Here is a 144,179-nt window from a genome sequence, read left to right as displayed (position 1 = left end):
TGTTACGTGTCTTGAATATATTTGGTTTAATGTTCCTTGCAGATGTACTCATAGAAGGCCACTTTTTAATTTTTTACTGTTTTAAACTAGGTCAGGTCTGTAAAACACAGATTGAACTCCGAATCAGGACAAAATTTTAGCAGCCTAAGCTTGTGTGAGAGAAACAATATTTCAAGGAAATTCAAGTTCAAGGAAACTAAATCTCCAACAGCAGGCATTTTTCCTCAGCAGTCACCTCTGAAGAAATCATCAGGGGTATGATGTTTACCTATGCACTCCACAGGGACAATACCTTTAATCAGATAATGTATACTTCCAATCTCAGCTCTACAGCTTTCAGACTGCTAGCAGAGCAATGTGACTCTGTTCAGAAGACATTCTTATTCTCCAAGTATATTTTACAGAAAATGGTCTCTGAGGCTGTGGAGAAATGCAAATTTCTTTCAAAAATACTCTGAAATACTTTTTTTTTTTCCTCCCTGGAGATGATGTGTGATATCCAGCACATAAGAATTCAAAAACTGCAGTGGTAAAGATCAAAATGATAGCCTCTTGGCAAAACAACAGAAGCAGAATTCCATTTTACAGTTTACTAAATTCTTAGACGTCTCCATGAAAACATGCAGACACAAAAAGTATCATTTGCATTTTATTGCAGAAAAATAAAGTATAAAGCATCACATTTATGAGGAAGGCACTGTGATGCAATATTTTGCTGTTCATAAAAACTTACATATTAAATTTCAGTGTCAGAAAATAGTAATTTTAATACACCAACCTTTCTGATAAGCAACATGCAAATTACCTTTCAAAGACTGGGGGCAAAACAATGGAAGTGCTACTTATACAAACAAATGGACTGACCCAAGACCCTCTTAAATCACTGAGTGCCTTTTGATTAATTTGATCAAGTTTTTTTATCAGGCCAGTAATCTTTGAGGCATAAATAACTTTTGCTTCCATGTTAGTTCACAAAGAAGTGTTGTTAATGTACAGAAACTATATATTATGACAAACTCAATTTGCCTAAGGCTGATGATTTTTATTCTACTTTTTTTATAATTGTTCTAGCAGATGCTTATATGTCTCTGTATATAAAATGGCTATTTATTTTTCCTTTTTTTTAATATAGATTAAACCAAATAAAAACTTTAAAGAACTTCCTAGTGGAAAATATTAATAACTTGCATCATTGTGAGTCTTGGATTTGAGATACATTCATGCTCTTTTTAATTGACATTAAAAAGGTTATTGGGCCCATAATAGGTCAAGCTAAATGAAAAAACGGTGGTTTAGTGATCAAGGTTTTTGTTGGAGATTTATGTTCCTATTAGCTCTCTAACCTTCAATGCTATAGAGAAGGTACTAGGGCAATATTCAGGACATGATGTCCAACTAAAAGTTTGGATACATGCTGTCATAGCACACGTTTTAGTGTACTTCCTACATCTCTGAATTTGGCACAGACCAAAACTCATGTATACAACGTATATGTGGGGTTTTGACAGAAAATTTCATAAACAAAATCCCAAATCCAAGTGCCTTCTGCTTTTCTTTCTTACAGTAAGAGCTAAGTTTCAGATCACAATAGAGGCTGAATGACATTGTACAGTTCATAGTTCCAGAGTTTAGCTTAGGCCTCTCTTTTGTTCACAGCCTGACACATTTTCTATACTACAAATCAGATACTATGATAGGAACATATACAGGCAATCTGGCAAAAATTATAGCAAGAAATTTGTCTTTTATTTTCAATCTGAACAAATAAATATATTTGCATTTTTACCTATATCTATCATATATGTAATGTAGGGAAATATATGTGTAAGGCAGAAGATGCAATGCGAGTTGTTGCTTAAAAGAGTTTCCAATCCAAATAAGGACCAGACAACTGAGAAATTTCAGCCAAAAAGCTGATTGTCTAAAGAAATTTTTTACTGCTAGAGAATGTCATGGACTGCTCAGATAAAGGTCACATAGTTCCCAAACTATAAAGTGTTTCTCTAAACCCTTTACACTCATCTTGTTTTTATTTCAAACTGAAAAAGACTTCATGATTTCATGACTGAAGAAAGTCTGCAGAACAGCCTGGCAGAGAGTAATACTTTCTAAAAACAGTACTGCTGTCAATAAAATCTGAATCAACAAGGTTAAGTCATTCATAGGTAGCCTAATTCAAAGACAACAGCAAGTAAGGAAGAAAGGTGAATAAGAATCTGGTTTATTTTAAAGAGTAAATGTATCAATATTTATATAGTCAAATAGTACTATAGTAATAATACACAAGAAATATTCTATAGTTTCCCAGAAAAAAAATTGAAAAGAGCTGGGTGAGGTGGGGAAAAATCAAGAAAATTTTTCACAGATTGTAAAATATTCTGAAAGCTTGTGAAATGCTGTTGGCATTCTAGGTTGTGGTCATAACAAAAACTGAGATCCCACTCTGGAGCATTGAACATCCCATCAATAAACTACTTTAACTATTTGCCTAGAGAATGCATTGTGTGGAGAGATAATAATAGAAAATTTCCTTGTGCTTTTCAAAATGTCCACTGAATTCCACTTGGGATATATTATGGTTTAACCCCAGCTTGGTCACTAAGCATCGCACATCCCATCTGGCAGGAGGTGGAAGAGAATTCTAAAAATAAAATTAGACAACTCATGGGTTAGGACACAGACAAGCAAACAAGTAACTAGCAGAGAGAAATTAAATGTGTCTGTGTTCACCATATTTTGCCTATTTTAAAATAAAATAAAATCCCTTTTTTGAATAATATTTTTGAAAAAAAGTACTTTAGCTCTGTTTAATTTTGTATATTTTTCTTTCTTCTCACATGCTCATTGCAGTCTCTCTCACATGCTGCCAGAAGACTTCTCTGTATAATGCATTTTGCTGTTAAATAAGCATGTGTATGCTTATTTGCATTTTTTCTTAAGGATAATTCATAATCTTTGTCAGAGGTATCAATGTATAGGAATAGGCATTGATTCCTTCCATGTACCTGAGATCCACCTAAAACACCTTCGTCTGAGCTCAGAATCTGATGTGTGAAATATCACATCCTTTTATTTATGATTCATATTCTTTTGTAATTTTATTTGTTATTATTTGTGTGGAAATATTTGTTTATTATACAGTAATATGGAGAAATATATGCATATGATAAAATAGGAGTGTAAAATAGGAGTATGGATAGATTTTTGCACTGTTAAACCTCTCAATCTAGAAGGTACTCTTGAACATCATTATAATAGGAATAGAAACAATTTTAGGAGCCAGATAACCTATTCCATTATATATTGTTCTAAAAGAAATGCTGAAATTCTTCAGGTGAAATACTATTCTAACAGAATTTGAAAACTGTCAAACATTTCAGGTTATGACCTCTAATACATAAGCCTCAGTAAACAGTCAGAAACAAGACATTATCCTTCACCCTTTAGACAAAGGCTTTCCAACACCATGGTTTTGATTAAGTCTCTAAAAACCATTAACTGAAATAAATAAAAAATACTTGTCATCTACCAGTATGCATAGAATTCAAAATACCAAACACAGGATAAACTGAATTTGACATTAAAAATATTGAGTGTGACAGCTGCAGCAGTTACATCTTGTGGAAGGATGTGTGTGCTTGCAAAGACTTTACATCAGGTCCTGGTTGGGAGCTGGCATTTTCAAAGGTCATGAAGCTCCTTAGCACCATTCAATTACTGCACAAAGGGTACCACTGACAGTTTTAGCACTGTGGTTAAATTAGCTGAGTATTATCTGAGACAATCAAACTTTTGACAGGATTGGTAGGATAATATCTGTATATCAAAAAATACCTCAAATATAATACCCATCTTACCCCCCCCCCCCCCCCCATGTTTGAATGACAAGGAAAATTGTTTAGCTCTCCTGTAGCTTGTGAAGATATCAACACTCTCAGCCTGACAATTGTACAAATAAAGATAAGACAGAACCCTTTGATTTTAGCCACTTTTGATTTTGTTCTTTATTTTAGGTTCTAAATGAATAGTCAGAATCATTAACATTCTATTCTAACTATATTGACATGGCTATACTGCTTAAAACTGAAAAGTACCAACATTGTTCTGTTGTTTACATGAGCTCCTGCTTTGCTGTCTTGTGCCCTGCAAACAGTTTAGATGAAACTGGAATCACAGAATCATACAGGTTATAAAAGTTCTTTGGGATCTAGTCCAGCTGTTAGCCCGCTGGTAAATCATGACTTTAAGTGCCACATCTACAATCTTTTTAAATACCTCCAGGGATGGTCACTCAGTGACTTCTCTGGGGACCCAGTCTTAAGGCTTGACATCCATTTTGGTGAAGAATTTTTTTTCTAATATCCAATCTAAACCTTCCCCACTGCAACTTAAGGCCTTTTTCCCTTGTTCTATTGCTTTTTACTCAGGAAAAAGAGACTGACTCTCACCTCACTACAGGCACTTCTCAGGTAGTTATACACAGCAATAGGCTCCCCCCAAGTCTCCTTTTCTCCAGTATTAACAGCATCAGGTCCCTAAGTTGCCTCCCATAGGATGTGTGCCAGTGACATTTTCGCAGCCTTAACGATTCTGTACATTCTGTCTACCTGTGAGGCTTTTCCCAGGGAAGGTAGGGTGTGATTTCAGTAGCCTATCACTCTTTCAGACTCCCTGATACTCCTGAACCTACTCACCTCCTCCTGGAGCTCTGTCACTGACCAGAGGAGCTCCTGTACCTGGGCACAGCTCCCACAGGAGTGCTCATGGCTGCTGGCTGGTCCTGGGGTAAGAGCAGGGCTCACCCCGAGGTTGGCACCGGGGTGTGTCCTGCATGCTCTCATGAGAGCTGTCTCCAAATCTGCATCTGTTCTGGAGTTGTGGACCTCAGAGTGGCCGTGGCTTCTGCCAGATAGTTACCATTGCTCTTGGTTGAGCTGACAAGGCTTCAGCACCCTTTGTGTATACTCTTCCAGGGGAACTCCTAAGGAAACTGCTGCTCTACAGTGCTGGCTGACATGTCATGCCCTGTCTGTCTGCCCTGGTCCTTCCCAAGGAGCTTCTTCTATATGTGGCGACTGTGGAATTTGTTGCCCACCACTGCTCTTAGACTCACCCACATCTTGTGAGCCACTATTGCATGAACCACTGGCTCCTGATGAATCTTTACTCAGCTGAGATTCCTCTGGTTCAGGAAATCCTTGTGCACCACATTACACCACCCCACTGCAGATCATGCCAGCATGGGTGCTGCTCAACTCATTATTTTGGTCTTTATGATAGTTTACTTGTGCATATGTTCTTTCACTGTGCATCGAAGTGACATAGGGAGGCCTAGATAAACCTTTTAAAGTAGATGGAAAACATAACACCATAATGCAGTTACAACTTCTGGGTATTCACACAGCCACACTTACATCCTTTAATTAAGTACGTACACATTTCTAAGATATATGCATGCACACTTACAAGTCCCTATGCAATACAACTCATCAACACCTCGAAAGTGAAGAGCAATTTGTCATGTCTTCTGCACAGCACACAGGTATAGTATTAATCCCATATATTTTCAAATTTTCTCTTCATTTGTTATGTTTTCTATTATCAGTAAAGATTTATTAATATATACTTAAATATTTTTTTAGTATAGTTTTAGAACTCCCTCATTCTTTTCAGTATAACAGTGCAGAACACAACCCCAACTGAATGCACATAATAAAGGTAGGATAGAGCACATACACAGGGTTCATAGTAATGAACTTAGCCATTACAAATACTTAGCTAGATGTTTTGCAATATTTTATGCTCTTGAAAGCAAATAAACATACTATTGATCTCCTGAAGTTAAAATAAACGAAAATTATATTATAATAAATAATCTATGTCCATTATAAATTCCTTTCCTTTCAAATATTCTCTCCCATTTTGTCAATAAGTGTTGATGACCCAGATATCCTCTTTGGTAGCAGTAGTTTCTATTTATTTGAGTCCAGTGTCCTGTGGGTTTTTTTTTTGTTGTTGTTGTTGTTTGTTTTGTTTTTGTTTTTGTTTTTGTTTTTTTCCCTTTTCACCTCCTTTCTAAAATTTGCTCTTCCTATCCATATTTTAGATACCTGGGAAGCATGAAAAGATGAATATGTGTCTCACTGTTCACAGTTTAGTTTTTGCTGCACATCGGAATGTGTTTGCATCATTCATGAACAATGATCTCGGGCTGCTGAAGAATGCAAGATTTTCATCAAGACTTTGATGAAAGTAAAATGTAGTGGCTTAGCATCTGTATGAATTGTACTTTTTGTGTTTTAATAGATTAAGGTTCAAGTTTATTAGGTGTCACAGACATCACCTTTGGCTTTTTGGAAGCTCTTCCTTGAATCTGAGTCCTTTTATCATAATTGATAAAGTAAACCTTGTTGATATGAGGCTATATTATCTATAGAAATTCTGAAGTTTCAGGATATCCTTGCTGAGGATAAAATTTGCATGTTTTGATGAGGAATCAAAAGACAAGTATGAAAAAAATTGTAACTATTAAAACAATTAGCCTATAAGAAATTATATTAATGTATGAGAACTAAAAAATTGCTCTAAAAATAAAGACTAGTGACATGATTTTTTTGCTAAACTTGCAAACTCCTAGTTGCATGCTGTCTTAGTCAATGAAAATATGAAACATTTAAGTTTTTACATTTACTTAAAACGTAAGTCATTAGTAGCACTACAGCACTTTTTGATTTACAGACTCCTCCACTGCTGCTAGTATGCAACTTGATAGTGAAATAAATACATATATTCCTTTATTCAAATTTGTGGCAATTTAGTGTCATGCTGTGCCAAAGTAGCCAAATCTTAATAGCTCCTGACCAGTACAGAAGTGTATTAATGTTCCAGGTGGCAGAATAAACAATTTCTTATTCAATAATATTTCTAAGAATAATAAAAATCTACATTTATCTGTAGTTGAGAAAATATTTTGAAGCTCCAGACAGTGATCATTCAGATAAAGTACTTAGTTTCTTGCTAGGTGTCTTGTAATTATCCCCTGAAGCTCATCACATCCAGAAACGGAGTGTTCCAAGTTTAACATTAAGTATGTTCAAGGGGTCAGCTTGTATAATGCATTGGACATAGACAGAAAAACACTAAAAAAAATTCACTTTGAAGCAAAAAGTAAGTCTGAGAAAAACTACGTGTCTTACTGGTCCTAGAGTAGGTGAGGTAGATACTATTGTAGTAGAGATGTAAATACAATGGTTTTGGTCCAAAATGGCCTAGCTCTTGAAATTTGGGGTGTTGTGGTACACCCTTCTGTTCTGCATGCATTCTGTTCTGGAAGACAAAATATGTTACTGTGACAGGATGCACCATGGCAGCAGTGCATGAGCAAGAAATGCAGGACCTGAAAGGAAATGAACTGTCCAGCAACAACAGTGCTAATGCAGTGAGCCAGGGTAAGATGCTTGTTATGCTCAAATAGACAAATTTTATAGTCTTCTCCACCCACTTTTCTAATAAATGTCAAGAATTTTAATAAATGGCAAGATCAGATGAACTGGGGTTTTGAAGAGTAATATTACTGATAAGGTCAGTTGGCAGTCAATCACAATACATTGAGGTTCTAATGCACAAGTAGTAAAAAGATAACACAAATTCAGGTTCCATGTTTTAAGACTGATCTCAGACTCCAATGTATGCACATAACTCTAGACAATTTGCTCATATCAGAGCTAAATACTCTGATAAATACCTCACTTTTAATGAGAATCCTAGAGGTTCTGAGTTTACAGAGAAACGTCCATTCTCATCTGAATTTGCCATGATATATTTTTACTATCAGAATGAATCATAAGCCTTAATTGTTGAAAAACAAGCAAATTTAGCTTAAGAATTTTGATTGTTCTGGACACAGCATTGGGACTTCTTATTACATGATTGATAAACTATATGTTATGTGAAAATTAAGAAAGTACAGCCAGTTTAATTACATGTTCTGCACATGCTCAGAAATGTTAGGAAAATATGCTCAGTGGTTGTTTTCCAGAAAATTTGAGAATCCATTCTGTTAGATATTTGGAAAAATGCCCAGTTACAGGAAAAAGACAATCCCATAAGACTGTCTTAAGGGATGTGGAGTTTAGTGATATACAAAAAATTTCATTATATGGGGAAAGTAGTAATGCTAAGTGGCCAAGGACTCTTGAAGGACTTTTCAAGTGGTAGAAGATTGGGTGTGGTTGCTTAAAAGTGAAATTACTGGGACTATCTACAAAATTAAGGATTTTGTACTGACAATCAAACATTTTCATAGTTACCAAAGCATGATTTTCTAATAAAATCTAGCTTACAGGAGAAAAAGCATGTGTAGGTACAAAAAAAAAAAAAAAAAAAAAAAAAAAAAAAAAACACAAACAAAAATCCCATTTTATCATATTTCAAAGATGTTTTACTGAATGTTGTCATAAACAATTTTATTGGCTTTGTGTTGCAGATATTTGGCGCTAGTGTTGGGGTTACAGGGGTTACTTCTGTGACAAGCTTTTAGAAATTTCCATCATGTTTGATAGAGCCAATGTCAACCAGCTCTGACAGACCTGCTGGCCAAAGCTGAGCCCATCAGCAATAGAGTCTCCATTAGTTCCTCTGGGATAACATTAATAAGAGGCAGAGCAATTTCATCCAGAGAAAAGAATGTGTAGAATATGTCCCTGAGGAGGAAGGAGCACCAGACAAAACACGGGATAAAATGACCACAATTCCCAGTCCTTGGCTCCTGAACCACTGAGAAGAAGAGGTAGAGAATTTGGGACTAAAGTTATTTTGAGAAGAAGGGAGGGGTGGGGGAAGTTGTTTTAAGATTTGGTATTAGCTCTCATTGTCCGAACTTGGTTTGACTTGTAATAAATTAAACAGGTTTCTCTAAGTCAAGTCTGTTTTGGCTGTGACAATACTCAGGAATGATCTCTCCCTGTCCTTATCCTTTTGTTGCATTTTCTCTCCCCTGTCTAGCTGAAGAGGGGAGTGATGTTGTGGCTTTGGTGGGCACCTGGCATCCAGCCAGGGCTATCCCACCTGTTCTAGTTTCCATTAGCATAGAATTTTCTGTCTTGTAGCTGGTTACAATGCTGTCTTGCATTTAGTATGAGATAAATACTGATAACACATTGACATTTTGGTTGTTGCTGTGTAGTGCTTAGACTAAGTAAAGGACTTTTTAGTTCCCCATGGTCTGCCACTGCACAAGAAGGTAGGAGAAGCATAAGTGGTACAGCTGACCTGAACTGGTCAAAGGGATATTCCATATCCATTCTATAGAATGTCATGCCCAGTATATGAATGGGTAATTTGGCTGGAAGAGCCAGCTGCTGCCTGGGGATTGGCTGAGTATTGGTCAGCAGGTGGTGAGAAATTTTAAGTGTACATATTTTGGATTTTTTTTCATTTATTTTTAAAATCACTAGTGGTAGTTGTTGCAGGTTTTTTTTTTCTTTTTTCTGTTGGTTTTCTGTTTTATTGGTTTTTTTTGTTTTTGTGTTTTTTTTTTTTTTTTACCTCGTTTCAATTATTATTCTCTTCTTATCTCCACCCACAAATCTGAGGTGTTTTTTGTAATTCTCTTCACCATCTCACCAGCGGGTGGCTGCATGAGGTTAGATGAGGACACCACCACACTAAATCATAAAAAAGCATTAGCTTTCAGTACATCTCAGGTCACCACATATCCTCAGAGAATCAGCTCACCACAAAGGTATTGGTAATAATTAACAAAACAGTTATAACCTTGAAATCTCTGAAGAGACTGGTTAGTCCAAACAATATGTAAATTTAAAATGTACACAGTACTTTCCTTCCCATCAGTTATGAACAAGAATGAACCAGGTTTCAGTTGAAAAAGACTGAGAGATACTTTCATTTTTGGTGATTCTTTTCTCTATAATTTCAAATTGCTATTTTGAAAACGTATTCAGTGTCAAAATAGTGAGTATGATGCTTTTCTTATCATAAGCAGACAACCACATAGAGTTTTCTTCCTAAAATAAACAGGCGCTGCTAACAGTGGAGCTACCAGTAAAGAGACATTTAATAAACATTTTTAAGGACTAAGCATGTAATCAGCAGTTCTGAGAAATTTTCATGTTGCATTTTGAAGTCCTAGAAATTGTACCATTCCAACCTTTTTCCCATGATGCAGAGTATTATTGCAGAGAATTCCACATATGGTGATTGGGGAACAAAAGCATTAGGGTGCATCACAGTAGGGTACCTCCTCCCTTGGGATGATGTTTTGGGGTTACATTTTTTGTTTAAATCTTCTGAAGAAAAAGTCATTAAATAGAACTTAATTTATTATCGCTGTTAACAATATATTTTCTCCCTCCCTTCAAATGGGTAATCTGAAGAAAACAGCCCAAAAAGTTGCTACAATATGCAACAAAATAAAATGCCTATAATCTTATTTTTTGTTTCATTTTTTTTTCTCAGTGCTTTCATAATATATGCGGCCAGTAAAAGGAAAAAAAATCCAGAAATGACTGACACCAAACATAACTCAATGTTCAATCAGTGACACACCATGCATATTGCGTTAACATACATTGTAATTACTTTCTCACCAAATGGCACGCCAGATCTTTTCACTGAATAAATGTATGCAAGTGATGTGCCATCATTCTATCACTGCCAGTTTAATAAGTGTCTCTTTGAAGAGAAGAAAAGTGAAGGTATTCAATGCATTTCTTTGAACTTGCACATTCAGTACTGAACAGCTATGTTTACTAGGGAACACAGAGGCTTTTATTAAAATGTTGTATAGAATTAACATCTAAAATGATGATGAACATGGAGGAAAAACAAGAGCTCTGAACCCTAAGGAGCTCTGACAGTACTGGGACATGAAATTCCATTCACTAGGGACTCAGAAGAAAGAACAACACAGATGGGATGAGCTTATTAGATCTGTACTCATCCTTTCTTTCAAAAATAAAAGCATAATTAGCATTTTGTCTCAAATCAGTGTTGCAGACACTTTTGGTCTGGAATCTCTCCTTAGAGGGGTATACTATTTTCCTTGTATGTTTTCTCTTGTGAAACAACCATCTGAAACCTGCGAAGATAAAATAATACTCCTTTGTGTGATCCTAGAACTGATATAGCACTGATGTGTACCGCTGCATAGAGAACACATTGTGTTCTAGATTGAACTGTATGAGAGATCTGACACTGCAGCATGACAGGGCAGTAAGGGGGCGAGAAGGAACAGCAGAAACAAAGTGCTGAGTTACAATAGGTTAAGCCACGTTTGACATGCTATAGGCTAGCACAGAACAAAATCAAGTGAGCTTGGAGACAAAGCAGCAGCAAGCTGTAAAACAATTTCACTTTGACAGTTTCTGAACAGCTGCAAACCCCCTCTCGGTTCTGGTGCCTCTCACTTGGATTATGGAATGTATGTCAGTTTTCTGTAAATTTGTGAGCTGAGGGGAAGAATCTGGAAAGGAAGGGAGTGTCCCAGCTGAAATGGATACATAAATAAATTAGCTTCACACTTGCAACAGGTTTCATTCTACATGGAACCAGGCCTAGGCATTTTGTTTCAGGAACGTTCAGTCGAAGGAAAGCCGATGGAAATAAGGAGTCTAGACTTCATTTGCGCTAGACCAATTTTTGGCTTTTATATGTTAGTCAAATATTTTGGTAACTCAGTTTGTAGAAGACATTTTTTAAATCCATTCTCTGTCTGAATCCTATAAAGCCTTAAAAAAGAATGTTTTAGCATATTTTGGAACAGAAAAGGCTCTCATTTTAATTTTTCAAAACTGATGGAATGTTTAGCACTTGAAGTCCTGATATACAATTCTGATGTCCAGTTAGGTCTATTCTGGAATACAGATTTTTTTCCTAAAATTAATTTTAGTTCCTCACATCTAGGTTTTAATCCCTATCCCCAACTAGTTCTGAAAGAGGGGACTCATTATCAAGTCTTGAACTACAAGAGATATGTGAAATGATTGACTTTCAAAAAATACACCTCTGCATGAGATGTTAAGAAATTTAAATGTTTTGTTTGAGCCTCTCTTTTTGAATATTCAAGGAAAACATTTAACTTAAAATCTCATTTACAGTGAGCCATCAAAAGACCAGCAGATAAACAGACATTTGTTGCTTTGGAAAAAAACAACTGATGAATGAAAACACAAACATAAATTAAAGAAAAAAAATCAAATGCAATTATAAATCAATATTTAGTAGGTCTATATTTCAGGGAGTAAAAATATGCCTTATTCCCAAATAAACCCCAACCCACACTCCCAACCTCACTAATATACATCTATAAGAAAAATAATGAAACCAAATTTGGAATAAAAAGAAAGATCAAAAGCAGCCAAAAGCTTTTAGATATTAATAACATTGACTTTGAGCAGAGGATTTTTTTTTTTTAATTTGTCCAATCAAAATAGATCTCTATTGTTTGGGATAACTTACACAGTGCTAGTCATTTTCTGTGTTATTTTTAGCAGAAATAATTTTAAGATGATTAATTTTATTTCTCATTGGTCTGTAATTGATTTTTTAAAATTATTTTCTTTTTAAAATTAACTGTATTGATCTGTTTATATTCTTTAAGGAAAAATCTCTCACTGATACTGAAGTGGCGCAATTAAATATACAAGAGCTATACATGAGTAAAGAAAAATTAAATAACCGTTTACTCCACAATTTTGTCTGTAATTTATATAAGTGAAATTCAAGAATCAAATTAGTTACTAGATCAATCTAGGTCTTTTGAGCATATGTAGATTTATCTAAGAAGCACTTAGTACCCACTCAATAAAACTAAAAAAGTCAACATGAAACTTTCACATAGAAAAATGAAAACTGCAATGTACATTAAGACTAACAATCAAAAAAAATATAGAATAAACTTGTAGCTCTGCTTGGAAATTTTTCTACAACTCTTAAAACATACATCTTGAATGATTCTGTGTAAGCATTTCTAAGTTAAATTGAGACTGAATTTTTCATTTCACTTACTGATTTTTCTTGATGAACAGACATATTCTCTATTGACTTCTTTATGTTTGGTTTTTCTTTTTTTTTTTAATTAGATTGGTTGGGTTGAGGTTTTTTGCATATGGAAGCTTTTAAGTTTTTTAACCTTGTGGTAAGTGATAAAATTATATTTGTATGTCAATGAATGTTATGTGTAAAATCCTAAGAATTGAGAGGTGTCAGTAATTCTCCTCTTGTATAAATAAAATAAGTTCTTTAATATGGGCAAGTATCTTGGGGATTTTGTCTTCTATGGTATTAATTACATATATAAATATTCCCGAATTTCGTATTCCTTTATACATGTTTTAAGATTTGTCAAGTTTGTCATCTCTACTGGACTTTAACATTACATTTAAGTCTATTTAGAGTTCTTAATAGCACATCATTAGAGTAACAAATGACCTGAGGCTGTCATCCCTTGAAATTTTTTTTTAAATTTGAAGCACTTCCAATATTAGTTTGTTATAAAAAGGCAATTTCAATTCAAAAGCAAAACTATAGACATATTGATTTTCTCTGAGACATTGTCAAGACCGATGACAAAAATCTGTGCTACTTTAAGTAGCCCTAAGGAAAAAAAATAGTCTAGATTCAAGTCTACTTCAGGCAGGAACAAAACCAGTATTCCTGCTATGTTTAGATTTTTTTTTTCTTTCTTTCTTTTTTTTTTTTTTTTTCCTTTTAGCATGGATTTAATGTTGGTGAAAAATTCTTCACTGGAAATTCTAAACAAAACTGTCTTTCAATGCAATAATTATAATAATTGCAGTAATGCCATAAGTAGTCTTGTAATCTTTGTTGTCTATCAACCAGTTTATATGGTAATTGCTCTGCTCATAAGAGGTGGAGATTATCCTTCCCTTCTGCTGATGAAGAGTTGTTGATCAGACAGAATGAAATTGCTTCCTTGGTTTCACAGGAGAAATCAGTAAAAACCCCAGGGATTGAACATGTACCTGGATTTGGAATCCACCTGGGATCCAGATGACAAAATCTTACTGGTATCCTAAGACTTAATTTAGGCAGCTGAATGCATATTGTGCTACACTAACAGTGTTGGGTTAATTTGTGGAGAGGTAGCTGGCTGCATTGACACAAAGTGCAATTCCTGTAATCAAAGAGAATGGTTATCATCTTCATAGAATCAGTGCTTAAAAAAAAAAAAAAGGTGTTGATCAAAGTTCAACAATGATTATTTAAACAAATATTCGCTAATGACATAAAATCCACAAAAATCTGAAGACTGTGTAATCAGGACTTGATGATCTGTAAGAAGACAACTCACACCAATGCATACTGCTGAGACTCATGACTGGATGCCAGTGATTGATTTTGCTTTTGAGATACAGGTGGAGTTCCCAAAGAGAAAGTAAAGAAACTAAGCACATATTTCCCCTATTTACTTTTGGAACAGATTAAATTCAGTAGATCTTTTTAAAATCCAAGCCACTGATTTCTTTTTTCAGCATCATCCATTTGAATCTGTCCTTTCATAACAAACTTTTATTTCTGTTGTATAATCTTAAACCCAGTAAATATTTAATACAAATATATCTCACACTGTCATGATTGTCTGTTTTATCATGCTGTATTGGTTACCACACTTCAACAAATTGAAAATGCAGCAACCTTAAACTCATGCAGAAGATTATTATGACAAAATTAATTAAATTGTTTGACAAACATTATCTAGGCAGGCATTATGATAAGCAACACGTATTGCTTGAGTCCTAATTATTTCAAAGATATAAAGAGCTGAGTTTCCCATAGCAACATGGCAACAATTACACAGGTGTCATATAATGAAACATCTGTGTTGGAGTTTAAGATTTCTTTTAGACTGAGGAGCAAACAAGATGCTTCCCAATTATGGGTAAAAGAAGATTCATCTTTCTACTAATTTGGCACAAACAGAAAGGTTAGGCTTTTAATTGCTTCAAAGAAGAAATTGGACTAATACAGTAAGAACAAAAGAGCAGGTCCTCAGAGTGCTGTCGTAAAGAGCAATGCAGTCTCTAATTTTGTATTAAGCAAAAGTAATCAAAAGACATTTATACAGAAATAAACATAGCTGTGAGCAATCTGTTTCCACTCAGTGTGCTTAGACCTTAAACCTCAATCCACTGAAACTGGCTTTATGTGATAAGTATTTTAGAGCAAACACACAGCAGGTGCTCGCCATTGAAGTTTGAAGTTGACTTTTACACTCCCTCCCAAAGGAGCAGCAGATGGTGATTCTGCTCTCTGTAGGTTCTTGGGAGGTAAGAAAGAAAGCAAACACAAGAAATTTGCTTAATTTTCAGCTGTCCTGTACAAGGAGTAACCTTCCATGTGCTAACCTTTTCAAGTACTGCTCATACAAGTTCCATTTGAGGTGTTGTTACAAAGGAGGAGGCAGAAGCTGTGGCCTTTGCTGCTTGTGTACAAATCCAGCTGGCTGAGGGCTCTTCTCCAAGAGCCCAGGTGCCAGCATAGCTACTTGCTAATTTAATTTTTTTTTTCAGCTCACTTTCAAATTTTTAATTTTATCTATTCTTCATTTTATCCCTTTCTAGAAAATGTGCCTCAATATCAGAGAGGATATATCCTTCTGTGTCTTGTTATGATGCTTGTAATAAAAAATCAGTATAGCTGGACACAAAGATGTATCAAATTATCAGCCATTTTTTAGGGTAGATGTCACTGATATGATTTTCAAAATCTAGAAGCATTCCTAAACTTTAAGGCTGAGAACTATAACATACTAAAACATAAAGTAGTTTTGATAACAAAAAAAAAAAAAAAAAAATCAGTCAGGGTTTTTTATTTTCAGAAGAAATTTGGATTTTCTACTGATTTGTTTTTAGTGGAAAATGTTTATTTTCTTGGAAAGCTCTTGAAGTGTTTGCAAAAAATTTTTTGGGTGAGAAAGAATTTAATTTTTGTATTCTTCAGATGTATTCATTGTGTCACACTGACTGACAGAAGAGCTAAACAAAGCAAACTTTTGAATGTGTGTCTTAACATGAAAGGATTACTCATGGAAGTTTTAGCAATTGGAAGGGTGTAAATTATGGGTAAAAGTCTAAATTCTATTTGACATTCAATGAAGAGACAGGGTATCATTCAGAATGTCATGGTCAGGATACAGAAATCATCCTAGATTACATAGGAAGATAAATGAGGTGTCATGTTGGAATGTCTCCCAGCTTTTCTAGTCCTGTTCTTACTGAAAAATTTTACAACAGCTACATCGTGTGTGTCTCCTGGCCTCATTCTATGAGGACAGGACAGGACAGGACAGGACAGGAAAGGAAAGGAAAGGAAAGGAAAGGAAAGGAAAGGAAAGGAAAGGAAAGGAAAGGAAAGGAAAGGAAAGGAAAGGAAAGGAAAGGAAAGGAAAGGAAAGGAAAGGAAAGGAAAGGAAAGGAAAGGAAAGGAAAGGACTCCAATGAACAGCAGGCACCCTCTTTGAACTGATGCCATTTTCTAATTATTTTTCTTTCCTGTAGACTACAAGAAAAAAAATACTATCTTTTTCAGTGTCATTTAGCAGGCTTTTAGGGCCCTATGTACACAGAGCATTTCATGTGTCATTTGCGGAGGTTGGTGATTGATACCCAGATACGGAATTGGCTGCCTTTGGTCTTGACATATTTAAAAACTGCAGGGTTCCCTGTCTTCCCCATATGTTCCATTTATGTATTGGAAACTAAGAAAAAGAAGGCAGATGTACAAGAGAAACAAGATGTTGGGTAAAGTGGAAGTTTGTTCCTTGGTTTATGTGTTATGTTTACAGATTCTTTGGCAAGAGTTCCAGAGCCATGTGGATAAAACACTTCTTTGGAAAGCTAATCATTGTACATGTGGAGTTTAATTTCTCATTTTGTATTGTGGTCTTTGCTCTAAGATTCAACCTTTTTGGTTGCCTATTGGTAAGGTGGATGATCAGTTTTCTAGACATCCAGGAGGGTGCTTACCAGTGGCTACAAGGACTTCAATACTCTCTTCACTTGACCCAGTGGTATGGCAAAGTTATGTAGAGTTTCTATGTCCTAGTTCCCCAGCCATAAGCAGAAATAATATCACAGCTTTACTTTTGAGTGGCGATGTGAAAACAATTGTGTTAAAATCCGTGATTTAGTTAGTAGAGTAATGATGATTCAGAAATGCATTTAAAAAATAGGAAAATGGATTTTTACCCTCTCAATGGAATTTAATTTTTCTTTTGTGACTTTTAGTTTTATAAATTTGAAAATAATTGAGATTAACGTGAATTATTTTTCTCTTCTGAAAAAGTTAGCAATATTGAGATATACATGTGTGAGCTTGTGTACAGGTTGATAAAAAAGGAGGATCACCAAAGTCTGACATCAGGTTATATGAATTTAAAATAAAACAATATCATACGACCTGTGGGACATGTACTGAGATATTCTAAAGTCATGATGTTGCTTTCCAGTAAAGTCATTAACCTCATAAGAATACTCCAAATCTTTTGTATTAGGAGAAGTTTTAAGTGATTCCTTAAGGAGCTGACTAAATTAAACTAAACTGAACTAAACTTCATTAGAGTTCACCCTATTCAGCATAATTTATTTTATATCAGAATTACTATTGGTTGGAAAGATAGATAACACACTTCAATTAATGTCTTTGTAATATAGCAAGATGGGAATTGTATAACATGCTTTTCAAGATATTTATCTTCAGGAGATACCTAGTCTGTCTTACGTGATTAAGAATTAATGATATGACATAAGACAGAAAATTGACTTACCTTAGATAAAGTATATGCTTATATGTTGTCATGAGGTTATGGGAAATTATGTCTTGATTACTGTTAAATTAAAAAAGTAATACACCTTAAATTTGGAAGAGTGAGGAGAAAGAAATGCAAGAGGAGCTCAAGGGCTTGAGGATGGGTGGAATGAAAGAAAGGACTGGTAACAATCAGAGAATGATTGATGAAATAGGTTTCACGCATTCCTACATGAAGCTTCTTTCTTCAATGTGTTTTGATACATCTGTATTGAAGTGTTCCTCAGTTCTTTAATCCACCTTTGAAGACCATAGTGGCCCTAAAAACAGCAGAAGTGATACATTTAACTGACTAGCATGAACAGCTGCATCTAGTGAGCCAGATACCTTGGATTGTAACTCTAAACAAGGTGAGGGTTAAAGGCAGATGTCATAAGAGAAGTACTGCTGAGGAGTTTTCATAAGCAGTTGGCTATACTTGGGATTGAGTGAAAGCTATCTCCTTTGTCTTGCTGCTGACAGATTTTCACTTGTATAAAGGTATTGAATCCCTTTTGAAAATCTTTTTTGGATTTCTTTTTAGATTGTTTTTACTCCAGTAGAATACAGGCCAGAAGGCCAAGGAAAAACATGTCTGTCATGGAAACGTTTAGTTCCTCTCCTTTGTTCTGAAATTCATCTCTAAGATGGCCATTGTCTCCTCTCTTGTTGTTGTCAAAGGCTGTAGTGCTTGAACTCTTCTGTCAAACAACTGCACTGAGAAACAGAGAGAATTATCAATTCCACTCTTTTCTTACTTCTATCAGGTTTATACTGCTTGTATGCCTCTGTATTTTGAAAATATCGTTTTTTTCAGCACTGTTGTGCAAAGGCAAGGTTTTTTTCTTTGTTATGTAGAAAATCTTAATGTGTCACACTTACAAATAGATATTCTGAAAACAGTAACCAATCTGAAGTTTTGCATGAATCAATATACTTCTCTAGCTGACCATACCTTGTGACTTAGTGATTTTTTTTTCATTTATTTTGATATCATGAGAGAACAATATTGAAAAATTTTGGTCTAAACATTTGGTGTCATAGTGGTGATGTCAAGAAGTGTGTTAAAGACTGTGCCTATTATGGTAATCTTAAATAGATGTTGAAATAACAGCAAAAAATGTGTTTATATAATATGAACAGCCTATTTTGTAAATAAACCAGTACACTATTCTACATACTAGTTTTTCTAGGGATGTTAAAGCATTACTCTATTTTTTTGTCAGCTTGCAACTGTGGAAGGTCTTTTTCTTGGTGGAAGCATTCAATTGTATATGGCTGATGAAAAATTTAAAAAACTATAACAAATGTGTTATGATTTTTTTTCATTTTACAAGTAAATAGATTTTTAGGGGACTATAATTTTTGCCTTACATTCAAACAACCGCATTGTAAATGTTTAATTTTAATTCAGCTATGAACACTTGAATGCCAGCTCAATGACTATGTAAATTTCTTAGAGTCAGAAGATGGAAGCACTAATTACTGGCCTTTGTGCTTACAACTGACTTCAGAATTATTCAATTCATTATGCTGCTTTCACAATAAATCCCAGTAGCAAAGAAGGTTGTCATTCAAAACTGCATCGTGCATTATATCCTGATTAAGACAAAGAGTCAAGAAAGCTGACCCAGCAATGAAACTCTGTCACTCTCTATGTTTAGAGTCCCTGGCAGTCCTTTACTTGTAAAATAATCTGTAGTTTAAGAGTGTGATTATGTAAGATTTCTAGTATTTTGGTTTCTATGAAATTCCAGTTTCATGGTACTAGCTACCCATAAAAATGAGATGATTGATCAAATTACTACAGTATTCACTTTGTTACACGATGCAACTTGCCTGCTTTTAAAAAGTCAGTGCCTTTTGCCAGCTGAAGTAACTGGTATATTTTCCTCCATTTTTCACATCAATAGAGTTTCATTATTAGAGACAGGCCATGGTATTGGTGATTTTCCACTATCATAAACAATATCTGAATCTGTGAAACACTAGCAATGCTTGTTATTTAATTGATTTCATTACCCCACCTTCCCCCTCCACTTCTAAGTAGCAGATAAATGAGGGTATATCACATCTTTGAGGCATTTTCCTTCTACTGGCCCCTCACTTCAATGAAATTGCCACAAATGCCTTTGCTATCACTTACTTCTGCATATTTAGGAGAGAAGGAATTTGACAAATTGAAAAATCCCTACCAAAAAAAAAAAAAAAGAAAAAAAAATCCAACAAAATGGGTATGACAAAATATTTGGATTAATAATTTTTAATGACTATTTCTCTTGAACTAAATTTTAAGAATAATCTAGTTATCAAGTGACTTGAAAGTAATCAGAGAAAGTAATCACAAAATATCAAGACAGATTTAAAGAAAATATTTTTAGTATTGGGTTTTGATAGTTATTTTTTACTTATTTTGAAGTCTTATAATAGACTCTAAATATGTTTTGAAGCTTTTCTCTGAAAACACGAGGACTGGGCACTTGGTGTGGCTTTAAATGAACCTCTCATGTAAGCAGCTTGTTTCAGTGAGCCGTTTTTAAGAATTTCATGAGCTGTTTTTAAGAAGAAGACCAAATATTTTAAGACCTACAGTATAATTATTAGAATTGTTGATATTGTAATTGGGTCCAAATGTGGCACTCAGCTGGTGTCAAGTATGCAGCAAGTATACATTATACATTAAATCAGTTACGACAGTACACAATACACTTCAGTGTTAAAGAATGAGAGATGCTTTCTGCAACTGAGTGTAACATTATTTGAAAATAATTGTTACTGCATAGAAGAGTTTTCTCCCTACTCTCCCCCTTCCTAGTTCCTTTCTACTCTTCCCCACTTGATGCTAGTGATAGATATCAAGAAACAGCATATTTTACAGTTTAAATAGCACTATAAAATTTAGAAGGGGAAAAGGGAAAAAAAAGTAGTGATGGTGTTTTGAGACAGAATAAGAATAATAACTGTGTTGTGGAAATCAAAGTCATTGTCTTATGATATTAAGAGACATCAGTCTTTCCTCTTTCAATGAACTTTATCATGTGCCAAAGGCCTTGAAACTTCTATTTGAGCTAAATTTTTGACTCTGTGCCAAACATTTGCCTTTTGATTCTAACATTATAAGCTTACAAGCTAATTATGATCATAAACAGAAAAATCACCATCTGTGGTAATGTCGTTCATATAAACATGTTGTCAGAAAGTATTGGTAAAGATTCACTTGCTCTCATGATAGTCCAATATCATGGGAACAAAGTCATATACCACAATATATCAGTTGTTTTTGGTTTTGTTATTGTTTTGAGTGGAAATAAAATTTCCTCTGTCTCTTTATTTTTTAAATTTTTATTTTTCACCCTCACCCACAAAAAAAAAAAAAAAAACCAAAAGCAAACAAACAAAAAACAAACCAAGAAACAATCAAAATGCCACAACTCCCTCCACCCAAAACCCAAATGCCCAAATCCATAACTCCAAAATATCTTTAAAACAGTGCTGGTGTGGGGTTGGTGTTTGGTTTTGTTTGTTTGTTTGTTTGTTTGTGTTTTTTTCTTTTATTTCTTTTATTTTTTTTCTCCCCATGTCTGTTTTACAGGGGAAGAGAAAAAGAAGATACCAAGTTGTCAATATAGTTTTCAGAATCAAATTTCTAGGGTTTTTATTCAGTCATAATAATTTAATAATTTTCTTTCATATAACTTGGAGGAATCTGTGGTTCTTGCAAGACATTTTTCACTTAGCACAGAGAATCGAAACATTTCATTTATTCATGATCCTGTTCTCCCACTTCAGTCAGACATGCATGCAGCCATTCTGTAACTGAAGCCACAGTTCATGCACCATTGACAATTGTTGTGAGTTTGTGTCCACTGGTTTGTGTAATTCGAGGTCACGCTTCATGGTTCTCCAGTTTCCCCTCTGAAGTTGCTCCTGTGGTTGGGTGGCCTGTGGCTCTCAGTGGGTGGGGTGTGTATCTGCTACTCCACCTTCTACTCACTCCGTTGGTGTTCAGAGCTTGTGAAACAAGCTGAAGGTTCATCCTCACGGAGCAGCTGCAAAAGTGCTCAGTTCAAAGGATACTGTTAAGAAACAACTGTCATTCCTTTCCAGTCTTGTTAGAGCTGCTCTCTTTTGTACTCCAGCTCAAGCTAAGTCATATGAAGAATTACCAGCTGTGTATCATTGATTTGAAATGTAATAATGTCCTTGAAGATTCACTTCTAAAACTAAGATGAAAGCTGAGTAATTTTGCCAGTGTCAATGGCAGCAGTTATTGAGGTTGTCCATAGGCTGAGGGTGAAAGGTTCAGTTCTCTTTTTTCTTCCAAATCCCTACCAAAACTTATATGTCAATTGTGCACAATCATGTTTTTTTCCTTTTTTTCCTTTTCCTTTTCCTTTTCCTTTTCCTTTTCCTTTTCCTTTTCCTTTTCCTTTTCCTTTTCCCTTCCTTCAGAAAGACTGTGCAATTTCTGCATATGCTCATGTTTGTGTTCAGACTATGACTTACCTTAGGAAAGTAGCTATGTTATAAACTAAGATTAAATGCAGCATTAATATTACAGTAAAATCTTTAGTTGCAGGTGAGTTACACCATGAGTTCTATTTATACAGTGAAACATTGTTTGAAAAGCTCATTCAGTGCAGCATACATTTATTTTATTTTTTGCTTTGCCCCAATCATCGTTTCAAGTATGACTGTTCCAGAAAGAATGGCTGAGTACATTTCAGTTGATAGTGTTACAAAATATACAGTTATTGAACTTAAGTGACTGTTTGCTTACAAATAGACTGTTTCTAGGTCTCTGGGTTGGAATGTCCCATTGTACTCCCAAGACACAGCTCCAGCTATGAGTATTGTTATTACAAGAAGATTGAAATTCCACTCTTCGCAGCAAATGATGTTGGGCCTTTACATAAAGCATGCCAGACTGTATTTTTAGCTTGATATTGATCACATGAAGGTGTTATAAATGTCACACAGGAGTACATGATCATGCATTCTGGATCCTTACCTATGTGGCAGGTAACAGCATGCTCTTTTAAAAAAGCACAGGGTGTGCTGTGAGGTTTCCCTTTGTGCATACAATCTAATTCACATTAGCTCTTACCCTTGTGCTTCTGAAGGTAAATATTGCAGAACAACATAAATTTTGTTCTCAATGTCTCTTACACACTGCCATGTAGATTCACTCAGAAGGTATTACAGCTCAGGTTTTACAATAGACAGGATTTTGATCAGTTGCATATGTGCTGGCTTTTCTGGAAATGCCTCTATCAATACAGGAAGTGATAATGCTTTATTTTAAGTAATTATTTCTATTTAGGCTCTGTTATGAACCCACTCTGACAATACTGACTCAATATATTTTAATGGCTCTGAATTAAATGCTTTGGAATTTCTATTCCAGGAGAAACTCTTCAGCAGCAATGCTTAGTTATGATTCAAGAAAGGTAAAAGCAAAAAAAGAGCCAAGTCTTTCTGAGAGATGAAAAATTAATATTTGGAGCAGCTCTAATAAGCAGTGGCATTAGTTTGGTTTATGCAAAAAGTACATTCCCTCTTCAAGAGCAGTATTTTCCCATACTTAAAAATTTGCTTGCTTAGTTCAGTTACTATAGCCTCTCTTACACAAAAGAACTTGATATCTCTGTTCTCCCACCATGTTTGGCCTCAGTGGGACACCTTTTCTGTTATGGTGAAGAAACTGATCAGGAACAGCTCTCTACTCTGCCAAGGCAAGACCCACTTGGATATCTGCACCTGAAAGGACACCAAAGAGAAGCTCAAGATTTCCCAGAATACTCTTTTGTACATGGCATGTGTTAGTATGTCACAGATTGTCTGCTGGCTGCAAAAGGAGATGCACTAATTGTACAAGGGAGCAGGATGTTGAGTAGATTATGAAAGGCAGTTTTATGGTGTCTTTTTTATTTCTTTTTTGTTTTGCCTGTGTGGGACTGTTGTCTTTTGGGATCAAGAGGGAGGGGGACTTGATTTTTCAAGTGTTTTTATTATTGTGGCAAGACAGGCTAATTGTTCCAGTTACTATTGAAGGGAAGCTGAGGAGGCTTAGAGCTGAAGGTAAAACAACTCCCTTACATTGGAAGGGGATAAGGCCCTGTTGGAAACTGTTCCTGATATAGAAAAGTTAATGTATCTGTTCTTTTTTTGTTAATTCTATCTGACACTTTTTTTGTGGGTCTTTTGTTCTGTTGTATTGATGTAGCATCTTGTTACATTTTTATTTATTTACTTATTCTTAAAAATATTTAGTAGATATATGGCAAATCTTTTGATCAACCTCTAACAGCACAAAAATGGAACTGAATTATCTAGTTCTCTTTGTGGTTTGTAAGACTCAAGAATCTTATATAGGTTCAAATCATACTGTCTTGATTTGCCTGTCTGTCAAAAGGAATAGAGACGTGTTGGAAAGATGTGTCATAAAGACCTTCTAATTACTTGAAGATGAGCATCCAGTGCAAGCATAGGACAGAAATTTTGAGGAAGGCATAAGAATAAAAAAAGGAAACTGTAAAGATGACATACAGCATTACATAATCCCCATCTTTCCAAAGTAATTTCGCTGATATTCCACTACCTTCCCATAGATTATTTTTTCCTTATTTTTCCTTTCTTCCTTTTCCAGGTATGTCTATCTAAAAGCATCTATTTCTAGGCTTCAACAAGAATAGATGGCACTGATTATAAGCTCTGAAGCATGTTACATGTTAGTACCATATGAGTGCCAAAGTGATCACTTCAGCTGCACAGTACAATTTAAGGTCTCTGCATGGTATTTGTTTTTGTTTTGTTCTCCAAACAGTTTTAAATTTGATTTGCTATGGCACTAAGGTTATCTGCTCATATTTCATCAATCAGCAATTTTGAACTGTTCTTAAATAGCAACCAGATTTTAGATGTGGTTGAAAGACAGACCTTCCCTTTCCATCATCAATCAGTCCTACCTGTGAGGAAAATGCAAGAAGCTATTAATTTTGTCAACTACGCATTTCCAAATGCTCAATTTCTTCAGCATGTTCAGAGACAAGTCCATGCTTCCAACAAGCTATGGCATAATTATCTCTGGCAGCAATATTCTTCCTTGTCTCTGGGAATGAAGACTTAATGCTACACCAATTGAAAAGAAGACTAAGGAAGTAGATGCCTATGGGTAAACAAGTTTGATCAGTTGAATGGCTCTCTTTCTGTCATTTCTGTCAAATATTTCCACTCTCTAGATCCCTTTTTTTGTTATAGATTTGAGATCCTTTCTTTCTTTTAGAGTTCTATTTTTTATAGTCATTACTTCCAAAAGACTTCCATTCTGTGCCTTAGTCTTAGCCACTTTTCCATGACTTTCCACAGCTCCACTTACACCCAATACCTTGTAATTTTTTTCTGTCATTTAGTGAAAATAAAAATTGCTTTTATTGTGCAGTCTGTCCAATGATCTTGTACAAACTCATCATGTCACTAACTATTCCTAAAATGCATCACTAGGTTACTTTAGGGAAAAAACAAACAAACAAACAAAAAAACCTCAGGCTTTTTTGGAAATGTTTGGGGGTTTTTTTGTTTGTTTTTTTCCCCCTAGAAATCTTGAATCCAATAAGATTTGAACAAACCTGTTTTTTTTTGTTTTTTTTCTATCAACAGCTGATTCAGCTGAAGCCTGGTTAACAATTTCTCCCAGACTTGGAGAGTATTTGCATGGACTTTGAGAACAGATCAGAAGAGTGTTCTGCATGATTCTCAAAGTATTGCAATAGTGTCTTTAAGGAATATAAACATGAAAAAACTAATTTGTTTGCCATAAGAGAGTATTTCCTGTGTTTCACTATTTTCTATAAATCATTGCCTGAAATTCTTAATATTTTATCCAGCAGTAGTTCAGAATCAATTTTCATTTGTTTCTCTTCTTTCTTTTCTCTCTTATGTCTTTTTCTTTTCCTTGTACAGAGAGCTCCTCTCTGCCTTGTTATATTCCATCTCAAGTGAGGCAGAGATATATAAACAATCTCAAATATATTAAATTTCTTTGGAAATGAGAACAGGTAAATAAAAGTTAATGTGAGAATTGGGCCAGAAAAATAATAAACCAAGTTAAAATGCATAAAACCCCTTTGAAACTAATAGACATTAACTTACATTTCTGTCTTTTTTTTAATAGAGATATTATTTAAGTGAAAATGAGTAATTATTATGGTAAAGAGCTAGTTTATGTATTTTTTTAGTATATTTATCCACACAAAAACTAATTTGCATATTCAGCTTTTTTTTGTTAAGGTCAAACAAAATTATTTATTAAGAATTTTTGAAATAAATCAGCACAAAAGATACCAGTTCCTCTGTGGGCCAGTTAAGAAGTGGTACTGGCATTAGTAAGAAGTCCTGGGTCTCTGCTTAAGCCTCATTGACTTTTAGTGGGAGTTGCTGGACCTATAGAAAAGAAAATAGATGCCTTTGAATGTTCAGCAGCAAAGAAGAAACTCCTATCTCTGTGTTACTCTAGTGACAAATGTTGGCTGTCTTCTCAGCACGAAAGAAGGGAGTTCTTTTAATACACAGAGCTTATACTTACAATTCTGATGCTGCCAAGCTTGAAAAGGAAAATCCTGCCACCTCTACTTTCCTTATTGCTGGAGTCAGTGTTTCTTGTAGGTAATGAAGCAATGGACACATTGAAAATCTCTGTTTACGGAGGTGAAAAAATCAGGATTCAGCTTACAAAGACAGACATAGCAAATGTGAGGACAGTTTACAAAATTAATACTGGCACAGTCCTGCAAAATGGGCTTTCTTGTTTGAGGTGTGGCTATTTATTCCTTTTAATAGCTAAAATATACTGTTATGTAGATCTAGTGTCATATGTGGTATAATGGAAAAAGTGAATGTTGGCATCAAGTTAATCTAGTACTATTCTTAATATGTAATGGGATGCCATTGAATTTAATAATCTGTAGATGACTTAAATGTTGTTTTGACGAAGAAGCTTTCCCTGATAATGATGTCTTCAAATGACAGTATGTTATCTCACCCCAGTCACTCTTCTACCAATTATTTATGTTCACCCTTGAAAGCTGCTCCATTTGCAACTAGAAAAGAATATTCAAGCATTTTGTCCCGTTCTGGTTTAGAATACTAAATTACATTCATATAAGTAGATTTATTTATTTTTTTTTTTTAAATGCATGGGTTTTTTAAACAAGTTTATGTATATAGTGCTCTCTGTACTTTACTATTTGAGTCCCTTTACCTATACGAAATTTCATTTTTATTCATATAGGAGATGCTTTTCAGGAACAAATTTTCTTCATGTTGAGCTTTTGTAAATATTTGATGTACTTCTACAAAACAAAAAAATAACCCCAATAGTATATTCTAAGGAGAAATAGGAAATCAACACATCATACTGCTGTAACAACTTTTATTTTCTTCATTGCATAGGTTCTAACTTCCTAATTAATTTTATGTTAAGTATCATAGTAAAAAGAGTGAAATAGAAAAAAAAATTGTACATGATTCATGAAAGCCCTCATTGGTGCAGTCCTCTACTTCTTTGCAAGACCAGTGAATTACTTTCAATTGGATACATGGATTTATTTATCTCGGTAAATTTGCTTAAAGGATGTTGCAGAAGACAACAATATTTCTGCCAAAAAATGCAAAATAATAATCTTTAGCGTGATTACTATAAATTTGATTTGCATCTGTCCATTTAATCACAAAGCAGAGGAATATCACCGCTGTGATCTTGTGTGGGTTATGGATATCAGGCTGCTAAGAATTCTTCTATCATATTCATGTCTGATACTTTCCTTTTTAAGATTTTAAGACAAGTTTTTGTTGGCAAATCTTCATGAATTCTGAAAGACATAAAATTTCAGTTCACTATTTCCCTAACCTTGGTTCTTCTGGCTTGCATATGACATATAAAATTCATCACAGATGTTTTTACATTTTAAGATTATCTGTTTTAGTGGGACATTATTTGGACTCAGTGAAACTAAAGGTTTTTTCCAACTTAAGTGGCCCCATGAATCTCTTTGTATTTACATATAATTCAAACTCAAATGACTAGCTAAACAAACAGCAGGACTAATGCAATTATTCTTTTTGAACCTTTTCTCTAAACCTTTAGCACTTCCAGGAATTTTCTCAATTCCAGCTGCCCATGAACATTTTATGAAAGCGATATGGGGTTTCTCAGCTATTTGTTGGTTTATTTTTTGTTGTTGATTTTTGTTTGCTTAGTTTATTTTTTTTAAGAAAGGATAAAAATATTTTGGTAAACCCATGTAACTGCTATAAAATAAAATAGAAATAACACACTCCTTTCCTGAGGTTTTCTAAAATCAGAGTGACTACCTATTACAGTGGCATACTTCCTAGTAGAAAATATTCAAGGTGTTCCTTACTAACTAAATCTGTATTTCTGTGCATGCAGGGAGCTATGAAATTCTAGGAGGGTAACACAAAGAAAAAGGGCACTCATCATGCTTTTCACAGTGTTCTGGAAGGTAGACACAAGAGGATGGGGTGTGTGAATATTAAATTTTAAAGGCTTCCTGTACTTCAGGAAGCCTTTAAAACTATAAAAAATTTAAAGGATTTATAAAAACTACATATGCACAGTCATCAAAATAGCTTGAAATATGTTTGGAAGGATCAAAGAGGAATATCTTATATTATTATATGATGGGGGAAGGAAAAGGGAGGGAGAAGGGAGAACAAGTTTCTGGAGTCTGGTGTTGCAGGTGAAGAACAGAACTGAGGATAAAGGTCTGCTTTTCAGTCTTATCTGGCACACACTGTTTGCCATCTTCACTTTTCTATCTATCTTAGTGTTACTTAGAAAATTGTAGAAGGAGGTGGGGTGTGAAATATCTGAACAACCCATGATATTCTGTGGAAAAGAAATATGCCAGTTTTAGTGCTTGAATGGCTGTAATTATCATATTGTGGGCGAAAGTGCTGAAATCTTAACATTTCAGTGAAGCATGGTAGGATTATACAATGCAAGATGTTGATATGTACCTATAACTTGCATATGATATAGTGTGTCATTAAAAGCAACAACGGAACACCCATTGCCTTTAGACTAAAACCATATGTGAAATTTAGGTATTTTCTAAAGGTCCTCTTATAAATGCTGCATGGAGTATTTGCAACAGGCTTACATTGTGGCACTTGACAGTTCAAAGAGTTCCTTCATTTTACTATGGTGAGTGTACTGACAAACTTGGAATTTCAGTGCACTCCCTCCTATGCAATTACAATGTCTTCCAGGGAGTTTAAGGAGCTATTTATTCAGCCTGCATCTTTCTCTCTCTTTTCATGTCTTCTTTCTTTTTTTTTTTTTCTCACCTTAATTTAAGGGGTGATGTCAGGTTAAATTTAGATCAAGTTTTATGTTTATGAAGTTTCTTTAAAAATATAGAGCAGAGAAGACACAAAAGCAAACCAAACGCATGCCATGTATTGGGTTTGCATGGCCAATATATTCAGTAGCCAAGGGGCTAAAGGGGTGGCATCTGTGAGTAGCTGCCAGAAGCTTCCTCCATGTCAGGCAGAGCCAATGCCTGGCAGCTCCAAAGACAGACATGCTGCTGGTCAAGGCTGGGCCAAATAGAAATGACATTAACAGCTCTGTGACAATAGATTTAAGAAGAAGAAAAAGAAAAGTTATTGAGCAGTCATAATTGCATCCAGAAAAGTGTGAAATGAGAATATGTGAGGGAAACTGCAGACACCAAGGTCAGTACAGAAGGAGGGCAGGAGATGCACCTGGTGCTGGGTCTGAGATTCCCCTACAGCCTGTGGTGCGGGCCATGAAGACACAGTTATGCAGCCCTTGGAGGAACACAGGGATGCAGAGATCTACCCTCAGCCTATGGAGGAGAGCCATGCTTGAGCAGGTGAATGCCTGAGAGGAAGCTGTGGGCCCTGTGGGAGGCCCATGCTGAAACAGAGTCCTGTCAGGGACCTCCAGACCCATGGAGCGAGGAGCCCATGCTGCAGCAAGGTGTAACTGAAGGGCTCTAACCCTTGGAAAGTGACCCACATTGTAGCAGTTTGTGAAGAACATTTACCCATGGGGTGGACTCACATTTATTAATGAAGAACTTTCTCCTATGGGAGGAACCACACACTGGAGCAGGGGGAAGGACTTCTCTCCCTGAGCAGTGGCAGAAACAATGTCATGAACTGACCATAACCCTCATTCCTTGTCTCCCTGCACCACTGGGGAAAAGAGATTGTGGTGGGAAAGAGAAGGGCTGTGGGAAATGTATTTTTAAAGTATTATTTTACTTCTCATTATCCTGCTCTTTTATTAGATTTTATTAGCAATAAATTAAATTAATCTCTAATTCAAGCTTGTTTTGTCCGTTATGGTATTTGGTGAGTGACTTCTCCCCATCCTTATCTCAGCCCAGGAACACTTTGCTATATTATTCTCTCTTGTCTAGCTGCAGAGGGGACAGATAAAGAGGCTTTGGTGGGTGCCTGGCATCCAGCAGGGTCAGCCCACTATAACAGCCCCACGCCAACTGATGCAAAACAAAGCAATAACTTTGCAGTTATATTTGAAGTTTTTATGTGTTTGTAACTGAAATATTACATTGTTGGTTAAGTGTTGAAAAGAGATTAAAAAAAATTAATATTCATTGTTCAAGCAGGGGGATGCAGGTAATCTTCCCCAAAAACAGCAGTGAATTTTTCATGGTAACTTACTTCTGTGTAGTCTTTCACTTGCTGTTTGTTGCACTTTATGGGTTTTTCCAAAACCATTTGTGGTTTGTGTTCAGATAGGTCACTATTGTTTTGTCTCCAGATTATTTTGCCCAGAGAGAAAATGAATTCTGTTGGTTCAGAATTCAATTTATCCTGAACACTCACAGTCAGTACCAATTGCTGCTACTCTGTTCTGCTAAAAAAAACCTCAGTTTCTGCTTCGTTACATTTTCCGTGTTGTCACTCTAAAATCTTCTACACCTCTTTACTGAATTTTGTCTTGTCAGGTCTGGTGTCTCCTGCAAAACTTATGTGGGCCATCAGTGGGCTGCCTCTTCCACCACTTTCTGCACCTGAAGTCACAGAATAGCTCCTACCATACACTGCACTGAGTATGAAAGATCCTCTAATTTGTCTGTGGTAGTTGCTTTTGAGACAGGGTCCTTTGGTGCTTTGCAATGAGGAGCCAGGAAGAAGATTTTTGAGCTGCTTGAGAGACAATAACTGTCCAAGCTAGATGTGAAACTATCAATAAACAAATAAGAAACAGAATCCATTTGCTTCCACTGTCTGTTCCAAACTCACATATATCAAAAATGTTTAACCAGTAAGAGCCATATTTTGAGTTTTTAATATTATCAGAGCTTCAAAATGAGTAACAGCTTTGTAAAAATGTTTAGATGCTTTGTATACATAACAAGTCCATGAGGCATTTAATGATCTACTAAGGTTTTCAAAAAGAGTGGTGCACTGCTTTATGATGCCACTTATTTCCTCTCTCATTTCCTCTTTCCTTGTGTTTAATGTTATCTCACAAAAAAACTACTGTATTTTTCCTCGAGTCATCCCAACATATTTTGTAAATGGCATAGTTTGGATTTAGTAAAACTCAATTTAATTCTAGTAAGTAGCCTCTGAAAATAGGTATGTGAATGTACAGTTCCATATTTCTGGCTGCCCTGTGAGGAATACAGAAGTTCTGCACATCATATTTATAAGCTCTATCTTGAATTCTTTCTGCAAGTAAGACTCCCACTGAAGCCATCAAGCAAGTTACTTTTACAGCGAATCCACACTCCTACTCAAAGTGAATATTTCTTGTTATATACCAAGCCAAGGGATGCTGAGGGAATACTTAGTTTTGCCTTTACAAGTTACAATGAGGTTTTGAGTCTCTAAGCAATAGCATCACAGGAGAAGAGGAAGGGCATACAGTGAACAATAAAGTAGCACTTCTCCACCTTACCAGCAAGCCAATTCACTTCTTATCAAATGCTTCATAATCAAATTATTGGGTGATGGTTTCTGGGAGAAAAAAAACAGAAAAAAATAAAGAAAGAGAGAGAAAGAAAAAAGAAAGTGTTTTTTGTAAACAAATAGGCAGAAAATAATATACTGCCTATGTGCCTATGTCAAGGTGTGGCTTCAATTCCTTAGCCTGAACATCCTTACAAAGATGACAGAGTAGATGTGCTTACTTGTGTTGGGATTAGGCATATGCTTTTTTTGCTACATGTCCTATTTACCAACAAAGACTCTTATCAGAGGCTCTTGCAATCCTTCGACCCCAAGATATCATTTACCTGTTTGCTATGTCCTCATAGTATTGCACTCTCATTATTCATACATTTTGAAACATGTGAAGTCTAAATGCATTATTTAAAAAAACAAAAAAAGCAAATATGCTATTGAAATATTTTGAAATTTTAAAGCAGTTTTGTCTTCACAAGATTGGAATTGTTAGTTTCCATAGTAACAACACTATGAAAGAGGGAATTAAGCATCATTTCAATAATTCCTGTGTTGAATAGCTGCTCTAAGTTTTGCCTCTTGACATATTGCAAATCTAAAAGTTCAGAACTCTATTGTAGCAAGAAGACAACCCAAATGGCTCTTGATTATTTTTTTTTTTTCCTCTATCAGCTTGCTCTGAGATACAACTGTTTAGCAGCCTTCCTAAACATAACAGCCAGAATAATCAATCATATTTCAGTGAAAGGTAGCCTAGTGTTCAGGAACAGTAAGGAGCCATTGCCTTTTGTTCTTACCTTTTGTTTCTTTCTCACCGAGCCAAATTCCTGTAATATCTTTTAACTGCATATGCAGAGTGAAAGATAATGATCAGTATTTTAACTCCATTGGCACAAAAATTGTATTGCATTTGTCAGAGAAATATAACACTAACTATTGTGTATTTGTATTGGATTTGTGTCCTGTTTTGAAAGACAGGTGTTTGCTAAGGAAAGCAGAAGCCTCCCTTTGAACTGAAAAATGTGATCCTTCCTTCCTACAGATTATTATGATTTTGAAATTAAGGGAGCTTTCAGGCAAAGATATGGGGGTAGGAATAATTCTTTACTAGTATATCTAACACGACAAACAAGAACAACACCAGCTATGAAATTACCCACAAACAGAACAGTAACTCAGTCCCAGTGTTTTTTGGCTGCAGGCACCTTTTCCCTGAGCTGCAGTTCCCGGTGCTGGGGGCGGGCGGGTCCCGCAGAGCCGCAGGAGGGCTGGGGGTGATGGCAGCGCTGTCCCAGGGGGAGAGAGAGATGGAGAGAGAGGTCTCCACTCACGGTGTGGGTCCTGGTACTCAGCAGAGTGCTGGATGGTGGCAGGTTACAGTGAGAAGGCAGCAGGGCAGGGTCCAACAGCAGTGAGGATGACTCCTGACGCTGGGATGGCAGGGATGGGGCAGAGGCGGCGATCGTCCTTCTCGTCTGAACTCCGCGGGGAAAATGGGCCGAACCAGAGCCTTCCATCTGCTCTTCTGGATGTTTGAAACTCGTGGGGTTTCTCTCCTCTCCCCCTCCCCCCTCCCCCCCCCCCCCCCTTTGTCACCAGGGCCCAGTCAACAGGTATCTTAGCATGACAACGGGGAAAATTCCACAGAGGGTAAAGGGAAAGAACCAACCCTCAACAGTTTGTTTGGCCAAGTTTTGGTATCAGTGGTGGCTACAGGGATGGTTTCTGCAAGAAACTGCCAGAAACTTCACCCCCTGTCTGATAGTGGCAGTGCCAGCCAGCTCCTAGGTGGACACACCATTGGCTATGGACAATGCACCATCAGCACTGGTGGTAACACCTCTACAGAAACAGATTTAAGAAAAAGAAGTAGTTACTACTCAGGAAAGGTTTCAGCCAAAGAAGGGAGGAGTCAAAATATGGGAAAGAAATTACTTGGCTGTCATGGAGGTTGGGGAAGAAGGAGGGGGAGGAGGTGTACCAGATGCTGGAGTAGAGGATCTCCTACTCAGTCCATAGTGCATACTATGGTGAGGTATACATTCTCCTGTAGCCCATGGATATCCATAAGTGAGCAGACATCCACCTGCCATATCTGGAGGGTCCCGCATAAGTGTAGGTGGATGCCCAAAGGAGGTTATGACCCCTTGAGAAGTCTACACTGGAATAGGTCTCTGGCAAGATTTTGGAAAGAGAGGAGCCCATGCTGGAGCAGGTTTGCTGGCAAGACTTGTGACCCTGTGGGAAGTAATGCTGAGGAAATCTAATCCTGCACACTGAAACCACACTGGAGTGGTTTGTGGAAAGCTTCAGCCCATGGGAAGGATTCACACTGGAGAAGTTCACAGAGGACTGTCTCCTGAAAGAGGAGAGTAGGGGAAGAGTGTGAATAAGTAGTGTGGATCTGACACGTCTATTCCTATAAACTTTTCAGTTGTGTTCTAAATTTCTGTCCAACAAGGTGTGTGTATTGATTAACTGTGCAAGGCGCAAATAGAGACTTCAGCTAGCTCTGAACCTGACAAATGTAGTGTAAAGCCTTTCACAGTACTGGGATGCAGAGCTACAGGAAATATATTTTTGGGAGATCTCAGCTTTCTCCAACTCTGCTGGGAAGGTAGCCATCTGTTAAATGCTCTTTTACAGAACCAAACAGAAATCTTAGTTCTCTCCTAAAAGCTAACTAATGGCAACTTTTATATATGTGTGTGCATATAAATAAATAAATAAATAAATAAATAAATAAAATATGCAAATACATAGATTTATATTTATAAATAAATAAACAAAAGCTAATAGGGAATTTTCCAGGCTTCAAGGCCAGGTCAAGTTTCTGCATGCTGAGAATTGCTTTTTCTGTAGCTTCTGCTCTAGCTATAACCAAAAAAATCTTTTGTAGGTGTGGGGAGGGGACATGAGACTAGCTGTACACAGTAAGTTGAATGGAAAAGTTTCATTCATATATTTGAAACTCTATCAGTACAAGTCAGAGGAAAACCAACAAAAGACAAACTAAAACTAAGTTCCCTGAGATGGAGAGAGTGATTTGAAGGGAGTGCAGCTTAACGAGCCAAGTTTTTAGAGCATCTGTTCAAAAAAGGACAGGCTTAGAGTCTTCTCTCAGAACAATTTCTATATTTTTTCAAGTAGTGTTTCAATTAATTCACAAAAATCCTTGGATTGAGGATTTTTTTTTTCCAAAACTCTTGATTTTATACCACCAAATGATTAAAACAGAATTTCTAGTAACTCCCTGTCACATCATATCAATTCACAGCAGCATCCTGAAGTAACGTGTCTTCTTTTCTTGTATTTTGTAGTGCCTATGCAAACCTTGGAAAGATGATTCCTACAGCTGAGGTATACTGCAATTAGTATGCCATAGATATGCACAGTATATCATTTGTCAGTGGTAGCCTAAAGAATTGGTTAGAATTCTTCAATAAAAGTATCTGATATGCCAGATCCATCTCAGAGAATCAAGTGTGAGAAAACTTAAAATTCTGTGTTCAGTGTTTTATCTACATAGTATGCAACAGATAATTTATGTGGCCACTATTAAGTAATAACAGTATAAGAAAATATGAAAGGGCCCTTTTATGAAGTTAGTTATGGTGTATATGAAATCGGAAGGTAGAGAGAGTCCTTGGGGAAAATACTATATAAACAGCAATTAAATACTCTATTGTAATGAATATACACTAGGGGATAAAATATAAGTTCTGCAGGCATTTTTAGTAGCATATCCTAGCTCTCCATGAGTTTAACTTTCTTACAGACTAATAAGCGATTTCTGCAATCACAGAATGGTTTGATTGAAAGGATCCTTAAAGACCATCTAGTTCCAATCCCCGTGCCATGGGCAGGGACCCCTTTCATTAGACCAGGTTGCTCAAAGCTCCATCCAACCTGGCCTTGAACACTGCCAGGGATGGGACATCCACAACTTCTCTGGGCAACCTGTCCCAGTACCTCATCACCCTCACAGTAAATATATATATTATGGAGAAATATGTTTGTTTGTTTTGTTTTTTTTTTAAATATATTCTCCTATATTTTATTAAAGATGACAGAAGAAACTTGTTCCCAAGTAAACAATAGTGATCTCTGCAGTATTTGTCTTAGCAGCAGTTGCATCTACAGTATAAATTGTGCTGTTATTACTTTTATTTTTAGTATGCAATCTGTGTTGTTTTGTTATCCATTTTTTAGAGTAGCTTGACAAGAAATTTTACATTTCTTTTATTAGAAGAAAAAAAAAAATCTGCATTTGCTATTTGTAGACACAATGGGAAAGAAGACACTGCTTTCTCAGAAATATGGTACTAATGACCGCTGTTTAGCAAAATCAATAATTTGGTAAACATGAGCAACACATTTCTGCCAGATTAATACTTTTAGATAAAACAGAGGAGAATTTAATATACATGGGGCATTCAAAACTGTGTATTTATTATGACAAAAATGCTCACAGTTATTGATATGTGTCTAAAAACATTTAGGTTTCAGGTTTTGTGAAACCTGGACTTACTGATGTTGTTCAGTATAATGGCAAAATATATCTTAACAGAAATTGGAAAATTCAAAAAAAGTGGTTTTCTATTTTCATTTCTTTTTGTATTGTTAGAGCAGAACATCTTAAGTCAAGAAAAACTCCTAAAAATAATATGTAACACTGATGTCATTTATCTAGTTATACAGCTGTCAGCAATACTGGTCATAGTTTGATCAAAATAACAGTAAAGTTCCTGCCACTTAACTAAACTAGCCCAGAAAATTAGATTCTGTTTTGCTGTGTATATCTATTAGTTGGTTTTAATGTGCTACTTAACAGCAGAAGCAACAACATAGTAAGTCTTTTATCCATGGTTTCAGAAGTGTAGCAGGTTTTCTTTCATCTTTTTTACTATTTTTTCTTCTAGCAATAATAATATTAATGATAGTTAAAAAACCCTTAGTGTTGTGATTGATGGCAGTAAACGAAGACTGCACCCCTCAAATGTAAGAAGTAATTGAAGTTTTCACAGTATCTGAGAACATTCCCATGGTGCTTTACCAATAAACCAGAATTTCCTGCATGCTACCCTCTCACTTAGTGCATGAAAGAACATGCTTGAGGGTGAAACCAGAGATTTTTGTTACACATCAGTTCTAAACCTCCCCAGCCTCTTAAAAGTAAATATTGAACTATGCATAAAAATTCTGTAACTCCACTGTAATTATGAGATCAGGTGGCATTTATTTCCCTTAGTTTTGTATTGTGTTTCAAAAATGGGTATTAAACAGTTAATATATTTCATGTATATGGGTTTTGTAACCTTTAGTTTTTCATACTGACATAAAATAGCTGGCTTTGGAGAGTAATGCAAGATTTTTTTTTACCAAAATCTCCCACAGGTATATCCTGTGAACTACAAAATCTAATTTAAAATGTTTTTAAAAAGGCAAATTAAATAGCCTGTCTTCCTATGACTTATTTTTGACCCACCTTTCCTCCATAGTTACATGACCCAGAAAAATACAGAGCTTGCACCATTTTTCTTTCCAGACCCTTTCCTTCTTACCTTTTTTCTCTTCCAGTTTTGTTTTTTTTTTTACTCTTGATTCTAGACATGACAAGAAAGGTCAAGAAGAAAAAGTAACATGGGAGAAAGTTCTTTATTATCCTCTCTCACTCTTGCTCATGGTACTCAGAGTGCTTTGTGTATGTAATAGTACCATGTAATTCTCTCAAGTTGAAATTCTGGGTATTTTGGGGTGTGAAATTTGTCGTTGTTCACCACCGCTGTTAGATGTGTTTTCTTACCCTGGGGCAAATTATTTGTCCAAAGTCAATAAGCATTCTACTGTGTCTTCCGTAGCAACCACTTTCCCTGTAGTAGTTAATGTCCTCATTATCTGCTGATGAAGAGTCCTCAACCTGATTTCAGTAGTTGGCATTGCTGATAATCCCATCTTCCTTAATTATCTCCATAGCAATCCTAGTTGTCCTACCAATCTAACCACTTTTTGTCCTATTTTTTTTTGTGTTGAAAAACTTTCTGCTTATAACAAAGTTAAACTTATGATCTTCCACTGTATATTCCAGCTATACAGCCATCCTCTATTTTCTTGTCTACATTTAGTAGGTTCCCATAATTGTTTTACAATCATGAATTCTGAGTGGTTTAGTATATGTTTTAAGGACAGGAGTACCACGTTACAAGTTTAACTGTTGGTATTAGAATTATCAGTAAGATATGACATGACAAAAAAAAATTGGCACCTTTGTGAAAAAATATGCAAATAATATAAAACAGCTAGGTAAAAAATGGTAATTTTTCAAAAACTTGGTAAAAACTCCAGTGATTTTATCATAGCTGTATTTATACATTGATTGTGAACCAAGACACTACTCTATTTTTTTTTAAATTTATTTTTTAAATCTAGATACATTGAGTTTCTGTGATTGTTGGATATATGGCCTTTTAGAATAAATGTTTTGGCAATAATGTTTGTGACAGCATAGGTTTAGCAGTTTTATCAGTAGTACAAAATCACCAGGGCCCTGGAGGAATTCTTGCTGAGCCAATAAGGACTAAGAGTTTTATTAGTGCATCATCAAATCTACAGTCTTTTCCTGGTGTAGTGGGAGATGTTTTCCTTTTAAGTGGAGAATTAAATTTAACTTTCTCTAATAGGAAAGTCAAAATCTATATTGTATAAAGATTTTAAGGGAATTGTCCACAGGATGCATATGCAGATGAGCACGAATCTTTCTAAGAAGAATGTAGTTATATTTTACAGAAAAAACTGGGTGCAACTTCATTTAACAAAGACAGATTTAATATTTTTATTTTTTTTTAATTTCAGAAGTCAGCAAGTTATGTAGCAAAATTAAACAAAATCCCAACTAGGTTTTTTTTTATGTATGTTATATTATGTTATGTCATGTTATGTTATTATATATTATTACATATTATTATATATTTATATATTATATTATATTATATTATATTATATTATATCATATCATATCATATCATATTATATCATATTATATCACATTATATTATATTATATTATATTATATTATATTATATTATATTATATTATATTATATTATATCTCCTAATATCAGGTTCCCTCTCTAATCATTAAGTCCAACTATGAGACTGATGTTAATGAAATCTGTCCTAACCACGTGTAGAAAAGAGAAGTGGTATATAAAACCAGTATACCAAATGCAAAACAACAACCCTTTTCTACAAAAACAAATGTGTCCAGAGAAGACAAAAAGACTGACTGTGGAGGAACTGTTAGGGATGAGAATTCTGACTTCTGACCATGGTGTAACCACACTCTAAATTGGTCACGTATTCATTTTGCCTAGGTTTCATGGTGTTATGTAGCAGACTTTTTGACTAGTATCCTCTTTTAAGACAAGCTGCTCCAGGTGGGCAGAGCAGCCCTGCCAAGGGCATCTACATCCTTTTCCATGAAGCTGGAGAGCTGGCAGAGTGGAATGTCACATCCTGCCAAATGTCTCTGAAGAGCACAGCAGGCACAGTGGGTTCTGCAGTGTATTTCTGAAGTTGTCTGCCTGTCTAAATATTCAACTGGAAAGCTGTATTGGGCTACAATATCACAGATTTGACTATGGATTCCGGTAAGAAGTATGTGTCAAAAAAAAGATTCAAGAATAATGCAGAAGGGTAGAAGAAAGGAGCAGTCTTGACTAGAGACTAATTTACAAGAGAGAAACACATTGAAATGCCTAAATACGTCCAATTTATCTCAAAGTTGATGCTAGAGGCCTTGCTTATGTTTTTTTCTGCATTGTGGTTTAACCCCAGCTGTCAAATGAGCCCCACACAAGTCACTCACTCACTATGTCACCTCTCCTTCTGCGTGGGGGAGAGAATAGGAATGGTAAAAGGTAGAAAACTCATGGATTGAGAAGAAGAAAATTTAATAGGGAAAGCAAAAGCTGTGCACACTAGCAAAGTAAAACACGGAATTAATTCATTGCTTCCCATGGCCAAGCAGGTGTTCAGCCATTCCCAGGAGATCAGGGTCCCATCATGTGTGACAGCTGCTTGGGAAGACAAACACCACCAATCCAAGTGTCTCCCCTAATTCTTCACCCAGCTTTATATGCTGAGCATGATGGCATATGGTAGTTCAAATGTTGCATTTAACAATGGCAAGTTTCTGAGCACTTGCTTTTCTTTAAGCAAGTTTTTTAGAAATCACATTCTTATTCAGTGATGTCTTATGGCAGATAATTTTTCTAGAGTTTTTTGCCCTCAGTGGATCAAGACTGCAACAATGACTTTGACCAATAAACATCAAAATTTTCTTGGATTCATGGCTAGTCAGATCTTTCTGCTATTATCATTTATCTCTTCCGTATATATTTTTTTACGTAGGAACTTTATTTATCTATCTAAATACTTACTTTTAGAAATTAATAACCAAGATCATTGCATGTTTCCTTCTCATTGCAAACAAGTTCTTCGAAAATAAGCATATATGCATACATAGAAACATACGGACACACACACATATGTATATATATTTATTTATATTTTTATTTATTTATTTATTTATTTATGAACACTGATCATTCAGTGTCATTTCACTCTAGTGTGCACTAATGGGTCAATTAATGGGTCAATTAACAAGAACCTGAGATGCCCCAGCCTTTCAGAGTGGGTTATAACACCCTTTTCTCCCTCCTCCTCCCCACCCCCACACCCCCCCCGGGTTCAAAGTCAATGATTTGGCCTCAAATGTTTTATTGAAAATATAAGACAACAACAAGAAAATTGCGAAAATTTCCCCCCAGCTTTCAGTGTGGGAAGCTCCATGAAGAACTAGTCCATGTTCCTACGTGTGTTTTTCAGGTTCTGCTTTATTTTCACCCTTCTCACCATCCTTCCCAGTGACACAGACTGTGATCCAGGGCAGCGAGCCCTGGGTCTGTTTCTCTAAATGCAGGAGCCCATCCTTTCTTGTTGTTAGGGTTAGAAGTTATGTCTGTGATTGATATTTTTGGTAGCCATCTGGGTGGCAGAGGAAGTGGCATAGAAACAGCAGAAGCCTATGCCCGCTAGGATTTTCCTACAGAAAACCATGAAGCACTCTTCCTTTTTTCTCATTTCATGCTTTTGTTCTCTATATATGACAGTATGATAATGGCAGTACAGGAAATAATTTCAGTGCTATATTATATAAAAAATGTGAAAGAATAAAGGAAAGGTCCACATGGGAATGATAATATTTATATATGAATGTAGCGTACAAAATATGTTTATGCTACTGAGATTTAAATTTCCATATCTGACATATTGGTGATTTGTTTTTCTTTGATTACACCCTGAGAAGCAGCACAAGAAATGTACACTGTTAACAGCTGATACATTGAATGTCATGTTTAATGCTTTTCAAACGTAATCAAAATATTTAATATTTTCTTGTGGTTTCTTCTGTATAATGCTGAAATTAAAGCAAATGAGACATCATTTCTTTTAATATTCCTTAGAAGTGCAAGAGAACCTATAAATGACACATTCTGGGCTGATTCAAGCATATTGCTGAATTAACATAGACATTTCTTTCTGAAAACATACACATAAAAATCTCAGCAGGGTTGTAAGTTTGACATTCCCATGCCCCAGAGGCTTTATGCTTATGTACCGCTGCTCAGAAATGGAGATTTTTTTTTTTCTAAGAATGCTGACCAGTAAAAACAATTTAATAGGGGTATTTAGGATGTATAGAAGTTTGTCAATGGAGAAGCTCTGCCAGACCAGGTCAGCATCTAAATACTATGCAATAAAAAAAAAAAAAGCAAAGAATCTATGTACAATTATTTCATATTGCAGATCATACTCTGTCAAAGGGTAGTATTTTCTTACTTCTTCATTCTGTTGCCATTCCTTATGTCCTAGCACAATGGTTCTCTACAGAATTAGTACTTGCTCTTTTCAAAATAAATTTAAACTGTGAGGAGGATATGAGAATTTACATTTTTCTTGGGGAGATAATTCTATATTATAAGAAACATCAGTGCTTTGACATTCAGTTTCCTTATAGTTCATCTATAGATCCTTGTTCATAATACTATATTGAATATTCTGTGTTTCTGAAGAGAAGTATTTTGTGAACCATGTCTGTTATTTAGACCTTTTTTCTTCTGCTCTTCTCAAATTTGAATGATCCAATTCTACCATGGAAAATTCCTTGGGCTTAAGGACACCTCTTGTTTCATTTGTTTAAATTATTTTAAGCATTCTATAGTTCACAAACTGGCCAAGTAATCTCTTAACTTGATAGGAGAATAAGCTTTACCTTTTGACAATTGTTTTTATACCACAAAATCTTCTCCTTCCCTCTGCTTCACTTTTCACTCCAGAAGTTTTAATTGCAGAGCTAGGGGTGATGCATGAGCAGAAAGGAACACAGCTTGATTTTCTTCTTCTGTGATGCATTTGAGGCATGACTAAGAATGAAAACAATATTTCTACTAGGATACTGAGAAAATATGACCTTGAATACACTGCCAGGTAATAAATTTGGAATCTCCAGTTTTGTTGAACTATTTCCTAGGCTAGAACTATATTGCCTGCTAACAATCATAAAATATAAGATACTCTCTTAGAAGGAGAAATTGTACCTGAAAATATTTTGAAGTTACTGCAATTAATCCCTTAGAAAACCCCAAGCTAGTTTTAAAAATGAAATAGTTTTTTTTTTAATTATTAACCTTTTGAATACAAATAATATAATATTTTTTTATGTTTGATAGTTGAAAGAGGTTTGAAAGCAATTACTGTTGATGCAATGATAAACAATACCAATTCACAAATTTATCCTTTTCTATTTTTGTGGTTCACTCTATTACTAAAACCAAGAGCCTAATTCAGACATATAAACAGATTTATGGTTAGCCAGTTTCTATTCTTTTCCACTGGCCATATTTCTGACAGTCCACTCTTGGTCCCTTGATCAGTCTGTTTGCATTCTGTGACTCTTGTTTTTAAAATATACTCAAAATGTTTGATTTTAATTTTTGTTCCCAAATTTCCGTTATCTTTCATCTTCCCACACATTCATCCTTTTTCATGCTATCATTCTTCTATATATGTCTCTATTTTATGATATATTCTGATGTTTCCCAAATTGTAACTTGAAATTTGTGAGCCACAGCAGTTAGTAAAAAACTTGCCTATAAATGTCCTTCTTTGTTTTGCTCCTTCTCCAAGCATGATTATTGGATGAAAGTAAAAAAAAAAATAATTTCCAGGAAAAAAAGATGGACCAAGAAATGTTCAGTAAGTCCTAAAAGCTGTGGAAATATGCCTCAATGAGAAGGGATTCATAAGTCTAAAATGTCGATTAGAGTAGCTAATATAGTTAGGTAAAAGACACTACCTCTTTCCTCAGGCTTTCGCTCTATTGGAAATGTATAGATGTATCAATTAAATCGGATTGCCTCACTAGTAGAAACGTGTTTGTATCAATGATGTAATGCAAATATCCTTTTTTTTTAATTTTTAAGGGCTTTCCATAAAATTAAGATAAAATCCTTTAACACATGGGGTTTTTTACCTCTAAAAATTACAGTGTTCATAAGCCTTTGCCATGAGTTTTGTGTTGGCAAGTGCAGCAGCGTCACTGACTTGGGAAGAAAAAATGCAGTGGGTGAAATCTGGCCCTTACTGCTATTGCTGTGCAAAAACTGGCTGTAAAACAATGCAGGGTTGGCTGAACATCAGTGACAACAAATATTCTGGCACTGTCATGCAGGATGGCTGAAGGCACTCATCCATGGCACAGAAGAAAACACACAGGCATTGGTTTGGAAAAGATCAAACTTACCCTTTGGTCAGTAAGTTGCAGATGGCAGCATATGTGTTAGCAGGTGGGGAAGCTGTTTACTGTCTTTGGCTCCCACTCTGGTTCCTGTTGGATGTTGCTGTGTTGCCTGGTGCCCATTCTGTATCCTAATTTGAGCATTAGTTGAGACAAAGCTCTGCATTTACACTGTGGATGGGGTTGAAAAGCCTCTTCATGTCTTGCTTTCTCTCTGCATCCCTGCTGAGTGCTGTTCAGGCTTGCTCCTAAAGATTTGTCATTAAATTACAAATCTTGGATTGCTGGAGAAAAATAAAGGGGTTTTTTTCAGCAATCAAAAGATAATGTCTCATCAAGAAATCAAATGAAAAGGCATAGAAGGAGTCCTTAGGAATAAAACCCAATCCGTTCTGGACTGGAGACCAGCTGGTGTTGAGTACTACAATCTGATATTCTTCTACTGTCCACACCTTCTGTACCACTGTATTCTGCTTTAAGTGAGAGATTAAGGATAGAGATACTTCTTTTTCAAATATGACCATATTCCTGCAGTCTTTAGGGTTTGTTGCATGTTTATTTATCTATCCTTTTTCCTTTGTACCTGAAATTAAAAGCCTCTTTCATTCACTTTCCTGCACAAGGCAAGCCCAGGAAAGCAACTTAACTTGTCCTCCTGAAACTGTTTTGGATTTGTCTCCAAAACATATACCTGTCCAAAGACCAACTTTGAAAATAATCTTTGATTCACAGTCACATGGAAGGTCTTCTTCTTCTGAGATGTCTGAAATTTCTGGGGCAGTGAAATCTAATTACATGCAAAATTTCTGCTTATTTTTATCAGTGAAGGTACATAAATTAATGTCTTCTAAATCGTTAGCTCTCCTTAAGGCAGTCTGGCCTGTGGAGAGAACAGGTTTTTGCTTCTGTCTTCAGTATTGTCCTGCTGGGTGTTTTTGGGGGAGCTGGTGCACAAATAAGAGCTTTTGCAACCTGTGAAACGGTGATAATGACACTGACCTTCTTTGTAAGAAAGCTTTAAAAACTAGGAATAAAAGCATTATATAAGAAGTAAGTATTATTATCGTTGCCCCTAGCAACTAGCAGCTTGCTTCCTGCCAACTGAAAGAGCAAGTCTCAAGTGACAAAAATCTTAGCCCTAAATTTCTTCTCACTGCTTTTACTCATGAAACTCTTTCATCCCTTCTTCCTCTAGTATGTGCCAAAAATCTACTTACATGATTAAGTGGATGGGGTGGTCATCTTGCCTCCAGCTGCTGGGAGGAAGGGAAGGCTGCAATGATCCCGGGCAGGTTTTGGGATCCTCTGTTCCTCTAAAAGATATTCTTGCATTACTCAAACAGATTACAAACTGTTTCTAGTCTGGGCGAAATGTCTACCTGTAACTCGACAAGCGAAATGAAGGACAGAATTATAAGAGTTATCATTTTACTCCCACCAAAATCAAGATCTGTGTTTGTGCAGGCATACTTTGTACAGCCTGTCATTCCCCTGTGAGAAGTGATGGGAGAAATGCTTGCCACACTGACTCTAAAAGCAAATGCTTTTAAAATTACAGAGTTCATTCCAAGCTTGATAAAGGTATATTAATATGTGTTATGACAGGAGCTGCATCAAATTCCATGTTAAAGTGAACAAATCAGGAATGTGCTCATATTTTAAGTTACAGGACTGTTATGAAAATGTATTTCCTGCTAAAACTGTGAACAAGAAAAAGACATTGGAGTTGTGACAAGACACTGTCACTTCTTCGGCTCTTACTAGTGATCTGAAATTTTTGTAAAAAGTATTCATGTGAATTTTGCTGGAGTGGGAGAAAGGTGCTTTGGTTTAAATGGGGATGATGCGGGGTGGAAAGTAAAAGCAAAGAAGTACGTGTTCCTGGATTTCCTGTGCTGCAGCGTGCCCTGTGACAGCCAGTGGGCTGATTCCAAGCAAAAGCACTCACTTCCCCTGTAAAAATAATGCCAGCGTGATTTCTTTGAAACACAAGAACATTAATATTCACAAAAATCTTTTCTGCATTTAGTTCCTGTGAGATTTTAATAAAGATTAAAAATCCCAAATTTGGAAGTGATTTTTAAGTAGAGTTCAAGCCAGATCTCTCCTCATTTGAATTATGATTCATGAACTGAAAATGAACCAAAGTGTAAAATATACCTTCTAACAAAAGGATGCTAGAACATCATAAAAAAAAAATCTGTGAAGTCATATTATTTTATATCCTCCAGCTTGCACTTAGTGGAATGCATCCTGTGTTCTGTCACGGACTTTTTTTTTCCTTTTAGATGGGCATCTCTGTTTGATGGGGTGTGGTACATAACGGTTGCTGTTGGCAAACCTTTTAGATAATAAAGTGTGGATTTTTTATAATATATGCAAGCATATACACTCATGTGTGCATGTATAACAAAAAAGACATGTGCCTAAAAATAATATCCGTGTGTGTTCCTGCAAAATTCTTCTAGAATTCCTCTATTTCCCATTTATCTACTCATGGCAGAAGCAAAAAAAAAAATTATATCCCCATTCTGCTTTTTTATTTTTGTTTCTGAAACTTGTTTGTCTACAAAATCAATTGTAAAACATAAAATGTAACAATATTCCAATATGACCAAGACACTTATATGCACTGTCTTCTTCGCACAAGCGAGAAATTAATTGTAAATGTAATTTTAAAATATGACTTTCACTGTAAATTAGATCACTAGCCATTGAAATGCCTTTAGTAGAACAAAAGCTGCTAATGTCTGTTGTCATCAATGCAGAAGAAATATGCTGACAAAAGTTTCATGTGCCATTTTTTGTTCTGTGTGTGACTGTTCTGTTCTGAAAACAGTCATTTAATGAAAGGACTACAAATTTTAGACACTTTTATGTACGATGGTTGTTGCATTTAGGTTTCTTAACCTGCCATAATGAGCAGCCTGTTTTGTCATTTCACTGAAAAATGTAACCTTCTGTGGGAGATCATCTCCAACATTATTTTGTGCTAAGACTACTTATCAAAGTAAGCTTGTAAGTCTATGAGAATAGCACAAAAATTTTAAGTGAAAAGTAGTAAATACATAGATATTACAAAACAAGATCTCCGTCAAGCTGGAATGGTTTTATATTTTTTTTTGTTGTTGTTTTTTTTGTTTTTTTTTTTCCCCTTGGAACATTCACTTGACATTTTTCTGTGTTCATTTTTACTCCTTTTTCTCTGCTTATTTGTTCTTAACCCTGGAGAGAGCCCATTCAAAATCGATTTAAGTCTGTTCAGAATGATCACTAAATCTAACAGTATTTCCTTGGGAGTTACTAAATTTGTCTTGGTCCTTAGCAATCACAAGTAAGTTTTCTGCTAGATATTGAGTTGGTCTTGTAAATTCTAAGTTTTCCCAACTGTTTCTTCTCCTTTGCACTGAACCACAACAAAGTGGTTCTGTGTGGCAGAAAAAGGAATAGTTGGTAAAATTAGCACCATAAAAATTACTTTTGTCCTTTCTCTTGAACCCTTCCTAAGGTCTCAAGGCCTTGATCTCCCTAGTGAGAGATATCTAACATATTAGTCAATCCCATGGATCTGGAACTCTGGGTCAGTAAGCACAGCTGACTTCACCGAAGATGAAGATGTGCATAAACATGAAATACCCAGCACTTCAGTGCCTCAGTTTTCTCTCAGTGGGAGAATAATCTGCAGAAGCATCACTGTCAATCACCCCTTCTGCCCAGTATTTGAACTATATTATTTGCCTATCCAGCTGAATCCTGGTCTCTGCTGGTCCTTTTTGTAAGTTGTGAGCATCAGTGTCACTCATCTTGAAATGTCAAAGGAAGCTAACAACTTACTCAGTACCATTTTGTATGGGACCACTCAAAAACATTTTCTGTGTCAGCTAGTTCCTTCCACTGCACTAAGGTAGGAGTATCCGTGATGCATCCAGGTTTTCTGAATGTGGACCTGTAAAACCAACAACAGCCTTCAAACTCCAAAAGGCCTTTCATAACCTTCCTTTCCGCCTCTGCGTCTTTGGGAATCAACTTTGTCAACTACTTTTATTCATTGTGAGAATGCTTGAAATTCCCAGTAATTTTGTGAAATTGCTTTTTTTTTACTATGTATACTACATTCATTCCTGTGATCTGTAAAGCCATGCAGGTACTTTTTTAAACACATACTGCTTTAAGAATTACGGGGCTCCTGGAGTCACTAGTGAACTATCAGGAAAGCATGGGAAAGTCTCATTCCCTTGCTGACAACAAAGGCTCTGTCTCTCTCTTTAGTGGTTATTACTTAGGGAATGAGAAAATCTAGGGTGAGAGAAGGGGAGGGAGGTACCTTTTTTGCTGATTTTTTTTTTACTTTCTACTCTTCCCAAATTACCAAAATGGTCCTGTGACATGGTGATACTGAGCACTCTGTGTGGTGACTTCTATTATACTTCTTTCTACTTTCTGACACTGAATAAAAAGCAAAACCAAACAACAACAAAAACAACCCCAAAAAACCCAAACAAACAACAACAACAAACCAAAATACTGAAATAAATTTATTTTTATGTAAAAAAAATATAATTTTAAGGTATTTTTGTGTCTTCAGAGAAGAATTTCTCACATCCTGTTCCTGTTATCCTGCCTTCACTAGTAGCCTCTTTGAAGTCACACTGGTACCCTTTGATGTATCCTACACCAGGTCTTGACAACTTAAAAACTTAGTCAACTCCAGGGAGATATACACTACCTGTATCATCAGTTCTTGCTTGAGGATAGATTTTCATTTTCTTATCCCCTGTCATGTTACTGTATTATGTGATGTTCAGACTTCTGATGACAGTTTACAAGGTTGCTAAAAGATCTCCACTGTGTAAAGTGCACTTTGGTGTACAACTTCTGTAAGTCAGAGAAGTTTATCCTATATTTTGTTTCTATTTTGTTTTGGTTTTGGGTTTTTTTTTTTGTGTTTCACTCCTCCCCTTTCCTCCAGTCATTTCTCTTCCTGGGTTTTTTAGTGTCCCTTTACTTTTTCTTCTATCCCATCTTGAGACAATGCCTTAAAGTTATGGAAATTGAATTCAAAGACTAATGGATTCCAAAGTGTACTTTCACTTTGGTACCACCAGGTTGAGAACACACACACTGTAACTCTTTTGTTTTCTCCACCAAAAGACACGAAACAGAAATATGCATTCTTATTCAGTCAAGTTATACACTCATGCCCTATAACTGTAGTGCATCCATGTAAATAGCTGCCACCTATTTGCAGGCTATTTTGACATTTCTGTGACACTAAAGTTTTCTTTGTTTGCAACATAGTGTCACAGACCTGACAGGCATCTCACAGCAAGCTGCTAGGTGCTTGTTTGGGAGCACAATCACACAGACATTCCTACCCCCAAAAATAGGAGTTCAGTGCAAGGAAACTTGAGATACATCCTTGGCAGAAGAGTATGGTAGAAGGACTAAATAAAGAATAATAAAGAAATATTTTGATAAATAATCTGAAAGTCAACATAGTAGAAAGATAATTAGTAGGCAGGAGTGTGTTCTCATGTCTTGCTAAAGGGTCTCTGAGGCAGCGGACTCTTTATTATTTTTCTGGTAAGAGATGAGTGCCTTAGTAGTCCACATAACATTGTCAATGTGTATCTTAAGTTTCTTTATGAAAAGACCTGAAAAATGGCTAATTAATATAGAGAAGACCTTGAAACATTATTATTTTGGACATCTGTAGGTGGTGGTTTTCCTTAAAGTCAATATTAAAAATGAAAATGCTATGGATAATCTACTTCCTGTATTGTCAAAACTGTTTCTTCTTTTCCATATATTTGAGGTTTTATATTTTTCTTTTTTAAAAAAACAAATACGGATAAAGCCTTCAACTCTGTTTGATCACATGATCCACTTTGATTCCTTTTATTCTGTGTTGTGAAAAAAAGCGTGCATTGCATAAAAACATATTCAGCAAATATATTTTAAACAAAAATGTATACTTGATGACTGTCATTAAGGTTTTAGCAAATATTCAAATGTATACACTTCTTTCAAGGACCAGAATATCAACATCTTTAATAAAATACTAGTTAGACTTTGTTTTTATTTTTTGCTCTCTTTCATTTAAAATAAACTAGAAACTATTAGTAATATCAATGATTTTTTTTAATTGTCTCAAAACTCCAAAATAAGATTAGAATATAATAACCTTCCTTTTATTATTGGTGTTAGTTTATTATTCAATTTCTTTGAAGGTATATTTAAAATTGTTTTCACAACTACCAGAAAAATCTTTGATAATTCCTTAGATCCCCAGGCATTTATATGTTAAGTCTTCTCAGTGGTCATCTGTTCACATAAGCAGGTATGTGTGAGTGAGTATCACCATGAAACTGTATTATGCCATATAGCAATACACATTGCAAATAAGAGCATGTTTATTTATAATCACCTTTTCAAAATAGGTTTTTTTTTTCTGTTTTCTATACTGCATTCCCATTGCAGAACACTCTCTGCATATCACTCTTGCACAGTACATTGCAACCGGTGATCCGATATAAGAAAATGCAGTCAAAAAGGAAGTATTGCACAATATGAAGTTTCCTTTGTTCAGAAAGTCTGAAGAGTTCTTTATGATTAAAAAAGTACGTAAGCAGTGTTTTTATAAATTCTAATTTATTTAATAAAAATACAAAAATATAAATATACATATATAAAAATATCAGGATGAATCAACACACAGACATTCTTTAACACAATAAATATGGCAGTAATATTAATCTTTCTAAAGTATATTTTTGAGATTAAGTTACAATGCAGGTGCACACTATCCAACATAGTAGGAAAGGTAAAGCAAAGCAATTGAAAAATATGGAGTTTCCATGTCATTATCAAAGGCGCAAAAAGCCTTTTGTTTTATTTTCATTCCAAATAAAACCCTTTAATTTGAGGTTTCTAGGCAGAGAGGGTGAGTTATAGTATTTTATTAAATCTCAATCGTTCATATTCATTCACGTTGACTTATTGATTAAGCAAACCCTTACTAAGACAACACCTATATTTTGTAATTTTTTTATTCCCAAGTAAGAGAGTAGGCCACTTTATTTATCTAGGAACATAGACAGGAATTCCACTAACACTGACCAGATCACAGATTGCTTTCTTAGTCTCGATCACTGTCCTCTCCACCATACATATCTGCGAGTTTTTTAAACCGAGGTCCCCAGTCACTGAGATAATCATAGTCTTGGTTGCCTTCTGTGGTAAGTGATTCCAGGGAGCTGAGTGAATTTGCTATGGAATCATTTCCTTCGTAGGCATATGTTGCTAATGAATCATAAGGAGGGGCAGCTGGGTCTAAATCATTTTCCTTTAACCTCCTATGAATAAAATCTTGGACATCAATGTTTTCCCAAAGAGGTGCAGTCCGCCTTATCTGAAATATTGTTTCTGGGATAACATCTCTTCTCATCTTACTTTCCTCCCTTGCTTCTGGATTTCTCAGAGTGCCAATGTCAAAAGCTTGAGTGTCTTCTTCCCCACCTCCTTCATCATTGTAAGTCACAATATTGTCCCGAACATCATCCTTTGAGATGATCAAGGGTTCTTTCTTCCTTTGTCTCTTGAGAGCTGTAAACAAGACAACTAATACTAAAAGGAAACAAACAAACAAACAACAACAACAAAAAAAAAAGAATGAAGAAATTGATAGTTAGAAAGTAAATAAATGAGCCAAATTTTACCTCATCTTTTGACCCAGAAAGGTTTTAAGGCTTGAATGGGATTTTTAGGACTATAGTGGTAAAATCTATCTCCAAGCTGAAGATAATAAGGGGAAGTATTAATGATTTGATAGCAGTCAAAACTTACTATTTTTTTCAAACCTATGGGAGAAACAATCAAAATACTTTATATTTAAAAAAAAATTGCCACTAAGCTGAAGTTGAAAAGTAATCAATACCATGCAATATTGTCCTACAAATGTTTGACTTTAATTTTAATTTTGTGAGTACCACCTTTCTGGAAGTCACTAAAGGGTCCTTTCATGAAATGTAGTTGAATCCCCTTAGCAAAAGTTACTCACACTCTTGAAAGCTACTGATTTAGGCATTCTTAAGTGTCTAATTCACTTCTGAATATGGGATCTACAGGACCCTCTGAAAATAAGTACCTGAAGACCTTCAGCTATCAATAATATTGACAAAATTATTTTTGCTTCAATGACTGCAAGAACTGAAATCCAGTCTTTGTTACTAAATGTTTCTTTTGAAAAAACATGATCCCTTAGTTTATGAAGTGCTAGTTGAATACCTCTTCCTTCTGAAAAGGTAAGGATTGATACAAAAATGAAGCTATATAAGGGGAGATAAAAAAAATGAAGGTAGGATTTGTAAATACACTCGGTTGCCTAAATGCTATTGATTTCAGTAGCAATTCAATGCCTAAGTGCATTTAAAATCTGACTCTCTTTCCAGTAGCTGGAGTAAATAAGAGAGGCCAGAAAGATCATCTGTCAAGGAGATATAATAGTGGATGCTGAACCATAAATTACAACAGTGCTGAATGGTTTTGTTGAGTCTTAGGAGCTAAGTTTTTGGTCTGAATCACCTGAGTACTGGTCAATAAAATAAAAAATTGGACTTGCTGCAGGTAGAGAGAGGGGAACAGAGATCTTCCACATGCCACGGTATTACATTGTGAATATAAAGGATGTTCCATTTTGTTTTATTTGGGTTTTCTTCCTTGTACCTGTACAGAGGTACATTACATTACTTTTCATAATGCTAGATGAGAATCTACACACTTTAGTAAGTTCAAGGATTCCATGTAGGAGAAAAGGGAGGATCACTGAAAGTTTATTATTATCTTTCACAGACTGGTACTTAATATGGCTCACCTATGTTAGGCATGTTGACACCAGCCACATGTTTATTTGACTACATATATGTTGGTTGTGCCAAGTAGAGCAGGGCCTCTTAACCCTGAGGCTGAGAGACACAAAGTGGTCATACTTGTTCTGCACAGCAGTGGTCCCTGATCCTCTTCTGACTCTCATGTGCTATTGCTGTGGCCCTAAGGCACATTTTTGAGTTTTGATAAGTTCAAAGTTTAGCAGAGATTTGTTCAATCTGTGCTAAAGCATTGCAGCCAATCAAATCAATGTTTTCATTGTGAACGAGTAAGGGCATGTGCTTCATGCTCCATTTTTTCATTCTCTGTGTTGGGGTGTGCAGGATAGCTATAAAGATGCAGAGCTCATTGGCATTGTGTTGAGAACCATGCAAGGTGAAGAGCTAGGTCTGGCAGAGTTTGAACCATAATTTTCTGCTGAAAGTGTTGCCCTTCAAGTTCTGCCTCTCAGAATATGTCTGGGTAACATCCTGAGGAATCCAAAGGGGCTGATGCTGAAACCAGGCCAGAAGGAACGCCCAAACCTAAGCAGTTTTGCTATCAGTTTGTCAGAGCTCAAACTCCCTCCCTTAAACCCGGTTCAGATATAGTTTATAGATATTGCCCTTCTTTTAATACCCATAGAAAATATTAGGAGGATCACAGAGTTATCTTGAATCAAGGGTAAAAGCTGGAAAAAAAAAAAATCCCCTTATAATTATATAAACTGGCACCTGTATTTTCCCACTGACCCCCTGACCAGCTATGTTTCCTAGGTGAGAAAGGAAAGAGGTTTTCTGCAGAGTTTTACTGGAAAGTAGAGGTGATGACACTTTTCTTGCAAAACATGCAAGTTGAAATTTTTGTGTTCTTAACACCAGATAGTGAGCTAACATTTATTCTACTTCCTACATCTGTCACCACATCTTTCTAATGTTTCTACCTTCCAAACGCTCATCTGACTTCTGTGCCCACACTTATTTAATCAACGGTTCCCACTATCACTTGCAAGAAATTGAGTATTTCTATCCTGTGCTTTGAGCTAAGTATTTTCTGAACAGAAAAAAAAAAAATCTTTCATCATTAAATAGCTAGTATATTTTATAACATTTAATAATTGCAAAATTTAGCACTCGACTTCAGAAATATGATTTTAAAGTTCTGGATCTGAATGAAGATCTGATTATGGTATGAACATTCCTCAAATGAGCATGGAAACTAAAACTGACCCTATATTTTCAATTGTGTTTAATCTAAATAACAAAGTCTTGGTCTTCTCACACAATCTTCTAAAGAGTAATGATGATATTTTTCTGCAGGGTCATGTGAATAAGGGTATTAAGAATATCAGGGCTCTCAAAGTGACTAGATCTTTGTCTGGTCAGGTAAATATCTCATCACAGGTACCTACCTAGCAGGATAATGATGCAGAGGAGAATGGCCACCAGTGCCCCGGTGCTGAGGCCGGCAGGGAGGAGCAAGGCCTCGGCACTGCAGGACTGCATGTTCCCCCGGCTGTCACAGGCACACACCCGGATGGTCAGCGTGCCCGTGCTGCTCTGGATCGGGTAGTCGTTGTCAAATATTATGATGGGCAGAAGATAGGTACTCGTCTTGCTACGGCTGTACCCATTTCTTCTAGTCATAATTCCTGCTGTGTTATCTAGAATGGAAATGTAGAATCAATAAATGTTTCTGAATAAAGCTTTATGTGATATTGGGGAGAGGGGTGTTAGGGTCAGCAGTTACCTTTGTTGTCTACAACAGAGAAGTTTGGATGAGCAGCAAATTCTGGCACCAACTCAAAGAAAAATTTGTGTCCTCGAGGAGGCTGATCTTTATCAATTGCACTCACAGTCTGTATGAGCTATAAAGAAAAGAGTATTTTATGCTATTTTAGATATCTTGTATTTCAATTCTCTGCTTTTCATGTCCAGTAAAAATCCAATGAATCTCAATCTGAAGAGAAAAACTGATGTCTTAAGCCAAATGTTTCCCACAGTAGAGGTTACAGTAAACAAATTGTTTTATCGTTTAAGCAGATAACAAAGGATGAAAAAGGGTCCAGTCCTCACTGCAGAACATCCATGTGCTTTGATTTGTACTGAGTGTCTTGCAGTGATACAGAAACATTTGCCCTTCTGAATAAGCCATAAACCTCCTGTGGCTTCATGTAGCAATGACAGAGAGTACTGTGTAAACCAGTTGTTAAGTGGGTCTAATTCTCAATCCACCTCATCTGCTCCTGGCGATAAATTGGAGTACTGCACTGGCAGGATACTCGATTCTCCTGGGGTAATAAAAAGAGAAGCTTTACTCTGTCCTAAATTGAAACCTCTGGCTGTGGAGTTTAATAGCTGCCCTAACAAGGCCACTCAAGCCCAGCTGGGAAGGAGTGATAATAGTTCCAGAATAGGGTCAGAACAGAGTCGGCTGAAAAAGAGAGGCTTTAGCAGTACCTCTGGATTGCATAAAGTTTCCTGTTGCATCAAAAGGTGCAAATGTGTGTACTCATGTTTATGCAGACTACATAAATTATAACAATTTGACTCTTTTTTTGTCTATCTGATGCTGAACTGAGAGAGAGAGAGGCTAAAGGAAACATGCAGAACTGAAGAAGGAAAAGTTACCTGGGAGCAGCTGTGGTTTATGAATTGACTTGCAACATTTAACACCACGCTACACTGCATGAGTCACAGTAATTCCTGAAAGCTTTGTGAATGGCTGTTCTGTCCTTTGCCCTTCTGGTGGGTGTCCCACTAGAGTGTAACCCATAGTCCACCTTGGCTTGCAAGGAAAGGTTTGCATGCAATCACAAGATGACAAAACTGGTGGCATAAGAATAGGAGTAATTCTCAACTGAGAATGCTATAACTCAGTACAGTTCTATGGCACCTAAACTGAAAGGCAGAATGTGTTCAGCAGTCAGACATTTTTCTTTCAAAGCCAAGAAGGAGCCAATGAATGTCTTGAGTTTTCAGGTGTTTCCAGTGTTCTGGGTGTCTTGAAATCCCACAGATATCAAAACCACTTACTATCAAAGACTTTATTTTTCTCTTATTTCCAGAGAAGGTGCAGCTTGACTTCTACCAGAAGTACAGTAATTAACAAGTAGCACTAATATGATCTGTAAGCTTTGAGCCCATCAAATAAGGAATTCCTTTTTCTTATATACTGTCTCTGAACATCTGCTTGAATGGGACTTGAGAACACAGTTAAATTTTGGAAGGTATGTAGTATCTCACAGAATGGATCATTGTATTAGGCAAAGTTATAAGGTTACAGAATATATTAAATATATTAAAGTGGGTTTTTTTGCTGTGTCATTCAGAAACTTGCTACTGCTAGTGTTGTACTGCACCATAAATATCTGACGCATTTTTTCTACATAATTTTGCGATAATTTGATTGCAGTTAATAATACTGAATTATAATATTAAAAACCCCAAACAACTCAAAACAAAAAAACAAACCCAAAACACAACATGGAAATAGTTGATGGGTCTGAGTTTAGCTCATTCACTTTCCAGCACCTCCTTCTAAAACAAGCACAAAATATGTTTTATGATGTCTTTTTATTTTTTGAGGCATATTTAGGAACTTGAAAGGTAATTTGTGAACATAAGCCTTGCACAAAAGGATGTGACTATGCTCAAATCAGGATTATGCAATTTTTCTAAGTATAATTAGAATAATAACTGCATATAAAAATCTCTTCACTTTTAAAGCATTTAATGATCATTGATCTTTCATTTTTTTTTTTAATTTTTAGTTATTTCACAAGATTAGTCAATCCCTTGTTTTGGTGAAGTATCCTGTTTAGTGTGTTTCTAATATGCAGTTTATATCAATAACTTTCCAATATTTGGTTGCTTTTGGTTTTCCTATAATCTGCCTCTGAGAATTTTAGTACAGAAAGAAAGAACAGGATTTGGTTAAATTTTAGTTTCCTACAGTTTAAAAATATTGCTAAATATTTTGAGTGGGTTAAAACACCAAATTTAAATGAGAAAAAATTCCTTTCACATTAGCACCAGTTTGAAAAGACAGAAGAAATAGAAAAGTACCAGGGAGAAGAGAGAATTAGAGTGAGTGACAACATTTGTGCAGTTTATGTTTACTTGCTGAAAACCTCGAGGAAAATATCCTGCTGTAATAAGTATCAGAAACTATAGTTGTGTATCATGGGTCTTTTTGAGATGTAATCAGTGGTTGTTTGTAAGATTTGATTCCCTTCATGTGCAAATCACATGGAGAAATACAATGGTACCAGGCACAGAAGAACCTAGTTACAATAAGTAATTTTTGTTGAGAGTAAGACTGAAGAAGATAAAAACCCAACCTTATTACCAGATCTAACGATTGGCAACATAAATTGAGAACCAGCAGTTTGCCTACCAGAAAAAAATGGGAGCCTAAATGAACAATGAGAAAACATGATTGCAGGTGAATTGTTCCAAATGATGAACAGGTGAAAGGAAATTAGAAATATTATCTAATTAAGGATTTTTTTCAGTTATACAACTGTAAATAAAAGATGATGTCAATGATAATCACAACAGAAATGAAAGCAATCTGTCTATTTTAAAGTATCTTATTTATATGAAGAGAAGCTAGTAGTCTTTTGTGCACATTTTGTGATTTCATTATGGAAATATATTCATCCATTTTGATGCACTTAGGGACATTGAGTTATGATCACTCTTCAGCAGGATTTCAGAGCAAGATCTCTGATGCTGTAAGATTTATGAAAGAAGAGTTATTTCAAGAAAATTACTTTTACTCAAATATATTTCAAGCGTATCAAGCTTAGAGAAGATAAAACCATTCCCACTATTTTTTTTTCTTTCATTCTTTCCCACAGCTTAGAAATTACAATGGTATTGTCACTATTTTGACAGCTGCCTGTGCATGTGCATGAGCAGTTTTGTGTATTTAAAACAATAGTGTCATACTCTTGAGTGAATCTTAATAAGTCAATCCAAGTTTTTAAGGGTCACTTTTCTTCGAGGGTAATGAAAATTTAAACATAAAGCTGAAGTTTTCTCTTTTACATTCAGTCTCATATTTACAAAGTGTTAGTAGCAGTTTGACAATGTTAAACGAATAGCAAGAAGAATTATTCCCAATGGAAATATTTCTTCACAATATTCTTCAGCCATTGTGTTTACCACTGCTCTGACAATGACAATGACTGGTGTCTTGGGACAAGTGGTCTTTAGTATTTTTATCAGTGATGTAGGATATGATCTATCAAGTGCACCCTCATCAAGTTTGCAGATGACATGAGGCTGAATGGTGTGGTTGGCAAAGCAGAAGAAAGAGATCCTGTCCAGAGAGACCTGTGAAATCTTGAGAAGTAGACCTGTGAGAATCTCAGGAAGTTCAACAAGTCCAAGTACAAGGTACTGCACCTGGACCAAGGCAATCCTAGACAGGAGCAGAGAATGGGAGAAGATGCCATTGGGAGCAGCCTTGCAGAGAAGAACTTGAGGGTTCTGGTGGATGAAAAGCAGGACATGAGCCAACGATGTGTGCTCAGAGCCCAGAAGGCTGACTGTATCCTGGGCGGCGTCCAAGGAGGAGTGGCCAGCAGGCGAGAGGAAGTGATTTTCTTGCTCTGCTCTTCCCTTGTGAGATCCCACCTGGAGTACTGCATTCAGGTCTGGGGTACTCACCATAACAGAGATGTGGGCCTATAGGAGCAAGTCCAGAGTAGGGGAACAAAGATGGTTAGGGGGATGGGGCATAAAGACATATAGAGACAGGCTATAAAGATGGGCTGAGAGAGGTGGGATTGTTCAGCATAAAGAAGAAGAAAGCTCTAGAGAGATCTTATTGTCATCCTCTAGTATTTTAAGAGGGCCTATAAAAGAGAGGAGGATTGACTTCTTACACAAATGGCAATAGGACAAAGGGGAATGGTTTTTATCTAAAAGAGGAAAGATTTAGATCGTATGTTTGAAAGGAATTCTTCAATCAAAGACAGTGGGGCACTAAAACAAGTTGCCCTGAGACACTGTGAATAATCCATCCCTGGAAGTGATCCAATGGATAGAGTCCTGAGCAACCCAATCAGTCTAGTGGGTCACATTCCTGGCCATGGCCAAGGGGGTTGGAGCTAGATAGTTGTAAAGATTCTTTTCAATACAATTCATTGTATGATTCTATGATTATATTTATTTCTTTAATGATGAAGACAGAGATTCTGCTAAAGTGTTTGGATCTATTTCACACTAAAATTATTTTTTTTCAAACATGGTTCAATTATAATCCTGTTTGTGTTTTTTTTTGTTGTTGTTGTTGTTGTTTTGTTTTGTTTTGTTTTTGTTTTTGTTTTTGTTTTTGTTTTGTTTTTTTTGTCCTGGATGCTGTGATTTTTAGACCATGACTTACACCACAGTCAAAACTATGACTGTAGTTTATATTCAGGACATTTTACGGTTATTTGTACTCATATCTGAAAAAGTGGTTGGGGGTGAGTGGACTGCCTAGAAACAGATTCCTTGTATGTACCACATACAACCTTAAGCAAAGGCTGCTCTTCAAGCTGTTTTAAAGACAGCAAGCAAGTAGAAGCTAGGTGGGGGAATTCTGAAATAGGAAGGGTCTGTGTGCACTTCAGAGCATGCTGTTAGTATTCCTGAGGCTGTGTTTGCATACACAGAGAGCTGCACAAGTTGAAGACTCTGGTTGTTGGCTCAGCCTTGGGAATGCCTTTAAAAGAAATATAGCAACCATTACAGCAAATGTTAAGCTTTATCAGCACAGAGGTCAGCACCATCTGGGTGCTTTTAAGATGGGCTTTTCAGCATGTGCTGGCTTGGCATGTCATGCAAATAAATGGCTGTTGCACCTTGGCTCCAGGGTATACTGTTGAAAAAGTATAGCCATATGCTTGGAAAAGTTCCTTGGAGTAACATCAACAAGAAGAGGTCCACGGCTGGACACCAACCATATATTTTCTGGTTAAAAATTCCTACTAATAAAATAAACTCTGAGACAAATAGAATGTTTGCAAAGAATTCTGCTATTTCTTCTTTTCAAAACAGCAACATTATGGTGGTTTTCATTTTTTATTCATTCTTATTTTATACTCTTATTCAAGTTATTTTTATTTGCTATTGTATTTTATTTCTTTTTCAAAATTCTTTCTTTCAAAATTCACTATTAATGGTGAAGAATAATGTCACTTTGACAGAAATTTAAAGATGGTCAGTGTTGTAGATTGCCTTTCTAAAGTTTAAATACAACATGACTATCATACAGCATAAAAATTGTACTTCCAATCACAAAGACCATGGAGCAAGATATTGTTAAGGTAGAGATATAGTACTAACTGCCGAATTTTTGTTATTTCTATATGTAGCAGAAGAGAGGAGCAGGCCTACTCTAGTCCAGTCTAAGCATTTGGGCTTTCATTTTTTGCTATAGCATGCTCTTAGTTAAACCTGGTTGTTATCCAACAGAGAAATAGACTTTAAAATATCACTAAGCACTTGAGAAATGAATGTGTAGGAAGTGTTAGTGTTTATTTTTGTCTAACATTTTTTAGAAATGGTATAGAAGAGAACAGAACAAATTCTGGATCTTGAAGAACTGGCTTTCTTGAAAGCTATTGAACTTGTTTGGTCCTGATAGTGTTTCTCTAGGAATCTGAAAAAATCTCTTTGTCTGCAATAAACTACGGGGAAAGAAATTTTGTGAGAGAAACTACGTTTGGCAATCATGAGAACAGTGATGGGGAAATGATGGAAGAACAGATTTGTTTCTCCTATCCTTTCTTCCTCTTGCCCTTTTTCCTGCCTGTATGATCTTGTAGAGTCCTTCACTAACGAAGCTTGAATGTATTACTAACGGCAAGTGTAATTATGTGGGACAAAGATGATGTAAAAGATGTGATGATATGGCCCATAAGAGTGTTTCAAAATCAATCCATCTGTCAGAGGATGTCCATCTTGTCATTGTGCGGCTTGAGTGATCACACTTGTACAGACACAATTTTAGGCTATACACCTGTAAGGTGTTTTTCTGCTAGCTGCAGAAAACAGCATCCATCGTGTGTGTGCAAGCTTGAATAGTTGCCTGCCACTTAACAAACTTCATGTTCAGCAATGCAAAGCAGTTTGGTTTCCAGATCTTGGCTCAGTTGCACAAATGTGTTGGCAGTTTAAGCAGAACGGAATGCTTATCAAAAGTTGGAAAACTCTCACTCCAATTCTTACTTTAAAAGACAGACTATTAGCATGGGTCTCTCACTAAAATAAGCCAAAAGGTGTCTACCTAGTAAAGCAGGTACGATATTTATAAAGTCATGACTGATAATTACCAATGCACACTTCAGAAAAAGTGATCTCTTTCTGCTCTATTTTAAAAAGCAAGGGAGGGTATGGAAAGTAATGCGAAGAAAAATCAGCCAAGTCTCTGAAAGAGGAAGCAAATTTCAGACATTCTGATGTCTGAATACCTGTGAATGGCAGGAAACAATATAGCATCAGACGGGGAAAAAGTGACCCAGGTTGTTTTCTTTATGGATGTTGAAATTAGCCAAATTTTTGCCAACAACAAACTATGCAGTAAGCTATGGAGCTAATTTTTTACCAACAAATTGTTCAGTTAAATCAGTCTCCTTCTCAAGTACATCTTCCTTGTTTCCATGGAGAGGACTCATCCTCTAATCCAGCTAAAAAGGCCCAGTTAATTCCCATGACAAGGGCATGAGAGAATTGATACCAAAGCCTTCCCCACAACAGCCCCTGGGGCTTCAGGATTAGGGGTTATTAAGTTGCAGAAGAGGAAGACTGCTTCCTGCTTTTCTTCAGCCTGTGTACTAGCCAATGGAATGCCATTCTCATGGTGACTAATGTGTTTCAGCCTAATGAGCATAGATTTTTATTAACCCTTTGTGATAAAGTTTCTCCCCAGTCATACTATTGTTGTTTGGAGACAAAAGAGTAGGAGAAACTGTTTTCTTTCCTCTGACCCTCCTAAGGCTATCTGAAAAACACAAGTAAAGCCTCTAATATCTGTTGATCCTGAGAATGAGTAATGATGTTTCGTGGCAGAGTACAATATTTCATGATTCTTATGCTTCCTGATGCACCTGAGAGTTAGAGGGCAGTGTGACTAATAACTGGTCCTAGTTGAAAAAAAGGAAATTAATTAATGAAATATATTAACCTTATCATTTTGATTCTTTTGTTATGGCACCAGATGTAGAAGTAGTGCAGTGATGTGTCAAGAAGCAATAATGGTTGTAATAAAAAAGCTGCTTTAGGTGATCTCTAAAATAGTTTAGAGTAGTTCTAAATTAACATGTTTCTATTTTTCTCATATTATACAGGGACTGCTAGACATAAGCAATGCAGGTTCTCTGGAACTTTGTATCCTTGTCCAAAACATTCAAGTTCGTATTTCTATATTCATCTTTAAGCACCAAAATAAAAGTATTCTCATGTATTGAAGGTTATCTGAAATACTAAGTCAGTTATGCATAAATGTCCAGATAAGAACTCAGGTGCCTCTCTTGAGGAACCCCAACTGAACAAATAGAAAACCAAAATGGATGTCTCATTTTTCAGTAGCTACACTTGGTGCACACTGTCATTCTAGTATTTTTTGTGGGTTTTTCCAATGAAGGAACATTGCTGAAATTTCATTGGTAAATTAGGTGTATGGAAGATCTGGAGAACAACATGCTTATCTATGGAATGTGTCTTTGTCATATCTGTTGTTAGGTAAGCACAGAATTTACCAGAAAGGTAAATGAAGTTTCATACATTCATGGACTAAGTTTGCTAGACCAGATGAAAACTGGATTTAGTAAATTGACAGCCAGTGTGCATGGATTTGATTTCAAATATCTGACAAAACCTGTGTTTGCTGATTGGCAAAAATGTGCAATAATAATTTCAATAAGACCTTAACTTCTGAGCTTCTGAACCTTTCTTTGTGTTATGCAATTAAAATATACGACTCGCTTTTCTATCAGTCATCACACTGAAATTTTAAGATTTATTTACCTCAATTTTGTCTTGTACAATGAGATATCGTTACATCAACATAATTTAGGTTCTACAGCAGCTATTTGAATTTAATGGCTAGAATTAGCTGAATGTATACAACATGAAAAAAGCAGCTTATAAGGTCATACACTAAAACTCTATGGGTCTAATAGACAAACGTTTGGAGAAATTTTGCATCTTCTGTAAGGCTTGAGTGATATTTTTAAGTGGCAATTTATGTCACTGGTTAAGACAGGGTGATGAGATCACAAACCTTAGTTGCTGTGGAATGCATTCTTTTTTCATTTTTCTGATATGATAATTCCTTCCACCATTTTAATTTAATTCATGACTGCCTTTGATATGTATATTCATCTATTTATATCATTTATATGAAATATAATAAAACTTTCTTTAAAAATAATGAAAAATTGTCAAATAATTCTTCAAAGGGAAGTGATTTTTTAATCAAAGTGTCCTCTGCCATTCTAACCCATTCTGAATCTGATATTATGTGTATTGAATGAAAAATAAATACAATTGAATGCAGTCTTACAGCAATCTATTGTATTCTCTTTTTCTCCCTTTGCTTTTCTTTTTCTATCAGTTAAACAATTAATAAAAAAATCCCTTGAATTGCAACTGATATATTACATGTTCTTGCTCTGTATAGAGTTCTGCAGTATCTGAAAACCTAAACTTATCTCAGGTACCATCTACGCTACTTTTTGGGAAGCCTCTGTGACTTAAAAAGACACTGGGCAGAAAATCAGACAAAACATGAGCATATCCATCTGATGCATATCCATACCACCCATCTTTGCAGAGTATTTCACTATTGCATGGTCACTGTGATCTAAAAAAACCAAAATATTATACATTATGATCATTTTCATATATTTTCTGTGAAGCCAGCTATCTTTGGCTGGATGATGACAGCCTAAAGCTAGTGAGACATGAGGACAAGACGTAAACTGGTCTTGGAGCTTCATCCTGGCTTGTCTCTCATAGAGTAGGAACCCACTGATGTTTGTGCTAGTGAGAATAACGATCTCAAGGTTTTTCTTCCAGTCAAAAAATTAATCAGTCCAGAGAAGAGGGTCATGCATGGTATAAGGTCTATTTTGGAGACATAATCTTTAAGTACCCCATCTGCTTCTAAATCCAGTTCTTTTGTAAATACTTTCAGAATTACAAATCTTTCTTCACATGTTTTAAAACTGAAGGACTGACTGGCATAAGCATAAATAAATGATGTTGTAACAGCAGCAATATTAAGATATTTCTGTAATATGGTGTCTCTGAGTTATGTTGGTTTATCTACTTTCTCAAACACAAATTATCACTTTGTTTAGTCTTCAATGTTTTTTTCTTGTCTTTTAGATATTTACAGAATTGCTGAAGTGTTTTAGAAAGGGATATACAAGACCTTTGATCAGACTCAACTAAATGCCAAACTGACTTTTAACCTACAATGGAAACAGTTACATTGCTCTTTATTTTTGAAAAAAGTTTGGTTTTCACATCTTCTTTACTGAGACATAATAAAGATTTTGCTGCTTTGTGTACTTGAAGGTATGGCTACATTAAATAAGCCAATGATAAAAATTCAGACATAAGTGGAATTTGAACAATGTAAAGCATTATGCATAACTATTTCTGTAAAATATTTCTGACAATAAAATGGAAAACGACCTTAAAATATCATTTTTTTATTATGTCCTATGTTATTGTACTGTGATATTGTCCTTCATCTTTTTATGGTTTTTTTTTAAATCAACTTGTATTTTCTGTAGAAAATAGGAAATGTAGAGGCTGGATTAGTCTGTTGCCATTCAAACTAAGATATGTTGAAGTCTTCATCATGGCACTGCAGGATTGTTTCTTTACAAGTTCTTTGTAATATAAGTATTGGTTTACCTGTCCTGCTTTTGCATTTTCACAGACAAATGTTTCATAGTAGTTGGCAAACTCTGGTGCATGATCATTTATGTCTAAAATCCGTATGAAAACAGGTATCTGACTACTTTGTCTAGGATTATCTGGAAAAAAGAAAATTATATTACAACAAAAAGATATACATACATGAAAAGAATCTGATACTTTTTCCCAGTAGATATTAGAAATGTTCATTTTTATGGATTATAATAAAACAATTATCTATTGTTTAATTGTTACAATAGCAATATATAACAATATTATAACAATAAATTGTTAATAATATTATCTAATTTCTGTTATTAGATATTATATATAGATATAAATATAGGTGATATATATATACATATAGATATAGATTGACATAAAGTATGATTAAGTTGATTTGCATTAAAAGCAGGTCACTGAGTTTTTATGGAGTTGTATTTTATATATCACTTCAGCAAATGATTCATTGCAAAAGTTTTTCCATAAGGTTGAGCTGTTAAGAATATTTACCTTTTCAAATCAGTAAAGCAGTAAAACAGTATCAGTTAACAACACCACCACCAGAAACACACACAAACACAAAATCACAAAAAACCCAAACCAAAATGTTCTTTCTTCCCTAACTTTAAAAAAGCAAACAAACAAACAAACAAAACAGAACAAAACAAAACAATAAAATTACATATGCAGGATATGATCATCAATCACTCTTTACAAACCTCCAAACTTAAGGTATTGCCAGAGAGGATTCTCACACTATGCATATTGAAAATGTAGAACATGTTTGACCAAACAATGAAAAGCATTTAAGAGAAAAATATAAAAGATATAAATCTTTCTGAAAATGGGAATATGATTCATCTCTCCATATTACCCAACTCCCAGACTCTTAAGCACATTGACTCCAGGGGAATCTATAGGAAAATAAAGGAAGGGAGAAAAGTTTTTCATTTAATCAGTGTCTGTTTCCCCCTTTGATGACGGTTGCCTCAGAAAAAACCTAGGAAAGAGACATCCATACCTAAAAGTATCTAACAAAACAGTAAAGAATCCAGATGAAAGATTTAGGCCGGGGGTTTACTTCAGACATGGAGGACAAAGAATTTCCCTAGACTTGGCTTCCAACAAAGCCATTTTCTGAGATAATTTAAATCAGTTGAGGTAAAGTGTAATTTGTTCCCATTTACAGAAATTATTCTGACGACGTATTTGTACATCAGGGACATTTTCTTCTTCCTTTTCCCCGAGGATTTTCCCAAAGATTTAGCTTGAGATAGAGCCAGTGCATCACATCTGCACCAAATTATTTGATGTGAATTATCAGGGAACCAGTTAATTTTTCTAATGTATAATGTATATGGTTTTGTTGAGCCTGAGAGTTCCAAAATATCTTTTTAAAAATGAGCAAAAAGTGTCTTAACATATTAAATTGGATTTTTAGATTTCTAAAGACACTTTTAGGTATCTAAACCTGCCTTGTCTATTAATATTATCTGGATAAGGGCAAAAGTAATGAAACAAGACAAGTCAAAGAAACTGTAGAATTCAATTATTTTCTCAGTTCAAATATTCTTCTGAGACAACTTATATCTTCAACTTACTGATTTCAGTTGCTATGACAGTGATGTTGTGCCAGGGAGTTTCTTCTCGGTCAAGTGGCTTTGAGAGGAATAAGGATCCATTTCCTGAATAGATGTTGAATATTCTGTCAAGGTCAGTGTGTCGATCTACAGAGTATCTGTCAAGACACAGTAAAATTGAGCATCACTATCTCCCCTTGCAGTCTCAAGTTTAACTTATAGCCACCTCTAAAAGTTTTCTAATTTTAACTGTGCTTAATCAAGAATGTTTTCTTTACAATTAACCTAAGCTTTCCCATAGCTACCAGTATGCTGCAAATACTTAGAAGCAATTTTAAGACTAGTGAGCAGGATGAAAAGCAAATTATTATATAGGTGGTTTTTAGATTGATAATTGAAATTGCATGTTAGCTCATAAAGAGAATTCTGCAATAATAACTAAAAGTGATATTTTTAGATTAAGATTTTTTGCAAATTAATTATTTCTTAGAGAATTATGTCACCAAAGGACACATATTGCAGGCACAAGGAAGTATCAATTTATAAAATCTATTTTTGGGGTGCCAAAAGGAACACAAAACTCAGGAGAAAAAAATCTTTCAGTTAGTCATCCTTTAAGATGAAATTTCTTAAAATCCTGTTTTATGACACTTGCTTTTGCTTTGTTCTTACCCAGCAAGGAAAAATTTGTTTTACAGCTGTTTTTTAATCAACTTAGTAGTTAGAAGTTATTATCAGGTTAAATTGATATTATATACATATTTTATTAAAAATATTTTATTTTCTTCAACCTCTCATATCTCCTACCTCAAAGCACACTGCTGCAGGACATAAGAAGGCTGGTTCAGAAATGCAGAGATCAATTTTCATAATCACTTGCATGGTAAATACACAAATTTAAGTGCTGTGCTTGTCACTGCAGATAATAATAGCAGATTGGTAACAATTACAGCAATTTCACAGCACTGAACTCTTACTTCTAATTGTCATTACTTTCTTGCAATCAGTTCTTATTCAATATACTGTGATCATTAAATAGTTAAGCTACTGAACATGGACGTTATGTACAAAAGTCTGACTGTTATCAACCTCAGGGTGCATGGAAATATTCAATTTTGGGTGTTTTACATGGTATAAAATAGTAATTTTATAAGCAGCTTGGTGAAACTACCAGAATATGCTGGCAATTAAATGCTGACATCTTTTTTTTTTTTTTTTGCCTGGTTCCTATAGACTGTTCTTCAAAAGCATTGTCTACACCACTTATTGTGCTAATTGTCTTTGCCTTCAAAAGCTCCCCTAGATATTTCTCTTTGACACTTTTTCAACAGCCCCCATGTGCTTAATTACCCAAACAACCTCTTAATACCTTGCACTCTCATCACTCTCTGTGCATGAGACTTGATCCACACCTAAAGAATTTTATATTGTGTAATGGCTTACTTTATTGCATTCTTTGCTATATCTGGGTCTTGGGCTACAACCTGCCCAATAATGCTTCCTTCCTTGGCATCTTCATCTACCTCTATTAAATACCAGGGTCTGCTGAACACTGGAGGTTCATCAATGTCTTCAACAGAAATTTTGACTAAAGCCGTGTCTTTGAATGGCCCCAGCTGAAGAAAACGAGGATCAGGATGAGTGTTGGTTGCTTCTACTCTTAGAGTATATAACACCTTGTTTTCAAAATCCAGATGCTGAGGAGCAAACAACAATAATAAATAAAATTACATCACTTTACAAAAAATGTAAGTTTTACAACACCAAGTCAGAAGGTGAAACATCTTTAGGAATGAAAGCTCCAAATTTTAATCAATCTTGGGGAAGATGAAGTCTACTAGATCTTATTCTGGGCATTAAAAAAGTAAGGATTATTATAGGATAGCAAGCTAGTTATGATCCCTCTGCCCATTAATTGTTTAGATTCCTGAAAAAAATAGGAGTCTTTGACCTATATAAAAATAGAAAGAAGGAAACAGGAGAGTTTTACTCTGTCCATAACAAGGAGTTGTGTAATGTCTTATTTGTCTCGTCTCACTGGCAGTAAAAGAACAATTATTCCAGTTCTTAAATTCTCTCTGTCCTATCTATGTTTTCTTTACTTCCTTTTACCCATTACCATCCACCATTACCTGTTTGGCACTAAGAGCAACACAGACTTGTCCCTGATCTCCCTGTTCCCCAGTAAAAAGAAGATCTATGAAACTTGATTTTCAATATGGGTGATATTTATATCCATATATGCATATGTAGATAGATGCTCATACATATATACACATAAGTATATGTGTTTGTATAAAAATATATTTATAGATCTGTATTTTGTTTATCAATTAATGGTATCAATTAATGAAAGATATCAATTAATGTTATTGACATATTTATTAACACTAGAATAAAAAAGAGTGTTCAGAGTTTAACAAGCTGTATTCTGAAAAGCAATCAATAAATCTGTCAGACATGGTATTTTGAATTAAATTTCTGTGAATGTCTCTGCTCTTGGAAGTTTTATTGATATCATATGTAACAACTGAAATACCAGCAAGACTGGACTTAAACCAAGACAGATTTTAGGTACTGGAGACAGCTGGCTGTTAAAAGAATTAGAGAGGGAGAGTTTAGCCTTGGATGTGCAAATTCATCAAACTCCAGGTAAGCCTCCCACCCTTGTAAGTCTTGCCACAGCAATCAGCTGATAAACCCCACTGTGAACTGAACCCCTCCAAGTTTTCACAGCCCTAATTTGAAAGTACTGTGTGTGAGACTATATATTGAACAGACAGGAGCCACTGAAATATTGCTTTATGTGAAGTGACAAGCCAGTTAATTTCCCTTGAGACTAGAAAATAACAGATACCTGCTGAAGAAAGAGAAGAACAAAACTAATACAACAGCTCTTTGGCAGCCTGACCCCTTGTGAGATCTACCCTCCCTTCCCCTGGAAAAAGAAAAAGAACTGTAACACCTGAAGAGCTAAGTACATATAAAAGAGAAGGAGAAAAAATAAACCTTTTTGACAGTTATAATCCCTTCCTGTGTGTCCTTGTCAGTGATGATATCAAACATGTCTGATCCATCCCCATTGGAGATGCTATATTCAATCTCTGCATTTTCTCCCACATCGGGGTCATTGGCTTTAATTCTGCCAAGAGGAGTCCCAGGTGGTGCAGATTCAGGAGAGCTGAACTGGTAGGAGCCTGGAAGAGCAAAATCGAGCATTTACTGTTTTGAGAATTTTTTTTTTTTCTGAACAAAAATAATCTTCCATTTCACCTAGATTTTTAAAGTAACTTGAAGATCTAAACAGTCTAGGAAACATGCTGCTAGTCATCACACTAAACTTTAAAACAGGACAGAGTTTTGTAACAAGCTGTTACAAAAGATTCAAGTTATTCTTCAAAGCCATTTAATACTGTGGGTGTTTTTTCTTCAGTTTTAAGGCGCAAAGGTGCTAAACAATAAGATAACAGTTCTTGACCTAATAATTAACACTATATTTTTTTTTCTATAAATGCTCCTGGAGATATTTAGAAATAGGAAAGGATTTTGTTTTGTTCACTCAAGGTACAAGAGTTGTAGAAACCAGTCAGGATTTTGGAAAGAAACTGAAATAGAATAACCTTTATTTTAATCACTTTTAAATATATTTAAGTAAGGTTTCTGTTTGAAAATAATTAATTTATCTGTTATGGATAATGCATAGTAAAGAGCATGGTAAAGAGCATTTAGATACATGTTGATGTTAATTGCTATTGCTGATTTTATAATCAGAGTTTTCTAGAAAGAAATCTGATTACACAGTCACTTTACTCTTGCTTGTGTACCTGAAAAGTGAATTCATATGTATTTTCTGACAACATTTTTAATTAAAAATCTAATTTTAAAGACATGCTGTAGCAGAAAACTATTAATCAGATGGATTTCTTGACCAGTAAGAAACAGAAATTGAATATGGTTCATCATGAGCAGGACAAAACAATTTTCTAATTCAGTATTTTCTGTTACTTGCTACCAAGAAAATTACAAAAAAAAAAAAAAAAATCTGAACGGTTCATATTTTGCACATAACATGACAGAATCTGATGTTTATTTTGATATCTTTTTCATGTGAATTCATATTACTTTACTGAGTGAAGTAGTAGCTTTGGAGAAATACCTTAAGAATCTGACAAAACTAGCACCTAATAAAATGTACAACCCTTATTCAAGGGATCCAACAGGAACACATCTAAATTGTATCGACCTGTAGTAAAGTCCATCCTCTTTGTTGCAACAACCCTATTTCCTACATTTACATGTCCTTTGCCTTTTAAGACACCTAAAGGATACTGAACGTTCCATTTAATACAAGGAATATATCAAAATTCTGAGTGCAGAATGAGTTTCTGTCCCCCATTGTAAAGACTAAGTATAAAAGAGAGTTACTGAATATACCTTATATTTATATAGATGTGTAGCAAAAATGGAACCTAATGCTTGATGCTAAATTGTAATTGCTGTTACAAATTCAAGGTTTAAGTGAAAACTCAGCAGTAGTCTGTTTGACTGTGATCCACACAGACTAGAATGCATATTGCTCCCTCAAAACTGCAAATGGGATGAAAGGTAGGATGTCTGGCAGCTAAACCATGAGTTTCAAGCCTTGAACCCCTGACAAATTCAAGGGTTTGGCAGCTGAGCCAGACGTATCTAAAGAACAGGTTCCATCATTGTACTTATTACTCCTTCCAGATAAATACCTCCCTTCAGTGCTTTTTAATTTGAAAGCATTCCTAGTTTTGTGGCGCTGTGTGAATGCTACACATTTTCGGCATTTGAGATGGCTATTTGGTTTAGAGTACAATAGAATTCAAAATGTGTAAGGCTTTCATTATAGTACCATTTAAATTCCATTTAGGCCTATGTCTTCTCATTTTCCATGATTACTTTCAGGAAACAAAACAAAACAGAATATGCTTCTTGATGCAATCTGAAGAACCATCACAGCACTATTTTACTTTCTGCAGTCCCTCTCAGAAATTATTTTTTGGCTCTTAAATACCTTCATATTAGCTGTTATTGCTAGCAACTGCCATTCACTTTCTACTTTGGGCAACAATTTTACTTATTGCTTCCTCACATAACAGAAAACTGAAGACGTTTTTGTAAAAAGCAAACTTTAGAACAGATAGTTTTTTGAAGGTGTGCCTCTCTTCATAGCTACCTAAGAAGAAATCAAATCTGCCTGATTTCTCTTTTATTGATTTCCTAGAAGGCATTTAAAAACACCCTGCTGAGAAGAAAGGAAATGAGAGGAAAGGGTCACCAACACAACTGAAATTGAAGCATTGGAAGATCCCACAGCAGGCTTTCTGATGGCCATGCAATGTGTTTCAGTGTTCTTCAAAGTAGAATGCTACAGAGAATAATGTATGAGACATCAAATTGTGTAAATTTATTTAAAAAGTACCTGTCCCAAAGTTTATTGAAATAATCACAAAAATTTTCATAGACTTGAAGTTTCAGTTAATTTTGAAAAAAAACATCATGAGGGACACAGGCTAAGGGGACTGGAAAACTTAAATTATTTTGCAGTTCTATATGTTCTTCATTCTTTATTTTATCTTATTTTATTTTATTTAACAGTGGGGCTTACAATATGATGTGCCACCATATATTACAGTTTAGGTTCCAGAATTCCTATTTGCCAAAATATTATTGGCTGTATCATGCTATGCATGTTCAAAAATATCCCCTCATGAAGTCAAACAGGAAGTTAGGTTAAAAATTGCTGTTTGAATTTACCATGTGAAGGTGATTCTCATCAAATGAACTCTGAATGTGAATTGAAATTTTCTTTTCTTTATGAAGGTTGCAGTACGTCCCCTCCTCTCTCTTCTTTTAAAGCAATGTGTTATCATGGATAGAGAATTAAACAGTAATTTATAATTCCAAGAATCCATTCTTCCATGCTGTCAGAATTTTCCATTTTTTTTAATTTTTTTTTTTTAAATCTGCACTAGGTTGAACAGTTTGTACTATTCTGGGTGTACTTATTGCCATGGTACTGAAGTGCTTTTCAAGTCCAGGAGAGCATTTTATAAATCATCTTTCTTTGTTCAGTCCTTAGTGGATCTGTAAAGAGAGCCAGGTCTCTCATCAGTGTGAACAAGCAATTCAAATTTTATTATGTGGACACTTTTCTGGCAGGCACTGGACTGAGGCGGTAAATTTCTCCTATCTGCAGCCTATCAAACAGTTATCAGACACTGACTGTAACAATGTGAGACTGGATTTAAACATTGGCCTAGGATAAAAAGTTCTGTACTATGTTACTCTGAAACTTTCTGTGATATGCTGCTTTCTGCTACTTGCCATTTTTTACACTACAAAGGTATTTTTAAAAACCTTATTTTATTATGTCAAACTCTCTTAGACTATCGAAACCATTCAAGAGCTGAACAGATTAAAAGTACCTAAACCAAATGCTTAGACTGCCAGCAGAACTGATCAAAAAATTCTGCCTGTGCAAGTCAGAACATTAGAAAACTTGTGATGTATTTGCTTGCCTCAACACATGGAACTAAAAGTGCTTCCAAGAGCAGATCCTTATATTTTGTGGTTAAATTCCTCTAAAGTCCCTGCAGTTGACCTAAATTGTTGTTACAGTTTATATTTCTGTAAGCAGAGTAAGAATGTGAAGTTTATCATTCCAACAAATAATTTGATATTAAAAAAATGTCAGCAGAGATTACCATTTGCCTTAAAAATGCTACAAAATTAACAGACATAGCAGTGGGTATGTACTACAAAAACAGTGATAAAAAAGAAACCTCCAGATGGCCAATGTAAACCAGCTGATTTTTGAGAGATGCCTTGAAAACTGAACTATTAGATGCTGCATACTCTGGGGGAAGCGAGGTGGATTGTCGTTGACATCAGTCAGTGTGATGTTCACAGTGGTGGTCCCTGATAGTCCTCCCATCTGGCCTCCCATGTCTTTAGCCTGGATGACCACTTGGTATTGCTCCCTGTTTTCTCTGCTCATGTCTGGTAAAGCAGTCTTGATTATGCCTTGAAGGAGTAAAAAAAAAAAAAAAGAAAAAAAAAAAAAAAAAAAAAGGAGAGACACAGTGGTGAAGGAGAAGCATCGTTCACTATAATCTCAGAGCTCTTGGATGGATTTATATCAGATACACTGTGCAGATGAAAATCCCCAGCAATCACAAGGTATACTACAACAACCTTTTCAATCTATGGATATTTTAATGTGATTTTAAGAAAAAAGACAAAAAAAGTCACAGACACATTATTCATAGTTTTTATTTTGTTAAATCAATTTTATTATTTTTAATGACAAAAATATCAATATGTTAATAGAATTAATGACATTTTTCAGTTTCTATCCCCAGTTAATATTTACTATATTTTGCAATCTCCAGCCCTGGTGACATTTTGATACTATAGCACAAGGCTGAGCTCTAACATGCCCAGGATTCAGTATTCTGGGCTGCAATAGATCATTTGATTTTGATTCTCAGTGTTGTCCACTGTAAGTCAGCTGGGGCTGCAGCTAATAAAAAAATTGGACAAGACTCTAAATTAGTTTGGAAAAGTCTTTTTGGGGTTTCCAATTTGAAGAATTTCACAACTTTAATTTAAATGTTTGAGACACATTTGCAGTACACAAAAAGAATAACGGTCTCAGCTGAGAAAACCAAAAGTGGTGCTGTACGCCACTTTTTATTGCAGTTCCTTTTAGAAAACAAGGCAAAGCTTTTTATTTTTATTTGGAAGGGTGGTGGCTCTTCAAACCTGGTGTGATGAGAGCTTTCTCTTGTGAAATGGGAAAATTTAAGCATAGTGCCCTTTTCTGTTTGGAGGCTTCACATCCCTGTCCTTTCTTTCTCAGAAGGCTCTCATCATAGGCTTGGTTTGATACTACATCCAAAAAAAAAAAAAAAAAAAAGAGGCAACCCTGGAAACCTGGAAAATGTACACTTCTAGAAAATGAGTAAAATAAGGAAAAAAACCTTTGCAGCTTAGTGGTAATGACATTTATGTCTGATCCAGGATTACTGTGTTCTGATTATCATACCTAGGCTTGTTAATACATGCAGTATGAAACAGCAAATTGGATTAAAATGAAAAAATAATCCTTGAACCAAAGATGAGAGCCCAGGTCTTTCCCTTACTGTCTTCCTGCCTAAACACCTGCTGCCATCAGTTATTGCTGTGTGGTATTGGTCCTGTATGCCTGCTCATGCCTGATAATGATGTTTGAGTAGGGGACTGGAGAAAAGAGAAAAAAAGGAGATTTTAAAAAAGAGGGGTAAGCCAAAAACTTTTATCAAAGGCAAAATTGTTACACTCCCTTTTAAAATTGTACCCTTGTGATTAATTATCTTTTGGTGTATTTAGAAAAAAAACAAATTGTTTTAAAAGAAAGTTGGCTGCCATATGAACACTCTCAATGGATTAATGGATTAAGAACTTCAGGGTTTCTGGGCAGAGTTGCATTTAAATTCTCAATTAGAAAACCATAATAATTTTGATAACATGTAAGAAAAGCTAATGCAATGGCTACTGAGTCTTGAGTACCTTAGGATCAGATATCTGAAGAGTAGAGTTCTGGTTGCGTCTTTCTTTTCTGAACCTTAGTTTTGAGCACTTTAGCACTTCTTCTATTTTTTTTTTTTAGTTTGTGTTTGTCTCTTATCCAATTTCTTGCATAACAGTGAAAAAGGCTTCAATATATTCATTTCAACTTGAAAGCATGACAATTGCTTTAGTTCTCATAACTCTTAGAATCATAATGCAACTTCAAAAAAAGCTTAAGCTAAGAATTGTCAGTGGTCAGGAATCTATTCCAAACTTTTAGAAATATTTAATTACCTGTGAGGTCTTTGGGGTGTTTTTCACCATACAGTATGAAAATACTATGAAATGTTTTTTAAAGGCAAACAGATGAAATTCCATGAAACTAGTGTAAAATAAGTTTGTGATTAATTTTGATGATTCTTTGGACACTTTACAGTAGTTTATACCTTTTCTTTTTTTTTAACTTTTGGCCTTTTAAGTTAAAAATCATCCTCTGAAAATCTTAGTTATACCAAACAAAGCATTTCTTTCTGCAATAATATTATTTTAACAGAAACAGCATATTTTTATTTTGATTCCAGTTTCCATTCAATGGAAGGGCATGAGCTTTGTGTCAAGTCATATGTCTGTTCCAACATTGAAATGGAGGTGAAATATGCGTTTATCCCTGTACGTCCTTGTCTCTGTTACTGCAAAAGGTGAGAGTGAATGAATTGCTAACCTGTTTCTGGATCCACTGAGAAATAAGGCTGTCCCTGGAGGATGCTGTACACCACTTTGGCACTGTTCCCATAGTTGGCATCATCAGCATCTGTGGCTGTCACCTGAATAACAGATGTACCTAAATGGGTACCAAGCAAAGAATCAGCAGATTTTAGGAAGGCATCTACTTCTTGCAAACCACATACAGTTTTTGAAGTATTGAAGCCAGTAGGAAATCAGACAACATCCACTGGCCCAATCCAGAGTTATCCTACCTGGCTGAACCTAAAATCATTCATCACTTAAGATTCACGCTTCAGTTTAACAACATAAATGCACAGGGACTGACACGTCTTTGAAAGCCAACACAGCATTAGGTTTTTTGGTGATCAAACATATTCGAAGACTGTTCTCTGGCAATAGCACAATCTCAGCTGGAACTGTTCACATAAACATTTGGCTTAATTAATAAATAAACCTAACACAAATTTCCCCATATTCATTTTCTGATTAAACGACAAATTCCAAGTCTCTGAATTCTGACTCAATAGAACACTTTGTCTCATCCTAAACTGTTTTGTTTATTTTTTTAGGTTCTATTTAAAAATAGATATTTTTACAATAAGAAATTATCTTTGTGGGTTTTTTTTTTTTTTCTCTCTTGGTCCAAGTTATCTACCCATTTGGCAAATAAAGGACATTAAATGCTACTGACATTTTTTTCAACATTCACTTATTTTGCGTGACAATAGTTTACCCTCGTCCTCTGATCATAAAGAATACAATATAGGTAATATGGGATTATGAGTACTGTGAGGCAAAATATTTGGTGCAGTTTATGAGTTAGAAATAAATAAAAGCTTCTGTAAAGCCTTTCTTATAAGATATAAAAGCACAAAGGTGTCCTTCACAAGCTTTTTTTTCTTAGCACTTTTCCACATGTCAGAATGCATTTTGCTCACACAATCTAGAGCTGACAAATGTCTAGATAGATGAAGGCAGTCCAATAGCTAGAGGTGTAAAGGTGCTTGACTCCTTGGCAGAGGAAGAAGGCTGACTGAGAAGCAGGTTTTTACCCTATTTTTGGTGCTTTGATTTGTTGGGATTTTTTGGGGGTTTTTTTGTATCTCACTTTATTTTAAAGATAAAATACTGATAAGCATTGACTGCTTAATTGATATCATTCCCTATTCCTATTTTTCTATACCTTCAGTCTCTCTAGATAGAAGTTTCCCCAGATAACTTGCAGGCAAATGTCTGTCTTGACTATAAGTTTAGAAGACCTTCATTTACCTGTGATTAATGGCATTGAAGTGAATAATTTCTACTGTTGCTTTTCAGCATATCTCAGGGATCGGGAAAAGTAGAAATCCAGAGTAATCAAAACAGATCTGTGAGAGTACATCAGGTCCTGTTAGATACAACTACTTTTTTCATAGTATGTAATACAGCTTTACAAATAATACTAGTTTTACCTACACAACAATTCCCAATATTTCAGGTTGTCTGAAAAGTATGTCAAGAGATGATGAGTACTTCTTTCTCTGCAATAAACCAGCAGAAAAAAGATGCAAAAATGCTTTGTCGCAAATCATCAGACTGAAGAGGATTTTTGCCATCAGGTATCTGGATTACTTTTTGACTGGTTAAACAGCTAGAGGTCACCTGTGTGACAAGCTGAGCTGTAAAGATTAACCCAAAGAAGTGAATATATACGAACATTTTAATCACTAATAGTGTCTAGCAGAACTGCTCATCCAGACAAAAAAAAAAAAAAAATCAAGAGAGTTCTTTGAGAATGGTGAAGTTCCATTAGCCCCATCTGCTTTCAGAAAAGCAAGTAAGTTAAATCCCCTGCCCCCTCAGGACAAATAAGGAAGGCTCCGTATCCCTTGCTAGCCTGTAATAAACCATAATCAGTAGAATAATATGATTATACTGTGTGACACTGTCACATCTAGAAGTTAAGAATCAAGAGCAATTTTTCTGTCCATCCAACCAAAACCAACTTATCAGAAAAGATTTTTACTGTGGCCTCCTAATCTAGGCACTGTCATGGGACTGACACAGAAGTCTGAGTATGGTTATAGCATCTGAATGCACATTAATGTCCCTTCTTTCTATTCCTAGTGTACTGTTTTGGTGAAGGGAAAAAGTGTTGAAATTTGTTTTAGTCCATTTGAGTATTTTTTCTTTTTAAAGAAACTTATTACAGGGTTTAGGGCATTATTTGGGAGACTTTTGTGTTTGTCTCATTGGAATGTCTGTCTTTGTTTCCTGAGGCTCAAGTACCATATAAGTATGGTTGCTGAGGCGAGTACAGAAGATGTAACCCTACAGAAACTTTTCATGTGGTAAAAAGATAGTATTACAAATCTCCTTTTTTCCGTTAAACTAATAGTACAACTGTGAAACAAACTATTAAAAAGAGTCTAGCCTCAAAAATTCAACGTGAATAGGCAGTTAACTCTCTTTGCCTAGTCTACTTTGTCATAAAGAAGGATGAACACAAATTATAGACAATACTTGTGCAGCTTTCCTCCGTGAGCTTTTTGGGTCAGAAATGAAAGTAAGATAAAGGCAATGAAATAAAGGAAGTCAATATTAATTATGGAATAATTGGTAAAGAGGCAAAATTTTTAATCAAATAATGATAGGCCTTATTTTTGCCCCACTTGAATGGTAGCCACAATATGATCTATTTATTTATTTGTTTATTTGTAGTCTAGCTTACCTCACTAGCAGCCTCTTACCACATTTGTCAGAGGAAATCTGCTTGATTTAAAGTACAAATAGGTCGTCTGGATGAACACAGCGGGAGTGAGTAAGGAAGTACAGTCTGGGAAGAACTGAGGGTGGGAGAAGCTATTTTAGTGTTTACCTTTGTTTCTCACCATCCAATTCTATTTTTAATGTGCATTAAATTAACTTTTCAAGAAAAGTCTGTTTTCACCATCATGATAATTGATAAGTAATCACTCACTCTTTATTTCAATCCATGAGCTTTTCCATTTACATTTCTCTCCCAGTTTTGTTGAGGAGGGGGAGTGAGAGAGCAGTTGGCCAGGCTTCTGGCAGCCAGCCATGATCAAACTTGCCACAGAGCAAATTGGTGTGAAAGATGACACAGAAAATGTGAGAATAACTACAACAGCAGTCTAAGTAGTGATAACATCACTCTTCTGCAAAGCCAAGTCCACTTCAACTCAACCTAACCCAGCGAGTCTAATCCATTTTAGGATGGTAACTAAATACCAGCTTTCTCAAGAGGTGCGTCTTCCTTTTCCTTTTCCTTTTCCTTTTCCTTTTCCTTTTCCTTTTCCTTTTCCTTTTCCTTTTCCTTTTCCTTTTCCTTTTCCTTTTCCTTTTCCTTTTCCATTTCCTTTTTTTCTCTTTGTCTTGACTATGGAAACTTAAGCACTTTGATAACATATCAGTTATATGTGTGGGGACCTAATGTAGGGGCAGGAAAAAGCAGAAGGTAAATTTTGAAGGCAACCTGAGAGAAGACAAATCTATGCTTAATCTGTCTAAGCAATGCTTCTGTGTGTGTTTATGCATGCATAAAAAATCATATAAAAATTCATCTATTTAAATAAGTGCATATAAAAATGTAGAACCCAAAAAGGAAAACTACTAGAGTAAGAGGGAGCATCACTTCATATCTAGGAAGTGTCAGAGTTGAATGTCGTTAACACAGATTACTAGAACTCATGAAGAATGAGACATAAATTAAAAAAAAAAAAATTGAAATGAGAATACTTTTATTAATTATGTTTAAAATTCTCTCTATTCCTTTATGCTATTTAGTGTTTGAAAGAATTCCTCTGGTATAATTAGGTCTCCCAGCATGACACCAGAGTCCATTGCAAAACTGAAGTAAATAGCTTGAAGAGGATTGCTGCAGTGCAAAAGAGGTCTTCCACTAGATGAGACAGGCATATATTTTGCTACCTTTTCATGTGAAGTCGTGCTGTTCAGCATGCAACTCTTGCTCCTACTTGGCTCTTTTGGCTGACATGAATTACAGCAGCTTCTGCCAGTCAGAAGGATGTATCTGCATCTACTGGAAAATTTTAATTTTACTGATAACTTGTTCTGTAACCTTCATTTTAAACACTGCTCTCCATCTTGGGAGAATAAAGTGAGCAGATTACATTGTTAGTAATGTGTGCTTCAAGATTCTACCATGAATGTTGGATAACAAATCTGAAATTATTTGAATAGCATTAAGAACCATGGGGGGTTTTTTGGTTTTTGTTAGGTTTTTTTGTTTGTTTGTTTTTTTTATTATTATTATTTTTGTTTTGGCTTTATTTTTACATGAGGAAAATCACTAACTTCAAAGTGCATTTTGATTCTGAATTGTTTCTATAACACTAGTATTTCAGAACAATTCGAGACTTCTAATGTTAAGAAAAAATAAGAATGCTTGGGTTTGGCTGGTCAGTAAAAAGTATTCAAAAATAGTTTGGAAATAAAACAGTCTGAAAATGCTGAAACAGGGTAGTTTTTACATTACAAAACAACTTCATTTCTTTTTTTTTTCCAAGCCAACTTCTGTCAAAATTGGCAATTATTGAAAATTCTGATTTTTACAGAGAAGTTTTGTCTGTGTATGCGCCGAAAGTCTGTTTCATTTTCAGAAATAGAAGACCAGCTGGGGTAAGTGGAGGCAGGAAGGACTTTATCTCCCTAAAGGAGAAATTCTTAAGCTTGCTTCCTGTTTTCAAGCACAATGGCAATCTGCTGTTCATCAAGTTATTTACAGAGGGAAGATTTTAGAAGAGGGTTACTTTTACAAGAGAAAAAGATTTGGGTAAGCTCTCATAAAACCTCTGGAGGCAAAATTGGGAATTTTGTATGTCTAGAAGCCTAAAGAAGATGAATGGACACATAGTTTGCTCAGACAACATCACCCCAAGGATTATGCAGATGTAGTTTGGAGATGCCCCTGCTGAAAACATAAGTGAAAGTTTTAGTGAGCTACAGAGATTTTGAGGGGTTTAAAACAACTTTTGTCTTCAGCAGCAGGTTGTTCTTCCTGGATAGTAGTCTGTGCTTGGGCAATGAACCAGATGAATGATGAGCTAGGAGTTTTGTGGCACTACCCAAGGCTAAAAAGTTTAGGGAGACACTGGGCTCACCACCAAGTATCTCATTACCACATCAGCTGGATGACATCACTTCTGACTCCTTTGTGTGCAAAGGACAGGACTAAATAAGGTTGAAATACAGCTCTTATATTTTGATTGGAAGACAAATCTACCTAGAAACTGAAATAATAGTGAACCAAAAAGTCAACTGTTCTCCTTTGCACATGACCACAATTTAGTGGGGTTTTCACTAGACTGGTCTTCTTTTTATGTATAAAGGTTCAGAAAGTTGGTAGTGTGAAAGATTTTGAAGAACACAGGAAAGGAAAGAATAAACGCAGAAAAGGAATGCATTTTAACAGGTAAATAGATACATGGCAGATACAAGGCAGAAGAGGAGTAAATGGGCATGACCAAGAAAAAAAAAAAAAAAAAAAAAAAACAACTTAGAACAAGTAAGCAACCGGAGGAACTAGACTCAAAAGAGCAATAGCATAATAGCATTAAAATGGATAAGTGGAAAATCACCTTAAAATGTAGTTCAGACACAAATATGAGAAGGAATTTCTTAAAAATACAAAAAAAAGAGGAGGTAAAAAGGTAGCATAAAAGAGGACATGTAATAAATAATTCATAAATTATATTTTCACAAGTTTAACTATATTTAATAATCTATTGCATAGTTATGAGGTGAAGCTTAATTTCACTTGAAAACCTGCTCTCTTATTTTTGTGTATCATGTCTCACAAAACTTTTGGTTGAGAAATCAGCTACTGTACATAGTTACTGTGCCCTTGCTTTTGATATTCACTGACCTCCAGCACAGGAATCACAAACTTTGCACCACCGTGGTGCAGGTAAAGAGTCACTGCAATCCCTGCTAATGTGACTAAAAGTAATTTGTGAGAGACTTAGGAAAACCAAGCTATGCTTCCTATTGTAGCCTCACTTTACCTCAGAACTATTTCCCCCCTCCATTTCAGTCCATATCAGTAAAAACAGATGGACCAAACAATTAATTTCAGACATAGAAGATGCTATTTTTGACACCTTTACTTCAGAAACAGTACTTTATATTTTATAAATACAATGAAGAAACAATGCTCATAATTTCTTGTGTGTGTTGCACTTGGATGGTTTGGGGTTTTATTTACTGCATCCTTTCCCACGACAAAAAGAAACCCCATTTTAGACTGTGTTATGAGAATTTGCAATAGAGCAGGAGTCAAGTGCTAATGATTGTCTCACCACACAGAGAGATGTAATGTGGCTAAACTGCTCTGCCTATAATCTGCATGTGTTTGCAGTGAACACAATACACACACTGCTGTAACAATAATGTCAGAAACTGAACTAGGAAAAAATGGTTAGAACTGAACAAAGCCTCCAGCCCTCACCGTCCTGCTGTTCCATACCTTGATACAGTAACTTTAGTTTTCCTTTGGCAACAATTGTAATTGTGAAGTGCATCGCATGCCCTGTGTGAGAGTTTAAAGAGCATTAGGGATGCAATAACAAGTGGGAAATAGTGAAAAGAATGAGGAATAATTTGAAGGACAGGTGAGGGAACAACTCTATGCAAGTTTATTCTTTTGTGAAGATCCTTTTTCCCCTTCTCACCATAAAGTCACTTCTGAAACAGTAATACTTGTGCAGTCAAATGGAAGAGATGAAAAAGAGGAAAGAGTAGTCAGAATCTTTCAAGTGTTAACGTTGATTAGCATTTACATTTCATTTTCTAATGACTAAAGAGGTACAATATAAAGTGATCTGCCATCCTTAATAAAGGAACTGCAGCTTAGAAGTCAATAGACTTGTTCAATAGACTGTGCATCTTTGCAATTAGAAAACACCTTTTTTAAGATAGAACAATTGTCTACAGTCTATGTTTAAACATACACTACATTTTAATTAAAATATTCAATCACAGAATTATCCTCAAAATTTCAATTCAAAATAATGGTGAAATCCACTGGTAGTACGTTTCTGGGTCTGAAGTAGCTCTATGTGCAGAGGCATGAAGCAACTGGAAATAGTTGCTAATGAAATTGACATCTTGGAGGATCCACAAGTAATGCTGTAATAGGGCCATAAATTACCCTGCTTACTCCTAATCTGCCCAAGAGGATGTGGAAACAAGCACCTGTATGAACTGGCAGCTGCCCTCCTTGACAGGTCATTCACAACTCCACCACTTGTTTCCTTTTCGTAGATTATAGTGGCAATTTTCACCCTATACCCCCTCTTAATTTCTGGAATACCCCAAAAGAGAGAAACAAGGTTCAGCTCCTTTTGTGATTAAATGTAGGAAGAGTTTACGCTGATTTTCCTATTAGGAGAAGCAGTAGTTCATAAAGGCTGCAGTATGCTTATCTCTTGGTTAAAAATCCTTATGCCAACATTTTCAAAGAAGGCTTTAGTTTTATTTATTTATTTAATTAAATTTATAGAATAATGACTTAATCATAAAAATGTTATTTATTCACTACTCTTAGCTTCCTTCGTTCATACAGTACAGCTTTAAGATACTTTCTGCTTTGTGCTTTTCTCAAAAGTAGTCATAGTCCTCCAAACAATTTCTAATGTTCTCACTTAAAAGAAAAACAAGGAGGCTTAAAAGAAACAGTTTCAAAATTTCAGTTCTGATGTACATGCCTGTACTGTTGAGTATTTTGCAATGCAACACCAAAAGTTATGATTTTTTTTGAGAAGGAACAAGTTAACTTTCTGAACTTATTTTAATTCACTCCTTTTTTGAGCTCACCTTATGTATTCATTTATCAGTTTTTGAATTTCTAACTCTAAATGAGAGCTAGAATCTCAGTCTCATTTGCATCTTCAAAATTAATTTATAATACAAATTAATGGAAGCTTTTACAGAGTTTGTACTTTTGCCAGCTCTGCAAACAGGTGCATTTTAAAGCCACATATACATAATTTTTATAATGACAGGCTGGTCTCATCTTTATGTTACTTGGGATTATTTTTGTCAACTGTTGGAACTCCTTTTTGGGTAGTGAGAAAGTTTGTCTCTTTAAACATTAATACAGCTCTTGAAAACAGCAATTTCCATAACAATGTAGTCAATGAAGTTATTATGGCAGCCCCAAATTTACATTAAATTTTAATATGTGACTCATTAAAATCTCTTGCTTCTTTCATGTTTAGAAACTGTGGATGTTGTCTGTTGCAATAAAAATTAAGACCTATAATTTTGAGGAGAAATGGAGAGTAAAAGCAATTAATTAATAAAATGCCAGGATTATTTCAATTATTTGCTTATTATTTGCTTTTAAACTTACATTAATTAGAGTACTATTTCACACAAAAGCAGAACACTTCTAGAGTTTGTATGTGTACGTATAAGTAAACACTGATGTAAGTGTGTATATATATATATATATATATATATATATATGTGTGTGCGTGTGTTGGTGTGCCTACATGTCTAGAATATTAAGTAGGGTCAATCAAAAGACATTTTCTATTACTGTTTCTAGACATTTCATTTATCTTCAAAAGTGTTCAAATGCTTTAAGTACAATGTGTCAAATGACTGAAAGGCAAAAGTGTTCTGCTACAGACTGTTGAATTTTCACTATGTCTGCAAATCAATTGGAAGTTCACTGTCTATTTAGTGCAAGACTGCTCACAGTAAATGATCATGGGGACAATCTCATTTGGAAATATCTCACAGATGGGTATGTTTCTAGTTGAAAAAAATTAAGGAGGTTGACGACAAATTATTGCTTGGAAAGTACTCTTAAAAATGCCTGAACCAATTTGAAAATGCTTAGACATTGTGGTGATTAGGACTCAGTGAAAATTAATTTGTCATATCCATTTAAACAGTTTGTTTATTTTCCTCAGGTAGACACACCTTCCTGATAGCCAAGGTGTTTTTTAAAATTGTAGTCATGAAGTCACTAAATATCAACCTTCTGGACCATGAAATATAAAATTATTTTTTAATCTTCCTCTCTCTTAAACCACCTCTATGAACTAAAGACATGGCTACCCTTAGGTGGGTGGTAATATTTTTTTCATGACTGTCGCATATTTTTACCTTATGAGGAAATAAAGCTTTCAATTTTTTTACTGTGTACATAGTCTTATTTATCACAGGCTATTTATCACTTGCCTTGAAGCAGAGTGAAGTAACCATTATTGAGCTGGCTTTCTGTCAGGAAGCTTTGATGAGAATTTGGAGTTTATTGGCAGTTGAATACAAGATGTTCACACGTGTATATACTTCAGGAGACATCAAGTTAGATTGTATTGTTCTGGTTTGTTGGGGCAGTTTTTTTCTTTTCATCTCCAATTAGGTGTGAACAATGCATTTTGAATATGAAAGAATAATAATAATTCATTTCATAAGGAAAAAAACTGATACTTGTACAGCTCTTAATCATGCTTGATCTTAATTTTACAGTGTCATACATCTATGAGGTTGTAGGGAAAAGCTACTCTAGAAAGTCTACTAGGCATCTGGTAAAACAGTAAAAAATTAAGTAAATGTGAGCATCAGGATTGCTGTCATTCTGGAAACTTGCAGATGTAAATTTTGCAGATATTGAAAAAATACATGGGAAATTCTATAACCTATTTGTTCTCATGCTTACTAGAGGATGAGTAACAGCAGGAACAATATCAAGTACTTTGCAAATACGCAGAAGTCAGGCAAGAGAGTCCAGTATAAGACTTATCTTATTTTCCCGACTCTCTGAATTCTGCATATGGTACAGAAAATTTCCAAAATGACTGTATGATTGGCAAGAAGAAAATAATGCTGTTTTATAACAGAATTCAAGCTAAAATATTAATTGAACTAAGAAAAGCACATATATGTAACTGCCATTCCTATAATTCATCTTGTGTGTTGTTAAAAACTTGCAATTATCTTACTTATTTTAATAATTTAATTAAATAACTTCGTAATTATGTAATATATAAAATATGTATTTAATATATATATATGTATATGCACATATTTTTAAGTGAGAAATTTTCTTATTCAATAGTACTCTATCCATTATGGACAGATATTGTATCATATCTATTAAGGTGAATAGTAGACTTCTTGGGGGAAAGTAATGCTCTTTTCCTGTGTTTTCTCCTCTTAGGCTGCTGGAATTCTGCAGCTTAATAATTTTTAATTGAAGTGGTACTAATCATTCAGATTTACATGAGATAAAGCTTAAACTTCCCAGTAACCCTGCTAAAATTGAGGATTAGGGTAAGGTGAGATAACTCACATAAAGAGGTATACTGGAAAAATTAAGGTTTTGGAATCTAGACCTTTGTTTTGTGAGAAATTGATCTGTTTGATGAGACTGCTCTCTTTTGAAGACTGAAATGTCGAAGAATCTTTATGTGTATTCTCTCTATCTGTGTGATAATAAGTTAATTGATATTATATTGGAAAAAATGTGTTTTATCTTGAACCCAAATATGATCTGTTGTATTTTATTTATATATTTTAGAGATTCTTAGAAGTTATGCAGAAAACTGGTAGGGAAAACAAACAAACCAAGCCAAAACAACAGAAACAACCCTGTCTTTGTGTTTTAGCTTCAAAAATAGATCCATGCGGGTGTTAGCATATTAAAAAAAAAAAAAGTAAAATTCCTCAACTTTACACTCAGCTGCATAACATTAGCAACTGATATGTATACTCAGGCATCAGAAAGATGTCCTTTTTTTAAATTAAAAACTGCATTTAAATATATTAGACTAAGTAAGCTTCCCAGTAAGCATCAACTTTATTTGACAAATAATAATAATAATAATTAAAAAAATATATTTCTCAATGTAATTTGAAAAATCTCTTTTATGGCTACATATAAAAATCTCAAACAGATTTACCTTTTATCTAGTTATTTGCAATTCCTGACTCAGATCTCTGTGACCAGCCCTCCCAGCCAACTACAGAATCAACACTTGAGAAATCCCATTCTCAAAAATCCTTTAAATGAAGAAAAGGGTCTTTTTCAGACACCTAAAAGTGCACAAGAAAAATAATTACATTGTTTCAGAAAAAAACTCCATGCTTTAACTTGGTATGAACAGTATCATTAATGTTAGCACTTTTACTGCATAATCTGTTCTTAGACAATCTCTACTCTCCAACACTAAGTTGTTTAATATAATATCTGGCATATTTTAGTTGTAAAGAAGGTTATAGCACACATATCTCTCTGTTTGACATGTTCCTTCTGAAAAAGACACAGGGGTTCCTAATATAAATACTGCTAATTAGTGCCAACTATTCCAGTAAGTACCAGCAGTTCAATTGCTGCAGACTTCAACATAGTCCCATAAATGTGAGAAGGGTCTCACTGCAAGTCTTATTCCATTGCTTGCATTGAAAGAAGGAAAATTATTTGGTGGTTGGTAGCTTCAAAGGCTCATAAGGGAATAAATTAGGTGCTTATAAACTGGCATCATGCATTGGAATTCTATTTACTTGTGCTCTGAAAGCAGGTTGCACATGGTTGTGAATAGTAACATGTTTATATCAAAGGATGTATAGAAGGGTGTATGTTCATATCGAGAGTCTGGCTGAAGCAACATGCTGTTTCAGAATATAAGTGATATTTTGGGTTTTCAGATGTGAAGCCATGAAAGATGAAAGGATTTAACATCTGGTCAGAGGGACAGAATCTCTGATCAGGCAGGCCATATCCCATTGTATTGCCCTGCAGTATAAGCAGAAGTGCTGATGTAAAGAATCCAGGAGCATTATACTTCTGTACACAGATGTGGTGTAATAGCTGAAAGCATAATAAAAGTGAGGAAAAGTAATGCATAAAAAAAAAATTTGTGTAGGTATGAGACAGGAACTTTCAGTGTTAGTTCCATGCTCTAATTTAGAGATGTGGAGATCTCTGTTTTGGGGCAAGAGGGTGTTTAGTGTTTTGGGGGATTTTGCTTTTTCTTTTTTGTTTGTTTGTTTGTTTGTTTGTTGTTTTGTTTTTTTTTCAATGAACACAGAAAATTGTAAATAATAAATTTGTTGCAATATGTAGCCAGACAAAGAGTTTTTCAATGAGTCATTTCAAACAGATAGAAAGGGGAAATACATTTCACACAACCCAAGTCTGAAGATTCCATTTGGCAAGATGACTGTCATTCCAAGGTTATAATTTCAATGTCCATTTCTGTAGTAACTGAACTTATTATGATGCAGCTATGGAGTAGAGCTGTTCTAGTCTTCCATGAAGTAGTAGGAAATTAAGTTAAAATGAGTTTGTAGCCAGCTTAAAACTGCATCTCCAAAGTTTAGACCAAATAGTTGGTGAATACTGAAGTCCCATATAGTGCTATAAAAGTCACTCATCCATTTTACTAATTGCTACATCTGAACCTCTGGTACCTTATTTATTCCTATGAAAAATATTTTAGGCTAGAGCACTGTGAAAGGTCAGCAGGTGGAGGTCTAAGGGAGCTCAAAGGGACAGTGAGCTGACAATGGCTCAGTTCTCACAGGACATAAATAGAAAAAATTTTTATACTTTACCTGCCTGTGCTGGCAGCAAACACTAGTTACTTGCTGACAGTACTTCTACAAAACCCTAATTTTTTGTAGCACTAAGAGTCAGCTGTTACTCATAGCGGGTGAGTAAATGGTTCTGTTTTTCCCATTGTGCTGCCTCAGACTTGTGGTGTCTTAATAAGAAACCAAACTTGACCCCATCTCAAAAGAAATGAAAAAATAAGAAAGTGGGGAATCCTGTTTAGGTTAGAAGCATTTTGTAGCTGAATTAAAATGGATATGTCAAGAGATATTTTAGCTAAGGTTAGACACTGCTGGATAAAAGAGTCTCACCTGCTTTTACCTGCTATATTTTGCATGTTCCTGCCACTTCCTTAACAGTAGCTCTGGCATCTAAACTTATGTGATCTGAGCCATGAAACAGAAGTAGTTAGTAGAAAAGAAATATTGACCTTGAACAATCCATCCTTATGATTATATATTTCCTTAAACTTTATTCTTCTAGGTTCAAAGGACAGTGGAAAAAAAATAAGAGGGTACACCTGGGAGGGAACAGAGAGATCAAAAGGAGAACATTTTTTGTCCTGTAGTTTGAGATCTTATCTGCAATATTAAAATGTTCTGCAAACTTTAAATTTGTGAATTATTTGAAATCTTCACAAAGATGTTACAGATGTTTTCCATCTGGGCTTCTGTAAAGCCTTTGACATGGTCCCCCACAGCATTCTTTTCTCTAAACTGGAGATAGATGGATTCGCTAGGTGGACTGTTAGGTGCATAATTCATCGGTTGGACAGTCACATCCAGTGTGTAGTGGTCAATGCCTCAGCATTCCAATGGACATCAGTGACAAGTGGTGTCCCTCTGAAGTTTGTACTGGGACTAGTGTCATTTAATGTCACAATTAATAACATAGAAAAATGGCTCAAGTGTAGCCACTGCAAACTTGTAGATGACCCCAGCCAAGTAATGTGACTGACACATCTGAAGGACAGGATGGCATCCACTGGGATCTGGACAACTTTGAGAAATGGGCCTATGGGGATCTCATGAGGATTAACAAAGGTGCAAGGTGCTGCACCTGGTTCGGGCAATGCCCCTTATCAACACAGGCTGAGGCATGAACAGATTGAGAGCAGAACTGCTGAGAAGGACTTGAGGAGGCTGGTGGATGAGAGACTGGACGTGACCCAGCAGTGTGCGCTCACAGAGAGCCCAGAAACCAAATGTGCTCTGGTTTGCCTCAAAAGCATCTTGGCCAGTAGGGTGAGAGACCACCTGGACTGGTGCATCCAGCTCTGGGGTCCCCAGAACAGGAACCACATTGGCCTGTTTAAGCAAGTCCAGAGTAGGTCTTGAAAGATTAAAGGGACAAAGAACATCTCCTGTGGGGAAAGGCTGAGAGAAATGGAATTGTTCACCCTGGAGAAGAAAAGGCTTCAGGGCCACCTGATTGCAGCCTTCCAGTATCTGGAGGGACCCAAAAATAAAGAGGGAGAGACTATTCACAAGGGCCTGTAGTGACAGGACAAGGGGGAATAATTTTAAACTGAAAAAGGGTAGGTTTAGATTACATATTAGGGAAAAATTCTTTAGTTTAAGGGTAGTGAGGAACTGAAATGGGATGCCCAGAGAAGTTACCCCATTCTTGGGAGCATTCAAGGCTGGGTTGGATGGAGGTCTGAGCAACCTGGTCTAGTGGAAGGTGTTCTTGTCCATGGCAGGAACTTAGATATACACATTTAAGGTCTGTTGCAACCCAAACTGCTTTATGCTTCCACCAAATACACAGTACATACATATTGGTTTTATATGTGATTACCTATATTATCTTTTAGGTATTTTATTTTATGTTCAGTCTGTAACAAAGAATAATAGTAGTTTTAAATAGATATTTAAATTTTACAGCAATTATACATATCGATTGTGGAATGAACACCATGCAGGAAGATCCTAACATTTTTGTAACATCCAGCTTGAAATCAGTGGAGCTGTACAAACTGACTTTTTTACCTTGTTGGCTTAAGAAAATGTTACTAGGCATTGAACTCTTATTTTACATATATATTTATATATATTTCATAACAAAGACTTCATAGGAAAAAAAAAAGCAAGAACTTAGGATAAAAATTCTGCATTTAGAAAGATTCTGAAATTTACAAAGGTTTTGAAATTCTTTAGTTATAGTGGGAAATGCAAAAAGTAATATGGAAAGTATTCTAGTTATGGAATTTCTGCTGTCACACTTAATTTGACTAAAAGGAAATCTAATTCTATCTTGTAAAATATGAACTTATGGATAAAATATTTATTTGAAATGTATCTTTCTTTTAAAGCTAACTCAATAATTCATTTTAAAATAGAGTGTACATTAACAATTAGAATTCTGAAGTTTTTCAAGTTGTCAAAAGGATTTTTTTGAGTTTGTGTCATAGTCAAGACATTCATAGCTTCTTTTTATAAACATCTGAAACCAGGGAAAATATGCAAAGGAGAAAATATAAATATTTTCTGCTGAAACATGAAAGATGAGAGCTGCATCCCTTTAGTTGTTTCATACACATCTGTAGTTTAATGGTTGCTGACATAAGAAAATTCAAAAATAGAAAATGTGGTGGTTACTGCGTTTGGTTAATTTTCTCCCCCTTTTTTTTTTTTTTAACCATAAGGCCTTGTTCTTGTAAGAGCTTCCTATACAAAATAACAAACTGGTTTTGAGAAATGCACTTGGGATTATGTAACACTGAAAACATGGCGTAACTAAAAATAATATCAGAACGGAGCAGAGTCTCACTTAAATGAAGTCATAGTCATAATGATTATAGATTCCCAAGAGACACTATAGAAGTATTGAACAACGATAATGGAACTTCTAAGAGAATCATTGTATAATTGCTGTTTCAGGATATGCTACTGCACTCATAGACAACAGCACAGTAACAAGAATGGTATTGTTACTACATATTACCCAGTGTATTTTATTTCAATTTCATCTTGCTTTTTATTCATGAGTATGTTTTTTACGTATATATTTTAATCTTTTATTTAGAATAACTGTTCAATACAAGGTATGTTTAGTCTTGCTATAATCCTCTGCACCTCTGTTGAAAGTAGCCAGATTTATATTTCATGTATAGCATTCTTCTATCAAACCCTACTGTTCATCTAAGGAAAAACCCTCTTATTCTAATTATTTTCAAAAAAAGTTTTATAATGGAAAAATTGTGTGTTCTAAATTTAACCATTTAAAATATTCTCCTCTATATTTAGATTAATCCCATCATGTAAAAATCCTGAAATATTTTAGGTGTCTTTGGTTAGATCTATAAATTTAAAAAATAGCAGTTTGAAGAAATTACTGGTAAACTAAATTAGACATTGTCCCTTTTTTAATAGAATCAATGAAAAGATTAAAAATTAATTTTGAAATATTCATTAGCTACATGCTGAAGAAGCTTAATGAGATAAAACTGGTAAATCTTGCTCATTAAAATTAGCAAAGCAGGTACAGAGGGATGTAGTAATATTGACCAGGGTGCCAAAAGGGATTAACTGCACAGGACATCTCATTGCTAACTTCCCTTTTCAAAAAGTTAATACCTTTATTTATAGCCTGAGAAAAGTGGTTTAGTCAGTGAGGTGTGGTGTTAGTTTTGATTTGATTTTATTTAGGTTTTTTTAGGAATGTTTCACTTGGAAAAATACTTGGACTGATCTTATATTCATGTAAGCCTTGAAGATGAAATTAGTAGAATTTAAGCGTGATTAAGGCTGTACTTTTCATTCCACATGAAGAGGAAATTAAAAAAAAATAATAATGATGAATAATATGTATTTACCTTCTCTGAAGTTCTTAGGGGTTTGGATAGGTAGCTCAAACTAGGTCATGCTTGAAATCCGCCAATTCTTCATTGAGAACACAACTGTATCTTAGAACTTTGTCATTCCATCAGTTTAAAATGTTGAACATATTTTGTAAATTTGTTTCTTTTATTGTGTTTTGATCAACCTTTGTGGGTCTTCCTAGCCTCTTTTTCTCATTTTTTGAAACTATATTTTATTGAATCAATTTACTAAAGCTGATGTGAATGACAGGATTCTTCCAGTCAACTCTAGTATTGTTCAAAAACATAGCTACAGCAGTTATTACACTTTTGCACTTGAGTACAGCAGATGATTTTAATGAGAAATTCCATGTTATTGGGTTTTAGAATGTTTTTAACTAACTTCCTCATTCAACTTTTAAAGTCAATATCAGCTTAGCAAGATCATTTCCATAAAATTTATCTGAAATGACTCTTCAGTCAGCTCACTTCAGTGGTTTTCATTACTCCCAGTACTAACTTTGCTACACAGCATTTTAGGTTTACCCATAACACTGTTGGATTGGATCCTATTTAGGCACAGCAAAGCTAATTTATATATAACTTGATGGCTGCACAAACAAGTGCACAAATAAGCATTCATATTTCCCCCAGGCTTGAATAAGTTGTGCTGAAAATCCACATTATGCTTTCACTCTTCTTACTATCAAACTAGTTAAACATGATGGAGGTTTTCTTATTGGTACTGAAAACCACACATTCTGTCAGAGGTGTTGACTTACCGTTTTCCCTTGTGTACTCTAGACATAGTTATTCCAAGAAACATCCAGATACACACTGAGAAGTACATAGCATGAATTCAATTTGAATAACAGATATATACACAGCTGGAAATGTTGTTAGTGATGATTCCTCTTCAATTTCTCAATCTTAGTGACATTTTCCTGAGCTTTCATAAATATCTCCTGTCATATTTTTTGGACTTGGCAAAAAAGTATAATAGTTAAGAAAAAAACTGGTATGAGACAGAAAATTAGGGTGAGATAAAAATTGCAAGAAACTAGGTTTTTCCTGCAGATTTTTGATCTGGTTATCATGAGTGTATCTATTTCTTACAGTGTGTATAGTGTAAGCATATAGTGATTTCTAGTCAGAAAACTTCATTGATTAGGTATGCAAGAATCTCTTTTTACAGTCTAAAAATATAACTCATAATCTCAAGCATTTATGTAGGTAAAGCAGGAATAATTTGACTTTTTCATTTCAGTTAGTCTTAACAAAAATGATAACTCTCTTGCACAGATTCTTGATTTTATTATATTGTTCATACTTTATTCATTTTTTAGAGAATAAAATATAGACTTTAAAAGGCTCTTATAATTAAATAATTAAATATTCACTTTATTTGTTCTCACTTTATATGAGATGCAGTACTTTCACCATAACAATAGCCCTAATATGTATTGCTCAATTAATAATTTTTATTTTTGTTCTTACTTCATGAAATGGCAGCCAGGAGGGCCTACCCAGTCCTGGGAGGCATCAAGCACAGCATCAGTAGCTGGGCAAGGAAGGGGATTTTCCCACTCTGCTCTTCACTGGTGCAACCCCACCTTGAGTATTGTGTGCACTTTTGTGTGAAGGAAAGGAAAGGAAAGGAAAGGAAAGGAAAGGAAAGGAAAGGAAAGGAAAGGAAAGGAAAGGAAAGGAAAGGAAAGGAAAGGAAAGGAAAGGAAAGGAAAGGAAAGGAAAGGAAAGGAAAGGAAAGGAAAGGAAAGGAAAGGAAAGGAAAGGAAAGGAAAGGAAAGGAAAGGAAAGGAAAGGAAAGGGAAAGGAAAGGGAAAGGAAAGGGAAAGGAAAGGGAAAGGAAAGGGAAAGGAAAGGGAAAGGAAAGGGAAAGGAAAGGGAAAGGAAAGGGAAAGGAAAGGGAAAGGAAAGGGAAAGGAAAGGGAAAGGAAAGGGAAAGGAAAGGGAAAGGAAAGGGAAAGGAAAGGGAAAGGAAAGGGAAAGGAAAGGGAAAGGAAAGGGAAAGGAAAGGGAAAGGAAAGGGAAAGGAAAGGGAAAGGAAAGGGGATTGGCATCTATTGAAAAGCATACAAATGAGGGCAACAAAGATGGTGAAGGGCTTTGAGGGAAAGCTGCATGAGGAAAGGCTGAAGCCACTTGTTCTGTTCAGCTGGGAGGAGACTGAGAGGAGACCTCATTGCAATTACAACTTCCTCGTGGGGGGAAGAGGAGTGGGCAGACACTGATTTCTTTTCTGTGATGCCCAGTGACAGGACCTGAGGAATATGTGTGAGGGCAGGTTTAGGACTCAGTGGTGCTTGAGATTCTCCCCCACTTCAGGATAGTTTATGGTTCTGTGGTCCTATGACTTGTTTTACAGATCATTCCAACTTCAAGTCACATTTTAAAGTGTGCAGGACAGAGCTAATTAGAAGGTATGGACTGCTGCTTTAACAACTTTAACTTTTGGGCTTCTCTTTGAGTTGTGCTGGTTTTTTTTTTTGTTTGTTTGTTTTTGGTTTGTTTTTTTTTTTTTTTTTTTCCCAGTTACGGCATCCACTTCCTTATCTGGAGGAATGGTACAAAAGAACTCCAAGGAAAAAATTATATATATGTGTGTGTGTGTGTGTGTGTGTGTGTGTGTGTGTGTGTGTATAGTCTTCTGTGCATCTGTTTGTAAATTCTGACTTTTGAATTAGAATTCTTATGACTGACTTCAGAAATATAGAATATCTGTTTCCAGAATGGACTGGTCTGTATTTGGATTCTTGTTCTATTCCACTTTAAAAAAATTGCAAAACTACTTTTATTCATTCAAACTCAAATGCTAAAAATTCCCATTCCAGTGGTTTCTATATTCCTAAATGTCAAGTGAATGTCAACTAAAAAAAAAAAGAATTACTCAAATCTTTTCTATTGTCTTTATATTAGAAGCCAAAGGATATTTTTTACTGTTTATATCCTTTTTCTCAAGGAAAAGTACACAAACTCTTCTTCAAAGTAAAACTCATCTTTACTTGTGTCTTTTATGGATACTTACCCAGTTTAAAGTACATTATGGTACTTATGCTGTCATACTCCTCATCAAATATAAACATTTCATAGACTTAGTGTTTCTTAGCTAGTGCCAAAGCACTGGATCATATTCACTTCTCTTTTATTCATGCCTCTCCATTGACTGATAAAGTTGAACTAAGTGATTATGTTAAACATGCATCATATTTTTTCCTATCTATTCTCATAGAGTTTCTTCCTCCATATTGCAAATTAAATATGACAGGTGCAATACTAACATTTTTCTTTCAGTCATTATCAGCAAAGTAAATTCTGAATTAAAAGGATTTCTCTATTTTCCATATATCTTTAAAAGAAGCATGCTTGGGCTCCTCACATTACACAAGGTAGTGTATTTGTTCATTTTTCATGCTTACAAAATATTAGTTTATTATTATAAAATATTTTATAATTATATTAAAATGTTTTGGGTTTTTTTTAAATAGGTAAAAATAATACTTATACTCTCATGTTTATGAAATAAACTCTTATTCTGTTATACTTTCTGCTGCTCTCGGAGACAGTAGCTTCTGGGGATTATTTTGTGAAGACGCATATTAATCGCAAGATTCAATGTGTATTTTATTGTCTCTCTTAAAAATGCCATAATCCAGGGCTGATTTTGCAAACCACTGCAGTAAATCATGAAAAGTAAATAACTTTAGAAATTTTCTGTTAGTTGTTTCCCATAGCCTATGGATTTTATGCTTACTTATCTTATGAGAGAAACTGCATCTACTGTAAAAAAGTGGATCACTAAGGTAATCATGATAACTTCTGATGAATGTGTGCTGGTGAATATTATCTATCAATTTATATATTTGAATAAAATTCAGAGAATTTTCTTTTGTTATGTTATACTTCTCACATCTACTGTAACTCCACATTTTTACTTTTCATTGCAGCAGTTATAAATAGGTGTAAGATTTTACCCACAAAGGCAAATATATTTGAAACAAAAATAGTCAGTTATATACAGATAGTGCTCATGTAGTTGGTATGAAAAAATTCAAAATTAAATAAATAAGTCCATATTAAAAACGTACAAATAAACAACAAACAAACAACCTGCCAACAAGAACTGTCAATACTGATAACAGAAAGAAGAAAAAAATACATTTGTAAAAACATGCTTTGCATCATTTTGATGTATTAATTGATTTACATACTTACACGCTTAAAGTTGTTTCTGTGTGAAGGTACAAAAACTTTTGGTAAATTAGACCTTAAAATACAAAGGCAATACTCTTTATGCAAATGACCACATCAGCTGTGACAAAACTATGTAGCAACTGATGAGACAGCCATACATGCTACATTTCTTGATGGTTTCAGTGGGCTTGAAAAAGTAAAGAGTATCTCATAGCATGGAAAAAGGATTAAAAAGTGGATAAAGATGAAACAAATTAATAAAAGCAGAAAACAATTATTTATGGTACATTGCTGTCAACAGAAATTTTTCCACGGATATTCAGAGCAGCTAGTAGGAAGTGCCTCAAAGAAGAAATTATTTATAAGTTCCCAATCAGCTCAACCCCCCCCCTTTTTTTTTTTTTTATTTTACATGAGGATTTTTTACCTACCAACTCCAGACATCTCCGGAATACTGGCGGTGTACATGTCCTTGGTGAATTTTGGTTCATTGTCATTGATATCGTGGATTTTAATGATAAATTCAGACTCTGGCTCCACTTGTCTTCCAGTTTTTCTGTCTATAGCCTTGGCACGTAGCAAATACAGGGATTTTTCTTCTCTGTCCAATTTCTTTGCAGCATGAATATCTCCTGTATTTTCATCTATAATGAACAGACTGCCAGCCCCATCTCCCGTTAATATGTATTTTAAATTTCCATCTCCTTTATCTTGGTCAGTGTGTAGCTTTAGAGAGGTAGAAAAGAAGAATTTTATAAATATATGTATTGTTAATAAGACCAAATAATTCAGCATATACTAATAAGTCTGTACAATCTTGACCATAATTGGGGTCAGTAGTGGTTATCTTCTGTCAGTCTGTTGGAAAAATTGAAAATTTTAGGCTCAGTCATACACAAAAATAGCTTCAAACAAACTCATAAAGACAGAAGAGGACATAGAGGATATTGAAATAGTATTTAAATAACAAAATTATAACAAAAAATTTGTATTTCTTTGAAATTTCTAACCAGGAGCTACCAGAATTCTCCTTTTGGAAGATGGCAGGGACTGCAAAACTCACAAATTTCTATTTGTAAAGTAACGTTTACCTTGTATTTATTTGCTGTTGATAAGGCAACCAGTTACAAATAAAATAGAAGAATTTAGTTTTAAGCTTTGGTGATTCTGAACTTCTGCAAATCATCTATAAGTGTTCTGATTTAAGTAACTTATGTTTATAGTGGTATTGTTTTCTTATTTTATGTTTTAAAGGAACATCTTACCTCTGTTGATTATTTCCTTCTTTTTAGTTCTCTCCACACAGAAGAAATAATTTTCAAGAACACTAGGAGGTAAATGTTCAAAGCACAGAGAAAGCTTTAACAATCCTTTTCCTACTCCACCTCTTCTTAAGAGTTCAAAATTCTGTCCCTGTGAACTTACAGGCGTTGGTTAATTTGCCATACAGCACCGTTATGAAAAAGTACGTAAAACCAAAATCAAAACAAGCCATTGAAGCTGACTTAGGCATGAGAAATTCTCAAATAATGCAGTTTTTCAGGAATTTATTCCTCTTATTTCATTTACATGACCCTGTAGTTCATTTTTATGAGCTTCTGCAATATATTTTCTTTATATAAATCCTTACAATCACATCTGGCCAAAAATTGGTGACTTGAGTGCTTCTCAAGCATGGATAAAGAGAATCTTATCTTGGCATGTTTTTTACTTCTCTGAGTAGAAAAACATAGTATATCAACAACCTGAGAAAATCTTGTTGTGTATCAATAATAGTATTACTCTAAAGAGTCACTAAAACAGTAAGTTTATTTTTGCCACATCTTGCCTTGTTTCAGTACTCCAGTCAGTGTTTACCTCCATGGGTTTCATAGCTGAGCCATTGCAAATTTATATTATTCTACCTGTATGAAGGATGATTGCCACAGATTTTTTTTCCAAATCATTGGCTTTAATTTTCCCTCTATTTTAACACAATATCAAAACACTATTCACTAAATACTATCTGATTACTGTTTTGGTCTTCCAGAGATATCCACAGACTGGATGTGATAACCATCTAAGGTACGTCATAGTCAGTTTTAGTGCCTACTGCATTCAGTGTCTATCTGTTAGAAATACCGGTGAAAATTAGTAAAGATTGCACGGTCATCAGCTAAAAAGAGGTTCTATACACTGAAAGGTACAGATGAAGAGCAGACTGTAAACACAGAGTCCGAGCTTGCCAACTTTATTTTGACTGCTCATATGAGCAACTCTGCTGCTAATCAGGGTATATAACCGATTGAAAGGGATAACAGTAGGCAAGTAGTGGGAGCACTGATCTTTTCTGTGCTAAAAAGTGTGCTTTTTCTCATAAAAAAAACCCCATATTTGTCTATTGCCAATCTTTATTCCTCTTCCTAACAATATACAGATACTCCAGAGATTAGGTTCATTTATTTTGTCCATCTGTCCAAACTATCTATAAAGATGTCAGATAACTCAAGCTTTGATAGGTATTTTGAGTTTCCTACTTATCTCATCTTTCTACCAAATGATAAACAGAATTTTCAAGTGTGATAGAGTTGTGACTAGAATGTGATTTCCTATCAATGAAGAGTTCCACCGCCTATTGCCAATTTACTATTGGGAAGTACTAAAAGTATGTTTGCAAGCTATCGCTTATCTTAACTGTGACAATTTCTAATTCCTATGCATGTTTTGTTTTGCTCTTCACTGTAGAAGAATCTCCATTTATCTCTGAAACAATTTTGGAATATCATATCTTATGAAAAGCTTCTTACTATTTAGAATTTTATAACTACAAAATATTATTTCAAATTATGAGGCAGAGTAACTTCAAATAATGTGAAGATTTATGCAAAATTACTCTACTGATATATATATTTGTAAAGAGATACTGCAGTATAATTTTGACCAATCTATGATGTGTTTCTTGATGACTGGTAATCTTCTATGAACTGATTAAATATTTTGAATTTATAATATAAAATACAATTCCAGCTTTTCAAATGTTAATTATTCTCTATAAAGTCTACAGAAAATTTCCTGCAGTATATCACATGCAAAAATGTGGTGTGTTATAATAATCATGCCCTTTTATTGACTAAAACCAAGTAGTGAGGATTGAAAAATTTTCTTTACAGTAAATAATTTTACATGTAAAATAGCTTGTGGATTTTTTTCCATTAGTAAATTATTTAGGTGTGTGAAAGAGACTCAGATGTTCAGACTGGAAAAATAATATTAATACATGTGAACTGAAGTAACCCTTGAACTGTTGTCTTTCCCTCTACCTCTTACAGACGACAGAAGGTCTGGGAATGCCCACCATCTACAGAAAACAAAAACGTCATTCCTGTTGTTTATTCTACATGAACTTTCTCTAATTGGATTGGGGTAGATTAGAAAGCAAAAAAACTTCGCATAGGTGGAAAATGAACATTTCAAACATTTCCTTTCTCATATCACAAATTGTTCATTCTGTAAGTCATATAACTATGAAACATTATGATAAAGGAAAAAAAAAAAAAAACAACAAAAAAACCACACAACCAACACAACCATCACCCCCTCAAATCAAACCTACAAAGAAAAATCAAAACAACACCACCCTCCCGCAAATTCCCAAACAAAAGCAGATCTAATGTATTATTAGATTTCTCAATATGTATATATGGTACGCAGTGATAACAAATGCTATTCCCATTAATTAATTTGAAGCATGTTGGAATGAAGACATAACCTAGATGTACTGCTGAGTATCTGGATTTCTTAATATTCTTTTGCACACATTTCTCTCTTTGTAGTTTTCTGTGTGGTTGGCTGAACTGTTCTCAACACAAATTTTTCTGTGGATCATCAGAGACAAAGATATTGGCAATAATTAGGAGAATGAAAATCACCTATTTTTTGAACAATGTTTGTCATAAATATGGGCATACTTATAAATTCTCTTATATTCTTTTCTTAAATTATTTTTGAATAGATAAAATGTCTCTCTCAAATTAACCCATCCATTTTTTTAAACTGAATATTTATGTGATGCGATAATTGAAATATTAATGTTCTCAAAAATCTTGACATAAATTTATGTGGATCACTGTTACTCTAATTTCAATAAATAAATGAGTAAACAAGCAGAGATTATCTCAGAATTCTGTAGCATAATTCTATTTTCCCTAAATCAAGTATGTTGCTCCTCTAATTTATACTTCACCCTTATTTAGTTCTCAATATTTATCAAAAAAGCTGTTTATGGCACATAACTTCTTGGTTTCAGGCAGTATTTTATTTCACTAGGCATTCTTAGTATGTCTGAGGCTAACTCATGACTTTTCTCAAACGTGTTGTTATTATGCACAGTAGATAAGACAACAGTACGAAGTGGAAATACATCTCAAATTATTAAGTTCAGGAATTGGTACGGAATGTGAAACAAAATACGGTGTAACAAAGTTGCCTCAGAAAAGAGCTCCTTAAAAGTCCATGTTTTCTTATTAATACAGTTTTAATTTACTAAATTTCCTGTAAACTGCAGCTGATCTCATTCTTAAATCTTTCTAATAGACAGTTACTCTTTTCAAGTTAAGCAGACACATAATCAATGAAAAAAGAAAGAATCAATGGACAGAGTTAACAGATTATATGGTGATATGAATGCATTTTTTTTGCATTTAGAAGAAATTGCTATACTTCATTTAGATTTCATTTTATTTGCAGTTTACTTCCGTACAACTATTGTTGCAGAAGAAAAGGAGAAAAAAAATGCAATAAGGGCTATTTATTCTTTGTGATGTTTATGAATAAATACAGTGAAAGTATTTACTTGGTTGCCTGAACTCAGAAAAGAGGTATAATCTCTTTTGTGGAGAGGGGAAATTAAAGACAAGGACACTTGGGGAGAAGACAGACCCATGTTTATGTTGTGGTAGGCACTGTGCTGATGCTTATAAATTAGGAGGTTTACCGTGTGCATTTGTATCTTGGAATAGAAAAAGGTCTGTTACTACAGATCTTTTACCTCCACTGCCTCCACCCATACACTTGCCATACACCTGATGTCCTGTGGTCTATTTGCCTGAAAATACTTTCTAGTAGGTGTGAACAATTTTCTTTCCTTACCTCTAAAGTGAACTAAATACACTGGGGGTTTGTTGTGGTCAAACAAACTCTTTAGTGGCACTAAATTGGTATATCTACATATTTTAGTGGGAGATGAAGACCAGGCTAATTTCCACATTGTCCTAGTGAAACTACTACCAGAACATAAGTCACCCTCTTAAAGAATATGTTGATGAATCAGGATTGCACGGAGCAACAGTCAAAGTTAGAATACAAATGCAGATGGGAGGGCAAAAAGGTGAAAATGCAGAGTTTTAAAGTCAGAAATATTGTAAAAGGGGGAGCAAGTGTTCAGATGTTTCATAAACTTATCAGGTAGGTAGGTAGGGAGGGAGGGAGGAATCTGATCTGGAGGACAAATTAATTTGTGGGCATTTCTAGTCCCAGACCCAAATACTTGAAACTCCAAACATTCTAACATCCTGGTGACAAGGGATTGAGCAGAGGTTCCTATTTGTCTCAGCTGTTTTTATTTCCTTTCCTCAAACTATGACAGGGAGAAATAGGAGGAAGACGCAAAACTGAGTCTTTTCCTGGAGTGGGGAAGCAGTTCTGGGTACCACAGGTTAGCTACAGATATGTTGTGTTACTTTTCTTCTTGTGTTCACTGCCAAACACATTGCCTTGTATATTGTGCATTGTGCAATATTGTGTTTGGTGTTCATTGTTACTCGCTGTTTAGTATTGTGTACAAGTAGAAGTAAAAAGTCTTTTCAGTAAAAGTCCTACAAATTACAATAGACAGTATTAATGTCCTCAGAATATTTATTAGCTCCACCCTGTGGAATTGTGAAGGTATTTTCATAATTACTGTGATTTTTTTGTGATAATCTAAATGGCTTGATTCTTTAATTCCCCTTTTGCATTATATTTGAATGATGGAATTCCTAAGAAATCTGGTCTACAGCAGTCTTTGCTGTGATTTCTTTCCACTTCCAGAAGTAAAGTTAGATTGTATTTGTATTTATACAAATCACTGAAAATGTTAATGCTAAGATTTTGAATACCACTGTATGTATTTCAGATATTCAGAGTTACCTAGTGTGCACTGTTTGTTAATCTTATCTGGAAGAGTGTTTTATTTTGATGTGTGCAATTCAAAGGTCTTTCTTAAAGGAGTTTCTTAGGGTTTACTACCTGGGTTTTTCCTCCAGTTTCTGAAGGTATAAGAATAAAATGGTGCTAGTTATTTTGGTTTGAGATTATCATGAGTCAGAAGGAGAAAACTGAAAGCTATGAAAGACAAAGATTTTTAGCCCTGTGAAAACGAAAACTTATTTGTCTTATTATACCAGATGTATTTCTATTTAAAGTTTTGATGAGCCATAATGCAGCTGTATGGAAATACCTCTGTTTTTTATGGTTTTTGTGGGTTTTGTGGTTTTTGTGGGTTTTGTGTTTTTTTTTTTTATTATTTATTTTTTATTTAATGTGCAATTTATGCTTCAGATGGAAAATATTCCTCCTCCCTTACCACACCACTGTAAATCCAGTCTCTTAGTTCCTGGCACAGCTGTTTCCACATAGAATCACAGTATATTTTGGTTTGGAAGGGACCATAAAGATCATATAGTTTCATCCCACCTGGAATAGGCCTGAACATCTTCCACATGCAAGTCATAACTTCACCTCTTGTACAAAGTCTTCTCCTTGAGTTTAGCTTTTGCAAAATTGCTTTCTTCATAGCTAAAGGGGAAGGACTTAAGCCATGTGTAATTTCAAATTATTTTTCATAAAAATAACATAATGAAGGATTATATTAATAAATTATATAGCTAGAAAGTCTTGGGGTTTGGCTGCAATGTACCCAGAACCCCTGGCTCTGGGAAATGTGCAGAAAAAGAATAATAGACTGTATATGTCATGAACTATCAACCCGAAAAATGCCATTAACAGTCAGATTTAGTATGATTCTTTGAAATATCCTTATATCCTTCTAAATTTTAAACCACTAAATATTATAGTAAACAATGGGAAGGGACATGGAAGCATAAGATATTCAGCTGTGTTCAAAGTGACCCTTTCTGAAATCAGAGAAAAATAAAGAAAGTTTCTCGATTTGTAGGATTTTTCAAACACCTTTTAATCATAGTTTTTAGCTAAAGCTTCTGGCCTGAGGGAAGAAGCATAAGTAAAGGAAAATACGTGTGTGTTTCTTCTACAAAGCCATGTGTCTATTTACATCAAATTTCTATTCATATATGGTGATTATATGATGCTATTTATTCTGAAACTGTGAAACAGAAAGAAATTGAGTTTTCCAAGTCATAACAGTATGTATTAAAGCACAAATTGATTTGAGCCCAGGAATTTGACTGTAATTATCATTCTTAGTTTGCTCCAATTAAAGAAGGTTGTGTATACAGAGCTGGGAAAGAAGACAGATTTGTCAAAGAGGATAACTATTACCTGAAACAAAATAATTTAATTCTAATTTAAAAAAAAAAAATGAAAGCGGTGTGCTTGAAATAAGGGCTGGTATTATCATCTCAGCCAAACCTAAAATCACACAGATGCATTGAGTGCTAGTGACAGGCAGGATATTAACTAGTGCCCCTACTGTATTATTTCAGAGCTCTGTGAGAACCACAGTAGTTAGGATATAACATCAACACCAGCTCAGCCAATATTCTCCTTCATTAACATTTTAAGTAATTAAAAACTCTAAAGACATCTTAATAGCTGCAGTAGTTCTTCAGTGTGGATTGAAGCAGCAGTATATGCATTGCTTTAATTTTCTATTTATGTGTGTTTAATCAAAAGTTTTATGTGTGTGCTAAATGGCAATGTATTTACCTGACTTGAATTTGTGACATCAGCACAAACTTCTTAATTAAACAGCCAGACACTGTGTGTGATGGAAACCTAAGTGACTGTATATTAAACAAGGCAAATGACATTTACTTTCCTTATCTTCTGCTTTTCAGCATCTGGTTCTTGTGTTCAGCTGTCTATTGTTAGATATTCTCTAGGGAGTGTTATTGTGAAAAACACTGTTGACATCACCTGCAGGTGGTGATTTACTTTTACTTAGTACTTAATGGTAAATCTTGCTTCCATTCAGGGAGAGTTCAGCAGAATTCTTAGTAGCCTTTTGGTTCAAATGATACATGGGGAAATTCCATGTGTATCTTCCGCATATGTAGGAAGGAGTCGTGGAAACCCGAACTGTATTCTCATGTGCCTCCTTCCCCTTCTAACCTATCTTCTGTATCTCCAGAACCCTCTATGATAAGTTGTAGTCAAACCTGCAAAAGTGGTTGAATCCTTACTTCTGCACAAAAAAACCTAGATTTAAGAGCACATATATCTTTTTCCTCTCTCTACTCTCCAAATCAACAGCTGAGTTGAAGTTTTTTAGCCTGATGAAAAAAGCCGACTTTTTTCTATTATTAATGGTTTGCCAAACACAATCATTTTTCTATTCCATAATATGAGATACAGATTTATGGGAAGTGACTCCAGTCATCAATTGTGTTCACAGGTCAGAAATTATGACATCATAACACCAAGCACTGTCACTTTAATCAATCCCTGGAACAGATGTTAAATCCATCATTATTTTAAAGGCTTTACAATAACAGAGGTTATCTTTCTCACAGATTTTTCGTTCACTAGAAACTCCAGAGTGAAGTCTGTCTGTGTGCATGAATTTTCTCGCTGTTTTAGAGGCACTCAAAATGTCCTTTGGTTCCAAAGCATGTGCACAGAGATAGGCTAAACACAACATGAGTTTGTCATATGGATGGATTATCCTCTACCCTCTGCAGAGCTAATTGCTCAGAGCTCTGCTCTATACTAATAGGCTTATAAGAGAGAGCATTCATTCTGACCATGGAACGTTTGATTATCTTAGAGTCCCTGCTTGCCTGGCCCCACAATTTAGAACTTTTAAATTATAATAGACCTGGATTTGGTTTTGTGATTTGTTCTCTTCTATTTTGTTTTTTGAATCTAATGTCCTTGAACTTGTCTGGTTATCTACTGCCCTAAGTTGGATGAGGACTGAATATACTGAATGTTGAAGTGTTTCCGGGAATGGAAACAATAATCTCAAGAATATATCAATAGCATGCATGTTTGGGTATTTTGTCACTTCTGATCATAATTTCATGAAAATATGTATGTATGTATACTTATAAACAGTTGTGCACTGATCCAGACTGCATTGTTTCTAGGAAGTCATACAGTATAATGGAACTGTAAGATCTTGAGACGTAAGCCAATATAATCAGAGTATTTTTTGGCCTTAAATACGTAAACAGGCTTCCAGGTTTTCAGCACCAAGCAAACAGAACCAGAGTATAAATCTGTTGACTGAAATGTTTTTAAGCTGCTGGATATGCAGTTTCCAGAAATATTAAAAATAGGTTATTTACTCCCCTTAAAACATACTTGTTTTTCCATGAATGTATTTCAAATCTAAAAAGATATAATGCTGATTTTCATGCTTATTGATTCACAGTGATCTCTATGACAAAGATTAATTTTTAAATTATGTATTTTCCCTAAGATTCTGCTTTGCAAACTGGTAAACAAAATATTTTCTGGATACTATACAGACCCCACAAGAAGAAATTAATTCATTCCTCATTATTAATTTCAGGATTCCATTGTTATGTGGTGTCACTTTAAATATCTTAAATATTTGTCTAAAAGTAAATTTTCAAATTAACAGTAGTAGAAAAAAGGTCTGGTCATTGTTTAAATTATCACTAAGGTCCTTTGTTACTACTTATCTATTGACAATGCTGACCAAGCCCCTCCCCCACCCCCCAAAAAAAAAGCAGACTGAAGTTAATTTTGAGTATTACACCATTTCTCTGTTCTGCTAACTGTGTTGAAAATGTAAATTGTCATACCAACTCAAGAGTAGTTAGTGAAAGTATTCTCTAGTCCCTATCATTCCTTCATCAGTGTGAGTACAATTCCCTCATCCCATGTCTGCTCCAAGACAGGCATATGCCCAGCTCCAGGTAAAACCTAGGAAGAAGACTATCAAAGGTAGGTATATCAAAGAAAAAGGTTTTAATCAGGGCAGGACATAATAAATGCTGAGCCTTGAATTTGTCTTATGATAAGATAACCTCCTAAGGCAAGCTTTTCTTTTAAGAAGAGTGTCATGAAAACCGGTAGTCAGAAAAAAAAAATATTTTGTGTATTTTCTTCTTTTTCTTATTTGTCACTCCTTTTGTATTTACTGAAATGTGCATTACTTACTCATATATAGTTCTTTTAAATCTTGTTTCAAAATACCATCTTTGGAAGGTCATAACTGTAATGAGGCCAAGACAAGGCAGAGTCTGAAATAGTTGCCAACATTTCTTAATGACCTCCCTGGCACAACAGAAACCGGTAACTCCACTTGGAGGGCACCGGAGATGGACTTCGGCTCTGCACAAACCACAGGGTGATTGTACCTGTCTGATTAGACATGAAGTGTGTAGCTTAGAGGGGAGCCAGGACAAAGCTGCCTGGGACTTCAGATGAAAACTCCATGAAAGAGAAGTAGCACAAAGAGAAATCAAAGCATAAGGCCCAAACCAAGCATAAAACCCTGCAGACCAACAGTGCTGCTTCATGTTTCATTCAACAGATGAATCTGCAAGCTTGTCAGATAAAGAGAGATTAATAAGGAGACATTAGACAATGCAGAAATTATTTAGTAGGGATTAAAAATATATATATTTTTAATGCAAATATTACTGGGGTGGGGGGGAACAAACAAACGAACAAACAAACAAACAAAAAAACCTAACCAAACCAGCAGGAGGTGCATATGGGAATAATTAAACTATTATTAGTTCAACAGCAAGGATAGTTAAAGAATTTGTGTGTCGTTAAGGCAGATAAAATTCTGAATGCATTGATGATAATTTTCTAATAACTTTATTAAAAAAAAATTGTGGGTGGAGTACTTGAGAATTCAATGATGACTGTCTCCATTCTTTTCTGAAATCCATTTTAGTCTAAGAAAGTTCTCTGTACTTTGGAGAAGGACAGAGAACACATAATAAGACTGGTTGTTTTGCTAATTATCCAACAACTTCAACTGGAGTCAAATGTTGACCAAATGTTGATCTTGTAAAAAATTTGAAAATAAGTTTTAAGATAGAACTTGAGACTTTATTGTTATTTAAAATGAGGGAACATGAGTTCTTTTTTTTTCAAATTGTTTTCACTCTTGATGAATGCTGTCCTTTCTGTCTTGAACTCTCCAAATAGATAAGCCTTACCATTATGTGAATTTGTCCCTATGCAGTAGCTATTCTGTTCTGCGTCAAACTGTGGTCATTGACTTGTTCTGTGACCTCAAATCACTGTTTCAGCAACTTTGTTGCAGTTTTCTCCTCTGAAGAGATTGTTTTGTCAGTGCCTGTCTCGTCATAGGTGATATTCATTTAATATAAAATACTTTGATATATTTCACAGAATGATACTTAAGGAAGTGGAAATTATTCATTCTAGAATAATGATTTTAACATTTGAATTATCCTTTTCTCTTTTATTCCCATCAAAGCGATCAGCGTAAATCCTTTTTTCATCCTGTTCATAATTTTCAGGACAATAAAAGGATTTTAAATGGGGAAGGTGGTGGGGGGGGGTGTTGTTTCTTTTTCTTTTAGACAGTCTGAACTTAGACCAGATTTACCCATTTGAAGTAGAAAGAATGTTAATTGCAGTATCTATAATAAGATGCAAATAGCATGGGTGATTCCTGTTTCCCTCAATATTTTTGAGGGACTGAACAATTTCTTCTACCATAGATTCGTATTTTTCCCTTGTCTTCATGCCTTTCTGTACTTGATTCTAAATTTTTCATCTGGAGTGTGTGGGAATCAAAACATGACCTCTTCCATTCATAATTACTAGTCTTTACAGAAATTAATGTGTTTGCACGTTTTGTGAAATTTAGAGTTAAAAAAAAAAAAACCAACACACTTTAGTGATTTATTTTGCTTTCTTGCAACAATCCTTCTTCCATTTGCTTCAGTGATGATGGATACAGAAATATTTGTTCCCATGCCAAATTCCTCTTTAAATTAATGTTGTCTGCACCACTTGTTTATATCTAATTAATATCTAATTTATATAAATTAATATAGGTTTAAAATTAAGGACAAATGTTTATTTCTTCCTGTCACAGCATATATCTTTCCTTTTACACAGCATATACAGTCATTTTTCCCTGGTTTTTTTTTTAATGTTGTTTTACAGGGATTTTAATTTTAATCTCACCACTTCAAATGCTGTAATGGCAGAGAGAAAGGGAAACCAAATACTTTCAGTATTTTATTTTTCATTTTTTAATTAGTTCTTATCAGTCAGCTACCTGTTGTATATGAACATTTAATGCTCTGTTACCTCCTGGTATCTGACAGGGTTTATTCATCAGAAATGCTTATTAAAAAGAAAAATATGTTTACTTCCACAATCCCTGTAAGACTGAACTATCAGAAGAGCACCATTTTTAACGGTTGCATCAGTACCTGCAACATTTTTATCAGTGTGATGTATTAATGTTTAATTCAATTTAACTGCATAGAAGTTGTAAGCCAGAACTTTTTTATAAGAACCAAATTTATTCTCAATATTTGAAAATTTAGTTTAATTCAGTTCTTAATCAGAAATATGTAGTAACAGTTCAAAGGGCAAATATGGCTACAGGTGATGATTAGTACAAATTTTAAGTTAGGTAGATTAGTTTTATGAATACTTGAGTAGAATTATAAAAATATCTCATTTAATATCTCTTGTTAATTGTTATGCATTAAGAAAAGTTAAAGTAACCAATTATATCACAAATTCACAAAATGCACTGTTCCCCAAGTAGGCAGATAGTAAATATTTGACTCTGTATCTTTCTCCTTTTCATAGTGCACCCTGATTTTTGATTTAGCCCAATACTTCATGGCTATTTTTATTATATTTCAGAGGTTTATTTTTATAATGTTGTGTGGGAAAAACTCATACACAGATGCACATGTTCTGAGGAAAAGCTTCATTAGAGAAATGTTGGCAATTACAATTTACTGATGGAAAAAAATAAAGTAAAATTTATATTAAAAATTTAATCAAATTTTATAAATAATTATTTACAGCATTACCAATTAGTTTTTGGCAGGATATGGGCTAAAAATTCCTTTTTGTAGCTGAATCAACCATTCTAAAGACCTCTTTGAGATTCTGGCAAGAGTTTTACAACTAAAGTAAAGAAGAATTGGTGCCATTTCTCTTTAAGTTCCTCCTATGGAAATGGACAATATGTGAAAAGAATTTATCGTCAGCTAAATAACTCAATATTATCACCCAGGTTGTCATTTTCTTGCACTCAAAATTTGAAAAAAAAAAGAAAAAAAAAGTGTGATAGTGGCCTCCATCTGAAATGGACATACTTGTGTCTGAAATGTGAAGAAAGAGAAGAATTTGTGACTTCTGAAACCTTCATTGAGGCTGCAATGCTTTCTTTAATAATTTTACTACATTTTACTGTGTATAAACAGAAAAGAGGGATTTCAGCAAGGTTTCTTGCCCCTAGATTGATGTAAGAGTGAGTGGAAGTTTGCGCAGTGTGTTTGTGCTGCTACAGGAATACATACAGCAACGATCGGACCATGGTTATGTATCTCCAAAACTGATAAATGTACACACGTTCCTCTTTTGATTGATATCCAGCACAGTGTTAAATTGGCCAATTACATGGACTAGACTAACATTTTTTTCAGTTTCCAGAAGACTGAAATGTGTGATGGTTCCTGTAATACACAAGATTTGATGTATCAGGCACATATAGGAAGAAAACACTTGCTGTTCTTGGCAGTTGCTTGTTGACAGCTTCAGTATTTGTTGTCAAGATGACTATTCATAACCCTTTCCCTGACAGACAAGACATTGCACAAAACAATCCTCTGATGCTGTCAAATTGACCTTTTAGGTAGTCACATATCGTTTTGCTCTAATGGCTTTTGCACTCTATCACTGGAAGGGCTGGCAGGTGCCAGTAAACCAAAATACAGTCAAAGCACTTCCCCTCTCCAGAATCATTCCCATAATGTAATCAAGGGAATAAATAACATAATGAAAAATATTTCACTACATACATATTTCTCAGCCTCCCACCTTTTCATGAACAATAAATGATTGCCTGATAATAGATAATGATTGGTCTGCAGATTGCCACTAGTCTAATCTTTTCCCAGGCTTAATGTTGCAAGGATTAGAAATACTAGCCAAGGAACTTTTAATAAGATAGAGCTATTCTATGAATAACAATTACCTATTGCGTCAAGCTCCTGAGCCAGAGAGATCTTCAAGACAGACCTTAGACCTTTTCACATACGGAGCTTGACAAGAACAAGAGATTTTATGCTCAGAAAAGCCATTTTTATTGAAATTAAAATTATGTGTTAGCTGGCAGCTGGAAATTACCACAGCATATAGAAGAGGACTCCATTCTCCATGGCCACTATGTCTTTATAGCAGGTGGTTTTATTTCAACACTTTTTTTTTTTATTAGCTTGTCAACATGCTCAATCCCAGTGAACTCCACAGGGGAGGCCTCCACTGTGCAGGTCCCCGACCTCCATTCCTATTTTCTTGTCCCACCCCCTTGGTGCTCTGAGCACACTCAGGACATCCTCAAGGAAGAGCGGCTGTGACTAAGCCAAGAGCAAGCACCAAGGTGAACTATGAAGTAGATTCCACACCACTGCTGCTAGGCTGGGTATTGGGTGAGCATAACCTTTTCCTCACCTGAGAGAAGCATGGAGGGAGAGAGGAAAAGGGGGAAAGAATTGGAGAAATAACGCTGGTTTTGCGTATGTTGAATTGCCTTGCATTGCCTTTGGTTTTAAAAGTAGCTTAATAATTATTTAGATGCCTGCATTTTTGCTATGGATGAAGTTTTCAATTAGTGTTGCTAAATTTTCAAAAATTACATTGCAAATCCCCCTTTTTCCATTAAGCATCTATAAAGGCACATATTTGGTAGCTTCCTGCTTTATTATTTTTAAATTGAAAATCATTGCATACTGGATGTTCTGTCCGCAAAGAGGAGAGGGAAGAAAGGACAAGGAAATGGAAAAAAAAAAAGGAAAGGAGAAAGGGGAAATGTGCAATAAAAGGTTTGAGGATTTTCTCATTTCTTAAGTTTTCTGGGTTGACTTTTTTTTTTTGGGTCAGATTTATATTATGTTTTCCCCTCAAAACAAGTTTAGCTGATTTAACAGTTGAACTTGAAAAACACACACAGAATCCTTGAGGACAGAATAGACAGGGCCCTAAAATGATATACAGGCTCCAGCCTCTGAGTAGGATCTCTGTAAACTTTCTGGCATGTGGTTTTTTGGTTTGTTATGAAAACCTCCAGCATCAACACAATCCTGTCTCACTGAGAGCTCTTTACCTAGTACTTAACTGTATTGACTGTATTTACTATCAAAAACTTTTTCCTGATGATGACTGTAAATCAACCTTATGACAATATGAACCCAATTTCTTGCCCTGAACATGACAAGAATTTCAGATTGTTTTTTTTAATAGCCTTTTATGTAGGTGAAGAAACAGAAGCTGTCAGATCTCATGACAGCTGTTCTATCTGTACCACACAATGCCAATTCACTCTTGTTACTCATGTCTTTGAAGCCTCTGATCATTGCAGTTGTTTTCAAAAATAATTCTTTATTTTATATGAAATATGATGTTCAAATTTGACAGCAAAATTCTAGCTTAGGCCCATTATCGCAATGTAACATTAGAGATAATTCATATTTAAACTATTTATATTTGGGTTATGCATGATGTGATTAGATCTTTTTCGATATTTTTGAAACTTCAATTATAAATGTATTTAGGTTGTCTGAAATTACTGCTGTCCTTTCTAGGAAAAAAAGAATCTCATTGTGTTTAGAAGATGTAACATTTGTCTTTCATCCTTTTCTTCCCTCGTCCTCCAGCCTTCTTTTTAAAACAGCAAAATTTATTGAAGACTTTTTAAATTATATTTTTTGCAAAAATAAATTTTACTTCCAGAATTTTTTCAATAAGGTTTATGTTGGAAGCCTTCAGAAAATAAATTATTTTAAAACAAGTAAAGTTATGGCTCTTTACTGGTGTTTGCAATTAAGTTATGAATGTGTTTAAGACAGGATCTTGTGGAATTTTAAAATTATTCCCCTATGTTTGTCTGCTTCAATTTTAACTTTATTTTGGTGATTCATCCACCTAGGATATCGTTGCTTGAAACTAGATCAAATATTTATTGAAAAAATGTGCTAACTGAAGAATACAGTATAAGTGGAGATGACATTAATTTACAAATCAAAGCAATTTTTTTGTATTTTTAAATATTGGTCAGACAGTTTTTTGAGAAGAGAAACTAGAGAACGTAATAATTTTTCACCTTTATTAAATCTTAAAGTATTTGTTTTACTTTAGGAAAAGAAATTCTAATGACAACATATTATTAGATTGTCTTCAAAAGTTATGATTTATAAGATGGCTTTGGAATACAGTGCATACTAGATTGAATATATTGAGGATGTGATGAAATCTTCCCCCAGTTAAATTATATTGTTTTAATTATATAATATGATTCTGTTAGTTTTGTTTTGTTTGTTTTTCATTTGTTTGTTTTCTGTTTTGTTTTGTTTTTTTCAATTTACCATAGAACTAAGTTAAAAGATATCAAAAAACATTCTGTTTCTAGGCACTTTTAGTTGCTGTCCTGATTGCAACAGTTTTACAGGGGGACAAATGGAATGTAGCTATAACAAATTAGAGGGTACATTTGAAACTCTGAAGGGATAGTACACCTGCATATTCTCTCATCTTTATAGGTCATTCTTAAACTGACTCTGTAGAGGGAAAATAGCAAGCACTGTGAAGAAATCCTCATGGAAAAAAATGGCATAATTTGATTTAGGCCACAAGTAAAAATGTAAGTTTTCTCACACTACAAACACAAGATTACGATAAAAACCTCAGTACCGAAGAAAATAATATTCGGTGATTAATAAAAGCTACTATGTAAGAGAACATTACAGCTCAGGATGGAGCAACTAAGGTTACTGCTGGTTTGGGCACTGCAGTGTTGCCAAGAGCCAGCTGGTTTGGGTCACCCCTGTGAGCCATAAGCATCTTCTTCCCAAACTGCTCAGGGCAGTGACTGAGTATGGCCAAGGCCTCAGCAACATGTTCAGAGAACATGAATGAGTGAGGATAAGGCTAATGAAAGAAGCACTTTACTGCTCTCAGGTTTCCAAATTCTCTGCTGCTTTTCATATTAAGAAGGAGCCTACTCTGGACTGGTAGGTGTACCAAAAGCAGAGAGCAAAGAAATGTAAAATAAAACTTTCTGCCATTAGTATATTTGAAGTCTATATTTACAAGAAAACAGTATCTAATTCCATTAAATAATAAGAAAAAAAAACTCAAAACCATTCAGTACAAAGGGGCATTTGAGGGAAATTCTTAATAAATAACCAAGTCTGGTGAGGTTGGCAATTAAGTGACACTTCTTTTATTGTTTTTAAATTAAATAGTAATTTAGTTAATAATTATTTACAAAGTTTAATTAAGTTCTTTTGGTTTTGTCTCTCTCTTTTCTTATGACAGACTGCTACAGCATACAACCTTACTTGTATATGTCTGAATATTTATAAATGCAGATTACATGAAAAAAGTCTGCATTTAAATGCATGTTGTACCCCACCCTTCCAAAAACCAAACCAAGCCAAACACTTCCCCCAGGCCAATAAACCTATCCTCTTGCTAGTTTTTCTTTTCACTTTATATATCTTGTTAAGACAACACAGAAACAAATGCCATGATACAAATTCCTTGGTTAACTGGCGATAGAAAAGCAATATTTCTTCAGTTTTTATACCATTTAAATGCTGCTTATGACATGCAGAACCCAGTTAATTTATTTTTATGGAAGTTATTAAACAGGTTATTCATGAGCAGCTAATTTTGAGCACTGATATTTATTCTTTTATTTGATTTTTTTATTTTCCCCTCTTATTATGAGAAAGAAAAGTTGCAGATGGTGTGAATAAATATTTTTATTCTTGTTTGTTCCTTCTTATTAAAATTCTGGGATATGATAGGTATTTGGTCGTAATGTCTATGATTGGATCTTACATATATTGCATGGTACTTCACCCATTATCTGCCCATCAAGATGAGCAGCCTTTTATTAGCCAAGTGCCTATTTGATATAGGGAGAGGATAGCTTCTGTGTAAAAAATGTAATTGAGTGACTTAAAAGAGGGAAAATCTCATCTCTTGAAATCACTTCAATGTACTGCTGCAAAACATAAAGGACAACTAATTTTTAAATATTATGGCTATGATCCCCTCAAAGTTTATTTTCTGATAAAAATTTCTTGATTCAATTTATTTAAATTTTAGTTCTACATTTGTTATTCTACCCTAGTAGCCCCTCTGCCTGTGCATATCCATATTAAAGAGGGGATAGATAAGAATGCTTGCTATGAACTAGTCCCCATGGGTTGGAATAAAAGTGCTCTTACTTCACACATACTAGTTTGCTAATTACCATCACTTTGAAGAGGAGAATACTAAACCTGAGATTTAAGCCTTTCTCAGAATAATGTTGTCCAATGACGTTGCTGGGGTGCTTTTCTTTCTTTAAAAACATTCTTTCTTTGACTTATTGTTGTAGCACCTCCCTCTTGGTGCTGTATGCCACATGTACCTAAGATAATTTGAACTAACTCAAAATGGATTTAGCATGATTTTATACCACTGAGGACAGAACTGTGATAATTTCATCATGGTATAAGCAATTTTAAAATTAATGAAACCACATGAGGTTCATTAGTTCAATGCACTCCCCTGAAACACAGGCTAATATTTGGGGTGATGTCCATCTGTTTAGAAAATCAGTGGTGCTGACCTCTCTCAGAGATCTTTCTGTAATATTTTGCAGGGAAGTGTAAAAAATCTCAACATGTAATTTGAGTTATAAGAAGTGAAACATACCAGATCCAACTACTCTATAGCCATCTGGTTTTTCTTCCTGGACTTAAATGGATGCTAATAAGGTCCAATAATTTTAGTTAGTTTGAAAAAGTAGGATGTAATCTTACCTCACTCTGGTAAGTTTGCATCTGTTGCATTACAACATGCAAGCATTCTTTGTGTGAAAGAGGGATGGTGGTGATGGTTTAAATGTAAGCTTAATTTATTTGACTGTTAAAGTGGTTTGAAGTAATTTATTCAGCAGGACTGAAATTGGAAGCAGCTCTAATATTTGACATTTACTTCTTTATGACAGATTTCTATTTAAAAAAAAATCATTCTACTTCTGTCATTCTAGGTAGATTTACAGCCATGTAGTTTGAATTACTGTGCACCTTTTTGTATGCTTTCTTGACAAGTCTACTCAATATTAGAAAAATGCTTGCAAACATATTGGTTTTTTTAGAAATATCTCTATGAGATTAGTTCCTCCTTTCTTGAAGACCCCTTTGCCTACGACAAACCTTCCTATTTTAGACCCTGATAAACAGATCTAGCAATAGGATTATTCACCTTTGTCTTATTTCTGCTACTTCATGTCAGAATTTATTTAATGAAAAACAGAATTGTACAGGTGCTGATATGAACAAGTTAATGATCAAGTTCACAGTTATAAGGGCAGATTTCTTTGACATTTGTTTCTTAATACAGGGAGATGTTTTTCATGTTTTCCAGATGATAATGCCTGCCATGACGAGAGACATTAGCTAATGTTTAAAAAAATTTTGGATCTTTTATCTACAAATGTCCAAATCAATTTAGTAGCTAGACACCTGAAAAGGAGAGACTTGCCTGACAATAAGAGCTAGTGACAGCATTGTGGATGAATGACAGAAACTGAATTAGACATTTGCTAATTTAAGCCATTAAAATAAACATTTCCTTAATTGTAAGTCACTCTAGGTGTATTCTAGATATCTGATATTCTAGATCATGATAAAAATAACTAGGTTATTCTAGACCATAAGTCAGATCTGTGGATGGTGAGACACCAGAGGACTAAATATGTAGAAATTTTTGAGTTTCATGTAAATAGAAAATGTAGGACTGGAGGCAACTGGAATTCAGAGTTGCTATTGTCGACAACACCTGATGTAAATAGCTCTTAAAGAATGTAAAACCCTTCAAGTAATTAAGTAAAGTTTTCAATTTCAGAAATCACAAAACACTAATATTTTTTCCTCAGACACTACACCTCTGCTTGGAATCATGGAGAGACAGCAATTTTATTGTTAATAGAACTGTATATTTCACTTGAGAAAGTACACAGCCCAGTACACTGGCACAAGGTGAATGAAATCATAACTTTTCTATTCTCTAATTCTCTTAACAGTTAAAAAAGGAATAAAACTTGCATGGGCATATATAATAAGAAATTGGAACATTCTAGTCTGAACAGTTTCCTTTTTTTTTATTTTAACTGAACTTTTTCATTTCTCTCATACCTTTGAACAATCATGGAACCTCAGGTGTTCTGTGGTGTGCTTTGACATAACGAAAAATTGGGACCACTGCTGTACAAAAAGCAAAATAGCTGTGGAGAAGCAGTGAAATACCAAGGGTGTTAGATGCACCACCTTTAAAGAATCCTTTAAACACAAGGCTTACCTTGCCCACGTATTGAGTATCTGGACCTGTATACTCCTCCAGCAAGAAAAATTGATTCCACATCCAACCACGTTTGGTGCGGTGCAGTGTTTTTCCATCATTGTCTGACAATCCTGTTATCCTTTCACTGTGTGAGTGCTTGTTAGTCCTTTTTTGGGATGGTGTCATATGAACCACATAAAACACAGAGCTCCAAAGCAAAACTGTCAGAAAGGAGTGAGTCCTCATCATTTCCAGAGGTGTTGTTAGCCTCCACTCCTCTAATAATTCACCAGAACAAGTTTTTCAAATGTTATATTCCTCTTGTAAGAAAAACCTAGGGGACAGAGAAAAGTGTTTGTGTAAGTTGCAATAACTTTTTCCCCCAAGGAAATAGGAACACAGTCTAGTGATCACAACAGTTACCCATGGGAATGATAAATAACCCTGAAAATTACTCAAAGAGTTTTAGGTCAAGTTCTTTATTGTCTTTTTTCATCTTATACTAGTTCACTCACATGGTATATAGCCATTAATTTAAAACACAAGCTGAGTAAAATATTTTATCTGAAAGCTTTAGCTACCAGGAGCATCCTGACACAAAGAAACAGCTCAAACAAAAAAATATTCCAACCTAATCTCTTCCAGCTCAGCCTGATGCTAGTATCTGTTCAGAATTGTCTACAGATCTGAATCTTCTGTTACTTTATGATTAACACATCCTATTCTTCCCCTTTGCTTGGCCCCAATTATCCAGAGGATCTTCTATTACTCCAGAAAGGAAGTAATAAAATAGAATTTGTTAAGTACTGTTGATGCCTTCCACAGATTCATTAAACAAGAACAAAAAGTACTTGTTAGACAAGTGTGGGTTCCTAGGAATCCTGCTGGGGTTAACAAAACTCTGCATTTGGAAAAGAATTCTCAATTTGGAATGTTTTTTGTTTTTCCCTGAATCACAGCTGAATGAATGGGAATTTTCATGATATAGAACCTTACTGCAATTAGTGTTTTTCTGAAAATTACGCTGATTTTTTATGTGGAAGTTTGTAAAAAATGTTTATTAAACCAAATCAATTTCATAGTCTTTATATGGCAGTACAACTGAAGTGCCTGATGTCCCAGTCTTTTCCATAAACTTTTTCATGTTAAATCTGGTTTTGCTTTAGGATATCTTTAGCTGAGCTATCATTGTATATTACAGAAATCATAAGAATATTCAGCAGCAGAAGTACACTTTCTTTGAGAATCCTTGTCCATTAACAATGGTAGTAATCTGAGGCCACAACATTCACAGATTTTGAAATTTTAAAAATCCATACAGAATAATCCTCTTTTCTTCTCCACCAATAGTACCAACACCTATTTCCACCCTGTTGTTTATTTGTTTGGGATTTTTATAGAAAATGGGAAGGTATTCTTTTCTGTACAAAAGTTCATTTTGGAAATAAGATGCTTTTTGTGAAAATTATTAGTCAGTTGAGAACCAAGACTGTTTAATGGAAACATTGAGTGAATTGTACTCTAAAGACATTAATGATTAAATTACTGGAACTGTGCCCTTGTGTGAAATTGTCTTAAAATGGTGATATTTTGTATGGGCTCAGTGTCTTTACTAGCAATCCTGAAGGAGGATCAAAGTCTAAGCATTTTAGTAACTTCAAAAAGAGTTTTAGCTGAGTAAGAAGTGAAGGCTTGGAATCTTTATCCCTTTTTAAGATCATGTTGAAAAACAAAAAGAAAACAATTGAATAGGTGTCACATTTATGCAGAAGATAATGTATATAATGCAGGAAAACTTGTTTTCTTTTGCTTTTTATTTTATTTGAATAATCAAAGCACTTAGTAAATTAACTTAATTTGCACAAAAACATGAAGATACACAGATCTTAACATGCATTCATGAATGTGTTTTCTTTGAATTCTGAATACTTCTGTTGTAATGCTCACTATGTTCCTGTTGCTGACAGAGGGGCAAAATGCAACTCTCCTGTGGTTAATTTAATACCAGAAAATTTTGACATTAACTGGAGAACATGATGATTGCGCCTTGTGATTGAAATTTACTGGATATAGACCAAAAGGAAAAAAAAATGTCTGCCAATCTTGTATCCATGTTTAAGTCTGATGAGTTGAATTCCTTGTAAAATATTAGACTGAAGTAGGTTTTATCACTTAATAAAGCTATTTATTAACATAAAGCATAAGACATCATTATTTGTACTTCAAATCCATTCCACTGCATCATCTGAGGCAGATTGAAGGACCTCCTCATGCTTTTTAAATTAGATCCATCTCTAAGGTTATACAGAATGAAAGTAGGCAGCAACGGGATCCTTTGGAAATACTTTCAAAATGCTATATTCAGAAGTCAGACAACCAGCTTTGTCCAGTGACTCTTATCAAGTCTCTTATCTCTTCTGGAGATATTCTTGCTTGGTGTGTCCTCAAATAGTGCTCTTTCATAGCTGTATTTGGATTGTAGTTCAAGAATTCTCTTCTATGCATTCTGAATTATAATATTCAAATGTTAGTTTTAAACAAATTTTGGATTTGATTACTTTTGCCTTGATATAAATTATGTATTGTTATGTAACTATTCTGATAATATTGTGTTCTTTTAAGATCGTGTCATATTCTGATAAGTATTGTGTGTTTTAAGGTCATGATTGATGTATTTCTCTAATTTCTTGAACCCTACCATCTTTCCTGCAGTAAAATAGAACAAACCATAAACCAAGCAAAAATCCCTAAAAGTAACATGCATAATTGATGAACATGTAATGCTTAGTGAAACTATACAACTACTAAAAATCCTAGCAATATTTTTCTAAAACCTGTCAGCCTTGAAAGAATGCTGTGAAAAAGAAGTTATTAAAAATGCCAAAGAGGTAAAATTTTCATTTCAAAATGTCCTTATTTCAAAACCTAGACAAAACTAACACTGACATGATTTAGTCTGCTTTGGTTTTACTCTCTTTTTTTTTTTTTTTTTTTTTTTTTTTAATAAAAGAGGGTGGGTGTCATCAATATATTTTCATTTGGCCTTTTAGAGATGTATGATTGCATGTTAAGTTTGGTGATAATTTAAAATGTAAATAAATCTCAAGTTCTTCACTTTAGCTATTTCAAAACTTCACAGCTTTTATTTCCTGATATTACCCTCATTCCTTTCTGTTCAAACAGTATTTGCCATACTAATTTAAATGCAGAAGAGGTTTATACTGCTCTTTTCTTTGTACTCAGAGAAATACTTCAAGGTGGGCATTAGCTTATGCATCTTGTCTCACAGTCAGCTGTTCAAGCAGTCCAGGAGTGGCACTCAGTAGACTCGGTGTAATTTAATACTGAAACAAAGGATTCTGGTAGGGTCTGGAAAAGTAAGACCAACTTTTCCTTTTCAAAGGAATTTAGTGCACCATGCACAGATATTCTGACCTTGCTAGAAGAAATTATATCTGTGCAAACACCAATTTTTCACAGAGGTCTTTTTCCTCAAAGGAACCGAATTTCCCACATTTTGTCTCAGCCAGGGCAGAAGTTAAACTGAGATTGCTTCAAACATGTGGTTTTCTGTGTAGTGCTGCCCTCTACTGATTACCTTGAAAATTAGTAGGACTTTACTACCTAGTCGAAAGGCAACATCCTTAATGTCAAAAAGAATGAAGCAAAAACAAAAACAAAAAATGAAGCTACAGTCTACTTTCCCCTGCTTTTTATTTTTGCGATAACTGGATCTTTTATGTGTAAAGAAAGACTTATTATTCTGGGTCATTTTTTCTGCTGAACATTATGAGAAACATCTAATTTGATTTTTCTTCCAGAGAAGCAAGGATCTCTAGAGAATTTTTTTTTCTAAGCAACTGATCAATATTCTATATACAATCTCCTCTCACTTCATTTCTGTTCCCATCATTTAATCAGTAAAATGTCAACTTCTTGTTCTTGTCAAACAATAGAAAATGGTTTCCTTTCTAGTTATCTTGGAGACTTCTCTTAAGATGGGGAATGTATGTGTTAAACATATTAATGCCAAAGATTTTTCACAACCTGGTTTTCTTGCCATTTTTCAAATCAGTGGCTCTGAGTAGAAGTATTTTATTATTATTATTATTATTATTTATTTGTGTGGTTCAAGGAAAATGTGGTGATAACATATAACCATTGCAGTCTCTCCTTGCAGTAAGGGCTTTGATATCAGAATCCTATAACACTTCCAGGTAAATGAATAATCTCTGTATGAAAAACATTATTCTCCTGAACATAGTAACAACTGGAAAAAATTTATCTCTTAAAGTCCTTTTGAATGCAAAATATTCTATTTAGATTGTTCAGGTGTAGTGTGAAATAAGCCTTGCTGGGATCAATAGCACGGATTTGTTACTGATGATGCCAATTTAAATGTTTCTATAGCAATTGCCATGGCAATGTTTTTAATTAGTGCAGCACAGTCACTCATAAGCATGACATGAAGAAAAGCTAACCTTCGGCAACTTGACAATGTATCCCACATTAATCTGTTTCATTTGTTAACAGTGAAGCAAAATTTGTGTACTAAAAAAGATCTGGTGCTAAAATAGCTAAAAATAGCAGAGTTAACTGCAGCAGCAGTGCTTTATATTGCACTCTGATCTCTAAATAAGAAAGATGTAACTAATGTTCAGGATGATCCAAACAATCTGTAAAACGAAGTATGTATTTTAAGAGGATATAGCAAATATAAATCTTGCGTAGCCTGAATGCATAGAAGTAGTCTCATTGGCTTTGTCAGCCTTTTTTTGAAAACAAAATATTTGAATGCAGGCTTAACCTACCTAGACTGAGCATTAAGAATGGCGAAGCTGTGGCGACAAAAGGCTGTGCTATAAACAGCACATTGCCACCTATAATACCAAGATTTAGGAAGAGGCTGGATCTGTGCCACTGTTGGTTCACTTTTATCACTTCCCCAACTAATTAAAGATATCCCAGGATGCATACACATGCTTCCCTCTGACTGCAGCACTCAAATATTCTCTGAGTGCAGTCATACTGCATATATGAATATAGTCTCTAGATGTATGACTTTCTCAAAAACAGCATTCGCTTTTAGCATTCTTCTCCCCAAAAGCTTTTTTTCTTCCTTTTTTTTCTATTCATGGATAAAGAAGGGGTTTGGGCTAAAGATGAAAAGATTAAAAGTATACCACCAATGCATATGGACTATACTTGAGGTAATCAAGAAATTATTTCTAGGAGAGCTGAAGTAGGTTTTGAGGCATCCCTGAAGCTTAAGGGACAGGTTTTTCTACTGATGAACACCCATTCTTTGAGTACAAGTACTCAGATCCTCTTCAGGCACAGAAACATGGACCACACTACAGAAACACTTTCTCACTCAGCAGCTCCACTGCAAACCTTTCAGAATAAATTTTCAGAACTGTTTTTGCCTGTTGGGTTGCTTATCTGTTCAGCACTGCATACAGTGAAGATAAGTTCATTAGAAAATTTTAGCAGGAAACAGATGAAGGCAATTCTTTATTTCTGGGACACCATACCAGTGAAGGTTCCCTTAGCTACACGACTCCAGGAGTCATACTAATAAAAAGAATAGTGAATTTGAAGAAATAGCAATTTTTATTGGAATGTCTTCAGGCAAATTAATCTATGGTTTGTAGGTACATTAGGAAAAAGCATTTCTCTTGCTGTGACAAGAGAGAGTTAGCATTTATTTTAAAGTTTTTCCAGACTCTTGGGCAACTACATTGAAGATACATGTCCAAAGTCACCTCACCATGGTGAGTCATTCTCTCAATAGCACTCACAGTAGGCAACTCAAACCCCCTGGGTGGGTGGATGTGGCAAGAGGATGTGTTGGTTCATATTTGGACAATCCCCACTGGCAGAATTGCACAGAGGCAGAGCTGTGGTTTAAAGCAACTCTCCCCGGGCAGTGAAAATGCCATCTGCCCTTGTCTGGAGCAAGTGCCATTTGAGGAGCAGATGAAACTGCTTCTAGACTGCTTGTTCTCCAGTCATCCTTCCATCAGCTAGTGAACAAAGCCTGCAGCACCCCCAATCCATGATTATAAAAGGGTCTCTCAATTCTTGTGCATGGTATTCAATGAAGCTAAAAGGGACTTTTAAAATATCTGCTTCTGAGGCAGCAGGCCACTGAATTACACATGCAAAATGTGTATCTTCTCATTGGGGAAAAAAAAAAAATTACTTTTTCTCCAATAATGAACATTTTTACAGGATTTCCTTTTCATCAGCATGAGGGGAACAAGGAAATATAGCATTTGTAAACCCTTAAAACAAGGACTTTTGAAGATATTCCTTTGATCTTTAGTATTGATTTTTCTCCACAGGGAACACATTTCACTCTTATCATATAATGAAGCTGCATTATAAGTTTTAAGCCACACCTTATTTACAAATGCAACACATTCATCACATTCATAGTTTTAAAGAATAGCCTTTAGAAAGGAGGAAAAATAAGTGCTATCATCAAAGCAAATTTTTTCTCTTTTCCTCCCCTTTAATACTGTTTCATGTTTTGTCACTCGTAACCTGATTCTCTGTACTTTGACATAGATACCCTGCAGGTATCGAAATTAAGACATTTATTTTTTGGGGGAGATGGGGGGCTCTTGGATGTTGGGCTTTTCTTGCTTGCTTGTTTGTTTGGTTTTTTTTCATAAGCAGCATAGCTTTCTATATGCCACATACAAACCCAATCTTATCTGGAGGCATAAGTCCCTATTTTCCAGACGTATTGATTGTCATTATTCTCTCTGCATGAAACAGATGAGATTCACCTATGGCAGCATTGTTAATGACAGGATTTAACAGGTCTCTTGATAACTGGGACTACATGCTTTCTCTAAATTTCTTTTTTCTTGCTTTCATTATGTATCAGTCTACTCTGGTCACACATCAAGCTCCTAATGAAGCGTTCTGAGATTTCACATCTGGTGCCTCCTATCTCTGCACATGTCTCAAGCATGGCATGTACCACAATGAGAGCTTGCAAAACTTCCTGAATCTAAAGCTTGTATAAGGGCCCAAGAGGTTACAAGCCAGAATTTCTCAGAATAAAGACATCTTCAAGCTAGTATCTCAAGGTCTTTTTAAAAAGCTTCAGTCTCTTCCTTCCTTTTTTTTCTTTTTTTTTTCTTTTTTTTTTTTTTCTCATGTACATCTGAGTCATAAGAAATCTTGTTCCTATAGAGAAGGACTTAATTACTGCCTGCAAGGGATTATGCATTCACTAGTCTGGACTGGAAAAACTGAGTTTCTGACCAATTAAAGGTGATCAGCAAATTCAGATTGTAAATGTAGCTCACTGTTGCTGCTTCCTTCCTCAGGGAATTCAGCTGCTACTGAATGCTGTAGTTTATTAAAGACTAACCTCCTCTATGTCCTTCTGTTCCCTCCAATGGGATCACAAAATCTAGAAAAGTCTTTTTTCCAGAGCTGAGCAGGACTATTGCAAGCAAAGGAATTTGTTCATTGAAATAAAGCATAACCTTAACATAATTATTTTTGTTATTAATTTATCTCAGGTAGTCTGAAAAAAGTATGATGCAGCTGAGGTTTCATCCTATATTTCCATAATAAACCCTTTAAAATATCTACATGTGGTAATTATCACAAGAATAAAATCAATCTCAGAAATATAAATTTTGATAACTTTCCTTTTTCTTATTATTAGGTCTGAATCTTTTTTAAAAATTAAAAAAACATTACCCCAGCAAGGAACCAAAAAAAATATTTTTTGCTCAGACATCATTATAATGAAAGACACACGTGACATATGAATCAATTCAAAATAACTGTAATAAAGTGCTTCTTATTTTGCTAGTAAGCTGGGAGTACAAATAAAGATATCTTCAACAAGCAGGCACTCATGATAACACCTATGTGTAGAGAAGCCAATAATAGTTTTTAGTTTTATAGTATGTTTTCATAGTCTCCAAGTGTAAGGCAGTAGCCCCTGTAGATTCTCTTTGCCGTGACTTTCTCAAAGTTTTCTTTGAAGGCATGTAAGTGTCTTAGAGAAACAATATTGTGCAAGGAGACTCATGTTTGCCAATCTTGTGAAAAGAATAACCCTTTTTGTTTGATTTTGAACATTTTAAATGACAACTTCATTAGAAAATGAGTACAGTCACTGGAAGTCATGGAAAACAGTTATTCCCTCTCCATTCTTTTTGACACTGATTCATGTATGGACTTAAATAAATTTGTCCCTCAGCTGTCTTTTTTCCAAGATAGAAAGCTCTGGGACTGCCTGCTTAATAATTTCTTGCATGGAAGCTGTGCCAGAGTTTTGATTGCACCAGTAGTCCTCCTCTGAATCTCTTCAATTTGATTTTTTATTTATTTTTTCTTTGTGTGTTTGCGCTTGTATCTCTCTTGAGATTGGCAATCATAATTTGTTGCTTCATGCATTTATAAACAGCAGATTAATCACTTTCTCTACTTAATTTCATCATGATATATAGCATAGTTTGCATTTTTATTGACCGCACAGCCCTGGGCTAAAGTTTGCCTGTACTATCTCTTGTCGCATTATGGTGTTATGTCCCAGTGGCAGTAGTAAGAATTTATTATTTTAAATGCATAGTCTGGGTTTTACCATGAGCGTGATTTCACAGAGTTTCATAAGAATTTCACCATGAATCCTTTGGGTGTCCACTTACTGTATTACATAGACTTCAAATGTAGGTATGGCAAACTCTTGAAGCTATTAGAGATAGAGATCGGATGGCACAGCAAGGCTCAAATCCCGATGGCTAAACTTCCTTCTTCTCTCCCCCGCCTCAGTCCAAAGTGGGTCTACCATAACCATAACATCTATGAAAATTCATGATGAGAAGTTTCTGGGAGGGCGATAGTTGGTACAAGCTAAAACAATGTTAGTGTCTGTAATTATATTGTAAAGTTATGGACAAAGTACATTACAAAGTTTCAGAGTTGAAGTATGTTGGTATAACAATAGTCATAAGATTCCTTTGCACACCCACTTGGCTTTGTTATGCTGTGTCATGGTAGTTTATCCCCAGGTGGAAACTGAGCCTCACACAGCCACTCACTCACCATATGATAGAACAGGGGGGAAATCCAGAAGTGCAAAAGTGAGAAAAGTCATGTGTTGCGAAAAAAAGCAGTTTAATAGGTAAAACAAAAGCTACACACAAAACCAAAGAAAAACAAGGAATTCATTCACTGCTTCCCATGGGCAGGCATGTGCTCAGCCATCTCCATCTCACCACATTTAATGGTTACTTTGGAAGGCAAACTACTTTACACTGAACTTCCCTTTTTTTTCTTTTTCTCCTTCCAGGCTTATATCCTGAGCATGATGCCATACGATCCGGAATATCCCTTGGGTCAGTTGAGGTCAGTTGTTCCAGCTGTGAACCCTCCCAACACCTTGTGTGCCTCCAGCCTGCTCACTGGTGAGGAGCAGAAAAGGCCTTGGCCCTACGTAAGCCCTGCTCAGCAGTGAACATAATGAAAATATTTCTGCATTATCAATGCAGTTTCCATCACAAATCCAAAACACAGCCGCATACTAGCCACTATGAAGAAAATTAACTTCATCCCAGCACATGCTGAATGTCACTTGCAACATTTTTCAGCTTGATATTCAAACCCGTTTTCAGTTTATTTATGAGTATGTGCAGTACTGGCTCTAGTACAGATCCCTGTGGAACACTGAAACAGACACTTCAATGTCAAAACTCATTATTTGCTTCTCCCTGCCTGTTTCTATCATTTAATTAATGAAATGGGTTCATTATTTTTATTATTATTTTATTATGTATTAATTAAATGAAAACAACTTTAATTAAAATGATTGTTATATAATCAATTACTGATATATGCTAGGACCTTCACTTCCAGCTCATGAGTGCTTAAGATCATCTGGTGAGTCACCCTGTCAAAAGCCTTCTGGAAGCAGAACTATATCATATCAAAAAGATCAAAGTCACCCATATGCTTAATGATGCCTCAGAGAACTTGAATAATTCTTTGAGGCAGGACTTTCTTATTGAAGAGCTACACTGACGTTTTCCCAGAATTGTGCGAACAGTTTCACACATTTGAGCCACAGATGTAGTTTCAGTTCTACCAGGAACAAGTTGCAGGAACAGTTTAAAACTGAGCATTGTTTTTGATACCTTGAAACTCTCAAGTAACAAGGAAATTCAAGTGAAAGGTTAGAGAAAATAATGACTATTTCAACAGTTTCAACACTGAGAATTTTAGAATTCCTGGTAGTATATGTGAAGGGGCTGCCAACTTGAAATCCCACTGTACTGAAATGAGATCTTTTGCTGAGTCCCTGATCAAATAAATAAATAAATAAACAAATAAACCGATGTGGCATTTATCCCTTTAGGGTTTATAAATCCTTCTTTTTCCTGAAAACTGCGAAAGAATGAACAACAGGACACTGGGTAGCCACAAACACAGTGCTGATGGTAAAATGTTTAGTGGAACTTCCCAATGAAGATTTTAATCATAGCAGTTTCTTAAAATATTTCCCCATCCTCTGATGAAATGGGCATCACACTGATACATAGCAGTGGACATTAGGTATATATGGTTTTTGTTTGGTTTTTTTTTGTAGAGCCCTGTTCTGCAATTTGTTCCCTAAGAGTTTTATATTTATATTCTCTCCCAAGGGCTAATAGCTTGTATGTGGCCCTCTGGTCCTGCAGAGAAGTCCACCAAGAACAATGAGCAGTAGCTCAGAGTTTGGTTTCAGTGTTCAATTTCATAATGAAAATTTGATTATAGTTTACCCCAATGAGGTTTTGAGATCTCCTGTAGTATTTCCTGAATTTGCTCTCCTCAAATCCGTACAATTAGTGAAGACTTTTTATGTTTATAAACATATGCATTTGTTGATTCCATGACAGGAAATTTCATGATACTTCAGACCCACCTGGAACTGCATCTAAAGGTAGAGAAATATGTCATCTGCATATGTCTTCAATAATTTAATTGTGCTCTGATGACAATGTAGTTGTTACTGCTTATATCAACTTTTTTGTGATCTGTTTTGGTATTTTGTTATTTTTGTTTCTAGCTACCAGAGAAGGAAATAACTAGTTTATTTCTCCTAAAATACAAGTCAGCTTTAAAATGGCATGTGATATATTTACTTTAGTAATACCTGAACCAGAACTGAGAGTTTAATAATCTATGCCTCAGCATGAATTCCCAGAACATTCAGGTTATCATGTGATTTATTTGGATTAATTTGAAACACACAGAGTACTTTTCATTCAGCATTTCAGAATTGCCTCCTGTGTTTTCCTTGTCCTTTTGGTTAAAAGTCAGTAAAAAGCAAAATTAAACTGCATGAAAGTGTGTATATGGTTCCAGTTTCAGAGTGATAAAAGAGCCAAAATATGATTGAAAAAAGTTGATACAGCAAAGCGTTTGCTTTATGGTTTCTGCTCTAGCACTTTTGGTCTAGCTTTGCCTGAAAAGACTATGCATAATCTGGCTTTAAAACTTTTTTGCATAAACTCGAATGCCTGTGATTGTCTGTCTTACTTCTTGCATTCTTAAAAAATCGAGGGAAAAGGATTTATGAGGAGACATATCTTTGGGCTTCATAGGGCTAAGACAAGTCATAAATACATGACTTCATAGAAAACAAATTAACTCAAGCATGTAATAGGAAAAATAGGTGCATAGTTAATCTATACATAGAGATGAGTCAGGCTCTGGTTTTTATTTTTTCTTGGTTTAATTAGGAACATATATATTTCAAGTGAAATACATATATGTCTTGTAGAAGTGAATTTCTTGCCTCTTTATCTCTTTGATTCTGCAATCTTTATTGCAGCCAGATCTTGCTGTCTTATTTTAGTAGCATGGCTGGGAGTACGCAGCATCACTTGGTGAAACAGCCTAATTTCTATTTTCAATAAGGCTTGCTAAATTGCCTTGTTTTTCCTAACTCTGAAACACTGTATGTGCTCCATTATATGCACTATCCACAGGCAGTTCTTCATGGGAGGAATGTACCTTCATATAAATCTCATTACTGCAGTGTTGATTATAAAATAAACATTTTATAGTAACTGTTACTAATAAATAAAATGAATAATAATGACCCAACATACCAAATGCAACTGTCCTATTGCAGTTCTGGGTGCTGAGAAAACACACTGCAATAATGTAATAAAAATGAGCATTGTGACATCATAACTTTAAGTTAGCTGATATAAATCCAGCTAATTCTATAATTGTATAACTCAACATCTTAATGAATGTCAAAGAATGGCTATTTTTAGTAATAGAAAGCACTAAACAAAAACTAAACAAAATCCACTCATAGGTGCCTGCCTAATGTCAATAATTTTTATAAAGACAATAAGAAAGGAGTAGGAAGGGGTTTTGAGTGAAATAAACTCTGCCTTCTAGCTGATGCTGCTGAAGTCATTGAATAGTGCTGCTGAGTTTTGCAAAGACATTTTGTTAAAAAAAAATATTTCCAGTTGGCTCACAGCAGCATACAGGGATACATGAAGAGAATTGAACCTGTGATGGAATTATGACTAGATATTAATATAGAAGAAGGGTGGTACGCTTCCAATACTTCCAGAACAAAATCCAAATTCAGAATTAAGTACAACAATATCTGCAAAACCAACAATGATTACTCATCTTACATTAGAAAAGATAGTAAAACAACAGAAATTTAACCTCTGTCAGAGGTCAGTATTTTGTGTTGATTGATGCATTTCAACAGTTTTACTCTTTCCTCGCCCTTCCTACTTAATAAAAATAATTTTATTTTACAGTATTTTAAAAAAAATTCTAAATATTTTTTATTTCTTTTTCTTCTTCAATGGTATGTTAAAAAAAAATTCCCAAACCAATGCATATAAATCTGTGGATTTTTAACTAGGTTGCATTTATAATAGAAATTCTAAAAGAAGAACCCCAAGTAATCACTTGATTCATTTTTTTTTTTCACTAAAAGTTACAAATGAAGCAATAATAGTGTAAAATTTGTTCCTTTCTGGTCACTTTTTCAGAGGGCAAATTAGATTAAGTGCTTTCATCAATCATCTCTTTATTGTTCTCTATTTTCTATTAACAATACTGCTAAAATAAGGAACAATCCATCATAGTTTCATGTTCCAGTTTTTATAGGTACTTGATTGACTAATGTTTAGCATATTTAAAAAATATTCTAACTACAGTGCTGTCTTCGAAGTGCGTGTCTATTTTATAAAATGGACACCTATAATAAATTTGCATTTTGCAAGAAACTTATAAAAGCTTGGGTTTTTTACTTCATTAATCATTTCTAAGCAAGGTCTGGGGAAAACTTTGTGCCCGGTGGAGATTCTTTTGGTTAAGGACATGATGATTCTTATTGAATACTAGATGTCTGTTATCCAAAAGAGGGAGCCATAACATTATACTATATGTTTGCAATTTTTGAGATAGAGAAGCTGCCTAAATTCCTTCATTCCTTTTTCTTAAAAATTATGCTTGATCTCAGGTGTCTTTTGTTTGTTTGTTTTCTAATAATAAGTATAACTCAGAACTAGATAATAAATGCTAATAATCTTACTGGATCTGAGTGAAATGGTTATACCAATTACAAGCACGTTTTAGCAAACATCCTGTTGTAAAAAAAAATAGTTGAAATAAGTTTGCTTACTCTTGATTTGACCCACATACATTTTTACAAATTTTGAGAAAAGAGTATGGTGTCTTTTTACTTGTTTCATGTCTTTTCAAATGGAATATATATACATATATATATAAATATCAAATTAAAGTGCCTAAGGTATTTTCTAAATATACTTTGAAGGTCTCTGTAAAGTGAGATAGACATAAAATACCACTCTTAATAACTGATGAGGCTTCCAGTTATTAAATATTTTCTTAGAGGAACTAAACACTCATAAAGTTTGCATATATATATATATATATATATATATATATATATATATATATAATTATTTTAAAAAAACATAGACTAGATTGCCTTCATATCTGAAAGGTCAGTGGAGAAGAATGTATCTGAAAGAGTATAATGGAAATGCACAGAGTGATCAATAGTGTGGGCTTTACTTTCACAGACTCTTTACAGCATTCTCTTTTCATGAGTTCCATGTGCCATGCTGGGATTCCAGCACAGTCTTATAACCCTTTGTGAGGAAGGACTTCTGGTATTCTCAGCATCAGAGGAGTACTGATAGTTGTTTAGTCCCTTTCTAATATTTTTAAACTAAAGTATAAGTTTAATTTTCCTGTTGATTTACAAAGAGGAAGCTCTCTTCATGGTTTGTCTGTGACTATATCTCAGAATTTTGTACCAATGTATTTGGCTGAAAGTAATGTAAATGATGACTTTACACACCTATTTGGTCAATGAGGAAAGAGATGCCAAGTTAAAATTCCAGAGATGCGATTCCAAGTACAATTTCTGTGGTTGAAAGTATAATATGTGAAAGTAAGTTACCCTTGTATGGAATGTGATTTCTTCTAGCATTTTTCTTCTTATTCCTAAGTAAAACTAAACACCATAGAATAATATGTAATTTAAGCAACTATGTCCTTTAGTTTCTTTTTTGTTTGCTTGTTGGTTTTTAGTCTTTAGTGAGATGAATGCTGAGTAAATAAGAAAATATGAAGGTAAGGACTGGGAAGAGAAAGAGCAAGTGAGAAGATGAGGCAAGCATGGAGAAGATGAGGAAAATGGAGGAGAGGATATTAACACTTGAGAACAACAAAGGTGCAAGAAAGGAGAATAAGTGTTCTTCGAAGCATATAAACTTAAATATTCCATTCATAGCATCTATTTGTTAGATGAAGCATGGCTGTCTGTTAGAAACATTTTCCAGTTACCCAACTCAAGAAATGTGGATTTCACATTCTCAGAGTTGCAAATAATCAGCAGGTCCACAAATTAGGCTAGTTTTATAAATGCTCAGCTATTTTGAAAGCAGTCTGTGTTACACTGTATGTATTGCTTCATTTACTTCAAGATTTTTCTTACTGGAAATATTTGTAATAGCAGTATTTTCTCCAAATACTTCAAGAGCTTCTTCTACTTTCTGTGAAACTTTAAAGATAACGTTTGTCTGGGAATAAACATCATTCACACAAATTGGTATTTGCCACAATGTCACCTAACAATTCCTACTGCAATAAAATATATAGATAAGTTTTAAGAAAACTTTTATATTATTAAGGTTATGATAAGCTTTAAAAGTGACTTCACTGCAAAACAGACAAGTAGGACTGCAGATTTTCTAAAGAAAAGCAAATGACTGGATAAAGAATGATGGAATAAGCCTTCCACCTTAAAATAACTTAGCTGAAAAAAAATCTAGGCAGTTTCTTCTCCACTCTGAAATTCATTAGACATGTTTTGCTTGTATCATATTTTCCTATGACAAACAATCCAGCCTATGATGCACCTTGATGTATCAGCTTGTGACTTGACCTCAAACTAATTTGCTCCAGCAGCATATTTGAACTCAAAACTTACAAAAATGAGAAGTTATTCATCTTCATCAAGTTATTATCTGTTAATAATTGTTCACCATAATTTACTCTCATTACTAGAATTTTTTTTTCAAATTTCCCATGAAAGGAAAATTCTATAGTTGGTATATTTAAAAAATTCAGTCAATATTTTAAGTTTTACTACTGCTATTTTATGAGCTTTTTATTATACTATCACACAATATGAAGACAGATTTCCACTTTGTGACTTCTATTATGGCATAAAATATTTTAGTAATTCATATGAAATAATAAAATCACTTCTGTTATTGAATAGATTATATCTAATACAAAATTAAATACTTTGTCTTAATTTCCGTATTGGACCTCCCTCCCACTTGTGTCATAATGAAAGTGAGTAATCTTGCAGACCAGTTAATTTCATACCATAAAAAAATATTATCAGTTGTCATGGAGTCATCATAAAAGAAATTATGAACTTGACGTTAAACATATGTTTTGTCTTGAGCCTTCCCTTTTCATCTTGAATACATAAGAAAATATTTTTGCTAACATGAGCTTGCATGTGATGAAATTATAAAAAAATATGATGAAAAACATATTATGTGTAAAATTTTCCTCACTTGGATGTAATAATTATGAATGTAATTAAAATAAAAGTGCTTACTCTAGCCATATTTTAATTTTTTGTTTCCCCTGTTGGCATTTGAAAATATGTTCATGTTTACTCCAATTATGTTCAATGAAGTTCTGTTATGTATAATCAGACCTACTTTTAATACTCTATAACCAAGTGAAAAACATTCATACTTTCAATTTATTGTCAAATTTTAATGATATAACTGTGATGTCATACAGTGAACTAAGATTACTTAATTATTGCCGGGTTCTAATGGAGGTTTTATCTACACCTACACTAAAATGTGGCCTTAATAAGAATTTAAGTAGTGACTTCATACTTGGAATTCCCAAGTTCTAGAGATTTTTTTCTATGATGCATAAAATTATAATTTGACATTTTCTTTCTGAAATTCAATGTATTCTGCATTTTTCTAACGTATTTATTTCTGTATATCTCTATTTTGGTATGCATTTAAAGGTTAAGTATGGTAAGGCGCTCTTTATTTCCATTCTTTTTTGATTAAGCACTTATGCAGGACATTATTTCAATAATCAATTAATCTTTGTAGGGGTGTTTTGTTTTTTTCCCTACATGTATTGCATTTGCTCCGCCCACCTGTCCATAATATTGTTCATATTTTTCTCTCTTTCAGTATTTGCAGGACATTTTAGAACTTTCTTCCAATCTGTCTAAGTCAGTATAAACATTCTGTTAAATGCAATGGTTTGCATTTAGGTTCCTGTTGCAGTTCTATGGTTTCTCAATGTTGCCTCTGTCTCTACCTTTTAATGAAATTTTCTTCAGTAATATATACATTCTTATGCCTTCTGAAGTCATGGCTTCTTCAACACATTACTGATGTATACATTTGATTTTGAATTTTTAAACCAAAAAGTTTTTAGCCCTGTGTCTAATTTGTGTTTGTCTATTATTCTTGTTATGCAGTACTCATGTGTAGCAATTTTTTCAATCTATTTTTTTTGTTTTAATAATTTGATTTAATTTTATAAACATTATGTTCACAATATTATATTTTTTCATTTTAAGTTATGCTAAAATTATATTTCAATCTCATTTTGGTAACTGAACAAGATATACTTTTCCTTTCTCTTCCATCCAATGCAGAAAGAAGCTGCTTTATATTATCTGCATTTTCATCTAACTTTATCCTCTGCTGTATCAGAAATAACTATCTGTTGGCATTTTGCAATACTGTTTCATCTGACATTTACCTTGAATGCAACATGGATTTTATTCCACTTGTTTGCTTGAATGCTGATGACTTCTGAGCAGAAGAGAATACAAGAAAAAAAAAATCAAATGGTTTTGTTCACGCAATATATTCTAATTATCTTTTTCATTTATTGTTATCTATCTAATCACACTTTATACACATGGACATTATACGAATAATGTGGATTCTGTGCATATACCAATCCCTATGCAGGGGGAAGGATGTGAAGAGACTGGAAAGAAAGGTTTGTAATAGTTTAACGTTAGTTGTGATTGTGCACCAATTGATGATTTCTACCCTATTTCCATTTCCCAGCTCGTGGAGCCTGGTGAAGATCAGGAACTTCAGGCCTTCTGAACAAGCTGGTGCTCAGCTGTGCAGTGCATTCTTCCTTTTCTGCCCCTTTGCAGCTCTCAAGTTCTCTGCTTGGCCTTTTAATGACTGTGACAACATTTCATCCCTTTATAAAGATTGGATCTAAATGTTACTGATGTCCATGGGAATATTCAGCTAGACCATGATGTGCTTTCCATCAGAACTATGTGCACTTCTGTTGTTTACCTGAAGCTTATATCTGATTGCTGATATAGAACACTTTGAAACACTTTGTTGTAATTACTGACTGGTAATTGTCAATTTCTGAGGGGTACCACAGGAATACTAATTTGTCTGATCTCTAATAAAACAACTATATTCTTTCAGATCCATGAGATAGAACCATATTGTTACAAAGACAATGCATGAGATGTCCTCATATAATGTGTGTAATTTTCTCATGTTCTAGTATTTCTTGCTTCAAGATTTAAATTCAGGATTTTATTCTGAGCTCAATCAAAAAATGTGTTGTTCAAACCAGAGTATATTTTTTTCTGAACAATAAGCTATGACTGTTTATACTGTCCCATTGTACCAGTTAATTAACAGGACTTCAAATTCAAAAGTAAAATTATTTGGTTATTCTTATCACAGATGGAGTTGAAGGCAAAACGTGAACTTAAACAATTCAGGATTATATCCATACAAGGTTTTGAACTTGTTAATAGCTTCATATTAAAGCTAGAAGGGTTCAAATGTCTTGTTTTTAAAACTGCACTGTCTGTGCCTTCCTGGTTATTCTCTTGTCCTTTCTATTTCTTAGTGATATCAAAAATCTCAACAAAGTATGAGTAAAAAAATTTCCACTCCCTGTTCTTTTATAATCTCTCCCTTTTTTTGCAGTCTATGGTCTAACAAAAACAAGGTTACTTAGGCCACATATCTTTTTTTAATAAATCTCTAATCTGTTGAAAATGCAGCAGACACATATGGTTTAAATGTTTCTTTTTGATTACTACAGATTACAGATGCTATAAATATTTCCACGAGGAAAGTGCAATTCTGTATGACAAATGTCAAGCTGTATGTAATTGGACTATGTATTTTTGTGTAGCTCTCTTTGAAATAGGCTCCTGAGAATTTTGCAGACTCACAGAGTAAGAACCACACACTTAAACCAGTGTATCCCTAAACATTTAGGTAGTACTGTGTTATTCTATTAGAACTGGGGTCAGTGTCTAATATACAAGGATAACTGACTTTCATTTAAGTAATTTCCATGTGAGGGGAATTCAGAAATATTAAAAATATTTCTTGTAGCTATTAGCTGTGATTTTTGCCAAGTATTCACTATCATTGGGAATAAATGTGATGGAGTACATAACTCTCCTTATTAATGGCTGCTGTAATAGCCCAACAGGTTATGGATATCCAGTGGTATGGGTTCATGTACTTAGGCCAGGTGGGATCGTATGCTTAGCCCAGTCCTCTTCCTTTTCCCAAGTTATCCTAATGATGGAGTGCCAATGTTAGCAATCACTCTCATCCTTCTCACTCTTTCCCATTTTAATATCAATAAAACGTGAAGATGAATGTGATGATGACATAAATTCTTTTGGACAATCAGGGAGACTTGGAGTAGGGGGAAGCATCTTTTCTTGTACCTGATAAACCAGTTTGGTGTCCAGAACATAGGGAAATATATTTTTTGCTGACAGATCATCTTTTAGTGGAGCGTTCCACCCTCTTTTCCATTACTTCCTTCAGGTTGAGGATCACTCAGACACCTCTGAACCCTTTACTCTCCTCTCTTCAAATCAACAAATCCGTCTAACCCCAAAAAACTTAATAAGTCCCCAGCTCAAATGGCAGCAGAAATACCGGGAGACCAGTTGCTGGTTGTGCAAGAAGACATTAAAGCTACACCCTAGGGAGGGGTACACAGGATGAAAAGAGATAAATGCTGGAAATGTTATGATACTGCTGCCATTCTGGTAGGTAATAATTTTTGTAACTGGCTTCACACATATTAAGTTTGTACTGGAATCTTGTACTCTCGTTCACTGCCAGATGAACTCAAAGACATAATGTACATGACTCTCGCAAGTAAGAGCTTCAACTTCAACTTCTTAATTACACTTATTTATACCACTTATTTTAGGTGTTGACACTCAAAGGTGTTGAGACACTGGAACCGGTTGCCCAGAGAATTTGTGGATATTCTATCATAGGAAAAGTTCAAGGCCAGATTGGATGGGGCTTTGAGCAACCTGATATAGATGAAGGTGGCCCTGCCCTTGTCAGGGGGGTGAAACTTTGAAGTTCCTTTCTAACCCAAACCATTCTATGACTCTGAAATGGCAGTATAGACAGACCAGATGTTTTTCTGTGTTTTCCCCTGATATTTAACACTCTAAGTCCAATGTTATAGAACAAAAACTGCAAATGACCTGCAAAAACCTCCTCAACTCAGAGTACCTAAGAATATTGCTTTAGCTGTTAGTAACTAGAACATATACCTCTGGAAAGATTACAGTGCAAGTATATTAATGACTTTGCTAACAGAGATGCTGTGCACATAAAAATAACAAAAAATCCCCACCAAAATTAAAAATCTATATCACTCATTACATATTAGAGCTATATTCACATGGATATATGTAGATGTATATGTACATATATAGAGAAATATATAGGTTGACCTAGATCCCTAGGTCTTTTAATCTAACCTCTGTCTCTAAAATTATATCAAAATAATGATAAAAACTGTATTGACAGAGTTGCAGATATAGATACATATATACACAAATACATGTAAATTTTCACCACAGGCAATGGAATTCCGTGATTTTTAAAATTTTCTACTATACTCACAGGATGACTACCATGAAGTTTAGTTAGTGTTAATTAACTAGAGGTGAAGGAAGTAGAAAATTAATGCGGCTCATTTATTTTTCCATTCTACCCCAATGTCCCCTTATTTATGTTGCTCTGTATTTATTTTTTTTTCAGATTTCAGCTTTCAGTCTGTAAAAATTATTGATTCTGATGCTATTTGTAAAGAAGGGACATAAACTACAACATTCATTTTGGTCCCATTTTTGTTGTAGCTACCTCCAGTATTTAATTTTAAATGATCGCAAAAATAAATAATCCAGAAATGTTTATGCTGCCTCAGCTTTGTGAATCCACTCTTCTTCGAGAGGAAGCCAGCTTCCTTCCTTCCTTCCTTCCTTGGTTGGCAAGGTTTCCTCTAGTAGCTCTAAGCATGGTCTTTAACAATTACCCTGGGTTATTCAATGCATGTTTCTGCCCCGCGTTTTTATTATTTGGCACCCCCACGTGTAAATCCTAGGAAAGTTCTCAGTCAGATGCATACATAATACATAGCTTCTGTTTCAAACTACCCATGCTTGCAGAAAAATATCACTTCACCCTGAGTTTATGTAATTTATCTGCCAGTTCAAAAAAATGAAATACTTCTAAAATAAAAGTTGGAATATTTTAAGTCATAAGAACAGGAACTTGAGTCTACTGGTTAATCCTTAAGACTCATTTTAGTTCTAAAACGTCAAACCAGGAATATGTTCTACTCTGAGTATGTTATACACACAGATCAATACACAAACGACACAGAAACCATTTGTTTGTATGCAATTGTTAGCAAATCTTCAGCTTTATTTTACTTTGAAATCAGCATTTATATATTGGTAGTAATTACATAGCATATCTCTTGAGTAATCAAGGGAACCATGGTCCTATATGTGTATATAAAGTGCAGTTCTCTAATAATGTAACAGCTTTGCAAACATAAAGTAGTTAAAAAACTATTCAGTCTGTAGGCTTTTGGTTTGGGAGTGCTATGAATTAGAGTCTCAACACATTGGAGATGTAAAAAAACATAGAGGGCCTTTTTGTATTTGAGAAGTTTATTCTTTGCATCTATATCTATTTCTGTATCCCATATTTTCATAATTGTTTGGATCTATATTTTAAGGATGTGCAAGAAAAAATTAATAAGAAATGTAAATGTGAATTTCCTGAGCATAAATTCAAATGGCACATAAATTATTAGTGAGTATCATTGTAAAAAGTGTTAAATCTTTCATTCAAGCAGGGCTCACATTTATGTTTCTGAATATGCAACATTAGGCATGTTCCTAAATCATTATCTATTAGATTCAACCTTTCAGAACGGATGACTTTTTTTTTTTTTTTGACAAAAACTTTAGTCTGTGGTGCAGTCTAGCAAATTCCTAATTCATTCTCCCTTTTGAGCTAAATGGTGGGTTTTTTTCCCCCTTTCCTGAATGCAAGCTTCAGGGAAAGATTCTCAACCAGTAGATTTTTTTTGGCCAATGGTAGCTGAGAGCAGCTGTACCAACTTTTTTTGAGAGTTTCTTCTCTTTAATTGCCTTTAAAAGTGATTGTAAGTACATTAAATGCAACATGTTTTTTTATTTTATCTGAAAGTCCTTTTGCTTACTACAGGGAGGGTTTGGTACCATAAATAGATTTTCCAAGAAGAAAATAACTGGAAGTGCAGGTAATACCAGTAGCATAAATTTTATCAAAATGTGACAGATGTAATTAAAATACCACAAAATAAGTATTTCAAGTAATGTGTGAGTTTTCAGCTTTGATGCTACTACTACTGTTACTACTGCTAAGCAAAGAACAATTACTTTCAGTATTGTTCTATCTCTGTGAAGGAACTTGAAGCGATTATTTAATGTTATTTAGAACACAACAGATTTTACTTATAATCTTACTCTAGAAAAGATGTAAATCCAACCAGATAGCTGTCTTGCTAGGAAAGAGGTCATATATAACATAAATTTAAAACCATTAAGGGCAAGATCAAGCTCAATTGCTGGTAATCCATGGATTGCAGATAACAGGAAGGAATGAAGAGACTACATTATTTTTTAGACAGAAATCCATTTATCCTACGAGTCTGAATTTTCATTAGCAATGAAATTACCTTTTATATTTGGGAAGCAAATGTAAGGATTATTGAAAATCTTCCAGGAAATGGCAAAATATTTTCTGTAATTTAAAATTTTTATGTTTACTCTGAGGAAAATAGAATTTTTTTTATCAGATAACATCATTATAAGAGCACAGATTCAGCACTCATTTTTGCTTAGGGTAAGGGAAATGCACAAAAGTAATTTCACTGGCTTCAGTGGGACCAGTCTTATTGCAAAATGTTACTCATTCTGAATACAGGTTTTAGAACGCAGCAGAAGCACAAACAGTTCTCCTGACAAATAGTTTAAACATCTACAAGAATTTCCTTTTAAGATGAGTATGTTTTCCTCTTTTTTTTTTTTTTTTTTTTACTGCACAGGCAAGATTATTTCCATGAGATTACCCACACCCAGCATCTTTGACTTAAAAATAAGAAAAAAGAACATTTTTACAATAGCTTCCCACTACAAAGTTTAATGCTTAAATGAATTAGTGTGGAAAACAGTAACAAAGAATAATGCAAGTCATGTGAAAAAATTGTAATAAACAACAAAGTAAGCAGAAAAGTTCTGCCAGAAAGCAGTGCTACAAACTTAAGCAAACCCATTGTAATAGATTGCTTGGTTCATCTATTTTATTACTTTTCTGTAGAATTTGCATGAATTGTGCTTGTGTTTATGTCTCTAGCTGCATGTGTATCTGCATGAAGGTGTATATATATCTATATCTACATATATATAAATACATATATATACACATATGTATGTATATATACACATATATGGGTATGTATATGTTTATGTATATATATATATCTTTATATATATAACACAGCTCTGCTCATAAACTGGGGCCATTTTTATCTGTTAAAATCAGATGTGAGTAGTTTACTGATACCTTCAAATCATACAGAACCTTTAAATGCTGAGTTGTAAAGCATTGAATTTAATTTGTTCTGTGACTATTTTTTCTTTCAGACAGAAGCAATGAGATTAACTTCACCCTTATACCCAACTCAGGCCTTTTTTGCTTTGCCTCTTCATCTCCTTAGGACCAAATATTGAATGGTGGAGTACGAAGGAAATAAAATACAAAGATTTTAGTAAAATCTTAAGATGAGTTTTTTTTAGATCATTATATTTTAAAATTTCTGTTATTGAACTCTTTTTACACAACTTGATGTTTTATTGCATTATTTTTTTAGACATGCCGAAGTATAAATGTCAAATTCTGCACCACTGATTGTCAGTATAATAGATCATATTTTAGAAAGTGATGGCTAAATCTAATTATGCTTGCATATATATTGCCAGAAGGCTTGTATACATCATTAATTGACTTCAACTGAACTATTAAAAATATGTAAATTCAGATAATCTCCTTCTGAGAGCTGTTGTGTAATTTGTTTAAAATGATGGAAAGGCCTACTCTTTCCATCTCCAAACATGAATGGATTATCCATTATTGTCTCTATTTCACAGAATCTCTTCTTAGGTGTAATTTACAAAGATCATGTTTTGAATCTGGACAAGAGCTTTAGATCTTTCTCGACATCCTTATGTACAATGGCAAGAAGTTGTCAGTATTTTTTAGAAAGTGGAATCCTTGAGTACCAACACGCATGGCCCAAAACTGCAAAATCATTACAGGCAGAATTTCCATGAAGACAGTCATTCTTTCTCTCAAATACTACCTCTGAGGACAAAGCAACCTGAATATCATCTAGCATCTAGAAAATATGTACTTGCCTAAACATCCTTGACATTTGGATATGAGGAGATAACATAATATGAAAATTATGTTTTTCTGAGATAAGTAAACAATCCAAAGTTAGGTTGTCTGGATGTTCCTACTACTCTTACTATTAAAAAGTGTGCATTTAATTATAGAAGTTTGCAATTCACGAGCAAACAAAATGGCCATCACTTGAAGCACTTCATTTTGCAGTTGCAGAAATACATTTTCCGAGAAACATTTGTGATCATAGATGGTGTTATTTAAGTACTCAAGATAAATATATTTTTATGAATATTGATGTAATCATACAGAGAAATGGAGGGCTGGAAGTTTCCATATTATCCCTGGTTCTGACACAGAGCTGCTCTGTAACTGAGACCAAGTCAAGTCTCTGTGTTGCACTGTGTGTGTATGGGATGAAAACAATGCCACCCATGTCCTTTTGCAATGTTCCCAAGATTGCAGAATAGAGATTATAAATAGCATACTTCATTTCCTGACATTTCTGTAATAAAATTGCATACTCTGTATTTAAAAAAATCTTTTATTCTAAAATATTTTGAGCCTTCTTTGAGCCTTCTTGCAGTATACATTCAGTATTTTTCCTTTTTCCTGAAGCTAGTAATGTTTCCAGAAGTAACTAAGGCTTAGTTTCTCTAGGATTTTGCACTGCAGACACATAGTATGATTTGATCAAGATTCGCCTCTCCTGTTCAGTCATGCTCGTCAAGTAGTCCTCAATGCCACTGGGGTATTTTTTATCACAATCTGTTGCTGAAAGTCAGGAAAATAACTTGTCTTTTAACATTCAGCAATTTCCTATGTGTTCAAAAGGCAAAAAGAGAGATTACCCTGACATCTCTTACAAAAATTCTTTTTGTTCATTTTCCTTTTGCTTTATTTTCCTTCTTCTCCTACCACCTTTGGTAAAATTTCAGAATTATTCCTATGAAGGATTTTCATAACCTCCCTCAAAAAGAATGCAGTTAGCTTTTACTTGGGCATCTCTATTCATGTTCAAATATTAGTGCTTCAGCAGATAACATTTGCATGCAACACCTGCTCCAAGCCTTAGAAATTCAGAAGGCATTCTGATATGTGTGGGAGATGCATTTTTCTCTAGGTTTTTACTCCAGTTAATTTTTGCAGTTAAATAGCTCTGACTTAATGGAAGAAGCATATACATTTATATATATATTGTCTTATAGTCCAGACTGTGTACCCCAGTTTTCCTATATGGTATCTCCTGAACAAACTTCCTCAGAGAAAACTGTCAGTCCTCTTACTCTCTCTCCTGTTACTCAAACACTGTTGCCAGTAGATTCCCTGCAATCCATGTTGTACAGATTCAAAAACCATGTACAGATGCAGGAGATAAGCGAATGTAAGAATTAAGTTGTACAGTCCTTTCAGCAGGATTATGGGTGATGACATTTAAACTAGTGGATTTCAGTTATTACATTTTGTTTGGTGGATAGGTCAGGAAATGAAATCATTGTTATTGGCTGATCCCATGATGAGAGGGCGTCTCTGCCAGTACCACGCAACTGCTGCTGAAATCAGCATCCTTGTGGAGCAACAGTCGGGTGAGAGGGGAGCACAAATCCCTGCTGCTGTCTGCGGAGGAGGACAGCCTTTTCAGAGTGGTCACTTCTGCAGACCAGCAAGAAAATTCTGAAAGCTTCAAGCAATTTTACCATGGACATGGTAATATTTTGCAAGGCATAAGGCAGAGATGTTTCTCCCCACATTTTGTCTACAAACTGCATCACCAAACTTCTTTTTGTTCTTCGGTGAGATGTACCAGTTACACACGAAGCATAATACTCTACATTAACAGCTATAAGACAATCTCTGAAATTAAAAACTCTACTTAGTTCACACAAAAAAACATATAAAAAACCTTGATTGTTGAACTCACTTCATCAAGTTTAAAAAGGCAACTATTTTAGGTACAAGTAGTAATATTACTGATACAGTTACATTTCTCCATTTAAAATCAATCTTGTTTGCCTAATATCAAAAAGCCCAAACCAAGAATTATTTATTTCACAGACATTTGACTATATAATGTTTTGTATTTTGTTAATAGAAAATCACATTAGCTGTAAACATATTTAATTCTCTCTTAAATTTACATTATTACATAATGAAGTACAAATGACAGGACAATATATTTTATCTGACAGATTGACATATCGATAGCAATGCGTCTTTTTAATAACTAATATAATTCACTAATGAGTGTCTTAATAGTCTTAGACAAATTATAACACAAGTCTTCTGAGTATTTAATTAGTTTACTCAATTTTTTGGAATAAAATTTTCATTTCAGGTATTGAGAATGACTTGGAGACAATGATTTTTAAAGATCTATCATTAAGAATTCCTATTACTATGACCAATATTATTTATTAAACAAAGCTTTTGATCTCATCTCCAAAACTAATGCAAGTATTACACTTGCCTTTTTATCCATATTTGTCTTTGAGATGAGCAGCTAGTGTAGTACTGAGCAACGAAGCATAATCCTGCTGTGGTTTCAGTAAAATACTACTTTTATCACTTTTATCCCTTTAATCAGAGCAGAACTGTGGCTGTTGTATGCACATTGCCTTACAACAACAAGGGATATCAATTTCCTTTTAGCTCATATGCATCATTCTTTCTTTGAAGCTCATACAGTGAAATTGAATGGATGTGACAGTATGTCTCTTGCATGTGAAAAGGCAAAATGTCTTTCAATTGTTTTCTGCTGGTTACTTCAGAATCAAATGGCCAGTTTGACATTTTATGCTTTCTGCATTGCTTTCTGTGGGACTCTCTGATTATATATATTAGGCTAACAAGATAGTTTGGAAGCACTTCTGGAAAGCATCCTTGCACTTTGAGCCTGTTGATTGTGGCTTACTGCTATGGATATTCAAAGGGACATCTCTCTCAGCTCTCAGTCTTTATTGAACCCTAAGCTGTACTTCGCCCCGTAGGACATATAAAATAATCCCACTAATTTTTCTATTTTCACTGAAGAAAATTTTGAAAAGCATTAGTACCTTATTCTTAGTAGTAACAAAG

At 34.8% G+C, this 144,179-nt stretch overlaps 1 protein-coding gene across 2 annotated transcripts; it reads right to left on the bottom strand.

Annotated features, from left to right (window-relative positions):
* Positions 1–50,812: 50,812 nt before the first annotated feature.
* On the bottom strand, positions 50,813–116,970 carry LOC134047662 (cadherin-9). 2 transcript variants are annotated; one of them, XM_062499009.1, is made up of 11 exons: positions 116,740–116,970; positions 96,390–96,684; positions 75,351–75,470; positions 72,935–73,102; positions 69,059–69,246; positions 67,493–67,746; positions 66,071–66,207; positions 64,464–64,585; positions 54,289–54,406; positions 53,951–54,202; positions 50,813–51,300 (listed from the first exon to the last, which is right to left on the bottom strand). In XM_062499009.1, exons 1-11 carry the CDS (start codon positions 116,968–116,970, stop codon positions 50,813–50,815), a joined length of 2,373 nt encoding a protein of 790 aa, XP_062354993.1. The 2 variants fall into 2 exon arrangements, with proteins under 2 accessions (XP_062354993.1, XP_062355077.1); XM_062499093.1 differs by lacking the exon at positions 75,351–75,470 and having other exon boundaries at positions 69,059–69,230; positions 72,913–73,102; positions 116,740–116,808.
* Between the last annotated feature and the right edge of the window lie 27,209 nt (positions 116,971–144,179).

The sequence above is a fragment of the Cinclus cinclus genome, chromosome 1 (assembly GCF_963662255.1).
Source record: "Cinclus cinclus chromosome 1, bCinCin1.1, whole genome shotgun sequence".
NCBI lineage: Eukaryota > Metazoa > Chordata > Aves > Passeriformes > Cinclidae > Cinclus > Cinclus cinclus.
This window is presented reverse-complemented; position numbering and strand designations above follow the sequence as displayed.

Bases quoted from the DNA above. Each gene is read 5' to 3' on its own strand.
- LOC134047662 (XM_062499009.1), bottom strand. From the start codon at position 116,970: ATGATGAGGACTCACTCCTTTCTGACAGTTTTGCTTTGGAGCTCTGTG. The intron at 73,103-75,350 runs GTTAGCAATTCA...TACTCCTTCAAG, and splicing joins CTCAGTGGATCCAGAAACAG to GCATAATCAAGACTGCTTTA. The intron at 54,407-64,463 runs GTAAACCAATAC...TTTTCTTTATAG, and splicing joins AAAATGCAAAAGCAGGACAG to CTCATACAGACTGTGAGTGC.